A 124,446-nucleotide genomic window follows, 5' to 3' on the forward strand; every position below is an offset into this window, starting at 1 on the left:
TAAGCTTTACAATCTAAACTTTGTAACCGTTTAAATAAATGTTTCTGTGCACAAAAGTACACCTCATGACCATGAAAGATTTGATCTGGTACGTGCTGTTGACAGGTGAATTAAAAATTTTACATCTATTCCTCAAAACAACTACTTGTGATCCATGAGAGATTAAAACATTTTATTGCTTTTGTTTATATCATCAAAATAAACAATCCGTGTCAGTTTTGTTGTAAGGAAAGCGCCCCCAACTTTATGTAACATCGTATTAAACTTCTTCTTTTTTATATATTTTTTTAATCAGTGGACGAGGACAATCCATATTCAAACACATATCACCAAAGGCTGTTGAGATCAGACTGATACGATCTCCCATAATTAAGTGATGTGATGTGATGTGTGTGTGTGTGTGTGTGTGCGCGCGCGCCCGCGCGTTTGCACAGTGCGTGCATGTGTGTGTGTGTGTGTGTGTGTGTGTGTGTGTGTGTGTTTCATACATGTTTATGCGGACATGGGGGAAAGGTATCATAAACTGTGATGATTTGGATTAAACATTTTAAGTCTGCGATTACATCGTACTGCATAACTTTTATTTAATGCTTGTATTGTGAATAGATATTCAGTTTATCAGATCGCATTTCATGTCCAGAGTTTCATAGTTTCTCATATATGATAATGTATTTGAATACTTAGATAATTTTTCGCATCGCATTTTATAATATATCCAGTGTTTCACAGTTTATGAAATATGATAATGATATTGAATGTCACTGTAAACATTAAAGCTTAAAGCTGATTGTTGGCATTTCAGCATGTTGGATTCAGAGTATGGCGTTCTTCCTGAAGGCCAGGTATTCATGGTAAATAGTTGCAGACAATTTCTTCACAGGTCTTAGACACTGAACATGTCTTCTTTTCTTAACACCGGGCAAAAGGCTTTGTTTTGGTGAAGCATCCTTGAGTTTGGTTTACGTGTTTGTGTTTTTCTAATAACAGATCAGTTTTGATGCATCCAAACTGCTTCTTCACAATTAATTTATCATGATTTCATACAAGTTTGTGTGGTCTTTTGTGGTATGTTGAAAGACTGTTTGCTCTTTGTGTCAGAAGTTAGTCTTTTTGTAACATGAATTTCGTCAGTGGTGTGCTTGGTACTTACTGAGTGCTACGTGCTGTCACACAATATACCAGTGATGAGTTTTTAAGACTTTCGCGTTATTTGAAACTTACCACCGATGTGGAGTGCATACGTTTGCGCACCCCCTCCTCCTCCTCCTCTCTCTGTCTCAGTATATCAGTGTGTGTGTGTGTGTTTGTGCACATCAGTAAATCAGTGTATGTGTCTGTGTCTGTGTGTCTGTGTGTGACCCCTGTTCATGTGTGATGGTGTTTTATCGCCAGTGGGCCTCACTGAGTGTTTCTGATGTGTGATCAGTGATGAACGCAACTGGCATGTTACTGATGTGTTGTAAATGTGAACTTCACTGCCATGTAACTGATATGTGATAAATGTGAACTTCAGTGACATGTAACTGATATGTGATAAATGTGAACTTCACTGCCATGTAACTGATATGTGATAAATGTGAAAAATATACTTATGTAAGACTAAGTGACACATGAACTTGATATGTAAATCAACACAAGCACCATCACAGTCTCAAATGATTTGACATCTGTGATGCATGACTGTAAAGTCTGTATGGTTTGACCTATTTCTGTTGTGTGGCATGTTCTGTAATGCTGTGTGTCATCTGCGAAAGATTTATTGGAAACAAACTTCATTGGAATGTGACTGATATGTGATAAATGTGAACTTCACTGCCATGTAATTGATATGTGATAAATGTGAACTTCACTGAAATGTGACTGATATTTGATAAATGTGAACTTCACTGACATGTAACTGATATTTGATAAATGTGAACTTCACTGACATGTAATTGATATGTGATAAATGTGAACTTCACTGAAATGTGACTGATATGTGATAAATGTGAACTTCACTGAAATGTAACTGATATGTGATAAATGTGAACTTCACTGAAATGTGACTGATATTTGATAAATGTGAACCTAAGTGTGACTGACGCGTGACACTGGCGTTTGATCAATGATGAACCCACTGACGTGTGACCGATGTACAGGGATGTATTGAAAGTCCTAATCGTTTCTTTTTTCTTTAGGACATCCACCAGCAGCACCGGTAGACGCCAGTCTAATCTGTAGAAGTGACAGGGCGTCAGACTGGTTCCCCACCAGGTATATGTTGTGACTCCACACAGCAGCTGTACTGTAGTGCTCTCCCACCGACAGCTTGCTCAGTCGGATGGGTGAGGGTGGAGCATGGCGTGTTCTGACGCAGTACACGCACACAGTGTTTGGCGGAGTGCAGCTCCAGGCATGACTCAGAGTAGTTAGCATTTTTGCAGACACTTGCCCCAGCTGCTGCTGCATCTTGGTTTTGGCCCCAGACTCAGTCCCTCTATTTCTTTCTCTCGTAGCACGAACCAACGCGGTGTGTATGTTTGTATGTTGTACTGGAAATGGATATCATCTTGTAAGGCAGAAATCAGTGAAAAGGAATACTTAACCCCAGTCAGTATTCCCTCTGTGTACTTCACTCAGTCCCAGAGAGAAAAACTCAGCTGAATTTCAGTAACTTTACAAAGATGTACAACAGTGACCTAAGTTTTTGTTTAATACAAAGAACTCTTGGAGATTTTTGGGGTTTTTTTGTTTTGGTTTTTTGTTAATAAGGTATCAAACAAGATGTTCGTATTATTTCCTTCTTTTTTTTAATTTTTTTATAATCTTTATCTTCTTCTGTTTTGGTTTGTGTTGTTGGGGTTTTTTGGTAACCATCCACACCCAACAGGAGTAATGGGACATTAAAGAGAGTGTGTGTGTGTGTGTGTGTGTGCCACGTGTACACGCGCACGTAGGCACCATGGGACATGTTCGCATATATTTGATGTTGCTTATTTGTTGTTGCACTACCACTGATCCTAATGCTTTGAATGTTGTAGCGGTAGTTATGACATGACGTTGTGTGTGCCAGTGTAACAAAGTGCAGTTGTTGTTGTTGTTGTTGTTTTTTTTTTGGGGGGGGGTTGTAATCCCAGGTCTGTAAACAACTGGATTCTGACTGAATAAACGACACTGAATGTGATGTCTCAGTACGCGTGCGGGTGACTTTGAAAAATTGTTTTTTTTTTGTTTTTTTTAATAATGTGTTGTTCAGTTGCAGAAAGAAAGTGGAAAAGGCCGGGGGAAGAGGAGGAGGAGAGGGGGGGGGGGAAGACGGATGGGGAGGGGGTGTGGTGTGGCAGGCATACAGTTAAAAACGAGAATGACTTCGATCCTGAACGGTGTCCTTTCCTATCTCAGTTTTCTTTCAGTGGTTGTGGGATCCTTCAGTTGTGACCCATTTTCAAAAGCTGCTTGTGATCCATGGCTTGGATTCACATCAGCTAATCTTTATGACCTCTGTTGCTGTTTTAGTCACAACTTGGTTGAGATAGTTTGCGATGGCGGCTCTAAAACGGCTTCTTTAAGATGTGAATATACTGCAGTATTTTCTGAATGTTCAAATTTATAGAACCAAATCAGCCCATTCTTTACATTTTGTTTGTTTGTTTGTACAGATGCATCAATGCACACAACAAACAATATTGAGAGAATGTTTCGCATCTGTGTGATTCTTCACCACGTTGATCAAAACAAGGTAAAGGAGATGATTAAGATCTATATGATTCATTCTTTTATGAGTAATGCCAGTATACCTACTTGCCCATTTTCACAATCGATAAAATTAATAGTCTGCGGTCATTTCACAGTACATGATTAGAAAAAAATAGTTTGGTCACATCATGTCGGCTGTTGCCAGTGAGCACACCTTGCTTTGCTTGAATGTTTGACATTGAATTCGTATCTTATTTATTTCTAAAAGTTATGTTGTCATTCAAATAAAATATGTTAAACATGCTTTTGTCGCTGAAGATGCATGAAACAGAAAGGGACACTGGGAGAAAGCAATAAATTACAACAGCGGCACAAGTACTAGCGGAGTCCTGTCAGTGTTCACGCTCTGACTCTTTCTCTGGTGCCTGTCCAACGCACAACGAAGATCAACGCTGATCTGGCCGCGTTTGTTTCGTTTTTGCTTTTCTCTGATATTTCTCAAGCAAGCAAGCGTGAGTGTGTGAAGGGGATTAGCTTTATTGTTGTGTTGTTGATAGAGTGCGGAATATGACACTACTATCTTTCGGATTTTATTTTTGGATGATGTTAAAACAAGGCAGTGAGTGTGCTGTACTTTGAATACTATCGCAGTCAGATGCTATTAGCCTACTTATCCCTGGGGGTAAAACCTGTTTCTCAATAGGAATGACTGAGTGCGTGTACCAGCGAGCATGAGCTGAAGTATTGGTGAACAGCACATAACGCCGGTAAAACACCATTATTCCAAGAAATCGGCGCCTTTTTCGCGCGCGCGTGTGTGTGTGTTGGCATGTGAGTTTCCATAGCTTCTTTTCATACTGTATGAATTATGCTCGATCGTGCTCCCCTACTCCCCTCTTTCGTCTAAAAATTCCTTTGCAGATGGTGGATGTGGCGTGTATGGAATCTTCCAGGCACGGTGACAGATTGTGGAGATCAGCACCGACATGATGCCACTTTTGCTGACGGCCTTTCATCTATGCCACTATACCTCCTGTGCATGCGCTGTGTGTGTGTGTGTGTGTGTTACACCTGGAGGCAGCAGAAAGCCAGTGGACCAGAATGCATTGAACAGTGTGCAGATGTTTCGTTGTGTTGCAGCAGCGGTGAAACTGCAGCCAGTGCGGTACGATCCCCTCTGTCCCTCCTCCGTCCTCTCTCCTCCTCACAGATGATGCTTAAGTTGTGACGTCATAGTGATGCCAACTGACGTCAGTGGGCATCACTATGACGTCACAACTTAAGCATCACTACCACAGACCACTGCCCTGCTTACCGTTGCTGTTGTTGACTGATGTTGCTGTGCGTGCTGCGATCAGATGAAACTTTGTGATACAAGTAGCTGTGGTATGACACTTCACTTCAAGATTGGTTTGGGTTGCTAGCTAATCGGCTTGAATTCCTGATTTGAGATCTTACACTGCTGCATCAACCTTTTTCTTTATAAACTACAATTTTTCCTTGACTCCTGGTGTATTTGGTTTAACATCCGTTGAGGTGAATGTTGTTGTCTTTTTTGGAGGGCGGGCTTGTGATATGCATTCCACACACAAGTGGAACGATGGTCCAATCATGGTAGAGTGACCGACTAGAAAGTGAATGTCCCATTGTGTGGTAGTCTGGGTGCTAGTCTTTCGGATGAGACGATAAACTGAGGTTCCATGTGCAGCATGCACTCAGCTCACGAAAAAGAACCGACGGAAACAAGAGAATTGTCCCTGAAATCATTAAGTAGAAACCTATTACGTGCATTGAAAAATAGGTGTGTACACATGCAGGCATAAAAAATGGGTGGCTTATTGTTGTGTACATTATCCCAGCTGCAGATAGGCTGTATAGGAGCTCATTGATTAGACGAACCACAAAATAGAGAAAAGAATCAGCTTTTGAGTCCATGAAGACTCGACATATCATTTAATACACATTCGTGGAAATATAATTAACAACGAGAAAACAAAATAAAGGGTTTAGAACTGACGGAGGGAAGAGATGAAGTAATAAGGCAAAATACAGATATGAAATCATTATGGACAGAAAGTAAAATGGAAGTAGGTGTAAATGAACTTACTACGAACTCACAGTGCACATAACAAGGTCAGCTGGAGCATCTGTTTGCCTAGATACGTTTTGCAGCTTCTTTACCGTCATCATATATCAGCGCTTTAACCGCTGATTTTCCTTCCAGTCTTGTGAGATTTCCCCGTTGATTTCTGTTGCTGGTCACTTTTGCAGACGTTGTTCAGTCATTTCAAAGAGAAGCAACACTAATGCAAAGTGAGATCCATTCAGCCACGTCTTCCGTCTGCTGCTCGTTAATAGTGTTTGTGCGTGCGCGCGCGCACGTGCGTATGTGTGTTTGTGCGTGTGTGTGTGCGTGCGCGCGCACACTTCCCCACGTCCGTGAAAGTGTATGTACGCATGTGTGTGTGCAAACATAGTGCAAAAGACTCCTGATGTTTTCAGTCTCATGTGTTTGTTCTGTAACTAAAATTCTGTACTTACTAGAACTGGTGTTGTGACAAGTGGTGTTTTTATGTTGATGATGTTGTTTCACATGCTCATCCCTTTTTTTCTTTTTAATCGCTGAACTGGTTTATTTGATGTTAAAAAAAAGGTATTTTGATGCATGGCGGAATGCTGTGTGAATACGCGTATGAACCATTGCATGCTCCGACACTGTACCGCGACAACAGCGGTGTGTACAGATTATGTCATTTATGTCACAATCTTCTCCCATTCTTTTCTTCTCTCTACCACTCAATTCAGCACCGCCTCTGCTGTCCTTCACCAACCTCCCCCCTTCTACTGCGCTTTGCTTGCTTCACCTTTATCGTTTATTTCTTCTGATTATTAGATTGATTGTTGCGTATCGAGACCAGAAAGCCAGGTGTGTGTGTGTGTGACTTGACTTGACTTGACTTCATTTATTGTCATAAAATCCCGAAGGATTAATAGACACAACAAAGAACAAAGGGAACAAAGAAATAAACGGTCATCTAATACGCATGCACTGAAATACATAGTTGGCAAGTGTTTTTTGACAGTCATCGCAGGTGAATAAATCACTTGGTTTTAGTATATTGTTTTGTATTTTTCTAAAGATCACATTTGACTGATGATCATACTGCTGTATAGTAGTGATTAGATGGCTTCGCAAATTATGTGTGTGTGTGTGTGAAACATTGGCTTACTTATGCCTTTCACCTCCATAGTCCCCTTTCCTGTGCTTTTGTCTATGACTTCAGTTGAGGCCTATCTTCGTGGTGTGCGCTTGGATGTCTCTTCGCTAAGTTTTTCTCGGTCGGCCTCTCTCTTCCTTTGGGTGTTCCATGTCAGAGCCTGTTTGATACTTGACGCTGGTTTTCATTTTGTGTGCCTGCGTGTGATGAGGTGTCTGCCAGTACTGTGGTTTTATCAAGCTTATGCTACTGGTTAGAGGCAGCATGGAAAGATCATCCACTAAGTCCAGATAACCCAGCTGCTTCCATAGTGTCAATTGGAATCCTTTTTGTGTTCTTTGGGTATTTCCATGATCCAGTCAATGACAAGTAGGAAGAGGAACGAAGACAGGAGGCATCACTGCCTGACCCCAGTCACGGCCTGGAAATGTCTGGTATACTGTACCCCGTGGATCACTATGCAACTCATTCCGTCATATCTGTTCTTGAGCATATTGACCAGCTTGGTGCCACACGGTAGTATCAGACCAGTTTCCTTAGGGTCTCCCTGTGGTGAAGGAATTTCCGTCAATATTTAATGTCTCGTCACGTATATTTGTAACTGCAACTGTCGACATTTCACTGTTCTCGTTAAAAATAAATGAAAAGGTTCGAGAGAAGGGTGGAGTTGCATGATATGTTAGGAGAAACAGGGTAGATGTCTACACTGTCAAATACTGTTATGGGAGACAAAGTTATTGTACAGCGAGGAGTTCCACTCCACTTGAAGCTCGACAATGATACGAAGGGTGTCAATTTGGTCTGAATATGGTCGGGGTTTTTTTCCCCCGGAATCCTGCTTGCTGGTCACAGAGCTGGGGGTAGATCACGTCTTTCTCTAAAATGACTGTTGAAAACTTTGTCTTGTACTGACAGCAGGGTGCATTTACAGAGATCACTTTTTGGGAGGAGTTTGATGAGACAGCTGGCTGATGGTACTTCTTCCCAAACAGTGGGTATAGCAGCTATAGAGTGATGTCTACTTCTACCTCAAGGGAGTTTTGCTGGGAGGTCATTCTGTTTACCATACTTGCCCGACATCTTTCTGATAGCATCGTAGAACCGTATTTCACTGCCTGTTCTGTTCCGTCGGATGAACTGTCATGTCATTTTGTTTGTCTGTCTTGATGCTTCCCTTTGCCTCCCTACTGGCTTCGGCTTATTCTTCTTGAGCCCTTGCTTTTGATGCTCTTCTGCGGCAGTATGTTCACTACTGATTTCTTTAGTTTCCTCTCTTCGATCTTTTGCTATTCGATCTTTATGTTGGTGTTTTCTGTAGTAAAAAAAAATCCTGGCATGTTGATGTCAGCATGTCCTTGATGTTCTTCCACTGGTTTTCCATTGCTGCCTCATCCTCTAACACTTCTTGCAGTGCTCAGGACTTGTTAGAGTTTCAGTCTGTACTCTTCTCGTATAATTATATCTATTAGAAGGCCTGTATTGTATTGCTTCCTTTTCTTGTTGCTCCCATCCGGTTCTTCTTCAGCTTCAGCCTCCGTTTTGCAATCAGCAGTAGGCAGTATGATTTCATGACGGCTCCTCTTTTCACTCTTGAAGTGATCTAATTTTCTTGTTAATATAAATGTGGTCAGTTTTGTTTTCTGTGACATGGTTCGGCGATACCCTTGTTAATCCTCTTGTGTGGGAATGTATTGCCTCCAGTGTCCAGGGCACAGGTTTCTACAAGCCTCTCTCCATATTCACTTTTCTCTCCAATTCCATGCGTCCCCATCACTCCGTAACCAGTATCGTTTCTTCCAATATTGACATAAAATCACCAGTTAGGATGGCGATGTCTCTGGACACTTGTCGAGGATGTTCTAGAGTCGGTAGTAGAACTCGTGTTTGAATTCTTCGTCACTCTCGTTATTTTGATTATGTTCATCATGGTTTTCTTTTTCTTGATTCTGAAGGCTGTTATAAAGATTCTTGCTCCATGGGACTCCCAGCATATCAGCGCTCTTTTGTTTGTACTAGCCGTGATATTTACTGCTTGTCTGTGAAGGGCGTCTACTTCATGACCGGAGTATAGCAGCATCTCTCCACTTGTCAGCCTTTTCTGTCCGAGGTGTGTGCATCAAGTCTCACAGATTCTTTGCAGGATGATGTACTTCCGCTTCCCTGCTATTTGTGCAGTCTGCCCGCTTTTATTGGCTTAGGTACATGATCCCCACATTCCTTATCCCGATGATGGTGTTCGTGGTCAGAGAAAGGCTGCTATGAGGAGACAGAGGCCCTTCCTCTTCCAGGCCAGAGGTTTCCGGGTTTTCCATCGTGGGCGTTTCTGTTGCAAATGAAGTATTTACAGGACAGGAGTGCTGACCCTATGCACAACGCCCAACCTGGAGGACCAGTGAATCTCTATTTGTCTGATCTCTACCTTTCAACCTGTACGGCTTGATTGGCCTACCGGCATAGCTCCCTGAATCATTGTGACACAAGCCCACGTATTAGTTTTAATTATTATATGTTTTAATTGTGCCTAATCAGAACAATTGATGTCCTGGTGCGTGTGGTGTGTTGTGGTATAGTACGGTGGTGTGTGTGTGTGTGTGTGTGTGTATGTGTAATCAAACTGTGTTTTTTTTAATTAAAAGGGTGATTCTTCTGTTCATTTAGAATCTTGTTAACACTGAGCACACGAAGGGCAGATGATGTGATCGAAGAGAACTGTTTAAAACACGATGATCGTCATTTTTTGATTCTCATCATTGTCAAGAATGCAGTTTTGTAAACTTATGACATGCTATCAGTGCTGCATTTGATGTGTGCTGTTTGTGAGCACCCATGCACATACGCACTCACATTCACGCGCACATGTGCACATACATTGTTCACATCCAATTGGTATTTACACAGAATTGCAGTAGAGCTGTTGCCAGTACATTACCACAGTTTGATTTGATTGACTATACATGCATCAGATAAGTGTTTGAGACACATGTTGTATTGTTATGATCTGGTGTTTCAGACTTAGCTGCCAACACCACCTCCCGAAATCGTTTATCGTCCTTCTTCTCCTCGCTGCGTCGAGTGTCCACCTCCTCCTCTACCAGGGCCCCCAGCACCAGAGTGTCATGTGCCAGCCTCAGCAGCCTTATCAGTGTGTGGGGCTCCCCCAACTCCCTACTCACTGCCCTCCCCAGCCAGCGACACAAGGGCATGGCCAGTATGATCAAGGCCTCCAGGCGCCTCACCACACAGAGCTCCGTCATCTGTCAGAATGGGGATGTCATCATTGTCAAGGGCGGCAAAATTGTCAGCATCCGTCGTGAAGAACAAGGAGCGGGTGGGAGGGATGCCTTGATAGAAACCAGAGCCCTCGTTCAGTCTCGTGCTGCACACCTTGACGATGACACAAAAACAGCGACATGGAGCATGCGCTCACCTAGTCGTGCACTGAGCTGTGAGCACATGATCAACAGTTACTCCCCATCCCCAGCTACTGTGAAGTGGGGTTCCCCGTGTTCAGATGGCAGTGACGATGTGTTTGACAGCAGCCGCAGTGACGTGTTCCCAACTGGTGATACGTTGACCGGGTCCTTGCTGGACATGATTGGGGAAACAACCCGACTGCTCTCAGCGGAAAGTGAAGTAGATCACTTCAAAGTAAACAGTGACACTGATCAGTCACTTTCACACTTTCACAGATCGGCGATGGTAATGGCTCCTAGCTTTGACACAGAGGACATTAGTGATGTTCGCAGAACAACAGAGGAAGAAGATGTGGGGATGATTATCAGTATTGATGAAGACAAAAGCATTCTAAATGTGATGCCTCTGACTCCACTTATTCGGGATCGTATCACACGCAGTGCTTTGGACTTGACCAAGGACAACAGACTCAGGATGACTGGTTCTGGAGGGCAGATGTCCACAGGAATGTGGAGCTCTAACCACTGCTTGCCATCTGGAGTACGACTGGATCTACCGTTGAGCCTGAAACGATCGAGCAGTGACTTTGACATGCGTCTGCCGTTTGATTCCAGCAGACTGGACCCTGTCTCCAATACCCAAGCCGAAGCTGGTGTGGGAAGACCATCTGACGGATAATGCAATGGACAATCTGTTTGGTTGAGACTTTGTTGGGAACACAAATAGAAGGAAACATTCTGGTGCACTTGGTGGGGCACTCGTCGTGCACTGTTGATGTCAGAAGTATAATGTACAGGTTGTGTAGAGCACCATAGCTGTATTATTGTACATGTTATAGTGCATTTATCATATAGTTTCTGTTCCATTGTGAAGAGTCCAAAATGATTAACAAATAGTAAAGAGTGGTAACTCTCTCCATTCACAAGGTACACAACTTCAAGTCAATGCTGCTTACTGCTCAGCTAGCACACAGATAAATAAAAGGTACACAGGAACAAACCCAGACACTTCCTCTAGGACTCGTCCATTTGGGCTAGAGTCCAAACGTTAAGATTAGATTTGAATAAAACATGAAAATGGAATGAATAAACGAAAACAGTACACGATTTTCCCATGTTTTTGCTTTACAAGTACATGAAGCTGTAACATAACAATTGAGTGAATTTGCTTTTTTTTTCTTTCAGTTTTTCTTTCTGCATTCGGTTGAGGTGAATAACTCTCGGGCTTTTTTGTTGTTGTTTTGTGTGTGTGTTTTTTGTTTTGTTTTTCGTTTTGTTGTTGTTGGGGTTTTTTGTTGTTGTTTTTTGGGGGGGGTGGGGGGGGGGTTGCTGCATTATTATCGAAGAACTTTTTTCATTAGTAATATACCAGTGAGAAAGGGGAGAAAGAGAGGCCAGTATTACTGCGTGAGCATGAACGTATGTAAGTGTTCATACAAAGTATTGCTAAGTTTACCCTTCAGCATATATCCAGAGGAGTGGCATTTTCATGTTTCTAATAAGATGGAAATGACCGTGGTCCTATGTCAGATGGTTTTTTCAGTGTATGTTGGGTTCTGCCGCCTGCTGTACACTGGTTGTAATGAGTAAACAATGACACTGTTATCTTTAAACAATTTAAAGTTACGCACTGATCATGTTAGAATGAGTAATCAGCTCCGGCCTAAAATGGCGTTTGTTTGGCTAACAGACGGCATACAAATAACGAGACGTCTGATCACTGAGTTGCCGTGACTGTTGGCCAAACAGAGCAAATCGCTGAGGAGCCGCGACTTTTGGCCATAGCAAACCAATAGGCCTAGTTTGACATGGTACAGTATATGACACCAAGCGTGTTAAAAGAGAGTATGTTTTATGAGAGACGTTCTCATGTCCCGAAACTGTATAATTCTCTGTGTGTGAGCTCAGATTGTTTATCAATTCTGAAAAAAGAAACCAGATTCGCAAGACTGCATTTTTAGACAACTGAACGACATTGCAGACATGTCAGTTCTTACTTTTTTGGTTTCTGTTATTGTACTTATTGTCGCATATGTTATAAAAAATAAATAAATAAAAAAAGAATAAAAAATAAAACATTTAAAGGAGAGAGAGAGGGGGGGGGGGAGGGTAGTGCAAATAAAATTAATCAGTGAGTACTCTTTATTGTTGTTTCATTTGTTCATCCAAGGGATAATTATGATGCTTCTTGGAAGAGCTCATCAGGCTTGCTTCTTGCTCTTTGCTGTTGGCTGAAGAGAACTTTCCAAAACAAAGAACAGCTTCCCGTAATTCAGCAGGTAGCTCTTTTTGGTTTGGTATTCATCACTTAAAAACTATGTATTCACTTTAGAAAAACAAATTTGAAATAAATACATATAAGAAAACTTTTCAAAGTAGAAAATAACAGCCGTAGCCCATGGAGGTCAGTAAAAAAAAGGATTATAATTTACAAGGGACTAAAAATAATATAAAAAAAGTACTGTGATCACAGATTGGATCACACGCCAGAAAGGCAAACTCTGCAGAGACAGTTTATTATTGGAGCTCTGATGTCTTCTCTTGTCCTTAAAACTGTCAACTGTTTTAACTTGAACCTTTAAGAATACACACACACACACGCACACACACACACACACATATATATATATATATGTAATATATATATTTCTAGTTAACTTTATTGTTCCAGGTTTTGAAGGTGTTTTTTTTTTAAATATATATATATATATTTGTGACTAACGTGAATGAAAGTAAGGGAGACAGGCGAAAAGAGTGAGTAATGGATGAAGTATTATTGTATTGCAAATTTGTGTATGTGTAATCATTTGTGTGTGTGTAGGCGCGCGCGTGTGCGTGCTTGCGTGCGCGCGCGCGCGTGTATGTGTGTGATGCAAAAATACTTCAATGTTTTTATCACCATGAAATCGTGTTTAACTGTTTCATTTAACTTTTTTATCACTCGATGGAAGACTGGATTTGTATGATCCAGAAATTTTAACTCCCTTCATTATTAATGTGACAACTCGTGCAATAAACTTGCGAAGCAGTCAGTGAGTGAATTACAAATGTATTTTAATTATTGCTATTACCTTTTCAAATCAGTGCTTTTAATTTTGCGATGTTTATGACATGACTGTGTGTGACAGGGTGACAGCTGTTTTAGTTTTGACAGGAATGTGGCCAGGGATCCACAGCACACTGATCATACACCATCTTTATCTTACCTCACATTATTCAGTAACGCCTCTCAGGTACAGGCACTATATGTATAAGTCCATAATTTTTACTATCAGTATCAAATCTGGCCAAGTCAGCTAGTTATAATGAAAGCTGCACTGTAAAGTGGGCATTGTGTATTGTATTTTTTAATATCTACATGGTGTCACAAAAAACACATTCACAAATAACAAGAATCAAGATAATTTCATCTTCTGACTCCTTTCTGGGCATAGAGAATGTAAAATAAGAATATTAATGTTTTCCGCAGTATGAATGAAGCATAAAGAAACCCTGTGTGTGTGGGTGTGTGCATGCGTGGATATGTTGTGCGTGTGTCTCTTCAGCCCGATACTTCCAGGCCTAGATTGTGTCAGTCTTTTGTCGGAAGCGGTATATTCCCCGGTTCTGTCGCAGAAAACTATCAGTGATCGATTGACGCCATGCACCCACATCTCTGTTTGAAAGAGAACGTGAGCACGTTCATTTGTATGCACATGTGTGTGTATGCACATGTGTTTGTGTGCGTGTGTGTGTGTAAGGAGAGAGAGAGACCAGACCAGACCAGACCAGACCAGACCAGACCAGATGATTTATTCAGATTGGCCATAGCCCCTACTAAAGAGGTGCAAACAAAGTACAGTAGTAAATCGACCCTTGTCTGTAGAAAGGCAATCACTATCTGCTTAATTAAGGCATGAATACATTAACAATCTATAGTCTGTGCAACATCTCTAACCCTTCTGAGAGATTCATACAGAAACATTGCTAAATGTTTACAGGTTTCATTATTTGCTGATGAGAGGAGAACGTTAACTTGACTCTTGTGTGTGATTGCTGAATCAGTTCTTTTCTCAAGTCGTGAAGATCTGGGCACTCCAAAACGAAATGAAACATCCTGAATTGTAGAATTACACAAGTTACATAAGCGATTTTGTGCGTCTTCAGTTTTATATCTGAATTCAATACATTTGTAAGAGAGAGGCTGGCTGATGTAAAGGATTAAACCACTTTTTTTGGGGGGGGGAAGAATGGGATCAAGGTGGACAATGTTATAACCAGGTATAGACACGTCTGCATCGGAAATAACAGATGTAAATCTGGATTCAGCACAACAAATTAAATGAAGTTGTTTGCCAGAATTATACAGAATAGAAGAAAGCTCATCTAATCTGCTTAGAACATGGCTGATATTTAAAAAGCCTACTTTGAGACCATCTCCAGACGGTCATGTATTGACAGTGGTCATTAAAGCTAACATTCCGGAAATATAATGCAAGAACAAATGGCCACACACAACAGCACTCACAGCAGTTACTCCATCAACAATTATTTCAAAAGGTGAATAAACTGAAAACTGCAGCCTGTATAATAAACAAAGCTTATCGATCAGAACAATCTGCAACAACACTGAATATTCAATGACAAAAAAATCACTTCAAACGCTGTCACTGGATCCAAACGACATAAACTGTCAAATGAAATAAATATCTTCCAAAACAATAATTGTTACCACATGAGATCCACTTAAGGAGCGTCAAACCACAATCAAATATGATATAACCTTCTCGGTAAAATTTGTGATCAATATTATGAAATCATTTCATGAGTATGGCAAACCAGTAACACGCACGCACGCACACACACACTGTTTGCTTTTTTTTGGTTGTTGTTGTGGCTTTTTATAACAATTTTATAATAATATTCATCATATCAGTGTTTCAATTTTTAAACTGACATAAATGAATGCTACTCACTGTACCCTCGTTATCGCATCAGCGACCATCTTCATCCTGTCAACAATGCTCTCCGTTTTTCACGTGCCCAGCCCTCTCTTTCCATCCGATCTCTGCTCTCGCACTGCTACTGTCACCACGGTAAACGTCAATTTCATCAAAGCGTTGCTGTCAAATATATCATGGCATAAACAATTCCGATGACACGACGCAGCGCATCAGCCTGGGCATCGGCAGAGCAAAGACAAAAAGAGGAACCGGAGCGGGCAGACTTCGCCGTTTGTGGACCTCTGTCCCCAGCACTGATCGTCCTGTCTCCGATGTCAACCCTGATGTTGCTGTGACTGTCACTGACAACCTCAACATTCATGTTCAAGATGACCCCTTTACTTCCCGTGACACTGTCCTCTCGGACACTTTTCCCAAAATGTGGTTATCTCCCGTGATTGGCTCTAGTCTGCTTTCTACCCCTTCCACACCTGTCTCAACTCCCGGACCTTTCTCTGCCTTCCTATTTTCCTCCACTGCTCAGTCACCATCGTCTCCTTCCGTTGCCTGTCTGTCTGACTCGCCTGCTTCACCATTAAATTTCTGTAAGCCTGCCTCTGATCTCTTTCATGCCTGCCTGATCAATGCTCAATCTGTCTGCCCTGATCAAAAGACTGACTATATTTCTGATTATATTTTTGAAAATAACCGGCTTTGATATCGTATTTCTCACCGAAACCTGGTTGAAATTACAAGGTCACGAACCCAAAATTAAACAACTGACCCCCCCCCCCCCCCCTCCTCCCTCTGGATACAAAACAAAGTCACTTCCTCGACTGTCTCGTGGAGGTGGCATCGCCATCGTCTGTAGAAATATCTTGGAGTCTTCCCTTTCCTTCTCCCATAACCATGCCTTTCCACATGACACTTTTGAAATGCTCGAAGTCACTCTCAATGTTCCCGGTCACTCAGTCATCTTCTGTTGTCTCTATCGCCCTCCTCCAAGTCGTAAAAATAACCTAACGTCTTCTCTGTTTCACGATGAGTTCTGAACATTACTTGATTACTACAACCTTCGTTCTGGCAAACTTATCATCCTCGGAGACTTCAATTTTCATTTCGACAACCAAACTTCCTCTGATGTCAAACGCCTGTGTCTATCTCTGTCCAATCATTCTCTCTCTCAGCTCGTTACAGAACCAACACACAGATCTGGCCATACGTTGGACTGGCTCATCACTCGTGACTGATGCCATGACTGCGTCAGTGGCTGTAACTGACGAACTCTCTTCCGACCATTCTGCTGTCATATTCTTGCTTAATATTTCAAAACCTACCAGAACCAAAAAAATCCGTTACTCGTCGCAACCTGAAATCCATCAACATTAACACTTTTTCTTCTCAAGCTGCTGAATGCCTTTCCAAAATTTCTTCCCGCACCAATGTCTCTACACATTACAACACTGTCCTCTCTCAACTGCTGGATGAACATGCACCCCCCACTACCCGCATGCTCCCTGATAGACCTTCCGCCCCGTGGTACACACAAGACATTCGACTTGCAAAACGCAAACGTCGCCAGTTGGAACGGCGATGGCGATCAACAAAACTGAAAGTCCACAATCAAATCTTCCGAAAACAAATAAAGTCATATGATCTCATCAGCAAAGACAAACTTCTTTTCTTCTCAAGTTCTCGATGACGCATCCGCCAAATCTTCTCGGTACTGCAAAAAAGACTCATCTTCCTTCTGCCTACACTTTATCTGAACTCCCCAATGTCTTCTCCTCTTTCTTTTTTGACAAAGTCCAGAATATTCGTACCATCTTAGACCAAATGCCTTTCCAACCTACTCATCCTGATCCTCAATTCAACGGCACTCCTCTCCATTCCTTTAATCCATTAACTGAAACAGAAGTCTATGAAATCCTGTTGGAAAGAAATGACAATAAAATCCTGTGATCTCGATCCTATACCAGCCTCTGTCTTTTCCCAGCGTGTCTCACAACTTCTCCCCACAATCACCAACATTGTCAACTCATCCCTTCTCACTGGAACGTTTCCATCCACTTTCAAAACTGCAATCGTCCGGCCTCTTCTGAAGAAATCCAACCTTGATACAAACATTTTGAAAAACTATCGACCAGTTTCTAATCTTCCATACCTGTCCAAACTCCTTGAAAAAGCTGTCCTGAAGCAGCTCAACAATCACCTTTGTTTCAAGAATTTCATCCACCCATTTCAGTTTGCCTATCGTGCTGACCACAGCACCGAAACCACTCTCTTCCACATCCTGAATAACCTACTGCTAGCGTCCGACTCAGGACAGATCTCCCTTCTCACTCTTCTCGACTTGTCAGCCGCCTTTGACACGATAGACTATTCAATCCTTCTTTCCCGTCTTCATTTTACATTTGGTATCAACGGCACTGTTCTAAACTGGTTCAAATCTTATCTCACTGATCGATTCCAGTCTGTCATTGTTGTGGAAGGTGGCAGAATGGTTAAGACGCTCAGCTGCCAATACAGAGAGTCCGTGAGGGTGTGGGTTCGAATCCCGCTCTCGCCCTTTCTCCTAAGTTTGACTGGAAAATCAAACTGAGCGTCTAGTCTTTCGGATGAGACGATAAACCGAGGTCCCGTGTGCAGCACGCACTTGGCGCACTGAAAAAGAACCCATGGCAACGAGAGTGTTGTCCTCTGGCGAAATTACGTAAAATGAAATCCCTTTTCATAGGTACACAAATATGTAAGCATGCACTCAAGGCCTGACTAAGCGCGATGGGTTATGCTGCTGGTCAGGCATCTGCTCAACAGATGTGGTGTAGCGTGTATGGATTTGTCCGAACGCAGTGACGCCTCCTTGAGAAAGTGAAACTGAAACTGATAATTTCCAGTCTGAACCCGTTAAAATTGAACATGGAGTCCCACAGGGATCTGTTTTAGGCCCAGTGCTCTTCACACTGTACACTGCTCCTCTCGCTGAAATTATCAACCGCCATAATGTCAGTCATCATTCTTATGCTGATGACACTCAACTCCAGAAGAGTGATACACCTGAAAAACTGTCGTCACTCTTGGAAGAAACATCCAACTGCTTCCTGGATATTCAAAATTGGATGACTTTAAATAAGTTACAATTGAACGCGGACAAAACTGAAGCAATGATCAATGGAACTAAACAAAAACTCTCTTCCATTACAATTGACACAATCAAACTTGGCAGTACATCCATCCCTCTTTCCAGTTCAGACAGGAACCTCGGCGTTGTCCTTGACAACACACTGTCCATGCAAACATTTATCAGTCAGACATGTCAGTCCTGTTACTGTCAATTGCGGCGCATCAGTTCTATCCGGAAATATCTGTCCATTGACGCAACATCTAGACTTGTCGTTTTTCTCATTCTCTCTCGCCTTGACTACTGTAACTCTCTATTGTCTGGTTTGCCTACTTCATCCATTCAGTCCCTTCAGCGCATACAAAACTCTGCTGCCTGACTCGTACTCAGAAAGAAAAGATCTGAGCACATCACTCCTCTATTGCAACATCTCCACTGGCTCCCTGTCTCACACCGAAAAAAGTACAAGATCAGCACTCTATGCTACAAATGTATTCACAAATCAGCCCTTTCTTATCTCTGTGGCTGCCTTCACCTCTACACTCCATCTCGCTCACTACGATCAGCTTCGGATCCACTCCATTTACGCATACCCAGATTCAAACTCTCGACTGTTGGCCGCCGTTCTTTCTCTGTCTCTGGACCTTGCAATTGGAATGAACTTCCTCTTTCGCTTCGTCAAGTCTCCACACTCAGCTCTTTCAAGCCTGGCCTTAAAACCCACCTCTTCCCAAAATAGCCTCCCTTCCCTGCCTCTTCCTTGTCTTCAGTTTCTCCAGTTTTAGAGTTATGTGTGCGTGAGAATGACTGGTGCGAAAGCGCTTAGATTTGTCTATGCACAAGATTCAGCGCTATATAAATACCATTATTATTACACACACGTACGCACGCACGCACACACACACACACACACACAACATATTCAGAATGGGAATGGTAATGCAATCAAAATTATGTTATTTGTGCTTTAATGTTGCGGTATGCTGGCTGATGTGTCAGCCAACGCTCTGTGTCATGTGTTGCCATGCCTGGAACACAAATTTTGTGTAGGTTGTACAAGCGCAGTACAAGTTTCATTGGGTCCGCATATTTGATGATGGAGTCACCAAAAGAATGCTGTGCACTTTCATTTACAGTGATGTCACTGAGCACTTCTAATGGAGAGCGTTTCTGACTCCTTTCACGAGACACTGTAAACGTTTCTTTGTCAGGCTTTGGGGTCTCGGTTGATTCGGGAATCTCGACACCGGCAGTCTTGTCAGAGAGAGCGCTGTCTGAGATAGGGGCGAAGTAGTTGCCAACAGGAACAGAGTAGGTGGTGGACGGGTGGTCTTCCGTCGTGGTGTCACATGGAACAGCAGGGGGCACCAGGTTGGAAGACGCTAATCTGGTGTCACTTGACTTGAGGGTGGTTGCACTGGAATCGTCTGACTGGCCATCGGTGGCTGAGGACTTAAAAGTGAAAATAGAAAGACCACTGTTTTTCACGGACTTTTGATTGTAACTCTCGCTTTCCTTTGTTGCTCGGGGTGACAACAGCGCTGACAGGTTGAACTGCCACACTCTGAAGGCCAGTTGTTGAAGAAGCCGGATCACTGCATCCAGATGTAGTTACCGTCTGAGCGATTGTGTTTCTCCTTAGCTGCTTCGATGTTGTCGTACTCTGTGCTGGCATCGACTGTTGGTGATTTCAGTTTCATGTTCTTCAACTCCGAGCGGATATTTCCCATCTGAGTTCTTAGAGTCTGATTGTCGCTGGTCAGTGAGTCAATGGATGTTTATAATTCTTTCAGTTTTTGTTCAAAATCGCCAATGCTTGAGCCAGCTGAACTGCTTTTTGTTTTCATAAGGGTTTTTTTGTTTTGTTTTTTGTTTTTGTTTGTTTGTTGCTGTCTTGGAATCTTCAATCTGTGACGCAAAAAGACTCTTTCATTTCTTGCTGTGATGAAGTAAAATAGTCAACCGTTTCTTTGAGTTCTTCGAGTTGCTTTATATATGAATTGATCTGAAACAGAAAGTTTCTGTTTTGCTTCTGACTGACACAAAGGGTACGTCGACGAAGTTTCTTCACCTTGGTTCCTGAAGGAGTTGCCTTGGGCGATGACAGCTTTGTCCGTGACGGGGATGGAGGCACTCTTGCTGAAGGGGTGGGTGGATGCAGCACAACTTGTGTCGGAGTGTACACACAAGTCAGCACAGACGGGCATTCACTAGTAGGGTTCATTAAAGGTGTACCTGTACCTGGTCTTTTAGCGGGTGACTGTCCTCTGGAATCAAGTGAAGCGTCTGTTTGTGACACAGTGGTTGGCTCAGAGTGAAAGTGCATCGCATGAGTTCCCAAGGAGCTTGATGAAATTGAGAGGGAAGGCATCGGTGAAGAAGTGATGTTGTCAAAGTGTGCATAATTAATTACTCTTCTCACTCATAAACGATGAAATTAAGAATTTCAGTTTATCACGCTCTTCAGTGTCCCAGTCGTAGCAGTCTCTCCTCTGACAGAGAAGAGTAACCGAGTTTTGAGCAGACTGAACGTAAAGAGTGATGGTAACCATCTTTGTTGTTTTCCGCCAGAATGTGTGCATGGTTCTGGCAAGTTCAAGAGGAGGATCTGTAAGCCATTGTTGTTGTATGATGCATGCGTTTGTAGTGCTTTGTGTACATTCAGACGAGCTAAGGGAAAGAGCTCCGGTTGATCCGAACTTGGCGTAATAAACGTGGCTTACACAGAAGCACTCTGTCTGGACTCCATTTGTATCTTTACATAATATTACACGGTGGCAGCGGTCTCATCGACCCCCAAAACATGGCAGAAAAGCAGCAGGCAAGTGACAACAACGATCATCGACCTCTCAATCTCCCCACTCCCAAACCGTTGGAAGGCACGCCAGAGAACTGGCTGAAATGGCGCCAGCGTTTCGAAAGATACTGGACGGCGTCCGGACTGATGAACAGACCACGACGTGAACACGTAAATGAAATGAAATGAAATTATGGTGCTTAGAGCCTCGCCGACCACTAAGGCCATCTCAAGGCTATCGCCGCGTCAATAACTACTACAAGGATAAAAAAACAACAACCAATTAAAACGAGTCACCACTTCAAACTTTCACTCCAAAGTTAAAAGAAAACTTCCATAGTTTAAAACCTTCAAATCTGGTTAAAAAGGTTCACTTCTTTTAAGAAGTCCATCAGCGCCCACGGAGGGACATCACGAAACAAAGTCTTCAAAGAAACCTCCGTGTAATGTCTGCGTCTAACGTCATGCAGATCCCAACAGTCAAGGAGCACGTGTTTCACGGTGAGAGGCTCGTCACAGGGAATGCATCGAGGGGCCTCTTCCCCCTTCAACAAGTAAGAACGAGTAAAAAAAGTGTGCCCCGTACGCAGTCTGCACAGCACAGACTCCTCCTTTCTGTTCTTCACCCCCGAAGGGAGGGTCTCTTTTAGGTCCGGACGGATCTGGAAGAGCTTGTTGTCCGTCTGGGTGTTCCACTCCTCTTGCCATAGATCCTTAACGTAGGTGTTCACCTTCCGCTTCATGTCTGTATATGGCACAAAGGATCTGGACAATTCTTTCTTTACAGCGTTCCTGGCCAGCAGGTCCGCCCTTTCGTTACCACAAATGCCAACATGTCCGGGAACCCAGGCCAACACAACCTCGTATCCTTTCTTTGTTGTGAGAGTAAAAGTTTCATAAAATTCCAGCAGTTTCGGATGAGTGATATTCCTGCAGGCTATCGCCTCCAGGGCTGACAAGGAGTCGGAAAAGATCATGAATCTCTGTTGTTTCGAAGAGAGAACCATTTTTACCGCCAGAACCAGTGCGGTCAGTTCCGCGGTGTACACCGAGCTGTCAGACAGGATGTGTTCCGTTGAGGGCCGGTCAGGAAAGGCGGGACAGAACGCAGATGCGGCGACTCCGTCCTCTGACTTGGAACCGTCAGTGAAGATGCTTTGAAAAGTGGGGAATTGGTGGCACAGTTCCGAAAAGTAGGTTCTGTAGGCCAGAGAACTGGTGGTGTCCTTACGGTACGAGGCCAGATCGAATCGGACCTCAAGTGTTGTAAAGGTCCACGGAGGGCTGTCAGGGAACTTAGAGAAATCCGAGATGCCACCGACATCCAGATCGGCCTTTTCTAAGTGTGGCTGAATGCAGAGTCCGAGAGGAGGTATGCAGTTTGGGTTGTCTGTAAATTTCTTATCGAAAGGGTTGTTGAATACAGCGTCGTAAGCAGGGTTTGTAGGTTCCGAGAACAATTTCAAATAATAGTTCAGGGTCAGCTTCAGTCTGCGGTTGGAAAGAGGCGGTTCCCCCGCCTCTGCGTACAGGCTGTGCACAGGGGTGGTGCGGAAAGCACCTAAGCTGAGACGGAGCCCTTGGTGGTGTACAGGGTCCAACAGTTTCAGATAGGACGGTCTGGCCGAGCCGTATACCACACTTCCATAATCCAGTTTGGACCGGACCAGGGCTCTGTAGAGGTGCAAGAGAGTTCTCTTATCAGCACCCCAGTTCGTGTGTGCCACAACTCGGATGATGTTAAGGGCTTTTTGGCAAGATACTTTCAGCTGTTTAATGTGGCTGAGGAAGTTCAGCTTCTGATCAAAGACGACCCCTAAAAATCTGGCTTCCTTGACCGCTGGGATGGTGGATGTTCCCAGACGGATTTCAGGGTCCGGATAGAACTGGCGAAAATTATGAAAATGGATGCATTCAGTTTTGGAGGACGAAAATGTGAAGCCATTCTCCTCTGCCCAACACTGGATTTTGTTGACGCAGAGCTGAAGCCGTCGCTGGATGCTGGCGTACGTGCTGCCGGTTGCATATAAGGCAAAATCGTCCACGAACAGCGAGCTGTCCGATCCCCTCTGAACGGATTGAACGATGTCATTAATTTTGATGCTGAAAAGAGCCGGCGACAGGATGCTCCCTTACGGGACACCCAGCTCCTGCTCGTGAATGTCGGACAGGGTGGTGCCGAGTCTCACCTGGAATTGTCTGTCTTGTAAAAAATTGTGGATGAACTGAGGCAGGTGTCCTCGGAAGCCGAGCTTGTGCAAGTCGGAAAGAATACCAAATTTCCACGTGGTATCGTAAGCTTTCTCCAAGTCAAAAAATATGGCCACCACATGTTGTTTGTTCACAAAAGCATTTCTTACAGTGGTTTCCAGACGAACCAGATGGTCAACGGTAGAGCGATGCTTGCGGAAACCGCACTGTTCTTTCGCCAGAAGGCCGTCGGTCTCTAATTTCCACATCAGTCTACCGTTGACCATCTTCTCCATCAGTTTGCAGATGCAGCTGGTCAGTGCAATTGGGCGGTAGTTGGAGGGGTTCGAGGGGTCTTTTCCCGGTTTCGGCAGCGGGATTATGAGGGCTTTCCGCCAGGAGGGTGGAAAAAAGCCTGTGACCCAGATGTGGTTATAAACTTTAAGCAGGGTGTCCAGACAGGTTTGGGGAAGGTGCTTTAGGAGTTTATAATGGACCTCGTCCATTCCTGGACAGGAATCCGTACAGGTCTGAAGGGCAGATTTAAGTTCGTTCATTGTGAAAGGAAGGTTGTAATTCTCTGTGTTGTCGGAAAAGAAGTTACATGGTGTTTTTTCTGACAGGTTTTTGGTTTTAAGAAAGCGAGCAGATTTGTTAGCAGATCTCGAGTTCTGTTCTATTGTGGAGGCAAGCAAATTGGCAACTGCTTTCTTCTCTGTGACCAGAGCGTCTGAAAGTTTAAGATGGTGAAAGGTCGGGCATACGTTTTTGCCCTTAATTCTTTTTAAAACCCTCCACACTTTCTTCTTGGGTGTGTTGGAGGTTAAGGAAGAGCAAAAATCTCTCCATGACTTCCTCTGGCTCTTTTTAAAAACATACCTGGCTTTCGCCCTCAGCTGTTGATGGGTTCGAACGCTATCGGTCTCTGGTCTCCGAAAGACGCGTCGCTGCGCTCTCTTCCGAGACTTGCGGGCCTCCTGACATTCCGCGTTGAACCAGGGCGTTCTAGGGACCTGAGGCTTGGAGGTAGACGATGGGACTGCTGCTTTGGCGCAATCTAAAACGATCCGAGTCAGAGCGTCAGCAGGGTCCTTGCTTTTCAATACTGTTTCTTCCTGCAGCTCCGCTCTTATCTTGGTGGTAAAAAAACTCCAGTCTGCTTTGTCGTAATACAGGCGGTCAGGCAGAGAGTCACCTTCTCCATCTGTGGGGCGGAGGACGACAGGAAAGTGGTCACTCCCGTGCAGATCGTCGTGCACTTTCCACTCGTAGTCCAGGACCAACGATGGATCGCAGACCGACAGATCTAAACACGAGAGCTTTCCAGAGGGCAGATGCAGGTAAGTGGGAGACTTGGCGTTAAGACAGCACAAGTCCATGTCGGAAAGAAGGTTTTCCAAGAGAAGACCTCGGGCTGATGTCATCTCACTTCCCCAGAGCGGGGAGTGTCCATTGAAGTCGCCCAACAGTAAAAACGGACGTGGGAGCTGGTCGACCAGGTTCATGAGGTCCTGCCTCAGAACACGGACGGAAGGAGGAAGATAGAGAGAGCAGACAGTGATGGTTTTCTCAAGCGTGACTCTGACTGCCACCGCCTGTAAAGGGGTGCTTAAAAGAACTGTACTGTATAAAAGGGACTTGCGAATAAAAAGAGCGACACCTCCCGTCAATCCCTCTTGCTTCGGTTGAGCGGGTTTAAAAACGGAGTTAAAACCAGAGAGAGATAAAACCTTGCCATCTCTTTGCAGAGTCTCCTGCAGCACCAGCACTGAAGGTTTCAAAGCACGACAAAGCAGCTGGAGTTCCTGAAAATTGGCGTGGAACCCCTGGATGTTCCAGTAGATCACTGCCATTAAAAAAGATTATAAAAAAAATTAAAGCAGCAGCCTATTCCATCGCTACCCCCTGCTCCTCTGCTTGCGGTGGCTCAAGGTCCGCCAGGGTGGAGTATTTATTTTTCGAAATAAATTTTTCGGATTCCGACCGAGTCGGAATATCCACCACCTCGGCCCTTCCCGATCCCGCCGAGGCCGCAACCCTCCCCTCCTTGAGTTTTGGAGGTACGGGGGGTTTCCGGCCACTTCCGCCAGCCCGAGGGCCAGGCAGACGAGAGGCGGGGCGAGGGGTGCCGGGGGGTGGGGTGGGGCGGGAGGCGGACAACGTGCCTCCGCCCGAGGCTTTTCTCTCCCCCCCAGCAGCCCCTGAGGACTGCCGCACAGGATGGGAAGGGGTGGACACGGCGTCTCCACCCAAGGCTAACGGTTCTAACAAGGCGGTTAAGTCGTCCGTCTGCGTTCCTGTGGACGTCGTCTGGACCGCGACGTCCACCATCCTGGGTCTGACGACAGAGGCATACGACGCCTTAGGCGACGCGGCCTCCACCTGTTTCCTTGCCTCAAAGAAGGAAATTTTCTTTTCTGTCTTGACTTTCTGGATTTGTTTTTCTTTTTTCCAGGCGGGGCAGTCTTTCGATGAGGACGGGTGGCCACCTCCGCAGTTCGCACACCGGGCTGGATTGACGCAATCGCCCTGGTGCGCCGCCTTTGAACAGGTGCCACACGCCTCTTCCTCCTTACATCGGTCTCTCACGTGTCCGAATTTCTGGCACTTAAAGCATCTCAGAGGGGACGGCACGTACAGGCTTACATTAACTAGCAGGTATCCGACCCGAATGTCCTTGGGGACATCCGGGCAGCAGAAGGTGAGGAAGAAAGTGTTGGTCGGGACTCTGTCCGACCCCTTCCTCACCGTCACCCTGTACACGTCGGTCACTCCCTGAGAGGACAGCTCGCTCTTGATTTCAGCCTCAGACACACCTTTCAACTCCGGGCATCTGATGACTCCCTTTGAGCAGTTGAGACCTTTGTGAGGGGAAACCTTCACCGCCCTATCCACGAAAGTGGTCGCCTTGAGGAGGAGCTGTGTCTGCCTTCTGGACTCTGTCTGCACTAAAAACGCTCTGCTCCTCAGTCTCTTGATGGACTTTAGCGGTCCTGCCAGACACTGAAAGCCCTTCTGGACAGCGAAGGGGCTGAGAGCCGACAAGGGCTTGTCGTCATCAGCGCCCTCCATCACAAGCCACGATGGCCAAAAACCAGAGGTCTCAACGACCTCTGAGTCGGAGTCGGAGTCGTCCGTTCCTTCTCGTTGTCTTTTGCCAGAGTTAGGGGGGTGTAGTTTTTTGGAAGTCATGTTGAAAAAAATGTGAATTCATCCCTCCCTTACCCACCCACCATGGGGTCCAACTTAGGGGCCAGGGTCAAGGGAACACCAGCTTGACCCCTTCCAGGTTTCGGGAGGGATATACGACCAACAGTCCAGCTCCAACGTGTTCCCCCCTGATCATGCCCAGCTCCCGGGGACAGAGAACCGAGCACTACGGGGGTTACCTTCATCAGCCACTAAACTGCCAGTCTTGACCCAGCCCCACGAAGGGGTAGCCGATTGACACACACGGGCCAATGTGTGCCGCCTGTCTTAGGAGAGGTCCGAGCCAAAGGGATGTGTTGAGAGCAGCGTGCTCTCTCAATCCCCAGGATCTCATTCCCCTCCATCACAGGTCGCGCCGCACGGCAAACACGGCGGGCCTAAAGAAGGCCACAGAGAAAAAAAGAATGTGGAAAAGAAGGCTTGATGGGGAGCTGAGGACAGAAAAGAGGCAGTAAAAAGAAGGATAGAGAACAGCGAAAGGGACAGTGGGTCACGTTTAGTTTGGGCCTCACTCACGACCTGTTCGGCATGGGAAGCCCTATCAGGGGCATCAGTACAAAACCACCACTTATTCAGCCCTGGCAGCTACGATGGCTATGTAGGCTGTCAATTAAGACCTGGGATCAGAGCACCAAACCCCAAGAAGCACTGATGCCCCCGCCGACATAGCTCGCTCGATCACTGGCCACTAAGCCTCCCGACCACGACAAGGTAGTGACCCTCCCGGGAGTGGGTCAGGAGAACACCAGCCTGACCCCCTCCAGGTTTCGGGAGGTCCTGACAAGGAGACCGTTGTGACCGTGGAGGTCACCTGTGGGTTGACAGAGGCCTGATTTGTGGACAGTGGCAATATTGGTCGAGGAGCTCGACCTGACCGACAAGAAGTCGATCCCACTTGTCGGGGCTGTGTGTCACCCTGTGAGATGTGCTGGGTTGGGTCCGGTGGGGAGCGGACAAGGGGCTGGCCCTTGGTACTCCCGGCAACCCAGCGTGCACCATAGGTGCGCCCCAGTACGGGTAGAATGGGGGTAACCACCCGTGGGCACCAGCCATACTGTGACCCGAACCCCAAGGATCACTGGCGCGTTGACCTCCATGAAGGGAAAAAAAAAAAAAAAAAAAAAAAACAACAACACCTGGCCAAGTCGGAGGGAGGTCAGGTCCGACTTGGGTGTCAGTCCCGCCAAAAGACGAGCGGGCTGACTGCCCGGAACCGCCTGACACGCGCGGGCCTCCCCCAGCAGGGGAGACCAGCCGGATAGCAGGAAGACCTGCAGAGCAGGTTGCCATGCGCCCCGAATCCCCTCCCGTGGGGAGACTAGGGTGGCTTGGCCCGGGGTGGGCAAAGTAGAGATCCCCCCCCGGAACCAAATTTTTTTTTCTCCCCCCCCAAAAGGAGGTGGGGGAGGGGGGTCGACAGAGAAGGGAGGAGGGGGAACAACAATGGGACCCGTGAGGGCCGTCTCCGAGTGGGGACCCAGGTAATGGCCGGGCGCGGCCTCCCCTTGGGAGTTCGCGCCTAGCTGCGAGTCCCCACAGCCAGGAGAGGACTTGCCATTCCCCCTTCTCCCCGCCTCACGCTGGGACACCTCGGGAGGCGATGCTCGTACCTCTTTCCCCCCCGTCCCCTTCATGACCGTTTTACTGGTACAAAAGTCGCCTCCGCGATCAGCGTCTGACGACGCATCACCGCGGTCCGTATCGGGAGGAATCATGAGCTCCGGGCCTGGGAGAGTCTCTTGCTGAGTCTCAATCCCAGCACCATGATCCCTGCCTTCGTGGTATGGCACACGAGGCATGGAACGCGCACTTAGGCACCCAGCGAAAATCCGACCCCCAACAGAGAAAGGAAAGACAGGATCGACTTAGAGGCAGAAAAAAACGAACAAATCGAGGGTGCCGAGTCGAATCGAGTACACAGAATGTAAGAATACAATAAACACAAGCCGCATGCAGCAAAATAAGGCCAAATGAATACGCTTAATAGCAAAAAAAAGCGAAAGACGAGACAGAGCGTAAACCTGACAAGATGGCGTGGAGAGCCTTGGCCAAAGGAATGATTCAGCGCTTATAGCTTTTAGAGGCGTTTGATTGGCTGAGAGTGGGCGGGCCCGTCTTTTCACTGTTAGCCGCGCGAAATTTGGCCAAGCAGAGCAAACCATAGGCCTAGTTTGCATCAGTTTGACATGGTACAGTATATGACACCAAACATAATGGTGGTGTGTCCATCGAGATCGATGATGACCATCGTTGTCATCCAGCTGGGGGATGGGGGGAGGGTGGTGGTCGGGTGGGGGGGAGGATGCTCATGAATCTATCTGTGAATGCGCAGATGGCTGAATAGCCCAATCTGCGCACGAAATGTTCGCTGACAGTTGGGGCAGACAAAGACAGGCATACCATTGTCAGGGAGCTTGTTTGCCCGTGACTTTCTGGCCTGCCTCTTCTGAACAGCTGCAGCAGTCCTGTTGGCCTCGCACAACTTGGCGCCTTTGTGCACAGCAGCGCGCCATTTGTCACGGTCCACTGCAGATTCCTCCCAGGAGTCAGGGTTGATATCAAACGCTTTCAGAGAGACTTTCAGAGTATCTCTGAAGCGCTTCTTCTGACCTCCGTGTGATCTCTTCCCTTGTTGCAGCTCGCCATAGAAGAGCCTTTTGGGCAGCCGATGGTCTGGCATGTGCGCCACGTGTCCAGCCCAGCGAAGCTGGGACTTCATCAGGATGGTGAAGATGCTGGGAAGGGTGGCTTTTGCGAGCACCTCTGTGTCTGGGGTCCTGTCTTGCCACTTGATGTTCAGTAGCTTCCTGAGGCATGTTGTGTGGAAGTGGTTCAGCTTCTTGGCATGTCGTTGGTACACTGTCCAAGTTTCGCAGGCGTACAGTAGTCTGGGGAGAACTACTGCTCTGTAGACCTTTAGCTTGGTCTCAAGACTAATGCCTCTTCTGTTCCAGACATTTGCATTGAGTCTACCAAAAGTTGCGCTTGCTCTTGCAATCCTGACGTTCACTTCATCGTCGATTGTCACATTCCGTGACAGTGTGCTGCCAAGGTATGTGAACCGCTCCACCGCACTGAGTCTCTGACCGTTGACTGTGATGTTGGGCTCAACGTAGGGTTTCCCTGGGGCTGGCTGATGGAGAACTTCAGTTTTCCTCGTGCTGATGGTAAGGCCAAAGTTCCTGCTGGCAGTGGCAAACTTGTCAGCTTCAGATCCAGCATTGAGGGCACAATCATCAGCAAACAAAAAGTCTCTGATGATGTCTGTCATGACCTTCGTTTTTGCTTGAAGCCTTCTGAGGTTAAACAGCTTGCCATCTGTTCGGTAATTTAGGCCGATTCCAACATCACCATCTCTGAAGGCATCAGTAAGCATTGCAGAGAACATGAGGCTGAACAGTGTTGGAACAGGACGCAGCCTTGCTTGACACCATTTGTGACAGCAAAAGGAGCAGATGTTTCGCCTTTGTCCTGGACTCGAGCCTGCATGCCTTCATGGAATTGGCTGACCAAGGAAATAAATTTCCGAGGGCATCCGTACTTGGCCATGATCTTCCACAGTCCCTCTCTACTCACGGTGTCGAAGGCCTTAGTGAGGTCGACATAGGTGGTGAACAGATCAGCATTTTGCTCCTGACACTTCTCTTGCAGCTGCCTTGCAGCAAACACCATGTCAGTGGTTCCGCGCTCTTTCCGGAATCCACATTGGCTCTCAGGCAAATGACCTTGGTCAAGGTGTGCTGTGAGGCGGTTTAGTAGGATCCTGGCAAGTATCTTGCCTGCGATGGAGAGCAAGGAAATGCCCCGATGGTTATCACAGGCTTGCCGGTTCCCCTTTCGCTTGTACAAGTGAATGATAGATGCATCTTTGAAATCCTGGGGGATCGTCTCTTCTTTCCACATGAGTACAGCTGATGGAGCTTCTCAGTCAGCACAGTGCCTCCATCCTTGTAGACCTCTGCTGGTATGGAGTCTGAGCCAGGTGCTTTGCCACTGGATAGTAGACGGATTGCTTTCTGGGTCTCAAGAGGTGTTGGCGGATCGTCCAGTGCTTCGTTGATGGGGACTTGTGGGAGACGGTCTATGGCTTCATCATTTATGAAGGAAGGGCGATTTAAGACACTGTTGAAGTGCTCAGCCCAGCGTTCGAGAATTTTCTCCTTCTCGGTGATCAAGGTATTCCCAGCTGCACTGAGGAGGGGGGATGATCCTGAGGATGTGGGACCGTAGACTTCTTTTAAGGCATCATAGAACCTCTTCATATCGTGCCTGTCAGCATATCCCTGGATCTCATCAGCTTTGTCACTCAGCCACTTATCCTGCATCTGGCGTAACTTTTGCTGAACAGTCCTGCGGATGGCATCGTACGCATCCTTTTTTGATGTGGACTTTGGGTTGCTCAGGTACGCTTGATGCAGATGGCGTTTCTCATCCAGAAGCTGCTCGATTTCATCACAGTTTTCATCAAACCAGTCTTTGTGCTTTCTGGTCATGGGTCCCAGGGTCTCAGAAGCTGTACTATAGATCAGCTCACGCAGGGTCCTCCAGTCAGACTCCACATTCTGGTTGTCCAGAGAGGCGGATTCCAGACGATCTTCCAGCAGCTCCACAAAGGACTGTTTGATGGTGATGTTTTTCAGCTTAGCGATGTTAAGCCGTTTTGGAGCCTTCTGGCCTTGGGGGCGTCTCTTGGGCTGGATTCGAATATTCAGCTTTGAGACTACAAGGCGATGGTCTGTCCAACACTTGGCGCCGCACATGGTCTTTGTTACACGTACATCTTGCCTATCTCTTTTCCTGATGATGACATAATCGATGAGATGCCAATGCTTTGAGCGAGGGTGCATCCATGACGTCCTGTTACGGGTAGGGAGGCAGAAAACTGTGTTGGTTATCAGCAGTTCCTGCTCTGCACAGGTCTGAAGCAAAAGCAATCCATTTGGGTTGCAGTGGCCCACACCGTGCTTTCCAATCACTCCATCCCGGGAGATGTAGTCAGAGCCAACTCTAGCATTGAAGTCCCCAAGAATGATGAGCTTATCTGCTTTTGGGATAGCAGCAATGACAGAGTGAAGGTCCTCGTAGAACTTCGCCTTCACTTCATCCGGGTTGGTCATGGTTGGGGCGTAGGCACTGACAATGGTGAGGTGCTTCTGGCCAAATGCCAGTGGGAGTTTCATGGTCATAAGCCTATCGTTGACTCCCTTTGGGATTCCAGCTAGCTTGCTGACAAGTGCTGTTTTTACTGCAAAACCAACGCCAGCCTCACGTCGCTCTTTGCTTCCTCGTCCACTCCAGAAGAAGGTGTAACCAGATCCCTGTTCACAGAGCTCGCCTTCGCCTGCAAGCCGAGTCTCACTCAAGGCTGCGATGTCAATGTTGTATCTGGCGAGTTCGGATGCAACTAGTGCCGTTCTCCTTTGGGGTCTGTCCGCGTTATCTCTGTCCAGGAGAGTCCTTATGTTCCAAGCACCAATGGTGAGAGGAACGATCCTTGTTTTTTTCTTTTCTTTCTTGTTTCGACCGCTGATGTAGGGTCCCCGCCAGCTGCGGTATGCTGGCCAAGGTGATATGGAGCAGGCAATTTTTAGGGCACCTTTTCTAGCCCCTTCCTCATGCCAGGGAGGTGAGCAGTGCATTCCTAAAGAGGGCTGCTCAGACGGCTGCCGAGCTCCATCGCTGCTCCTGTTGACGAAGAACGACCCTATGGCCTGAGCCGCCTGCGTGCAGGTCTGCGGCTGCGACTGCCAGTGTACCCACACCTGTCGTTTCATCGCTCGCCTGTCGCCACAGGACTTGGGGGTGATGAAATGATGAAGGATGAAAGGTCATTTTGGATGACTGATGACTTGCGCGATGAGTTTGTTTAAAGTGAAGAGGAGTTGCGCAACGTCGACCTCACTCTCTCGTCCGGGTCCACCAATTTCCAGTGGCAAGACTAAGTCGAGACGACTGGAGGATGAGCACGGATGCAGTGGATGCCCAAGATATCCTTTCGGTGTCTCATCTTGCTCTCTGCACTCCACAGTGCGTTGCTGTAACCGCCTTCCTCTCCGTTGAACCGATAGGTTTCTTCCGCAGATTCTGCCGGATCCAGACTTCGCATGCATGGGTAGACGCACCCCGGGGGCCAACTGCGTGTGGCATGCACACAGCACGGTGGAGCTAGATGGCCGTCGGTGGCTCTCCTGAGCCAACGCCCTTTTATGGATCTCCATAAGGGTGTCTAGCCACCCGCCTCACCAGTCCTGGAAGGGAGCGGTGGGAGTGCCGGTTTAGTCGCCGGCAACCCGACCCTGAACAGGTTGTACTGGATTACAGATTACCAGTAGCAGATCTAATGACCTGACCTGACGCTACATCATATTATCTACATAATATTATCTACCTGAACAGACAATAACATGAAGCCACAGTGTTGTAACAAAAGGGATTCAAAGCTTTTGATGTATCATAACTGAAGTGGGTTCAGCTGAAAATACTACACAGATCTTCTTCTTCTTCATTCATGGGCTGCAATTCCAACGTTCACTCGTATGCACATGAGTGGGCTTTTACGTGTATGATAATTTTTTTTCCCGGCCATGTAGGCAGCCATACTCCCGTTTTTGTGGGTACTACACAGATGTTTATGTACAAAAATTATTTTAAAAGAGATTGGTGTTACTGATAATAACTGTAGTTTATGTAGAGAATACAAAGACAGTATTGGTCACATTTTTTGGAAGTGTAATTGTGTGCAAATGTTTTGGAACACTTTAATAGGTTTCATAAAAGAGAGATGTGTAAACGCAGAAAATCTGAATTTAATAGAATCAATTGTGTTATATGGATATCATGTGACAGTAATAACTGATTTTTTGTGTTTTATTATACTGTTTGCAAAGTATCACATATATTTATGTAAAATTGAAGACAGCTTTCCACAAATATCAGGTTTAAAAAAACCAACAACCAAAACACACACTCACACACACATACACGCACACAACAACAACTAAGCTAAAAGTGCAGTGAATTCTTTCACTTTTATTCTTAATCAGCTCAACTTTTAACAGACCATTTATCAAACCTTTGCAACCAGTGGACATCACTCCCAGTAATCAAACTCTGCCACACTCTCTCAACCCATGACTCAGCACTGCAGTGAACCTCAGAGTGTGGCCAATGCTCCTCAACAGACAGCTATGGGAATGAATAAAACTTCTCCAATGTACCTTTTGTGTTGGAACATCAGACTTTATTGATGGGTATTCTCAGCAGTTAAAACCAACATGATTTTTCCAGTTATATCAACACAACCAAGCTATCTTGTTCATTGCTGCTTCTTTCTCATCTGCTGTATTAATTCCTCAGACATGCAAAACCATTCTTTGTTGAAAACTAACAATAAGAGGCAGATTTCAAATGATCCTGTATGACCACCATTTTGTTTTCCTCCTTTTTTTGCCATTAATTGCACACAAAAAAACAACAAACTATCAAAATAATTTTTTTTAAAGCTGGTGAAGCCCACTGCAATAAGATAATTTCAAAGGGCATCTTAAAACCATAAATAAACTCTGGATTTAAAAAAAAAAAAAAAGAGATGTATTTGACCATCCCTCACTTGTGCTGACTACAAGAGACAAGTCCTTCACTGACCATTCTTCCCAGTAGTTGCCTGGTCACCCACCCTTTGGCTGCTTAACTGTTTTTGAAAATCAGAGGTCATTAAAAACAGTTACTGAATTAACCTCTTCAGTGCCTGCATTATCTTGGCTTGACTTGTGCTTCCAATTTGCCAGGCAGTTTTTGGTTGCAGAACGTAATAACTAAAAATCCCAGCACACAAACTACTGCAAGAAAGTATACAAAATTCATACTTTCCTGAGAGGAAAATTAACAGACTATCCATTTCTGATAGTTTGATTTCTGGTGAACAATTTCTCAGCAACTACAGTAGAAAAGTAGTCAGCTAACTGTTTCTTTAAGTCTATCATTTTCAAGAGAAATACAGAACACACACACACACACATATTAACATCCTGCCTGAGCAACGCCCATTCACTTCATGTTTACTTTCCAACAATATGAACGAGGTTAACAGTGATGATCAGGCACACGTTGCAGAGAGTGAGTTCTATATGGCACACTTTGCTGGGGAGTGAGTTCTGTTCATTATTTCGCCTGGTGGTGATAGCCATACCCATGTTTGATCAATGCCAGGGTGTTTTCCTGAAACCATGCTGAAGAACTGTTTCACATCTTGCATGGACTTGTTCCACCCCCTTCATCACTCCTCCCCTGCCCTGAATAATAGGATGGTTGGAGTTCAACTCTGGGTCAGCCACAGAGCTTGCTTGGCTTCCTGTTCCATCCTCGCCCTTTTCTAGCTCTACAACTACCCCCACCCTCCTCTCTCTCTGCAAATTGACACTGATATTCACATCAGGTAAACCATCTGACAAGATTTTGCCACATCTAGTATGAAAGTCATTGTCATCAATGACTTGTAAAGCTTCTGCAACATCTTCGGTGACAAAATCTCAAACATTTTTAGCAACACACTGCTGTTTCTGCCACAAAGGGAAAGTTCATAGTCCGTCATTTTGAAAGCGTCATCTTAATTTGTGGGTATCATAGTCCGTCATTTTGAAAGCGTCATCTTAATTTGTGGATATAATTACCATACAAATTGATTGGGTAATGCTTCTCATGAATAATTAAAGGAGACACAACAACCTTTCCTACTGGTGCCTACTGGGACACAGCAACTTCAACAGAATGAGGAAATTCACAAGGCAACACACAGACGTATTAACGGCCTTGGAAAATAGTTAAGCATTTAGCTCACACACACACACACACACACACACGCACACACGTGTGTGTTTGTCCTTGGTACTCCAGAGGCTATGATTAAAAAAAACAACTTTTTTTTTTATTCATTCATTTTCTTTTCATGTGGTCAATTCTATGTCATTCTCAGACCTCCCTATCTCAGTTTTAATGTTCAGGATTATGAAATATCTTGTACATTTTTAAAACATTACATGGATCAAGGTTAAAGGTCCAACAGCCATTTACAGCCATAGGGGCAGTTTAATCATATACAGTGTCTATGGCTCAGCATGGGAAGACGTCATAACCTTCCCCAACCAAATTCAGGTACCCATTCACAACTGAGTTGAGTGAAGAAATTGAAGGAAAGTGTCTTTCCTAAGGACACATCATACCAAAAAAAGGGCCTCAAACCCTTATCACTAGTGAACAGTGGATCAGAAGTTCTGTTTGGTTGGTTGTTCTATTACAAATGGCACAAGTTTTTGTCTGACTCAGCTTGTTTTACTTTTTAGAGTTTTGATTTTCATCTTGTTAAGTTATCAAGCAAGAACATCTAGTGAAAGAGCCTTATAAATGTCATCATTCATGAGATCAAGAATGTCAGCTTCGCAGCACTGAAAACTGGAAAAAAACAACAAAAAAACAACACCTTTACCCTGACACTACCCTCACCCTTCCCCCAACACAAAAATACTGGTCAGCAGAAGTATCATTTGACTGAAGAATCTCTATTGTTTACTTCCCTTCATCAATGTTGTGCCTGCTGTATCGCTGTTTTCATCATACACAGCTTTAATATATCGCTATCTTTAGGATTTAGTCACATGAACAATACAGGGGACAATGAATGACACTTCAGTTGAGGGATATATATTTGACAGACTTGAGTTCTTGCAGTCTCGCCATACCTATGTACTGACACTCACTTCAGTGTGTTACACAACAAACTTCCCATCCCAAACCTGAAATAGAAGAAAGAAAACCCAAAGACAACACAGCAAATCTCTGCATGCATTGAGCAGGAAAGTAGATGGAATAAAGAACCCTGAAATCAAGATAACATTTATAGTTAACAGCAGGCAACAGGTCAGAGATGAACCATGACATTCTCATCCAAATATCTTCACTACCACTAAGGTATGACTGAAAGCTGTTGAAATATTTTTCTGTTTTATGGCTCATCAAAGTTAGTCATATACCATCACACTCATACATTCTCTTTTAAATATCAGCACAAATATGTCAGCATCAAAATGGAAACTGTATCTGTGACGAGTTCAATAAAAATCAAAACTGAATGGTTGAGCTGAGCTATCTGTGTGATGCATGCATTTTTTCAACCAGAAGGTTTTCAACATGATCTACCAATTATTTTGTACTAAAAAATGTGACATCCATTCTGTTGCACTGAACTGTTTCTCAAAAGCACAAAAGGACGCAAGATACTAATCAAAATCAAACATAGCAGTTTACACAGTATATACAGCAGTTTTCACACCATCTGAGTGTCAGAATGTGGCACCACTGGCTGAACTCAGTTGACAGTCAAGGGACAGTTAAACAAGACCAGCAATGCTATAAGAAACAGGTTTTCCAATGACCTCTCAGCTTGCCAGGATTTGCAACAGCACTAGCATGTCACTGGGGGTGGAGGGGCATTCCTCTTGGGTCCTGCACAGGTGGTGCCTCTAGATTGGTCTGCAGCTGCATCAGCCATCGCTTCGTGGATACATCATCCTTCAAGCAGTTGCCGAATGTGCCATCTTTCAGCTGATCTGGAAGACACTGTCGCAGTGCTTCCCGAGCCCTGTGTACATGTTAGCATTACTGTATTATTGCTGTGAAAAGGTACATTTGGTGTGCCAGAGAAACTATCCAACCTTCTCAGATTATTCAACTGGAACTGTCTGAACATTTTAATAACTACCATTCACATGTCTTAAAACATAAATCAAATTAAACTCCCATTAAGATGTCTGTGTGATTTTCTTAGCATCAGAACTAAGAAGTTCATAGAGACTGGTTGCCAGTGTAATACTAGACTCACCTTCCCAACATATTATATATGCACACACAAGAATATATATATATACACACATACACACACACATATATATATATATATATAATGTGTAGTTCCACAATATTGGAAACATTGGGCTGATTCAAGGCTGCTCCTTTCTCTGACAATTTTTCACAATATTTATGATGTACTGGTGTGTCATCTCTGCCTCAATGTAAAAAAAAAAAAAAAAAAAAAATCCTGCCATCTTTTGTGGTTTTTTGACTCACTTGTGTAATCAAAGTGAGTCTATGTTTTAACCCGGTGTTTGGTTGTGTGTGTGTGTGTGTGTGTGTGTGTGTGTGTGTCCGTGGTAAACTTTAACACTGACATTTTCTCTGCAAATACTTTGTCAGTTGACACCAAATTAGGCATCAAAATAGGAAAAATTCAGCTCTTTCCAGTCATCTTGTTTAAAACAATATTGCACCTCTGGGATGGGCACAAAAAAACATAAAAAGTGAAGCCTAATTATATGCAAACTGCATTTACTGTTATATTTAAATTTTTTGTATTCTCTAAACATGGCACTTTGATCTGATATTCTGACACAACAAGAGCAGTCATTATTATCATTTTTGTTCAAACAGGAACTTCTTTTGCTAAGCATTGGAAGTTTTATTTATTTTGCAAACGTTTTGGTGCAGATAGTAAAAAAGAGAAATTACTCTGTAATTAATGCTAGGAGACTTAATTTGCTTTAAACTGATCTTTCTCATCTTAAACATTACATTTTGAAATTATACTCAATACATAAAAAGCTTGTGTGTTTTACTCTCAGTGTACAGGGCTTTCACTATGTTCATTCGCCCAAGTGGTCTTTTTCGGAAAATACTAAAATCAATATGACGAGTGGACTTTACAGATGTGTTGGCTGAGCCCTGAAGGTCATGGGCAAAAATCAATTGCGTACACATATATATACACATTCAAAGCGCGTGTTCATATTCTTCGCGAACGCGAATGACGCCATTTTGTTTCAAGTTGTTGACCTGCCCGTTCAATCCTATATTCAATGGACAATACACGATAACATGTGATGGAAAGTTGGAGAAGGAGACCGTTAAATATTTATTCAGAGATAGATTTGTGAACGCCTCATCACTTACTGGATTATGCCCCAAACTGCCATAAAAATATCCACAGAATCAGTTGGAATTCACATTTAAAAATTGTAAACCATGCGAGTTAATACCCTTGAACTGATCACGATGAAACGAAAAAATTTCCAGTCTTGACTTTTCTCAAAATGAAGTCCTTTTCACTTCTTACAACGTTTAGAAGTACTTGTACTTGGCTCTACATGTTATTAGTTTAACAAAATACTAAATTTTCATATCAGCTTTAAAACTATAAAACTAGAATGAACATAAAAGAGAAATTGAATCGACCGTGTCGTACTACATTCCCAGCGGGTGTAACTAAACTTGTACATCTATCTAGATCTAGTGAAAACGGCTAAATGTTGCAGTGTGATTGCGGCAATAGCCATTACAAAGAATTTTTTATTGCCCTTAAAGATTTTCTGAATGCCCAAGATACACCACAATAATATGATTTAAACAGCGTTCTCACTGCGAATACCGCAATTGATTTATCGCCCTTTAAAAAAGTATGTTCAAATGTTAAATTTTAGAACGTCAGTTAAGGAGCCACGATAGTGTAATGGATAAGGCAGTTTCTTCTCACCCGAACATGTGGGGTTCGAATCTGGTTAGGACTTTTTTTTTCTTTTTTTTTTAAAAACGCGAAGCTTTATAATAACAAATACAGAACACATTTTAACAATTAGATTTTTTTTTTAAAGTGTATCACAAGTGAGTCTTGAAGGCCTTGCCTCTCTTGTTGTGTATGAATTCATACACACATACATACATACATAATCTCTCTGTGTGTGTTTAGATGACACATAACATACACACACACAACCACATTGACAAAACACACTCTGTCTCCCCTCCCCCTCCCCACACAGGTAAGCACTCCCCAAAATGTATCTGTGTGCTTGTGTATATGTTAGTGTTGTGAATGGGTGTCATTTCAACGTACATTAGTTTTTATGCTACTATATAAAAACATGGTGTTTTTTAATAGAAAATTATTCTTAGCTTCTCTGTCTATATCCATCTCTCTCTTTCTCTGTCTCCCTCTCTCTTCTTTCTGTCTCTCCCTCCCTCTCTCTCCTGTCACACAAGTGAGTGTTGGCCTCTGGCAAACTACTGTCTCATGTATGCTGCATGTGAGTACAAGACAAAATAAAAAAAAAAAAAAAATAATATATATATATATATATATCAGATGCATTTTATTGTATTTGAATTCTCTCTCTCTCTCTCTCTCTCTAGGAAATAAACTTGACAGGATGGCAGCTATGAATAAGACCCTTATTAACGTCATGATTATATGGTAAGATGAAATGGTCAAGGTCACTACCTGGCAAAATAGAAAAATGTAAGATCAAGACAGTGATATGATTTCAATTTTAATCAACCTTGGTCTTGTGACTGGTTATGGGTGCAGCATAATCCCTTAAAAAAATTCAAAATCAGCTAGAGGTTAAGGGTCAGGTATACCTGGCATACAATATTGATAGGAAACATTTCTGTATGCAAGAGAGAGGAGGTCTTTTATAGTATTTTTCAGCAAACTTGGTACAATGACTGGTCATGGTGACACCTACGAAAAGAAACAAAGTCAAAGATCAAGATCACAACATAACCTATTGGAAAAAAGGATAATAGAACTTTGTTTCTTCCACCCAGTTTTCACTGGTATACCATGTTGTTGTTTGGTTTGGCCAGAACGTCAATGCAATGCAAATTTAGATGTCTAAGGAAGCAAAATGTAAACAATAAACATCAGTGTAAAAAAGAAAGAAAAGGAAGCAAATATACAAAAATAACTTACCTTGGATTATCAGAAAGACGCAAGTAGCAACGGACCACATGTTTAAGAAGTCGAGAAGACGGCTCCTTTGAAAGGTGTAGTACCATCTTCCCCTAGGAGAAAAAAGGCTACAGATTACATACTGTTAAAAGTTAACAGAATAACAAATCACTGCTTTTGATTCAAGCATCATTTAGATGTTTCTTTTTGTGTGTGTCTTTAACCCTCTGACATTTATCCTGCTGCAGCCTGCCAAATGGAATCCCCCACAGTTTCTTTATTCCCACTGCAGCCCGCCACCTAGAAGTCAGGAATGGTGGGGAATTTCCATCGCACACTGACCACGGCCTTGTACAAAACACACCATGACTGAAGATTCCTGTGAAAGGATAAACCAATGAATGAATGGCGCTACTTTTGGCACTATGCAGCCTCCCTGATTCACAAGAATTTGGCCCTCGTCTTGTTGTTTCATTCACATGTTTTCTCAGAGCCGAAAATGGCGGTCAGTATCAAAAATAAAATGCAGGAGGATTACACGAAGTTGAGGCTATTGTGCAACAGCAGGAGGAGTCTGACAGAGAAGAAAAAATGCATCTGATTGTGAAACAGATGTAGATAAAGACGGAGACAAAATAGGAGACAATAGCTAAGCGGAAAGTGATCCTGAAAATAATGTTCCACTGGCATCGTAGTAGACCACGTGGCTAAGCACAGCAGCAAAAACGCACATGGCCAAGGAATTTGCACTGCCAACTGGCCCCATTCATGCTCATCTGCTGAATGCAAAGCCATTGTATTTAAAAAAATATATCTGTGTCTGAATATTTTTTTCAAAGTGCAATGAACAAAACCAACAAATATGCCAAGCAGTGACATGGTGTAGAGTGACATGTGACACAGATTGACACTGGGCTGTGACACCTGCATTGTGACAGTCATCCAGCTGACTATTGGTGAATGAGACACTCAGTGTGCATGTTAATAGTAGGGTGTGTCTATATTTGTAAATAATGTACAGTGTGTGCTTCAGTCAGTTTTTTTCAGTGTGTTTGAGTATTTTTCACTTTCCAAAAATAGATTTTGGTGACACTGATGTTTGTGACAAGCATATTTGATAGGATTACTAAGATAGTGGCTTGGTCGGGAATACGTTCAGGTAGGACTGTACTTACTATTTCTTACTTGCATATGTATACTGCACATGGCAGAGGGTAGTTGTACACTAACTGCATAATGTCATTGTAATTTTACCTTTATCTGGTGACAAAGTGCAATAACTAGTGAACACTTCGGCCAAATATAAACGCTCTGCAATGACTAGTAAGTCCATGGTGCTGTGTGTATTTGAGGAACTGTATTTTCTTCTAAATGTGTGGAAAGTTTGAAATACTGGAAAGACTAACAGAAACACATGCAAATGCTAGAGGGTTAAGATTATTCTTTCCCCACAATGTAACCAGTCACAATCTGTATTACTGTTCTTTCCCCGTTATGTTGGCAGTCACAATCTGTATGACTGTTCTTTCCCCGTTATGTTGGCAGTCACAATCTGTATGACTGTTCTTTGCCCACTTTGCCACAATCTGTTTTCTATCACTGGGTATGTTCATGATTCTGTAACCCATTAAATACTGACATTGATTATGGAATATATCACATGGGTATTTGGTCTTCCTACACGAGTATATTCAACAAGGGAATTAGGCAATCCAGGCTGGTAATATATACTGATTTGGGAGATCCAGAAATCCATTCTTCACACTTAACTCACCAGACACATTAGTCAGAATCATACCAAGGAGCCTCTGATTGAAAGTCCAATTCCCCAATAACCTGGCTATCATTCCTGTCAGTCACACTGGGAAAGCAGGATCTTTCAACATGCATACGAGGCCAGAAGAACAAATGATTAGCAAATAGTAAAGAGTGGTAACTCTCTCTATTCACAAGGTTCACAGCTTCAAGTCACCACCAACACCCTGTTCAGCCTACCCATCCATAAGATGTCATGGATGCACCCTTGCTTGAGGCACTGGCATCTTATAGACTACATCATCACTAGGAAGAGGGACAGGCTGGATGTCAGAGTGACAAGAGCCATGTGCGGTGCCGGCTGCTTGAACGACCACCGCCTCATTGTGTCCAAGTTCAGGCTTCACATTCTGCCTATGAGAAGACCCCAAGGTCAGAAGACTTAGACAGCCACAACACGAAATGCTTCTATAATGCGCTTAAGGCTGAATACGGACCCCAGTCCTCCGGTTCCTCACCCCTCCTCAACACAGATGGGACACAGCTGCTGACAGAGAAGAAGCAAATTCTTGAGTGGTGGGCTGAGCACTTCAACAACATCCTCAACCATCCTGGCAACATCAATGAGACCACTACCTGCCTGCCCCAGGTAGAAATCAACAAGGACTTTGACATCCTCCCCACAGAAGATGAAGTCAGGAACACAGTGAAGCAACTCTAATGTGGCAAAGTGCCAGGACCCAATGCAATCCCTGCTGTGGTATGATACAAAGCAGGAGGACCTGCCATGATGCAACAGCTTACTGAACTCTTCCAGTCCATGCAGAACGAGGAAAAGATCCCGCAACAGCTGAAAGATGCTAGCATAGTCCATATATGTAAGAGAAAAGGCAACCACCAGTCTTGCCACAACCACCGAGGCACTTCCTGTTGTCCATTGCTGGGAAGATTCTGGCCTGTGTCCTGCTCAACTGCCTTCTCCAACATCTTGAGCAAGGTCACCTCTCAGAAAGCCAGTGCAGCTTCTGTGCTGAACATGGGACTGCAGATATGATTTTTGCTCTGTGCCAACTCCAGGAAAAATGCCATAAGCATCACAGCAAGCACTTCATGACCTTTGTCGATCTGACCAAATCTTTCAATATGGTCAGCACAGAAGGCTTGTGGAAGATCTTGGGGAAGTTTGGTTGCCCCAGACAGTTCATCACAATTGTCCGGCAGTTCCACAATGGCATGATGGTGAAAATTCTGGATGACGGAGACGAGTCAGAGGCCTTCCAAGTGACAAATGGCATCAAACAAGGCTGCGTTCTCACCCCGCTGTTCAGTATGGTATTCTCTGCCATGCTGACAGATGCCTTCAGTGACTGCGAAGAAGGAATCCACGTCAGGTGTAGGACTGGTGGGAGATTGTTCAACCTCAAACGTCTGCACACTGTTACAAAGGTGAAAGAGACTGTCATCAGTGACCTCTTGTTAGCTGATGCCTCCACACTCAACACAAGCATAGAGCAGAAGATGCAATGTAAAATGGACTGCTTCTCACATTCCTGCAACAACTTCTGTCTCACCATCAGCACCAAACAGACCAAAAATATGTACCAGCCTGTCCCAATAAAGCCATACCAGGAGCCACGCATCACAGTGAAGGGGCAGAACCTCCAGGCAGTTGATAACTTCACCTACCCTGGCAGCACGCTCTTGCACACTGAGCACAGACGTTGAGGTCAACAGCAGGACTGCCGCCTTAGGGAGACTCTGTGAGAAAGTTTGGGAGCAGAGAGGACTCGGCGCTACCACCAAACTGAAGGTCAACTGTGCAATGGTCCTTACCACCCTCCTTTATGCCAGTGAAACCTAACCTAGACAGTCTACAGCAGACACACCAAACAGCTCAACTGTTTCCACCTGAGCTGTCTCCGCAGACTCCTCCACATCAGGTGGCAGGACAAAGTCCCTGACACGGAAGTCCTGGAACGAGCTGACCTCTGCAGTGTCTACACCCTCCTCCAGAAAGCCCAAGCCAGGTCGGCTGGACATATGGTCAGAATGCCAGATAGTCAACTGTCTAAGCAGCTGCTGTACAAAGAACTGTGTCAGGGCAAGCTTTCAGTTGGAGGGCAGAAGAAACACTACAAAGACTGCCTCAAAGCATCCTCCAAATGACTGGGCATCAACATCAACACGTGGGAGACTCTTTCTCTGGACCATCCAGCTTGGCACAGGAGCCCGTGCAGCTGAAGCGAGGCGCATCACCGAGACGCAGCAAAAGCATGCTGTGTGCAAGGCCTAAGCAGCATCCACTGCCATGACAGCACCCACTCACTTGTGTCCCACATGTGGGTGAGCCTTTAGGGCCCTGATTAGCCTCAATCAGTCACCTCTGGACCCACAGCCACCGATCAGCCATCTGATTCTTTAAGCCATGGTCATCTTCCAGTCTGAAGGGTGAAAAGCATTGGGTATTTGGGTGGGAAGGTGTGCACGGGGGTGTATGTGAATATTTATGTATAGTGTTTACATTCAAAACAACATGAGTGGAGGAAAACAACATAAATGCACTTGGTTGTTGTATCTATGTATTTGCTAATGTTTTAGTACAATTTCCAACCATAAAATAAACCACCATGAAATAAACAGACTTGAATTTCCTTCTTTTAAAAAAAATACTTTTTGTATTTTTCCCTGCAAATTTTAGTTATATCCCCCAGATTGTGAGTTATTCCTATCCTGTCCACATCGAACTTATGATAATTATATTCTCAATTCCTTTTCTTTCAAGAAAACATACTTTTACATACTTTTGAGCATTATTTTCATTTTTGTAATTTAAGAACAAAATTTTTTTTTTTGACTGGTAATTATTTTGTAAAAATTACAAATAGTTATGAAGTCAATTGGAGGCAGAGGTCTGCTGGTACCAAGCTGTGGGAAAGAATGACACACTCTCCCAACACCAGTGAGTGATGCTTATAGTCAGATTATTATACCTACTGAAGAAAATAAGACAGGTTATATGCTTATGACAACAATCACAATGCTTGTAAAACATCTAAGTGTCCCAACAATGGCAAACCAGGGTTCTGTCAAGATAAAAAGTCAATCATGTTCTCATAAACTAAATAACAAGCTTTTTTTTTAACACCAAGGAGTGTCTCCACATTAACCCTTTTGCTGCCATGAAAATAAGATTTAAGTGAAATCTATTTGCCAGTGTTTTTTCCACAAAAAAACGGGTATAATTTTTCAAAAAATTCTCTGCTCTTTGTTATTCGAGAAAGACCCATAAAAGAATATATTTTCTGAAAGGTAAATGAATAAAGAATACAAAACATGTGATGTTTTCACATTTTATATATTTTCAGTGACATGCTGTTGTTTTGAAATCATTGTTTCGTTTTTTGTCACATTTTCAACTTGTTCATTACAAACATTAGGTAATTTGCACTAAAATATATTTTCTGGACAAATGGATATCTGAACACACAAAATCATACTAGAACAACCACAATAAAAAAAAAAAAACTTAAAAAAAGAAAAGAAAACATACACAATGCATTGTGACCTCTCCAAGTGATAATATGGATGTGAGGCCACGCCCCCTCGGTCTCCACCCCCCTCCTCTTTGCCAAGAAAATCGCTCACACTGTGTCCTGCTAATAATTCGGTCACTTTCTGTTGTCTGCTACATCTGCACAGCCAGCATCACTTACTGATAGCATCAGCTAAAGAAAGCAATCTTGGTTGATTTTGTTCACCACAATCGCATGTCTTGAGCACAGCATCAGTCCAACATTTTGTTGAGCAAGCGAGGAGAGGAGACAGGCAAACACTGCAGCCAGTAAACCAACCAAAACGTTCAAATATAGAACTGCCTCATGACGTAGATGTTTCTAGCTATGAATAGAATCTAGAAAGATTTCCCAACCTAAAGCAACCAGTATTTTTGTAACGAACTGAATGCAAACCAGGGAAAAGTCAGAATATTTCGATGAGTTATCTCATCATTGTGGCAGCGAAGCGTACATGCTTGCGCTGGCGAGTTATCCCATCATATAGGCAGCCTAGAGGTTAAAGGGGGAAGCTTTTTGATGGTACTTTCTCCCTCCTGGTTGCAACTGCACCAATAAAGTGTGTGTTTATGCATCTGGTTTTTCTGCTCTTCAAAGGAGTGTGTCTACATATCAGTAACAATAAGCGTGAAAAAAAAAAAAAAATCATGATTCCTGTCGACTGTCTGTCAATCCTGGGTTTCATGAAAATCATGGATGATTGACTGTGTTATCCAGTTCCTGCCAGATGCACACTGTAAAAGACAGTTCACTGAAGTCATAGCCACGCCCCTTTGCCACACCTTCTGTCTGGTCTTCAACCTATCATTTTTCAAAACTCCACTCAGATAAGATAAATGCATCTCTCATTGTTATTATCATACATAATCATATGCACAGCCTGCAAAGTTGCATAAATCCACTGACTGGGACCACTGTCTTAGCTGGACAAAGTTTCTGACTATATTTTTGCATACAACGCAAACCCACTTTTCAAGTGCGCTTGACAAAGTGCAGTTAACTAAACATTACTGAGAAGAGAGGGGTCCGCCACCTGACATATGCTCATTTAATTAGTTTTAAATAGTATGTTTATAATCCAGACATATTAAGCTAACTGTTCAGATTCTGTCTGTGTTCACTGAACCAAATCTGATGAAGGAAAAATCAGAATTGATGCAGGATGTCAGTGGATGTCTTATAGGCACTATGGCAACATTTTTTGTAGGACGTTAGCTGACTACGGGTGCTGAACTGGTTTATTTGAAGACTGAATAGAATTAGAGTAAACATTGAAAACTATTGTGATGTTTCATATGGCATTAAAAGATGATTCAATGTTGTTTTTAATAAAACCTTTGTTTCATATCAGAAACTCTTCTTTTTTTTCCAATACAATTTCCTTTCACATTACCTTTTCACTAATGCTTCATCTGTGCCTTGGTCAGGCATCTGCTCTGCACCCCAATCACCTTTTGAAATCAGATGTGTACAGTGTAGCATATATTGCTATGTCCACATGGTCTCATACCTTATTATTCTGGTTGAAAGACTGGAATTGAAAAGTGAAAGCTTGTAAGAATGACTGCTAGAGACCGCAGATTTGTTTCTTTTCATTTGTGAGCTAATAATATAAGTTTCACGGAAACAAATCTTGACACTTACCAGGATCATGGCAACATGAGAGAATCTTTCATAGGTCTGACAGATGTAAGCCAGGCCTGTTTCATCCAGTAAGATTTTTTGCAGTATGAATGTGGCAACCTGAAAATACTTAGAGGCTTTAGACTGCACAAAACTCATACAGATATATTTGACACAAATAAACTAAATGCAGAACAATTAGTAATTAAACTTTTTAAAATGTAATTTAAGAAACATGTCGGAATTTTCTGTGTGTGTGTGTGTGTGTGTGTGTGTGTGTGTGTGTGTGTGTGTGTGAGAGACTCGACTCAAATCGACTTCATTTATTGTCATAAAATCCTTAAGGATTAATAGTGTGTGTGTGTGTGTGCGCGCACACGTGCGTGCATGTGTGTGTGTGTGTGTGTGTGTGTGTGTGTGTGTGTGTGTGTGAGTGTGTGCGTGCATGCATGTGTGTGTTTGTGCATGTGTGTGTGTGTGTGTGTTTTTTCCTTTCCATTTCAGTAATATTAGATTTTGTGTGTGTCGGGGTGGAGGTGTGGAGTTGAACAGAACAGAATGAAATAAAGTTAACATGTTACCATTATAAACATAAGACTGTGATGTTATCACACATAAATGAAGCACTTAAAACAAGTAAAACTAAAAGTATTTTCCCCCAAAAAAAATTACGTTTAATCTATCATACTTACTGTGACCCACTGGTGCAGACTTCAGCACAGATCTGGATTGGATTCCTGTCCTGTCCAAACTACTAGTCCGCCCAAGCGGAGAAATTGAAGCTCTGAAGCTAATAGCTCCCTTGGTAAGTTATCTCCCTTGTGTTTACAGAAGTAACATCCTCTTTCACGGCAGTGTAAAGAAATGGCATTGGAGCATCCAACTATGAGAAAAAAAGAAGAGTTCAGGAGGAATAGAATGTGGGTCACAGTAAGTATGTTCGATTAAATGTAATTTTTGGGAAAAAAATTCCTTTTAATTACACATACTATGCCATAGCCCACTGGTGAAGAATAGCACAAGGCGGAGGGTTCACCTTCTCTATTTTCAGGATGGCCTACTAGGAAAATGCTTTCAGGACAGTGGCCCTTAGACTGGAAATATCCTTCAGGTAGAAGTTTATGGATGTGGCTGGGTTTGTTCCATAAGCCTAGACCCTGATGTTGTGGAGTGTTTTTGAGTGTAATCAGGTCAACGAGAAGGACCATGCTCTGATGTCATGAGCCCTGGCCAGAGTACTCCCACTTGCAATTTATCATAAGCGTATGAGGCTTTAATAGCATGCACTACTCATCAAGACAAAGCAGAGCTGCTTATGTCACATGCATGATCAGGATTGCAAGGAGAAAATGTGTGTCATTTGGATGGCTAGAAGATACGCAATCTCTTTAGGGAGATATATAGGGACCTGACAGGGCAGAGAAACCGGTCTGTGCTGCCTGTGACAAGGAGGGTGGAGACTGTCTAAATAAGGAATGCTGGGGAAGTTATTTCTGGGGACTGTATTCAGGTCATGAAACCAGGTGAAATCAGCACCAGCAGAGTGACCCTGTTACATCACTGACCAAAGGCAAAGGAGATGATTCATGTTTCATGGAGATGATGGCTAGGCAATCACTTTGGCCTGAGCTTACAGGACTATTAGAATATGACAAGTGTGGTTCGCACCAAGAGGGCCTCTCTGGGCAGACTGATGTTCGGTTGTCTGTGTGTGTATGAGCATGTCCATGGTAAACTTTAACATTGTCATTTTCTCTGCAAATACTTTGTCAGTTGACACCAAATTTGGCATAAAAATAAGAAAAATTCAGTTCTTTACAGTCATCCTGTTTAAAGCAATATTGCACCTCTGGGATGGGCACAAAAAAAATAAAAAAAAGAAGCCAAAATATTTGTACAACCAATTTACTGTTACATTTATATTCTTTATTAACTAAACTTAGCACTTTGATTTTGATATTCTGACAAACCATTAACAGCAGTAATTTTTATCATTTTTTGTTCAAACAGGAACTTCTTTTGCTTAGCATGGAAGTTATATTTATGGTGCACTTAGATCTGGTGCAGCTAGCAAAAAGGGAAATCAATGTGTAATTAATGCTAGGTGGTTTAATTTGTTTTAAACTGATCTTTCTCATCTTAAACATCACATTTGGAAATTATACTTAATACACAGAAAAGCTTTTGTGTTTTACTCTCTGTACAGGGCGTCCACTACGTTCATTTGCCCAAGTGGTCTTTTTTTGAAAATACTAAAAATAAAATCAATACCATTTGTGGACTTTCACAACCTATTGGCTGAGCCCTGAAGGTCAAGGGCAAAAATCAATTGCGTACACATATTTATACATATTCAAAGGGCATGCTCATATTCCTCTTGACCGCGAAGGACGACATTTTGTTTCAAGTAGTTGACCTGCCCATTCAATCAAATATTCAACTGACAATACATGATAACGTGTGATGGAAAGTTGGCTAAGGAGACTGTTAAATATTTATTCAGAGAATAATTTTTGAATGCCTCATCACTTACTGGATTATGCCCCAAACTGCCATAAAAATATCAACAAAATCAATCGGAATCACCAATTCTTTTTCAGTTAAAAATAATAAACCATAAGAGTTAATACCCTTGATGAAATGAGAAATTTTCAAGTTTTGACTTTTCTCAAAATTAAGTCCTTTTCACTTCATACGACATTTAGAAGAACTTGTATTTGGCTCTACTTCTTATTAGTTTAACAAAATACTCAATTTTCATATCAACCTAAAAACAAACAACTATAAAACTATATGGACATTTACCCGGAGGCTGATACCACCAAAGGGCAGTCAGTCATGCGACTAGCACACGATTTTTGTTACACACATGATGTTAGCAAACAACAGCAGAGACAGCAACCACTGATCAAGTCAGTCAGCCATCCACCCTCAAAACTGACCAGTCTGACAACTCCCCACTGGCTCAGCTTCTGCAACAGTGGCAGACTACGCCCTGCACTATGACGACGACACTGGGCTAGACAACACGATCAGTGTCACATTCCTTTGTAAAGTCTGTTACCCACTGAAACACAGCCATCCTGAACAACAAGTAGGGTTGAATCAATGTTATTCATATCATACAATTTAACCTCTTGACTGTGCTGTTGACGTACGGCGTACGTCATGAAATGTCGCTCACCAATGCTGTATTGATGTATGCTGTACGTCATGTTACATCGTGCTATGTTTCGAGTCCCGCATTGCAGAAAATACAGTCTGCTAACCATTAAATTAGCTCCCTTGAGAGCTCTTTATCTCCTGAGTTCCATAAGCTAAAATTATTCACCTCATTGTCATATTTATGGCGAAAGTTTTGCAAGTTTGTACGAAGCTCAAGTTGTGTTTGCAAAGCCATGGCTGAACGCAGACAAACCCCAACACTTGCACTAGTACTGGAAGAAATCCTTCACGATGCAAATAGTAGAGATGAAGATTGTGGACTGAATGAGACAGAACTACATGAAGTTGATGCCCAAGACGTTGATTTTGATATGGAGGGGTTGGGAAGTGGAGCTGCTTGACGAAACTGAAGACAGACAAGGTCAGCTGATTCAAGATGCAGGTGGGTGTTTACGAGGTTTGTCAGTTTATTATCTGCTTTCTGTTTGTTGTAACAATGAATATGACTGCATTGTGTGTGTTCTGAATGTGTTAGATGTGGTAAGTAGCTTCGTCAGTCACTGATCAGTGTGTGTGAGTGAGAGTCAGTCAGTCACGTGTGTACTGTGTGTGACCATCACAGTGCAAGGAGGCGTGGTTGCTGGCTGGCTCATTGTTGATGACAGCTTGTGTCGCTTGCCTACAGCTTTCTGTGTTTTTGTTCCCGAGTGTGTATTCATTTGTTGTTGTTGTGTGTGTGTGTGTGTGTGTGTGTGAGAGAGAGAGAGAGAGAGAGAGAGAGAGTGGGGAAGGGGTGGGGGATGGGAAGGAGATGTTTATAAAACTGAAATCAGAGAATGATATACACAATTGTATGCTTAAATTACTTTGCAAATGCAACACTTGTAGAAGTGTGTGTGTGTGTGTATGTTGTCATTTTGTTTTGTATGAGAAAGAGAGAATGAAGGGGGTGTGGCATACCATGAACCAGTTTCAGTGTGTGTGTGTGTTGGGGGTTTGGGGTGGGGTGGGTGGGGTAGGTGTGTGTGTGTTTGTATTTCAGCTTCTGAAAACAATCAGAAATAAAATGGTACCATTTCATAACCTTTATATATACATACACACACATATATGTATGTATATATATATATATATATATATATATATATATATATATACACACACACACACACACCTCCAAAAGCCCAACAAACTTAGTCTTTTATGCAATGTGTTTCAGGTATGCAGCATGGTGATGATCATGCTCATACTGGACCATCTGGAGTTGACAACTTGCCACAAACCTACAGCTGAAGACCAGCAGCAGCAAGACCAAAGGGCAGTACCGGTAAACAAGCCTCCAGTAATTCTGGACTACAACAAAAACATGGGTGCCATGGACCATCATGACCAACAGCTGCAGCCCTTCGATGCCACAAGGAAAACCCTGAAGTGGTACAAATAGCTGTGTGTGCATTTTCTACAAATTGCCATGCTGAATGCACACATCCTCTACAAAAAAGCAGGCAACAGCAGTACACTCCTGGACTTCCAGAAGGATGTAATTAGTGCCATGATTTTTGGTGACCAAGACCAGACACTGCTAAAGATGACCATGCTGTTCGTCTGTGTGGATGACACTTCACTGATGTCATCCCACATACCCCACAGAAGCCTGGCCACAAAGGAGGTGCAGAGTCTGCTGGAAGAAAGGACAAAGAAAGGATGTGAGGTTCTACTGCCCAGACTGCCCCAGCAAACCAGCACTGTGTCTGGAAGACTGTTTTCGCAAGTACCACACACAGCGTTTTTACTGGCGATAGATCCTGGGTGAGTACACCCTTTTCATTCTTTTTGTGGACTGTGTTGGAGTCTAATGCACCTGGACACTGTTGCTCAGCCTTGACAGTGTGTGTGGTTGATCACAACAGTCACAAGAAAGACTGGTTGATCACCTGGTTGATGTTGTAGCACCTACATAATGGAATGACAGTCCCTTTTTTTTTTAATTGCATTTTATGGAATTTTTGTGTCAGACTGACTCATTATTTGAACATGTGAGTATTGAAAACAAAATCTTGGTTCATTTTCCTTTCATTTGATAAACACTTTTATGCATTTATCTTCAGTACTTTTTGAAATATAAGCAAATTAAAATCATTGGAGTGTTTTTCTTGTTTTTTTGAAAATTTTCTCAGCATAGGCTACAGCAAAACGTACTAGCAGTGAAGGGGTTAATATAGATCTGAATACTGTAATATGTCTTGTGAATTTTGAACTCTGATATCGAATTTATGTTGTGAAAGTCCCTTATATGAACCATCCTGTCGTTTTCATTTTTGAACATTGTTTTTCAGTTCAGGTCAATGCAGTTGCTCAAGAAAACGTCAATGCATTCGGACAATAAATTTTTATACGCTACACCACATCTACTAAGCAGATGTCTGACAGCAGCATAACCGGACGTCAGGATTTGACTTGAGGGAAAATAAAATGAAATGAAATAAGAGATAAATGAATGAATAAATAAATAAATAAATAAGAAAACAAATAAATGAATGAATAAGCAAACAAATAGATTTTTTTTAAAAAGAACATATTAGGGAAAAGGAAAGGAGATAATGTGAATGATAATATGAATTACGATAACATGTACATTTATAAATGAACGAATGAATAATTTAAACTCTCGGACATACTCATAGACACACACAGAGACATACACAAACACACACATCCAAAAATATGCAGTCTCACATATATGACAGCACAAATAAATCTACATGGGCACAGCACTACACATAAAAGCATATGAGCCCTGACAAAAACTTGCTCACAGGCACACACACACACACACACACACAGAGTATATAGTGACATTATAGTAATACAATTTGTAATATTATGTATTTGATCCACTCCAAGAGTTTGAACCATGTCATGTATGAAATGTAGCTGACCTTCACTTATTATGTGAATTTGACTCCTCTTTCATTTGAACAAACACAAAAATGAATTTGAAACCTTACTTGAAGCTATTCAGGCCTTTCTGTGAGTATGTAATGCAGTCACACACACACATTTAAGACACTGTCATTACTGACACTGACTGTAATTACTGCATTATAACTGATAGACTTTCCCCTCATTTTAAACAATCACTTATAGTTCTACTTGTTGGCAATATTAATTGCCTTGAAAATGTTCAGTATTGTGCAAAATACTTTGGTGTAGTATGTGCTAGTGTGGGGTGGGAGAGAAGTGGGTTTGTTCCAGTATAGTGACATTACAGTAATACAATTTGTAACATTATGTAGTTTGTGTACACATGTTTTGAACACAAAACAGATTTAAATGTGGAATGTATTTACTAAATTAGATGTGTACAGGAGAGAGACAGTGAGACAGAGAGAGATTACAAGAGAAAATTATTTATTCATGAGGATAATAGATATATAACAGTGTGTGTGTGTGTGTGTGTGTGTGTGTGTGTGTGTGTGTGTGTGTGTGTGTGTGTTACTGTTAGGTTCTGTAACAATGATATAGTATGACTGATAGGAGTCTACACAACTGGTTTTAGACTGCTGGGAAATAGACCTTGGCCTGACTGATCCACTCCAGGGGGTTGAACCATTGGCAATAATATTAACTGGCTTGAAAATGTTCAGTATTGTGCAAAATACTTTGGTGTATGTGCTAGCTGTGTGGGGGTGGGAGAGAAGTGGGATTTTTTCCAGTATAGTGAAATTACTGTAATACAATTTGTAATATTATGTAGTTTGTGTACACATGTTTTGAGCACAAAATAGACTCAAATGTGGAATATATTTACAAAATTTGAGGTGTATATGAGAGAGAGACAGAGAGAGACAGAGAGAGAGAGAGAGAGAGAGAGAGAGAGACAGAGACAGAGATTGCAAGAAAAAAATCTTTATACATGAGGAAACACAGATATCTATTAAATGAAAGAGTTTGTTGTGTTTGTGTTTGTGTGTGTGTGTGTGTGTGTGTGTGTGAGGTTCTGTAACAATAATATAGTATGACTGACAGCAGTCTACATAACTGATTTCAGACTGCTGGGAAACAGTGTGTGTGTGTGTGTGTGTGTGTGTGTGTGTGTGTGTGTGTGTGTGTGTGTGTGTGTGTGAGGTTCTGTAACAATAATATAGTATGACTGACAGCAGTCTACATAACTGATTTCAGACTGCTGGGAAACAGTGTGTGTGTGTGTGTGTGTGTGTGTGTGTGTGTGTGTGTGTGTGTGTGAGGTTCTGTAACAATAATATAGTATGACTGATAGCAGTCTACATAACTGATTTCAGACTGCTGGGAAACAGACCCTGGACTGACTGATCCATTCCTGGGGGTTGAACCATCTTGTGTATGGAATGTAACTGAACTTTATTTCTTATATGAAAACTGAATCCTTTTTCACTAAAACAAAAAGCAAATTTGAGTTTAAACATTTATTTGAAACATCATTTTATTATATGAAACAGGCATGCACATTCTTAATATCTTTATTTTTTCACACTATATTACACTTTTTCTCAACAATTAAGCTTATAATTCAGTAATTAACAGTTTTTGTTTTTCATACATAGTAAAAAGCTCAATGTTCAGTTACATTTTATGTATTTATATAAATACATATATAAAATGTAACTGAACTATATTTATCATTTGGATTTGACTTTCATGTGTGAGCATGTAATGCAGCCGCAAAATACCATCAGATAAATTGAAGTGTGCCTGCTTCTTGATTACTTTCTTTTTTCACATAAGAAGGAAGTGAATGGTTAGCAATCATTATCATGGTAGATTCACTTTCAGGCAATTTTAATAATAATAATAATAATAATAATGGATACTTATATAGCACACTATCCAGAAATCTGCTCTAGGTGCTTTACAAAAACGCTTTTGATAACATAAAACATTATATCTATGTTACATACACACACCAAAATGTGACCACACACACACACACACGCGCACGCACGCACGTACGCGCACACACACACGCACGCACGCACACACACACACACACTGCATACATACATTTTAACATACATGTGTATCTAACAGCTACCCTAACAAATACGCACACATAGGCAGGCACAAACTTACATAAACACACGCACACACAATACACATTCATATACATGCATGTAGTTGTGGACCTGCCACAATTGAACTTATTGCTGAGGGAAAAGGTGAGTTTTGAGACGAGATTTAAAAGATGCGAGGGAATCAGAGTGACGGAGGTTATCAGGGAGCTTGTTCCACGTCTTTGGCGATTGAAAAGAAAACGATCTGTGTCCATAGGTCTTACTTCTGACGTGAGGTATCCTGAGAAGTCGAGTATCAGAGGAAGAACGGAGCTGGCGAGACGGGGTATAGATATGGATGAGTTCAGAAAGATACTTGGGGCCAGATCCGTTGACTGCAGAAAAGGTCAGAGTGGATAGCTTATAGTCTATTCGATCAGAAACAGGCAACCAGTGGAGAGACTGAAGGAGAGGAGAAACATGGTCAAATTTAGAAGCTCTGCAAATGAGTCTGGCAGCGTTATTCTGAATTCGTTGGAGTCTGTCTAACAGGTATTTGGGAAGGCCGGCCAAAAGAGAGTTGCAGTAATCCAATCTTGAGAGAACCAGAGAGCATACAAGTGTCTTGGTTGCATCGGTTGAGAGATAGTGGCGGATAGAGCTGATTCTACGCAGTTCCAAATAGGCAACTTTACAGATATTCGAAATGTGCTGTTGGAAGGAAAGAGACTGGTCCAGGATTACACCAAGACTGCGAACAGAGGGAGAAAGTGAAACAGGTGTGCTATTGATCAGAACAGAGTCAGGAAAGGAAGGATGTTGACGAAACTTCTTTGGACAGGTTATCATCAATTCAGTCTTATCATCATTTAATTGCAGCTTGTTGAGAGTCATCCAGTCCTTTAGGCCAGCAATGCACTCCTGTGTTTGAGTCACCAGTGCATCAAATTCAGCTATGGAAGCCGACTGATAAAGTTGTGTGTCATCAGCAAAGCTCTCATGCGACATCGCATGATGACTGATGACATCCGACACAGGAGCCGCATACAGCACGAAAAGAACAGGACCTAGGACGGACCCTTGTGGGACACCATATTTCAAGGCAGATATTCTAGAGTATGTACCATTTACACACACTTTCTGTGTACGATCTGACAGGTAAGACGTGATCCATGCTAGTGCAGTGTCACGAATACCAAAGGAAGTTTTAAGTCTGTTCAAGAGGATAGAGTGGTCGATAGTGTCAAAAGCTGCTGACAAATCTAAGAGAGCGAGAACAGATATCTTATCCTCATCAAATCCCGAAAGCAAATCATTCACTATTCTAAGAAGGGCTGTTTCGCAACTATGACCACGTCTATAAGCTGACTGGTGGGAATTAAGTAAGCCATTCTGCTCCAGATGAGCTAAGAGCTGAGACAATATGATCTTTTCTAGCAGTTTTGATAAAAATGACAGATTAGAGACAGGTCGATAATTTTTCAAGCAATTATGATCCAAAGATGGTTTCTTGATGAGTGGACGTACAATAGCAGACTTGAAGCTTTCAGGGAAACAACCAGACAGCAAGGAAGAATTGATGACATGAGTAATATGTGGCAGTAGAACATCAATACATTCAACCAACAAAGAAGACGGGACAGGGTCAAGCTCACAGGATTTCGGACAAGCGCTCAGACACACTTTCTTCACAAAATCTTCAGTTACCGGTTGGAAACAATGTAAAACAGGACCACTGTACACGCGTTCTTGAACGGGTGAAGGAGGAGACACAACAGAGTCAAGCTTCTCACGAATGCATGATATTTTGCCGGTGAAGAAGTCAGAAAACTTTTGAGGGAGTTCCTGCGCCGAAAATTTTAACAAATAAACCTACTCAGGTGGAGTATGAAACAGAGTATTGACGGACTTCTCAAATAGATGTATGTATGACTTTGACGTTTACACCAGAAAAAGAGCAACTGTTTAAAAAAAAAAAAAGGTCTAGATTATGAAGTAATTATATATATATGTTGGGTCTTACTGAATCAGGGTCATCACAAAAATATGTAATATGATGAAAATGTATTGTGAATGTCATTTTTTTCCAATAATAATTGTAATTAGTATTCTAATACTAATTGTAATCAAGATGGCACCGACCAATGGCGACATGGGGATAGCTGTCCTGTTTATTTAGTGTTTAATTCTGTTTATGTGTGTTTGGGAAACAGTTGCGATCTTACAATATGTTTGTGACACGCTCTGCATTCATTTCTGCTCTGAATTTTGGAGATGTTACAGCGATGTCGATCACACTGTCACTGTCCCCTTGCCTTGTTCCAAGGCGAGTTGGGGATGTGGTTGTTAAAGGGCTAAGAAGAATTTCCCCTATCATTCCTTCAAGTGCGAGTCCTTGTGGGATGGTGTTCCGCTGGTCCCATAACTTCGATCTTGCATTAAGGTCTCCACAAATAATGACTGAGTCTCCAAATTCTTTTTCTCTATTTCCTCTAAAAAGGCCCAATCCTCTTTTCTTGTGCAGGTTCCTGGGTGAACATAGGCATTGATGAGCACGATGCTTTTGTGAACTCTGTCAGGTTTTTTGAGACGCACCCCCACTAGTTCACATGAGTTGCTACACCATTTCTCTAGATTTATGGTGGAAACTTTGTTTAGGTTTTTGTTCAGTATGATTGCTACTCCTCTTCCTTCATTCCTTTGAAAGACTGTGAAATTCTCAAAATGTATTGGTCTGTCTGCACTTGTCCTGGTCTCTTGGAGACATAAAATGTCAAAATCATATGCCAGTTTCTCAATTGTTGAGATTCTCATTCTCGCGCTGGAACAATTCCAACTGCCGATTCTAAAGAATTTCTTTGACAGCCGCTCTGCTTTTGTCATTCTGCTACCTAAGCACAATCTTTTCCCACCTCTTTTGCCACGCCTGCTTTGGGGTTTTGGGGATCTGAATTTATGTCTCGTGCTATGCAGCTGATCCCCGAGGTGCACGCGAGACAGGGTTTTGTTAGTATCCATAGAAGGGTGTTCTATGTGGTGAGGGAAAAAATTCGGTCGCCCTGACAGAGCCTCTTATCAGGGAAGGGCAATGGATGTCCATCTGTGTGGAGTCCGTCAGCCTGGTGTTGCCCTAAGGCCAGACTGCATACAGTTAGTGACTGTTTAACCCAACAGCCATTCATCCCATTGTTACTGTATGGAAGCCGTGGGATTGGGGATTTTTGTCAGGTTGCCTCCTCTTAGCCAGTGGAAGGGTGCATCTGGGTATTGTTGCGTAGCAGATTTTATTTTGCAGAAAAATACAGGTCCTTCTGTAATATTCGCATGGTTCGCCCGGTGCTGTACTGTTTCTAGGCCCTCTCTGTCATTCACTAATAATTCAATAATTAAACAATAACGCGATGACAAATTATCAGTCAATCACACAGAAAAATCACTCTGTCCACAACAAAGATAAGCGATTTTTCTGTGCATTCGAAGGACAATCCATCTTTGAGCCCTCTCAATAATTTACTAATAATTCAAACATTAAACAATAACGCGATGACAAATTATTAATCAAATTCACAGAAAAATCACTTATCTTTGTTCTGAAGCTTGTAGACTGCCTGTAAATACTGACCAGCGTGATCTTAACACCTGGCAGTTTCAGCTACACAACACAATTTCAAATACTGCCTACCCAGCTCTCAGTCATGATGGGTCCGCTAAGCGTTGCATAACTACAACGGTCAATTTGCGCATGGTTCGCCCGGTGCTGTACTGTTTCTAGGCCCTCTCTGTCATTCACTAATAATTCAATAATTAAACAAATTATCAGTCAACCACACAGAAAAATCATTCTGTCCACAACAAAGACAAGCGATTTTTCCAAGGCAGTGGCCACCTCCCGGTAGTTTTCAGTCTACAGAAACTGTCAGATAAACGCTGTATGAAACCGCGTGATCCATTTCAGTATGAAACCAAAGAGACAACCGTCATCGAAAAATTAAGACGCAGAAGAAACAAAAGAACGGCACCAAGGCAGTGACCACCTCCTGGTAGTTTTCAGTCTACAGAAACTGTCAGATAAATGCTGTATGAAACCGCGTGATCCATTTCAGTATGAAACCAAAGAGAACCGTCATCGAAAAATTAAGACGGGGAAGAAACAAAAGAACAGCACCGAACAGGATGCAAGCTATTCAGCCCCCATGGTGGAATACCGACACAGAGAGAGCCTGGATAGAAAAACATGCGGCTGTCAAACTTTGGCAAAAAGAAAGAACAAAACCATCTCCGGACAAAAATATTGAAACAAAAATGAAAGAAAAAACTAAACAGTTTGAAACCATTGCTCAAGAGGCCAAAAATGACAAGTGGAAACAGTTTTGCGAGGCACTCAGTTATGACTCAACATTGACAGAGTTCTGGCAATTTTATCGTCGCATGGAAGGGAAAACGTGCACAACAACAACCCCAGACATGGTAGACACTGACGGAACCAAGCTTAAGACAAACGAAGAAAAAGGATCCGCACTGCTCAAACGTTTCATACAACAGAGCGATCAAAGAAACTTAGATGAGAAAAAGAAATATGTTGAGGAGTTAAACCAAACCCTTATGCAGACTGGACCTGATGACGACTTGACAATAGATGATCTAAATGAAGCAATAGCTAAATGCAAGAAAGAATCGGCTCCTGGCCCAGACACAGTTCGCTACTCGGACATCAAGGAGCTATCGGAAGAAGACAGAAGCAAACTTTTCAATCTGCATCAAAACAGTTTCCACAATGGACATGTGCCAGACGACTGGACACACAGCTTCTTAAAACCCATACCAAAACCAGGAAAGGACCATCATTAGGTAAGTGGCTACCGGATCCTAACCATGCAAAACATTGCTGGAAAGCTCATGGAACGCATGATAACCAGGAAACTTGCAAGGGATCTTGAACACAGGCACATTCTCCCTTCAAATCAAGGTGGTTACAGCACAGGCAAGTCCACATGGGAAAATGCAGCTGCTTTTGCATATGAGGTGTATGAAGGATTTCAAAGGAAAGAAGAAACACCAGCAGTAGCAATCGACCTTGAAGATGCCTACAATAAAGTCCAGTTTGCACACCTCATGGAGCTGCTACTAAGGTATGGAGTAAGTTTGACACTGACAAGATGGATAGCAGCAGCGCTTCAGGAAAGAACCGTTGTCCTACGCCTTGGAGACTGGATGTCTGCACCTTCTAAACTATCCATGGGACTGCCACAAGGGTCTCCGCTCTCTCCTGTCCTCTACAATGTCTACACGAAGGGCCTTGCAGACTTAAACAACAATGGAATAGCTCGGGTGCTTACTCTTGCGGATGATGGCCTGGTCTTCAAAACTTCGAAAGATGCGCAGGAAAGAACTAAAGCCGTCCAGAAACAACTAAACAATATTGCTCAATGGTGCAAAGACACAGGATCTTCCATCAATCCAGCTAAAGCCCAAATGTTGCTGTGCACCCTCAACAACAGAACCGCGAGCAAATCACCACCTTCTGTGTCATTCGATGGGATTCAGACTGAGAAAACTGAATGCCTACGCTACCTAGGAATACACTTCGACAGGATGCTGACCTTCAGAAAACATACGGAAAATACTGTTCTCAAATGCAAAAAGGGCCTTTCAGTCTTAAAGGCAATGGCAACCAAAGGTATTGAACAACGCCACCTCTTCCTGCAAAACCAATCACTCGTCCTCAGTGTGATCGACTACGGACTTGGGCTAACAACACCGTCTCAAAGCAACCTCTTAAAATTAGAAAGAGTTCAAAATGAAGCTATGAGGCTGATCCTTGGAACAACAAAAGACACGCCCACAGAAACCATGCGATACCTGCTTGACCTTCCTTCAGTGCAGGCCAGAAACAAGTTAGAACAGGTCAAGACCTACTTCAAAGCATTAGAAAACCCTCAAAACCCACTGCATGACGCAGTCAAAGAACCAAAAGGCAGCCGTCTAGGACGAGGAAGATCATGGATGGGGCTAGCAGAAGACACAATCCAGCTAGTATGCCAACTACAAGACCTGAAAGAAACAAAAGAATGGGAGAAAAACCCCGAAAACCTCAACCATCCATTCAACACAGCCATTTCACCCACTCTAGGAAGACACTGTCGGGAATGGCCAGAGGGCAAAACTGATGCGGAAGTGAAGCTACTCATAGAAGAAAACAGTAAAGAAGAGGACATCATCATATACACAGATGGCTCAGTCACCAAAGACCAATCCGGTTGGGGATTCACTGCGAAACAAAATGGAAAAACAGTTAGGGAAGAGAATGCTGCCTACAAAGTCACAACCTCCAGCCTAACGATGGAAGTTGAAGCTGTGACACATGCCCTCCAGTGGCTATCGTCCATCCATACGCTCGGAAACCAACATGCCATGATTCTAACCGACTCAATGAACCTCATACAGAAAATTGAAAACGGAATGGGAAGCCCAGAGTGGCATAAGGCAATGCGCAACTTTCAGATTAAAAAACTCACATGGTCATACTGCCCGGGACATGCAGGAGTTAAGGGAAATGAGCGAGCTGACAGACTTGCTGGTAAGGCAACAACAACGAGCGGCCTACATCTAGGAAAATCGGAAATCCTCAGAAAAGTCAAAGAATATCAAAAAGAACAGGTACAAGGCCATCACACCATCGATCGCCTCAAAGAAATAAAAGCAGAGAGAGGGAGCGGCCGTAAGTCTACCATGAAAGGCAGAGCACAATGCTTTGCAAATCAAACAAATATCGGCATCATTTCCAAACCAACACTGCGCAAATTTCTTCAAAACGGAACAGTCTCTGTGGGCTTTTCCAAATACAACAGACTAAGCAACAAACTAGACGCCACGTTCTTGGCATCAGAGATCTTTTCCCATCCCTCTTGCGGCCAATCAGTGGCAGCCTCTGTGCGTGTGTGTTTGTGTGTATGTGTGGGTCTGTGTTTTTGAGTGCGTTTGTGCATGCGTGAGAGTGTAAGTGTACACAAGTGTCAGGAGAGTTCTGTGCATGTGTGTGTGTGTGTGTGTGTGTGAGGGGGAGGTGGGGGTGCAGGGAGGAGGTGGGGTAGAGGAAGAGGTATGTGAGTGTATGCATGCCTACACTGTGGGAGCAACAGGATATTGGAACGTATATATTATATATTTATTTGTATATATGTGTGTGGGGTTGGGGGTGGGAGATATGGGCGTGTGTGTGTGTGCTTGTACAAGTAAGCGTTCATCTGTGTGTGTGTGTGTGTGTGTGCGTGTTTGTGTGTGTGTGTGTGTGTGTGTGTGTGTGTGCGCCGTGGAAGCTGCGATACATAGACTAGAAATGAGTGTGTGGAGGAGGGGGGTAGAGGAGGTGCAGGGTAATGTGTGTGTGTGTGTGTGTGTGTGTGTGTGTGTGTGTGTGTGTGTTGGAGCTCATGTACGTTTATATGTATTTGACTGTGCTTTCATATCTGTGAAACTGCGTGTTTGGTGCATATCTGTTATGCATGTGTGGGTGTATGTGTGAATGTGTGTCTTCATGTTTTACATTTATTTGCTTATTTATCATCATTGTTGTCTTATTTATTTATTTATTTATTATTATTATTATTATTTTATTATCATTTTCATTACTACTACCTTTTTTTATATCATAATTATTATTTATTTATTTATGTAAGCTTATCTATATATTTTTTTTTTCTCAAGGCCTGACTAAGCGCCTTGGGTTATGCTGCTGGTCAGGCATCTGCTTGGCAGATGTGGTGTAGCGTATATGGATTTGTCCAAATGCAGTGATGCCTCCTTGAGCTACTGAAACTGAAACTGTGACACGCTGCTGCGTGTAAGGGAACAGGTAGGTGAGTCCAGTGTTTTGATATCTCACTTCAACTCACTCTATCATGATTTACAACCTTACAATGAACACGGACCAGTCAGCAGACAAGGCTCAGTCCGCAAGGAAACGCGGAAAGCAAGGTGGGGCCTTTCAAAGTTACGCCAATGAAGTTTTCGCTCACCTCTACCCAGTATGTTCCTGTCCAGCGTCAGATCTCTACCCAACAAAACTGACAAACTCACATGTAACATTCAGATGAGAGACTACAAAGAGTGTTCTGTGCTTTGTTTCACTGAAACATGGCCAAACCCGGACATCCCTGACAGCGCCGTTCAACCACCAGGCTTCACTGTACACAGAGCTGACCGTACTGCTGACTCAGGCAAGCAAAGGCGTGGCGGTGTGTGTTTCTTCATGAACACACGCTGGTGCTCTGATGTCAAAGTGCTACTGCGTGCCTGCTTCCCTGACGTGTCGTTCCTAACCATCCAGTGCCGACCCTTCCATCTCCCACGCGAAATTCCCTCAGTGATGCTGATCACTGTGTACATCCATCCCACAGCAAACCTCTACACTGCACTTGGTCTACTAGTAGAAGAAATTAGCAAGTGCAAGAACAGTTGGCCTGACTCCACCATCATCGTTGCTGGTGATTTCAACAAAGCCAGCCTCAAGAAAGAAACGCTGAAGCTGTACCAGCAAGTGGACTGTTCAACACGTGGTTACAAGACCCTCAACTACTGCTACACTTCCATCAAGGTGTACCACTCGATCGCTGTGCACTTTTGGGACAGTCCGACCACAGCATGATATATTTGGTGCCGGTCTACAAACAAAAACTGAAAGCTGAAAAACCAGTCATGAAAACTGTAAAACAATGGTCGGCCCCTGCCTCAGAGACCTTGCAGGACTGTTTCCAATATACAGACTGGAATTTTTTTAAGGACTCTGCCAGGGACTTAAATGAATATACTGACACAGTGTGTGATTATATTTCATTCTGTTAAAGTGTGTGCATTCCATCAAAAAGTATCAAAATATTTTCAAACGACAAAATTTGGGGCAATGGGGCTGTTAGGCAAAAACTAAAGGAAAAAGAGAGAGCTTTTCATGAAACTGATGATAGAATAGTCCACAATAAGGCAAAAAGAAGTGCTGAAAAATGCATTAAGAAGGCAAAGTTTTTATATCGGGAAAAAATAGAAGAAAACCTGTCTACAAACAACTCTAGGAATGTATGGACCGGACTGCAGAACATCACTGATTATAAAATGAACCACCAGACAGTCGACAGCACTGACAGACCTCTTCCAGACAAACTCAACACATTCTACTCCAGATTCGACAAACCATTGTCTACTTCTGACGTGGCTGCACCCAAAATCACCCCCACTCCCCCTTTCATGGTCCAAGAGAATGAAGTCAGACACCACTTCAGTTGTCTGAAAATGAGAAAAGCCGCTGGCCCAAGCCTTTTAGGAAGTGTGCAGTCCAACTATCTAGTGTCTTCACTGACATATTTAACATGTCCCTTCAGTCTTGTGTGGTGTCACAGTGCTTTAAGAAAAGCACAGCCTAGCTGTCTTAATGATTATCATCCTGTAGTCGTAGTAAAAACATCTGAACGCTTGATTCTACAATTCCTAAAAACCTACATTCCTCCATCTTTTGATCCCTTTCAGTTCGCCTATAGAGCTAACAGATCAGTTGAAGATGCCATTAGCACAGGTCTCTACCATGTCCTCAGACATCTCGAAAATCCTAACAGCTATGCCAGGAACCTTTTTACTGAGTACAGCTCTGTGTTCAACACAATAGTGCCATCAAAACTGTATTTTAAACTGAAAGACCTCTCGCTGCCTGAATCAATTTGTGCATGGATCCTAAATTTTCTAAGATGCAGACTGCAAGTTGTTTGAGTTGGTGACCTCACCTCCTCCACATGCATTCTCAACATAGGCACCCCACAGGGATGTTTTCTATCCCCACTGTTGTACTCACTATTCACACATGACTGCAACTCAAAATGAATGTAACACCATGGTCAAGTTTGCCGATGATACTACTCTAGAAGGGCTGATTACGAACAGTGATTAGTCAAAACATAGGGAAGAAGTACTGGAACTTGTCAGCTGGTGTGATCAAAACAACTTAGAATTCAATGCATCAAAAGCAAAAGAATTCATTTTAGATTTAAGAAAGACCAGATCTGACCCCTTACCACTTGTATTTAAAGACAAGCAAGTACAGATCATCAGCAACTTTAAATTTCTCAGACTGATCATTTCCAACGATTTGAAATGGGAGAAAAATACGGAAAAATTGTTAAGAAAGCACAACAGCACCTGTACTTTCTTCAGTGCCTCAAAAAGTTTAGAATTAAAAAAAAGAAATCATGGTTGATTACTACCAAGCAGTCACTGAAAGTGTGCTAATCTTTGCTATTACTGTTTGGTACGGAAACATTTCCAAGGCAGAAGTTGCAGCCCTTAACAGAATCGTAAAAACTGCCACCAAGATTACGGGGGCTGACCTACCTTCTCTAGTAGACATACGTCATAAGCGGCTACTCAAAAAAGAGAAATCAATCAGCCAGGATGAATCACATCCAGCTTTTGGGATTTTCGAGATGCTCCCCTCTGGTCGATGGTACTGAAGTATAAGGACGAAAACCAATCGCTTCACCAATGGCTTTTTCCCCAAAGTAGTCGATGCCCTGTCTCTCGAACAAATCCAGTATGATATATAGAATTGTGTAATCAACAACCATCTACCTGAAGATCTAGTCATTAGCCCCATCCACATGCAATATGCAGCTTCTGTTCAAGTGTGTGTGTGTGTGTGTGTGTGTGTGTGCATGTTTGAGTATGCACAAGTTTTTATACTGATATGCACTTGTATGTATACTAATTTCTACTGTATCTGTGTTTGTGTATGATTTATGTTCTTATCTTGTTATGTACCATCCCCCCCCCCCCCCCACCAACCACCACCACCACCACCCAATATTCCGTGACCCCGGTACACTTGGTAATAAAGACATATTCCATTCTATTCTTCTATTCTAATCATAAAGCAGACAGGCACATTGTTAATACCCATATTGAGTTTTTCACATTATAAATTTTTTCTCTATAATTAAGCTTATAATGCATTACTTAAAAGTAAAAAAAAAAAAGTTCAGTTACATCTTATATATTTATACTTGTATAAAAAAAAATAACTTTATTTCCTATCTTGTGTTTGTCAAAATAACTTAACTTTATTTCCTATCTTGTGTGTGTCTATGTGTGTCTGTGTATGTTGGTCACAGTTAGGTGTATTTCCTTTCATTTAACAAAAGCAAGCGCAAGTTAGAAATAATTTGTTTTCCCTTTGTGACTTTAATTTTGAAAAAAATAAGTGAAAAAAATATAAATAAACAATGTGAAATCCAACACAACTTTGTGTGGTCTATATCTTTATGTTGGGAGGTGCACATGACTTTTGTTTTGCAAATGATTTTTTGTGTGTTTTGATTCAATTATTGTAGTAAGTGTGTGTCACAAGTGAGTCTTGAAGGCCTTGCCTGTCATTTTTACAAGTATAATCAGACAACAAGCATGTGATTTCCAGCTGTATTTTGTTTGTTTTCTTACTTGTTGTCATTCTGTGAAGGTGAAAATAAAGCTGTTTAATGCATAAAAATTATCTTCAATTTGAAATACCTGAATAGTTATCTAGATTCAAAATACTTGGAGGGGAGGGGGCACATGGGGGGGGGGGGGGGGGGCAGGAGCCCAAATCTACAAATCTAGAATCCACATTCATTTTCCTTTAAAAAACAACAACAACAACAAAAAACCACATTCACTTTCGTTCTGTATCTTCAATGGGTTTTATGCTTGAATTTAAAAAAATATTATTACCCATGAAACCTTAAAATTCCATGGCAAGGGGAGAGCACTTTAAAAAAACACACCAAAAAAACCAACAAAATTATGTGACACTGAAAGGGTTAATAATAAAAAAAAATCTTTGGTGGACTGGTTCTTTGCAGAGGAATGTATGTCTGCAGAGAGGTGAGGTGAGGAGCCAGAAGACTGAGTGGTGCATTGCCTGAGAAGCAGATCGTGGAAGAAGTGCTGCTGCTAGGTGAGGTTGTCAGTGGCTGATAGAGGCTATTTGCATAAAGCCTGCAGGAAGGCAGCAAGGCTCACTGAGAATGAGAAAGAACTACCGGCGGCTGTCAGCATGGGGGCTTGGAATGCCTTGCTGTGGGAGGACCAAGGGAAGTAATAGCTTCACAAACCACGTGGGTTGAAAAAGCGGAGTTGCATCCCATGGCGCCGAAATGTCAAGTGAGCACATAACCTTTTGTGTAATGCCTTCCTCCCTGTATAAAAGGAGGGAGTGTCAAGATGGTTGCCATGGTTGCATGCCACCATACCTGTCATGAGCCAGTTACAAGGCCACGAGTGCTGGCCGGCCCAAGTGAGGTAATAGTTGCATGCCTTGGTGCTGTGGTTGTTGGCAAGGGAATGTGTGCTTTGTGCTTAGCACGTCCCCTAGTGAACCACCTTCCTCCCTGAACAGAGGGAGGGCATCCCTACCCAAGCATGGCCTGCGTGAGGTCCAAGACAGAAGAGGCATGCTGCATGAGAGGTCCCTGCATAGCGTGTCACAGATGTCATGGGGGCAGGGGTCAAGTCCATTGACTTGCAGTGGGATGTGCAACCTCTGTTGCAAAACAGTGGTCAGACATAGGGTATGGTTCCTCTTGAGTGGACTAACTGTCAGACTTTCTCAGGATGGCCAGAGCACTGCAAAGTGGCAGGCTCGAGTACTCCTTTTTTCATCCAATGTTTGAATACAAGCATGCACTAGAAAAAAAAACAAACAACAACCCAACTATAGTGCCTATATCTGTTGGCGAAAAAACATGAGTAATGTGTTGACCAACCTTTGTGAGAAATATGATGTTTAAGGCTGTGTCAGGGGCGTTGCAGGAAGAAATGGAGATTTGTAAACCAACCTGTGTGGTGAGTTGGTAGAGCTGAAGCAGTGGTACTGACACAGCCCTGAACAAGGGGATTGCATGTGTGCCAATCAAGTTTGATTTGGGCTTACTTTTGGCCCAATTATCCAAATGATCAACAAAGTCTTCTGTCCTGTTTGAAAACATGGTAACATTTAAAAACAGGAAGTCAATGAGAGGGAAAAAAAGGAGAAAAAGTGATAAAACTTTATATAAAAAGCCGCAAATGTAAACAGGTTAGGAAACCAAAAATTGCTGTCAGAAAAGAGGATGCTATTAGCCGCACCTACTTTCAATTTCTCAGCATGGGCAGACAGGACAGGATTCCAGACCCCTGCCAGAGTCTGCTTCAGTGAGTCATGGCATAGTATGTCTTATTAAACACATATTAAGGAAGAAGCTGTCAAACACTGCCATCAATTATGATCAAGTAACTTGGAAACAAGTTCTCTTGAGAAATTTCCTTTACATGCTTCTACATCATGAAGTGTCTGCAAGCTTACACGACCTGTTTTTTTCCAGGTTAAGACAGCCTTACATAATGACAATGGGGAAATAAGCAAAGACAGTCGCTTGAACATAACATGAGTATCTTTTCTTTTCTTTTTTTTTTTTGGTGGGGTTTGGGGGGCTTGGGAGGGGGGGGGGTGAAACATGCAACAAACTGGAGCAAAGATAAAAACAAAAATCAAACTCACGGTTTTAGAAAGTTCACTGCCAGACTCCATTATTCTCAAGCACAGGGGGATAATCTCAGTATTCAGCAGGAACTGAATGACCTCCTGTTCATCTGTCTGTAATAGTTTTAAATTCATCAAGTGAAATGGCTTCATAAATCATGGTTCAAATATAGAACAAATGTGTATTTAAAGAACAATATTTTATGAATTCCAATTCTAAAGTCAATAATTCTAATGATTAAAATATATGTACACAAATACATCTGTAAAACTAGGTAAAACAGGGGGGAGAAGGAACCTATGATGTGTAACAAATGCTGAGAGATCAAAAATGTCAGGAATGTTTTTATTCCATGTTTCAGCTAGGTCCTGCACATACGTGCACACACACCAAGACAAATGCTACAAAGGCAGGCCAAAATTTCCTGATGCTGTGGTCCACAAACAAAACATAGAACATGCATGAACTGCACAGCCAGAAACTTGACATGTACATTCTCAATCTTTTATTAACCCTCTGCCCCCTGACAAAAAATCCCAATGGAACTTCTAACTCCTGTGTGAAAGGAAGTAACTCCTCACTGAACTCACACATACCAAACAACAAAAATTCAAATAAAATAAGGTTTTGTTTATTTTGTTGCACAGGACAGCTCACAATGTGCAGAAAACGTCATAGATTTACAAACAAGTAAATTGGGAACACTTTAATTATGAAGAATGATAAAAAAAAATTAAACAATTCTGTTTAAAAATCCAACGTGTTCTGGAAAAAGTCTTAAGCTGTGTGTGTGCATCAAAGATTATGAAAACTGACTCGCATTCAGTGAACTGTTGTGTGTGTGCTCGTTTTTTCATTCTCTAAGTACTCAGCTACAAATCAAGATACCTCATAACAGTTGCCTATGATTGAAGGCATGTCTAATCAATCATGCTCAGCCATTTTTGTCCAAAAAAAATCATCAACTTTAAAAATTGATAGCTCAGAAAGTTCTCAACCGATCCACTTGCTTCAAACTTCAAAATGGCAGCAGTGAAAGGAAGTAACAAATGTGCTTGTGCTCTCGGTGCAATATGAGAATGCTAAAAGCAAAAGTAAAGGTAAATGAACACTGTGTTTAGCGGGCCATACTGGGCAGTTCATGGACTGAATTGGGAAAACTTCTGGCAAACCATGTCAGGTGAATCAGGGAGCAAAAGGTTAACCCTTTCTGTGCCAATAAGACATCAGCTGACGTCCCAGACAAGTGCTTCCCCTGTGCAACAAAGACGTCAAATGAAGTCCTACATCTATTCCAATTTCCTTCATCTGAACACAAAAGAACTCTGGACAGTTAACTTTTTTTTCTTCTTTATTGGCTGCCCCATCGTCTGCACAGTTTCAGTGGCATTACTCACATGCCGCTCAGTCAGAGTACGCCATACTTGCATTTGTCTGTCTCAGTCCCAGTGCAAGCAGTCCACAGAGAACTGTCGATGTAAGGTTGCCAGGAGGCCACACACCAGAGGAGTCCCCGCACTGCTGCTGAGTCATTTCAGTGGTGTTTGGTAGTGCCTGTTCTGATTTAACGTACTCAGGACACCACCTACTAAGCCTCCTACTGATGACAATAATGGCTTAGTCGCAGAGCCAGACTGAGTGAGCATCTCCCCCAGAGTGGAGACCACCACCATGTCCTTCCAATGGCAGTCCTCCATGAATCTGCCAACACTGAAGACCTTGACAAGACTCACCCCAAGCATGGAAGTGAAGGGGTATTGAAACTGTGGTCACCATGAGAGCAGGGCATGAAAGGTCACATAATTTGGGGCTTTTTAACATAATTTTTCATTTTGATGATGAAGAGGGGGGGGGGGGGAGAAAGAGGAGGACAATGCTGCTGTGAAGGTCCATTCAGGTATGGAACTACGTGACAAGGCTGTACCCTACCCTTCCTGTCATATCCCAGTGTCAACCAGGCCAGAGAGATACAGATACTTGCAGTGTTGGTCAGGAAATTAGAGCAACACACCCAACATGCATTCATGATGTGGACGATTCTCAACTGTGTGGTCCCAGTCTTCATATTTAAGACCACTCAACTCTGGGTAAAAGCCAGCCGTGGGTTGCAAAACCCACCTCTGCTGGGATTTGAACCAGCGTCCTCCCAGCCATCAGTTTGTGATGCTAACCACTTTGCCACAGCGGCTGGTGCTAGACAGTTACCTTGATGTGTCTGTAGTATAAAAATACCATTTAAATAAGCATTCATCAGGAGGAAGACCCCTTTCTCAATATTGATTTGCTAATGGGAGCATGTGGACAATGTGTGAAAAAGCAGTTTGCCTCATATGCAAAAAAAGGTTTGAAAACTTTGCCCAGCAAAGACAGTGATCCCAGTCAGCAGATTTACACAACTTTGCAGGTTGTTCGAATGATTATGGACAGGTATAACAATGGAGATGGATCTCTCTTATCTGATGATTCATTAGAACACGGCAGTGATGAAACAGACAGCAACATTCGATGGTTGTTCAGACATGTTATCAAAGCATACACTATTTCTGAGCGAGTGACAGTGACTGACAGTGAATATTTCTGAGCAAGTGACAGTGACTGACAGTGAATACAGTGCACATAGTGCACAAAGGGGGTTGGAGAGGTAGAAGACTGCTGTAAGATTGAAGGCCAGAGGGCATGAAATGAGGCATGACATCAGTGAGTTGTTGCTTTCACTATCTCAGTTCTGTGTCTGCTCGATTTCTCTGCAGCCTTTGACACAAAAGATCATGATGTTCTTCTCAACTGTCTTCATGATACTTTTGGAATCTCTAGCAAAGCACTTAGTGGTTTAAATCTTATATCTCCAAACACACTCAAATGGTGTTCATTTCCAGTAATCATTTTGAATCCAGACCTCTTCCTGTTCCATATGGTGTTCCCAAGGCTCAGTTCTTGGTCAAATATTATTTAGTCTGTACATTGTCCGACATCATCAGACAACATCAATGTGATTTTCACAAGTTTACAGATGACACCCAACTCACTGAAGCTTCTTCCCCAAATTCTTTTGCCATCCTCTGTGCATTGTTGCTGTGAAGGAGTGGATGCTGACAAACAAGCTTGACACTCTGGACAAAGGGCCCCAATCGGGGCCCTACTGTCTACAAGTACAACCATTTCAGATGAAGGGCACTGATCGGGTCTTTAGTTAGTTTTGAATTTTTGGAGTTGTACCTAATTTCCATAATGACGTTATGAGCTAAGAGTATCTTAACTCACTCAGTACGGCCAGTCCTCTCTTCTCCTCTACACAGACCCCTCAGATGTCCAGTGGGTTTATGAATGACCCAACCTTTAGCTTCCGTCGTAAGAATTGTGGTATTCTTTGTCAACATTCACCTCTTCAGTATAAGAGCCTTCCTCTTGCAATATTTTCATGATGGTAATTGGGGTGAAACGCTGTTGACGTCATCTCTTTTGCCGTTCGTATGGAGAGAGTTAACTGACCTTTCCGTTCCCCACTGTGACCAATAAATGCAGTGTGTGTTGCTGATGATCGTAAGCAGGAGAGTTATTTTTGCGGTGACTGGTTCATATGAACAGTGCATGTCAACAATAGCATCTGATCCAGTTTCGTCTCAGTCACAAGGCAAACAACAGCATCAGACGAAGGGGCCCAATCTTGGCTATATAACATTATGAATTTTATCTCTTTCAAACTCTTTGTGCTTTCCTGGATTCATTTACCAGTCATCAGTGTTCATGATCAGATGACTGACTTTTTTGTACAGGAGGCTAACTGGCATGTACAGCAAACACTTTACAATAGCTGCCCTAGCTGCAATCTAGAGTGAGTTTCATGGAAGAGCTACCCTTTCTTAAGGGGGAAGTTGTTTAGTGACACAAAACTTGAATGCTTAGTTTCTGAGTACATGACTGACCTTGCTGTAAGTTGACTGAACCCACGTTTGTCATTGTCAGGACAGTATTCACTTATATATCTGCAAGAGTTGTGACTGTTGATAATGACAAATGTCAGTTCAATCAACATAAAAGATGAATCATACAATCAAAAACTGTGTAGTCAAGTTTTGTGACATCAAAGAACCCATTTCAAAACACTCAATCAGCCCACAAGTCAATTGGACCAACAAAAATTGCTGTGCATGCCCATTTGCTTCCTCTTCAAACATGTCTGTCATGTGATCAGTGACAACAATTGTGAAAAAAAAACATGTTTCCCAGCTTGCACTTCCAACACTGGATTTAATGAAAATCATAGAATTATTGCCTTTTGTCCAAATTACAGCAGTAAGTGACAGCAATAGTTCTCTGACGTCCACAGCCATGCCCCCTTCAAGGTCCTCTGGCTAGCATTCGACCTATCATCTTACACCACTTCTCTCCCTCTCCTCCCCCTTCCCAAACTATATACACACACTCGCCCCTCTCTCTGTTGGTCCACTCAGAAATGCTGTCTGCTTTGATAGATGGACTGAACAAGCATCAAATGTTGCTGTCAGTTTTATCAATGTTGTCGTCACCTTCAAGTTCAAACGAATCAGACATGAGAGATCCTTCTCCATCTTTCTACCTATCCTTAATCACTTGCACAGCCTTCAAAGTTGTTTAATCCTTTCAGCCCTTTAAGGTCTACTGCCTATGGCAGTGTGCAATCCTCTCTGCCTGGCATGTTTTGGCCTGGCTGCATCAACAGGAAGGGGTGCTTCACTTCAGGCACAAATTTATAGCAACCACTCAACAAATAGCTACCGAACTTCACATAATGACTGAAACTGATATGACTTTGATATAAGTTGCTGAAGTCTCAAGACGAGGGATGCACTAGTTTTCTTGTAACTTAAAATCAAAAACAGAAATACTAATAGTAAAATGACAGCTTCTGTTGATGTTGAAGGTTGTGGGCTATCTTCTTGATTGAAACGTCTGCCACTTTGTCTAGACCGGTTGTTAATTTCATCTCCTTCACTTTCCCAAGAAATATCAGATGAATTCTTTAACAAATCATCATTATGTGGGGGTGAATTCGCTGCAAGAGTCTATCATAATTTCACTCAGCACTTACTGCACAGTAAGTCTTTGATGTTTTACCATATCGATGCGAAAAAACGGATAAAAAACACACTAATCGTTTGATTTTCAAAGTGAAACTTTGTGTGCAAGTGAGGAAGGAAGTTAAGTTGGAGTTACTTCCCTTACATAGCAGTTTAATGCATAGTAATGAGCTGACGAACTGGTTTAAATATACGGGTTTCTTCGCCTGCCTGTCAGGGGACTCAGGAGGAGAACAGCGATCAGCGGCACACAGGGTTGAATGAGTTAAATCCACAGTCATTGTTGGATCAAGTTTCCAACACCATTTCTGCACATGAGGCAAACCCCTTTTCTACAATAGCTCTATGTGGTCAATTTGGCAAATCATCATTGAGAAGAAAAGGGTCTTCTTCCACTTGACGTATGCTAAATTAAATACAATTTTATTATTCACATGCATCAAACCATTCAGTGTATGCTAATGTTAACTGAACCAAACTCCAATGAAGGAAAAATAGATACAGGACATCAGTGGTTGTCTCATTGTCACTGGGTAAGCTCTTTGTGTAGGACATCAGGTGACATCTTACTGGCATGAAACAGGAAAGAAAGGAACACACATACAGATATCATATAAACGGAAAGAAAATGACAGAGAAAAACATGTTTGTGAAAGCACACATACTTCAAATAGTGTTTCAAAGAATTATGCTCAATGAAAAAGATAATCGATCTTAAAACTTCCCTAAGCTCAGGCAAAAAAACTGTAATAAAAAAAAATTACCATGCAGTCTCTTTCACAGCACACAGGATTAACTGTAAAGAGAACGTTAAATAATGGCACAAACATATCTTAAATCTATCTTAACAGCTAACCTTGACCAAAGCACCGATGACACCAAGGCTGGTAAGGCGAAGGTACTCAAAGGGTCGTGTCTTGCTGACTGTATGAAGAAATGGATACAGGAACAGAGGGATATGTACTGAAATCAAACAATGCCAATAAAAGTCACACAGGCAGAGGCAATGAGACAAAGAAAAACAAGTTTGTAAACAAGTGACAGACAGACTGGACACCTATCTGGGGGACAGAAACAAGGACTATGAAAGAGGCTGAGAACCCTTTCCTCCACACACAAAAAAAATCATTACTTAATAATGATATAATAATAATAATAATGGATACTTAAATAGCACTGTCCAGAAATCAGCTGTAGGTGCTTTACAAAGTCCTTTTTTTTTCCTTTTTTTTTTTTTTACATGACATATTACATCAATGTCACATACACACACCAAAACATGACTAACAAACTACACACACACACACACACACACACAAACACACACAAATACAGACATACAGTTTAACCTATATGTGTACATAGAAGCTGCCCTCCACATACACACACATCTAGGCACACACAAACACACACATACACAAACAGACATGCACACACAGCCACATAAACACATTTGCCTCATTTAAAACATGTAAGTTTCAATGAAGTTACTTAATGCATCTGAACAGACAAACAAAAAGCCAAACCTCACCTTAACATCTTTAGAACACAGTCATAAGTATTAATTCTATCACACTTGACATCGATTGAAGCTTATTTTTCAACATTGTTGGTGTCATGTTTATTGTGAGCGTTCAATATGGTTTAACTCAACCATGAACTGAAGTTGGTACAGCTGCAAGGTTATCACTATCATACACTTCTTATGATTTTTCAAGCAAATTTGATTTAAATATCAACCAAAATTCCATGTGTCACATTCATTACCAGCCGAACAGTGGGAATTTTTCGTACCAATATAATCAGCTGAGCCAACAAAACATAGAAGCATCTGAAGAATCCTTCTGTATCCCAAAAACAGATGTGAGATATTATGAAACGATATTTTTCTGGTCAGTTAATTCCCTTAAGTTTACTTTTCTGACAAGAAAAAAACTGATCGATGACAGCAAAGTCTGAGAATTCACCACAGACTGATTCTCAAAAATTTGATGACGTTTGAGGGCCATCGAATGTAGATATGTTTATTTCATCAATTTTGCATCTCTTCTTTCATATAAATTAACTGATTGATTTCAGCCTTTTTGTTAAATGTGTGATCTATTACAATTCATGGTCACGCTTATACTGTGTGACTTCACTTTAAAAAAAAGAAGAGAAAAAAAAAGTCTTTTGGGGGACCACTACATTTTTCATTGAAAAAAAAAAGCAGACATTCTGAACATGGGAAAACAGACTGAAAAGAAAAGAATAAAATTTGAACACACACAATTTGTCCTGTGTTTAATTTGTCACTCCTTTTTGTAGACTGTGTCACACCACAAGTGTTATCCCTTTAAATCTATTGCCCAATAACTCTTAAGAGTATCTGCTTGTGCGTTATGTTGATAATCCAGGGGTGTACACTGGCCTCAGACACTGGACATAGACTGACAAAGAGAGGAAAATATCCTGTGATTTCAATGCTGACTTGGACAAATATCCAATTGCTTTTTCATCACCAAGGTTATGTTTCTTTGTTAGTTGAGATGTGTGTGACAAATTTCAGTGATATGCTGACCCTTCCCAACTATCCAGAACTTTCAGTTGAAACAAGGTCAGCATCATCGCACATGTAACAGGCAGTTTCAGCAAATCTCTAAACGTTTGACTAACCAGGATATTATGTCTTTTATGTATGTGCTGGTTAGGAAAGTGCCAGCTACTTTTCTGCCTGGGCAGACTGGCTATGAATCGACTCATTTTTCTTGATCTTCTCAAAGAAAACATAAAAGGTTTCCGAGGATCAGAGATCTTTGGCTAGACTTTCTGGATCAATGGCTGGTGCATGGCCATAAATTCAAGTCCAACAGTTTCATGCTAGAAACTGCCATGCCTGCGACACTGACTATAAGTGTCAGTGTTGGGAACCCTTATATAAAGCCTTTAAGCTCATCAAGAAAAGAATGTCAACAGAAATGATGGAAATGAACAGAACCAGTAAGAAAATACTCATTTTTCTCCAAATCAGTTTCTGACAGAATGGTCAAGAGAACTTGAAAGAGAACTAGAAAGAGACAGACAGAGACGAAATGAAACAAAATTTATTCAGTTTAGCCCTTAGGCCAGTTTTTTTGTTCAAACTATGCACTATAGTATATACTCAAATTTTCTCAACAATTTGTGCTTTTCACAAGAATGACCAGTGGGCCTTTCAAAAAACAGATTTCAGTAAAAATACAGAAGATTCCCATCACTGATACCCCTCGATAATCACAGTTTCTTTGATTTCATGAGATGAATGACATAGTATTATTTCATTAAAGTTCTGTTTAAATGTTGGAAAATAAGTTGCTCGAGTTGTAACACTTGTGACATGTGTCACGTTTAATTCCCATGTATACTAAACATGTGTGCATGAAAAAATGCATTAATATTTGCTGCTACACATGTATCTGTCAAGAGGACTAGAAGTCTTTCAAGGAAATTCAGTTGCTACTAACCAATTTTTGTGTCCAATATAAAGTACCTTGAGTCACCATATCATAAGCATTATTGACATGCGTGTCCCCACATTATCCAACAACAAGGAATAAGTAACTTTTGTTGTTTTCTTCCAACTGTGTTTGAAAATATATAGGGTTTAGATTATCAAACAACCAGTTTAAGGTATATCTAACCAATATTTGCCTCAAATTCTCATTTATATGACCAGCAAAGAATGACCCACAAAAAGTTCTCTGAAAGGACCGAATCCCACTACAACTTTCATGTTTCTCTTGCTTTGTATATTTTGTGTATACATGTGTGTATGTATGCATATATAAATGTGTGTGTGTGTGTGTGTGTGTGTGTGTGTGTGTGTGTGTGTGTGTGTGTGTGTGTGTGTGTGTTTACATTTATCTGAACTGTTTACCATAAATAAACAAAGGTTTCGAAGCAAACCAAAACAGAGCAAAACCAATCAAATGAATATAATAATCATCTATATGATGAAACATTTCTACAGTGCAATATTCCAGTCTAGCTTTAAACTCTGATCACTTCACATGAAGAAATCAAAGTGATGCTTAAGAAAATGAGGAATAAATTAATGCACACAGGACACGCACAGAGACATACAAACCATTCACACACACATATATACAGCTCATAAGCAAACAATAATCAGCTATTCATATACAAGCACTCACTCATGAACACACCCTGCGAAACCCTCAACTCTCCCTTCCCATTACCCCCATTCAATAACCCCTCAAAATCCAACACACATACACAGAAAAAAAACATGAACACAGGCATGTACTCATTCTCACATAATGTGTAATAATATACCCATACAGCATATCATGGCCAATTTCTCTCTCCCTTTCCCTTTGTAAATGGATCAAATACTTATTGCCTTGTAAAAATGCAGAACGGGTCTCTGGATGTGAAGCCACACACTGCAGCAGAGCTAGCGCATTGCACACACGATTGGACTGTGATGCCTGTTAAAAAATATATTAAAAAAAAGTCAGCAAAACCATAGTCAGCAGAAATCAACAATCATCTTAATTTAAAGTAAACCAGTCAGGATCGCTGTTTTATGATCTGATAAACTGTGACAGAAGCAGAAGAGTATCAACCTACTGCCATCAGCATAATCACATTTTGTGTTTCAAGTGGTAACTTTTTCTTTTTTTCCCTTTTTTTTTTTTTGTCACTAACAAGAAATAATCTTCAGTCAAATTATGTAACTGTTGCTTCCCTTTATTCATTTCCTAACTAGGATTCATTAGCAACAAATCTTTATTCTCAATCTGGCATGTTATAATATTGAACCACTAAAACCAAACTGATATGATCTTGACAGCATCTGTCATATTATTAGAGTAAGATTAGTAACAAAAGCAGCAAGATTTCCAACACTCACAAGTAATACCCACTTGATCCAACATAGGAATTACAGAATAGAAACAAAATGGCACTACAAAACACATCATCTAGCAACAGTGCATCTTAATTGCACGCCACTGTCACCTTGACTTTTGATGTCCAACCTGCAGTCTTAAAATGGTTTGTATTCTGGAGCAAACCAAATGCAAGACTTAATCTCTTTTTAAATTGTATAGTCCAGCAATTTCTGTGCATATACCATGTTATGACTTTGACCCTGAATGTCAACAAAAATCATACTATCAGTATCACTATGGACAGTGTCAGTCGATATACCAAAGTCTGATAAAGTTTGGGTGAAAGATGTGAAATCTACTGTGCTGGCATGCTTTCCTCTATTTTGCAAAATGTTAACACTGGTTTTTGACCTCTTATCCACAACTATCACACTACCATGTTTGTTTCCTACAGGAGCTGAGAAAATGCTACTGTAAACATTTACCAGACATGCAGACAGACATACACAGACAAAGAAGACAAAGTAATTGCAGACTCATTTTGTAGACCTGTGTGAGTAAACAAAAACAGCTGCTATGCAATGTGGTTTGTATCACAGCCTATGATTTGAAGGATGTAAGTTCAGAAACTATGGTATTTTTCAACCCATGGCTGGCTTCTACTCAAAGCTGTGTGTTATGACATATGGGCTTAACGGGAGCCCTGAACAACAATATATTTTCCCTGGTCAAACATCAACCACTGAACATTTAACTACCCTTATTATCTCTTCAATCAATTTGTAAATATTTTGTACAAAAGCTGATTTTTTACATGATGGGCTGGTATGAAGTTCTGTCTTAAACTGTAGCTGCTGATGTATCTAACTACCATTGGAAAAAAAATTATCGCCTCTTTTTTAACTCCATCCAAATTGGAGAAGATGCTCAAACACACTGGCACAGTACATGCAGACTTTCCTCCAACTTCTGAAAATGAAAGGACTCTTGAGTTTAAAACCACCAACAATTTGGTCATAATTAACTCTTGGTGTCCACAAAACTTCAAGAAGATGTAAATGGTACAACCCGGACAGCCAATACCACAACCAGATCAATTACATCCTGGTCCTCAAACAGTTCTGATCATGAGCAATAACCACACATACCTGTGCTTTTTCGAGGGCAGGTACTGGCAGTGACCATGATCTGGTAATAATAACATTCAGAATGCTCCAACGGAGATCAACGAGCCAAAGTTTACAAGACTGCAGTGCAACTTGGAGAAATAACCTGCAGTTAAGGAAGAGTTTAAAGCAAAGATTGGAGGGAAGTTTTCACTTCTGACAACTGTAGGTGAGAACAACATAGACCTTGATTCTGCAGTCAACACATTCAACACAGCAGTACTTGAAACAGCCAATAAAATCTTGGGAAAAAGTCAGTGTTCCAAAACACCATGCATCCTTACAGATAAGAGACGAGAAATGAATAAAGGGAAAGGTGACCCTGGAGCTCACAAGTACAGAGAAGCTAACAACAAAGTTAGGAAGAGATGAGGAAAGTAAAAGAAATCTGGACTGAGCAGCAGTGTACCAAAATTGAAGAGGGCTTGAACAGAAATCACACGAAGAAAGCATACCAAATGGTAAAGATCTCACCACAGAGAAACAGGAGACAGCTGTAAGTACCCAAAGCTAGTCAGGGAAGTGTCTTAACAAGAGAGAAAAAACAAAGGAGGACCTTGACAGATGGACAGAATATTATTCTGAGCCATACATCTACCAGTCCAAAGTTAAGACCAGAATACGACACAAATTCCATCCTACATAAGAAGTGGAAGCAGCCGTCAAGACAATGGAACAAGGAAAGTCAGCAGGAATTGACCATATCTGCAGAACTGGTTCAGGTACGAGGAAAGGCAATGATCACTGTTCTCACTAGCATCTGCAATGAGATCTGGAGCACTGGAATATGGTCAAATCCTTTGACACAGTCACAAAGCATCACCTGACGGGTGCAATAGCCGTGTGGTGAAAGCGTTGGACATTCAATCTGAGGGTCCCGGGTTTGAATCCTGGTGGGTGAAGGGTGGAGATTTTTCCTGTTTCCCAGGTCAACCTGTGTCAAGACCTGTTAGAGCCTGAACCCCCTTTTTGTGTATACACACGCAGAAGATCAAATATGCACGTAAAAGATCCTGAAATCAATGTCAGCCTTTGGGGGGTTATGGAAACAAGCATGAACACCCCCTGAAAATGGAGTATGGCTGCCTAAGTGGTGGGGTAGATGAACAAAATGGTCATATACGTTACATGTCTGTCTGAGTGTATACGTGCGTGTAACTGAAACCTGACTGAATGACACAGGAAATGAATGACCAGTGCCCAAATGGCAGCTGTCAGTTGGCTCTACCCAGATATGCAGCCTGATGTGCAAATGACCCTGTGTTTGTTACGCGCTTAAAGCTTGGTCTCCGACCGAGGATAGGCGCTATATAAGTACTCATATCATCATCATCACCTTGCTCAAGAAAGGAAATCTTCGGTCATGCCGGAACTATTGTACCATCAGTTTGGTAAGCCACCCATGCAAAGTTATGCTGAAAATCGTACTGAACAGACTGAAACCTCAGGTAGAGACCATTACTGCCAAAGAACAAGCAGGTTTCAGGACAGGGCGGAGCACCATTAAACAGATATTCAACTTGAGAGTGATCTGTGAAAAGTGACCTCCAGCACCAACAAAACCTGTACCATGTGTTTGTTGACTTCAAGAAGGCCTTCAAAAGGGTGTGGCATGCTGCCCTAAGGTCTACCATGAGGATGTACATCATCAATGCCAACCTTGTCCAAGTGATCAAACAACTGTACAAGGCCACAAGAGCTGTACTCTTGAACGGTAACAAGGGAGACTGTTCTGCACTATAGTTGGAGTGCATCAGGGATGCCTGCTGTCACCTACCATCTTCAATGTCTTTCTTGAGAGGACTGTGGAAGATGCCTTGGATGATCATGAAGGCACAATTTCAACTGGTGGAAGAATGATCACCAATCTGCAAACTGCAGATGATATTGATGGTTTGGAGGAAGTGAAGATAAACTGGCCAGCTTGGCACAACACTTGGACAAAGCAGCCTCTGCATTTGGCATGCTAGTCAGCATTATAAAGACTAACTCATGACCAACAGCACCCTAGGAATCACATCAGACATCAAATCAGCGGGCCAAGTTAAGAAACAGTCAAGATATTCAAATACCTTGGCACCATAATATCGGATGAAGGTTCAAAACCTGAGATCATGGCATGGACTGCAAAAACAACAGCTGCAACAGCAAGACTCCAAACCATCTGGAGAGACAAGAACATCAGTCTGTATGCCAAGATCCACCAATTGCACTCCCTTGACTAGTCAGTCTCCTCTATGCCTGCGATACTTGGATTGGAATTTGGATTACTCATTTTTGTCACAACAGATTTCTCTGTGTGAAATTCGGGCTTCTCTCCCCAGGGAGTGTGTGTCGCTACGCTGACAGTGCCATCCTTTTTTTAAAAATATCTTTCCTGCCTGCACTTTTTTATGTTTTCCTGTGGATATTTCCACAGAATTTTGCCAGGGACAACCCTTTTATGTGCGCTAAGTGCATGCTGCATATGGGACCTCGGTTTATCGTCTCATCCGAATGACTAGTGTCCAGACCACCACTCAAGGTCCAGTGGAGGGGGAAAAAATTCTGGTGACTCTGCCGGGATTCGAACCAGTGCGCTCAAAATCTCTTGCTTCCTAAGCGGATGCGTTACCTCTAGGCCATCACTCCACTTGGACACTCTCAGCAAACATGTACAGAAAGATCCTGGCAACTGAAATGAAATACTACAGGTAGATCTTGGGCATCTACTACAGAGATCATGTGATAAACAAAGGGGTCTGCAACAAGATCAAACAAGCAATAGGACCTCATGAGAACCAAAAATGAAGTGGTAAGGACATGTTTCCCACTCAACAGGACTTGCACAGATCATCTTGCAAGGGACAGTCAGAAGAAGCTGCAGACAAGGAAGATAAAGAAATGAGAAGACAATATCCAAGAAAGGAGAAGTATGAATCTGGTGGAGGACAGACACAGGTGATGGAGAGTGGTGGCACAGTCTTCACTGGTGCCCCAATGATATCAGCAGAAGTCAAGGTACAGGTAAGAGGTAACAGATAATGAAAGTCGGTTTCCCATTTGATCCCACTTCTGTACCAAACATTTCACAATTGCCTTTGTCTTTGCTCTTTCATGGCTGTACACTTACTGTCTGGTGGCTTGATGGAAACAATTTTTGAAAAACTTCCCAGAATGGTCCACTGCACTGAATAGTGTACTGTGTTCTGCTGGGAACAAAGTATCACTGCCAATTCTACTATGGCGATTCAACTTCACATTCCATTTAATATCAATCAGTCTGATATGTGAAATTTTCATAAGTGGATTTTTTTTTGGTAGTCATTTTGACATTTTTGAGATGTGTTCCATGATTTCAATACAGAGATCTTGCTGTTGGTCTTATACTTTGATACTGCAGTATCGCATATGAATGAACTTGACAAGATACTTTTTTGTTGTTGTTTTTTTTTTGCTGCCCCATCATCTGCACCATTTCAGTGGCATTACTCCCATGCCGCTCATCTAGATTACCCCATATGCGGATACACCCGAGTTCATCCGTCACAGTTCCAGCGTCGGCAGTCTGCAGGGAACCATCAATGTTAGGTCACCAGGAGGCCACACACCAGAGGAGACCCTGCACTGCTGCTGAGTCACTTCGGTGGTGTTCAGTGGTGCCTGTTCTGATTCAATGTACTTAGGACACCACCTACTAAACCTCCTACTAGCGACAATAATGGCTTAGTCGTGGAGACAGACTGAGTGAGCGTCCCTCCTAGAGTGGAGACCGCCACCACGTCCCTCCAACAACAGCCCTCCATGAATCTGCTGACACTGAAGACACTGACAGGACTCACCCCAAGCACAGAAGTGGAGGGGTATTGAAACTGAAGTCACCATGTGAGCAGGGCATGAAAGGCCACAGACTTTTGAGACTGTTTTGTTTATATTGATGATGATGATGAAGGAGGAGGAGGATGACGATGACGATGTTGCTAAGGAGGTCCATTTTGGTTTGGGACTACGTGACAAGGCTGTACTCTGCGCTTCCTGTCATAATGATATCCCGGTGTTAACCAGGCCCGAGAGATACAGACACTTGCAGTGTTGGTCAGGTAACTGGAGCAACACACCCAAAGACGCATCCTTGAAGTGGATGACACTCGACTGTGTGGTCCCAGTCTCCCCAATTAAGCCCACAGCACACTCAACTCTGGGTAGGAGCTGGCCACAGGCCAAAAAACCCACCTCCAGTGGGATTCGAACCCACATCCTCCCAGCCATCAGTCTGCGATGCTAACCACTTCGCCACGGCAGCTGGTTTAACAAGATACTATTTGTTCAATGTGTGCTGAATGAGAAGTTAGTTACAAATAGCTGAGAATTTGAAATGTAAACCCCCAATGGCTGAGACACACTGGATCAAAGGTGCTTTGCTCATCTTCAGTATGTCTTGAAGTTGAAGGGCTTGAGGGCACACACACAAACAATAAATAAGATACACTGTTTCCATCTGACCACAACATTTTCTATATGAGCATAACAGCATTAAATGCACTAAATTTTAGAAAATTCAGCTGAAAATGTAGCAACTGCCAGGTATATGTCCTGTGTTATGTGGCCTTTCATGGGGATAATGCCACTGTGATAGTGTGACAGTGTGTGTAGCTTCACTAATAACTGCATGTGCAAATGTTGATACTGTGTGTGGTGTATGCTGGTAAATGAATGACCAGGAAGTGCATTGTGTGGAAGAAGAATTGTATGTGCATGATTCACTTGTGATCAGGTGTCTTGTAACCGTAAATTGTAGCTGTCTTGAATGCTGTTGAAGCAGTGACAGAATCAACATACATCCCTGCTGAGCTGGAAGAAGATATTGCCATTGCAGATCAAGTGACAGACCTGCAAAGTCAGACCCTAAGTCTGTTTGGAGAAGAAGCACTGGAAAGCCAGGACTTACAGAAGCTCCAGCAGCAGCACCCTGCTGTATCAACTCTTTCTTTTACATGAAACAGAAGAGGAAGTCCACAAAAGCAGAATGATCAGTAGAGTCCATGGACACGAAAAAGCTCACACAACACAACGTCTCAAGCCACAACTGGTTTTGCACCAAACTACCTGATGTTTGGTAGACAACTATGGCTGCATGTGGACACCATGCTGAACAAGGAAGAAGACTCACTTTGCCCTGACTGGATACTGCACCACTGTCACAGTCTGAATATGGCCTACAGACACACCAGGAGGAGACTTCAAGAAGAAGCCTTGAAGAAAAAGGAGCTGTACGACCATCATGCTCTGGATGAACTGATATCCAGAGGCCAGACAGTGCTGCTAAGAAATCATCCCCATGGAAGACACAAGTTACAAGATAAATGGAGAGAGGAGGTCTTCTTCGAAATAGCAGACATCTGCAACAACATCTACACTGTGATCAAAAGAGAGACGGGACAGGAAAAGCGGGTTCACAGGAATGAACTGAAGATCTTTCCTAGTGACCATCAAGAACCACAAACCTAAGAAGATGCTGCATACAGCATCACTGACACTGATGACTCTGACAACTCAGAAACAGAGTCAATGGAAGTCGACAGCCTACAGCCACAGGATGATCCTCCAGCAGTACAGAAGCCAGCAGCACCAACACCTCCACCAGTCCCTAGGCTAAGTTGTAGCACCAGGTCAACTGCGGAGCAGCACAGGAACTTGCATCATTTGCCTCGTTCAGCCCTAGCTCAAGAACAACTGGCAGAGACTGATGCCAGGCAGAAGCCAGAATTTATACTTCAGATGGCAGACAGAATATTGAACTTGTTCTCCAGAATCCTGGATGAAACACACAGGCACAGCTCTAATGGCCATACCACAGCAAGACAATGTTTTACTAAGAGAATTTAGAAATGTTTCCAAACAAAAGTGGAAGTGTGAGAGTGAAGAAGACAGTTTGTATAATGTGCAAGATTGGTTAAGACGTATACTTTACAGGAGGTGTAAAAAGAGTTGTTAGATTTATATTTTGTGTGAGAAAGGAAAAGCTGGCAGAAAGTGGCGAGGAAAGAAAAATAGAATTAAAAATTTGCTCAACTGATGGTGGTAGAAGCACCATGAGATGTATAACTAGGAAATATGACATAGGTCAGGAAATAACATTTTGAAAAAAAAACAACATGAAAGGCTGTGAAAATAATAATAATAATAATAATAAAAATATAGTGAAAGGCTGTGAGCTGTTTTCTATACTGCTTTATGGAATGAAAAAAGATCATATATGAGCCAGAGTGTAAAGAAAGTGAATTAAAACTTCATTGGGTCCCATCCTTCTCTTGAGGCACTTAGTTCGCCAAGTGTGGATAGGTAGGGTGGAAAGGGATTTTAACTTTTTAACTTTTTATTTGTTCGATCGCCCATGTAAATCTTCAGTTTATCTGGATGGTGGATATGGCGGATTGAATGTCAAGGAGAGAGAAGCAAACTGATTTTGCAAAATTTGATGAAGACAGTTTAAACAACATTTATTTTGATTTACATTTATAAAGAAACACAACAAAATACACATGTTTACTGTACATTTCAGTGCCAGTTTGGCTGCATCTCATGGCTGATAATTTATTTTGTGAAATTCAGTGCTAGTGCAACAAACTAAAATATAAAAAAAAGAAGAAAAAAAAGAGAATAATCCAGCAGTTGCAGATATTGTATCCTTATGCTTGAAATCTTTCCATACTGCATAGTCTTTGTGTACAGAAAGAGAGTAGTTGGTAAGAGAGATTGAGTGTGTGGTGATGATTGCTGGAAAATAACTGCAAAGGTCACTGGAGGTTTTCAATTTGCATGGTGTTGCAGCTGTTTTTTAAATGCATTATTCTAATTTGTGATACATATATATTTGTACCAATGGCATTCAGCTTTTGCTTTCACCTTCTTCCCATTTGAACAATCCTAATTTTAAATATTTCAAAAATATTTTTCACTTGCAACTGAACAGTAGGACAGCATTTTATCAAGAGGGGAGTGTATGTGACAGTGTGTGTAGTATATACCTATACCTAAACATTAATAACTGCATGTGCCAATGTTGAAACTCTGTGTGTGTATGCTGGTGGGTGAATGACCAGGAAGCTGCATTGTGCGGAAGGAGAATTGCACGTACATGATTCACTTGTGATCAATGTCTTGTGTTCTAATTATTTGGAAACTTATGTTATAAATGCAGTCCGATTGTGGGATCTGATCTGGCCATGCTTCAGAACAGTACAGAGAGAAAAAAGTGAATAATGATGCCTTCCTGCACCTTTCAATCTAAATACAAGAGAAGAAAGAACCCGAGCAACACACCACCAGCAGAACCATATTAGCATGGAAGACAGGAAAACAACACAAAGCCATGTATGTAAAATGATTCCTTAATGTTTATTAGGTAGTAAAAGTAAGAAATATTCATAACATATTACATTCATGACTTTTTCTGAGAAAATTTGATTTTCCAAACATTAAAACCATTGCTGAAAAATGTGCAGCACCTACAAAATTGTGATGGCAAAAAAACGCCAGATTCAGTTACGATCCAGCAAAGTTTGTTTCTTTACAATTGTGGCTGCTCAGAAAAAGCCATGGTTTAAACTTGCTATTAACATATACACACACTCTCTCCCTCACATAATAACGACTGAATCAGGGTGATTATATCAACTCAATTTGTTCAAGTGAGTGAGTGAAAAAACAGACTGTTTCATCACAGTTCATGAAATGATTAATAAACATGTACTATTTCTAACTGGGTGTTACAGCAAAGCGAAGTGTTCTCTAGTGCCGAATGAACTCAAAATATAACAGAATGGGAATACTGATGTCTTGACACAAGTGAAAATTCCAGTCTGCACAATAAGTGTGATGAGACTGGCTACTTACTGTGAGCACAGGAGGGTTGATAGCTGGGTATATGTTGACAATTTCCTGCATCAGTGCAGCAATGGTTCCAAAGGAATGCCACAGTAAAGGTGCCAAGTCTGGTACAACTTCTCGTTTTTTACTGAAAAGACCACATATTACAAACATTACATAATTGCACAAAGACAAACCTTATCTTTGAATGAAAGACAAGGCCCATAATCTGAAATTTTGTGTGTGCGTGTCTGTGTGTGTGTGTCTCTGTGTCTGTCTCTGTGCGTAGTTGATGGATTTTATGTCTGTTCACTAATAATAATAATAATAATGGATACTTATAGAGCACACTATCCAGAAATCTGCTCTAGGTGCTTTACAAAAACGCTTTTGTTAACATAAAACATTATATCTATGTTACATACACACACCAAAATGTGACCACACACACACACACACACACACACACACACTGCATACATACATTTTAACATACATGTGTATCTAACAGCTACCCTAACACATACGCACACATAGGCAGGCACAAACTTACATAAACACACGCACACACAATACACATTCATATACATGCATGTAGTTATGTACACATACATATGTATACACACATAGTCAAGCACACCTAACGAAAAGGAAGTGGACCTGCCACAATTGAACTTATTGCTGAGGGAAAAGGTGAGTTTTGAGACGAGATTTAAAAGATGCGAGGGAATCAGAATGACGGAGGTTATCAGGGAGCTTGTTCCACGTCTTTGGCGATTGAAAAGAAAACGATCTGTGTCCATAGGTCTTACTTCTGACGTGAGGTATCCTGAGAAGTCGAGTATCAGAGGAAGAACGGAGCTGGCGAGACGGTGTATAGACATGGATGAGTTCAGAAAGATACATGGGGCCAGATCCGTTGACTGCAGAAAAGGTCAGCGTGGATAGCTTATAGTCTATTCGATCAGAAACAGGCAACCAGTGGAGAGACCGAAGGAGAGGAAGAAACATGGTCAAATTTAGAAGCTCTGCAAATGAGTCTGGCAGCGTTATTCTGAATTCGTTGGAGTCTGTCAAACAGATATTTGGGAAGACCGGCCAAAAGAGAGTTGCAGTAATCCAATCTTGAGAGAACCAGAGAGCATACAAGTGTCTTGGTTGCATCGGTTGAGAGATAGTGGCGGATAGAGCTGATTCTACGCAGTTCCAAATAGGCAACTTCACAGATATTCGAAATGTGCTGTTGGAAGGAAAGAGACTGGTCCAGGATTGCACCAAGACTGCGAACAGAGGGAGAAAGTGAAACAGGTGTGCTATTGATCAGAACAGAGTCAGGAAAGGAAGGATGTTGACGAAACTTCTTTGGACAGGTTATCATAAATTCAGTCTTATCATCATTTAATTGCAGCTTGTTGAGAGTCATCCAGTCCTTTAGGCCAGCAATGCACTCCTGTGTTTGAGTCACCAGTGCATCAAATTCAGCTATGGAAGCCGACTGATAAAGTTGTGTGTCATCAGCAAAGCTCTCATGCGACATCGCATGATGACTGATGACATCCGACACAGGAGCCGCATACAGCACGAAAAGAACAGGACATAGGACGGACCCTTGTGGGACACTAAGAGTGATATCAGACGGGGAAAATGGGTGGGGAAGAGGGGGGAGCTGGGGGAAAGGGAGGTAGAGTTGGAAAGTGGGTGGATATAGGAAATATGGCCTGAGCGCAAATGCTGAGTGTGTACATGCACGTGCGCATGCGTATGTGCGTGCGTGCATGTGTGTATGCATGCACATGCATGATTTCCTCTTGACTGCTGGGGAAGAAAACAGTAGAAAGAGGTGTTTAAAGTCATAAACCAATATCCAGAACAATCAGCCTAAATGTTTCATAGAACAGAGCGATCAAAGAAACTTAGATGAAAAAAAGAAATATGTTGAGGAGTAAAACCAAACCCTTATGCAGACTGGACCTGATGACGACTTGACAATAGATGATCTAAATGAAGCAATAGCTAAATGCAAGAAAGAATCGGCTCCTGGCCCAGACACAGTTCGCTACTCGGACATCAAGGAGCTATCAGAAGACAGAAGCAAACTTTTCAATCTGCATCAAAACAGTTTCCACAATGGACATGTGCCAGACGACTGGACACACAGCTTCTTAAAACCCATACCAAAACCAGGAAAGGACCATCGTCAGGTAAGCGGCTACCAGATCCTAACCATGCAAAACATTGCTAGAAAGCTCATGGAACGCATGATAACCAGGAAACTTGCAAGGGATCTTGAACACAGGCACATTCTCCCTTCAAATCAAGGTGGTTACAGAACAGGCAAGTCCACATGGGAAAATGCAGCTGCTTTTGCATACAAGGTGTATGAAGGATTTCAAAGAAAAGAAGAAACACTAGCAGTAGCAATCGACCTTTGAAGATGCCTACAATAAAGTCCAGTTTGCACACCTCATGGAGCTGCTACTAAGGTATGGAGTAAGTTTGACACTGACAAGATGGATAGCAGCAGCACTTCAGGAAAGAACCGTCATCCTACGCCTCGGAGACTGGATGTCTGCACCTTCTAAACTATCCATGGGACTGCCACAAGGGTCTCCGCTCTCTCCTGTCCTCTACAATGTCTACACGAAGGGCCTTGCAGACTTAAACAACAATGGAATATCTCGGGTGCTTACTCTTGCGGATGATGGCCTGGTCTTCAAAACTTCGAAAGATGCGCAGGAAAGAACTAAAGCCATCCAGAAACAACTAAACAATATTGCTCAATGGTGCAAAGACACAGGATCTTCCATCAATCCAGCGAAAGCCCAAACGTTGCTGTGCACCCTCAACAACAGAACCGCGAGCAGATCACCACCACCTATGTCATTCGATGGGATTCAGATCGAGAAAACCGAATGCCTATGCTACCTAGGAATACAGTTCGACAGGATGCTGACCTTCAGAAAACATACGGAAAATACCATTCTCAAATGCAAAAAGGGCCTTTCAGTCTTAAAAGCAATGGCAACCAAAGGTATTGAACAACGCCACCTCTTCCTGCTATACCAATCACTTGTCCTCAGTGTGATCGACTACGGACTTGGGCTAACAACACCATCTCAAAGCAACCTCCTAAAATTAGAAAGAGTTCAAAATGAAGCTATGAGGCTGATCCTTGGAACAACAAAAGACATGCCCTCGGAAACCATGTGATACCTGCTTGACCTTCCTTCAGTGCAGGCCAGAAACAAGTTAGAACAGGTTAAGACCAATTTCAAAGCATTAGAAAACCCTCAAAACCCACTGCATGACGCAGTCAAAGAACCAAAAGGCAGCCGTCTAGGACGAGGAAGATCATGGATGGGGCAAACAGAAGACACAATCCAGCTAGTATGCCAACTACAAGACCTGAAAGAAACAAAAGAATGGGAGAAAAACCCCGAAAACCTCAACCATCTATTCAACACAGCCATTTCACCCACTCTAGGAAGACACTGTCGGGAATGGCCAGAGGGCAAAACTGATGCGGAAGTGAAGCTACTCATAGAAGAAAACAGTAAAGAAGAGGACATCATCATATACACAGATGGCTCAGTCACCAAAGACCAATCCGGTTGGGGATTCACTGCGAAACAAAATGGAAAAACAATTTGGGAAGAGAATGCTGCCTACAAAGTTACAACCTCCAGTCTAACGATGGAAGCTGAAGCTGTGACACATGCCCTCCAGTGGCTATTGTCCATCCATATGCCCGGAAACCAACATGCCATGATTCTAACCGACTCAATGAACCTCATACAGAAAATTGAAAATGGAATGGGAAGCCCAGAGTGGCATAAGGCAATGTGCAACTTTCAGATTTAAAAACTCACATGGTCATACTGCCCAGGACATGCAGGTGTTAAGGGAAATGAGCGAGCTGACAGACTTGCTGGTAAGGCAACAACAATGAGCGGCCTACATCTAGGAAAATCGGAAATCCTCAGAAAAGTCAAAGAATATCAAAAAGAACAGGTACAAGGCCATCACACCATCGATCGCCTCAAAGAAATAAAAGCAGAGAGAGGGAGCGGCCGTAAGTCTACCATGAAAGGCAGAGCACGATGCTTTGCAAATCAAACAAATATCGGCATCATTTCCAAACCAACATTGCGCAAATTTCTTCAAAACGGAACAGAGTCTCTGTGGGCTTTTCCAAATACAACAGACTGAGCAACACACTAGACGCCACGTTCTTGGCATCAGAGATCTTTTCCCATCCCTCTTGCAGCCAATCAGTGGCAGCCTCTGAGGATGAGGTATGTGTGTGTATGCATGCCTACACTGTGGGAGCAACGGAATATTGGAATGTGTGGGTGTGTATATATATATATCTTGGTATATATGTGTGTGGGGTTGGGGGTGGGGGATATGGGTGTATGTGTGTGTGCTTGTACAAGTGTTCATCTGTGTGTGTGTGTGTGTGTGTATGTATGTGTGTGTGTGTGATTGTGTGATTGTGTGTGTGTGTGTGTGTGTGTGTGTGTGTGTGTGTGTGTGCGTGCATGCGTGCGTGTGTGCTGTGGAAGCTGCGATATGTAACTTGAAATGAGTGTGTGGAGGGGGGTAGAGGAGGTGCAGGGTAATGTGTGTGGGGTGTGTGTGTGTGTGTGTCTGTGTGTTGGGGCTCATGTACGTTTATGTGTATTTGACTGTGCTTTCATATCTGTGAAACTGCATGCTTGGTGCACATCTGTTATGCATATGTGGGTGTATGTATGAATGTGTGTCTCCATGTTTTACATTTATTTGCTTATCATCATTGTTGTCTTTTTTATTTATTTATTATTATTATTATTATCATTAATATCATTATTATTATTTCTACTTTTTTATATTATAATTATTATTTATTTATTTATTTATGTACGCTTATAGTTGACTTCATCTTGCGCCTTATACATATTATTGAGCATGTAAGTAGTGGTAGTAGTTTGGTTTTTTGGTGTTTTTTTATGTATTTATCTATTCTTTATTCACCCTTTTTTCTTTCTTTTTTTCTCGAGGCCTGACTAAGCGTGTTGGGTTATGCTGCTGGTCAGGCATCTGCTTGGCAGATGTGGTGTAGCGTATATGGATTTGTCCGAACGCAGTGACGCCTCCTTGAGCTACTGAAACTGAAACTGAACTCAGCCAAAAACTGAGAAAACAGTCTGGAGATATATTTTATTATACAACTTGAGATCAAATATGTGAATTTTCAGCCTTCCAGAGATATTTCCCTTGTTTTGATGTTATCAGTGTCATCACTATGGAAATAAGTGCTATGTCCTAAGGCAGTCAAGGGGTTAAAGCTTTTAACATTTTACTATTCATTATTTTTATATTAGAAAGAAGAAGAAAAACAAACCTTTGAAGTACTTGCTTATTGGACTGTTTGATAATGAATGCCCCCCCCCCCCAACCCCCCCCCACGCCCCCATAAAAAATCATATATGAATGTTGGTGATTCAAAAATCTTAATGTTTAAAAAGTACTGGGATATAATCATTGCTTCATAATGTCACACTGCGGACATGTTCAGGGGTGATATATTTTTTTCACAAATACATGTAATATTTCTGATATATTTGGTTTTAAAAGCATTAGTTTTCAATCTACACATAACTGATGTTAATTTTTTTGTTTTCATGGACATGTTTTTTTTACATTCATTCATTCATTTTGCCCATCGCTCCTGGTGGAGCATAGGCCATTGACGATCCCTCGCCATCGCACTCTGTTCTGGGCTGTTCTGGCCATTCCAGTCCAGTTGGTCCCTTGCTGCTTCAGCTCTGCCTCGGTATCTCGGCTCCAGCTGTTTTTTTGTTTTTTTTTTACACTGCTATTGTAAAATTCATGAATTTTTATCTTATTTTGTAAGGGAACTCTGAAACTGTTTCGCTATGAAGTTTAAAGTTTTCCAGAATCAATGCTGATATTGTTGCAATTAGAGGTGTGCACACACACACACAGTTACCTCAAACCTCCGACTTCAGTCATCTGCCTGAGCTTATCCAGTTTCATGTTCATCTTTATGAATTTTTTAGCAGATTAAAAAATAGTAAGAGTGGTAACTCTCTCCATTACACAAGGTACACAACTTCAAGTCAGTGATGCTTACGCTACCGATTCAGCAAGCACACAGGTAAATAAAAGGTAATTGGAACAAACCCAGACACTTTCTCAAAAAAGGAAGTGCCGGGCCTGTCCTTATACCAATCATTTGACATGTGCACACAGCAGCAAAGACAGAAGAAATGTGCAAACACTCTTTACTATTTGTTAATCATTTCATCTCCTGGCCTCATTATTTGTTAATTAGCAGATTAAAACTTTAGTTTTGCCAAGACAAAGGCTCTCCTCTCTCTCTCTTTCTTGTTGTTGTTGTTGTTTATATTATGGCAAATTATGAGCCCTGTTGACTGATGTTTCATGCAGTCTGCTGACTTCCATATTGTCACTGATGACAGAAGTTCATAAAATTTTCGATGAGGATGCTTTTCTTCTCCCAAAAATAGAGTAACTTGAGTCATTAACATTTCATCCTTTTCATGCTGCAACACACAGATAGTTGTTCACAAAGCATCAGCTTTGATGCAAACTAAAATCTGCTGGATTACCCCAAAGCAAAACTAGTTACGTGCTCACATCTATTATGGAATTCTGTAAGGTGCACTTTCCTGTCTCACTCCTACAACTCTCTAACTCATGTCAGGAATTCGGACTTCAAATTTTTATAGGAACGGGCTTCACTGCCTATGTGATCTGTAACATAGCATCCCTTGCTGCCCTGTGAGCCACCTAAAAATGCAGAGATCTATACAAAATGTTGAAATCCGGTATCTTACATAGTATTGTGCAATATTTGAATATCAGCAGGAGCTACAGCATTTCCTGCTCATTGATGACAACAACAATAATAATAATTAATTCAATCTATGACTGTGCAACATGTGTAAACAAAGTTGAAAAACTTTCCTCAATGCAATATATACAACAGAACAGAACAGAACAAAATATAATATCTTTTATTACTAAGTGTCTGTATAGAAATATATATATATATATATATTGTATACGGTTTCTTAAACACATTACCTTAGTTCTAGTAATGCATTTTCTCTCGTCTCAGGGCTTGTCAGTTCATTGATCCATGCATAAATTCTTTCTCTGTCCACAGTAGGATTCTGTAAGGACGCGCCAGGAGGAATCTGAGTCGGATTCACCATGCGTGATTGCTGCAATGGTAACAATAATTGAAGATGCTGTTGTTAGAGAAGGGTTTGCATTCAAAAGCAAGTTTTATGAAGCTGGGATATACAACAGGAAGGACTGAAAGGGTTTTAGCACTAATTCTCTTCATAAAATTTTTTTTTAAAAACAAAAAAAAACATTTCTTTTTTTAAACAGAAACAAAAGTATAAAGAAAACATGAGACATTAAAAAATCAACAACCCAATTTAAAATATTAAATATATAAGAAATGCATGTATACTCTACATTTACATGTCAACACAACAGTTCCAGCAGAAGAAAAAACAGAAAACAACTAATATTAAATTAATAAGAGACTAGACAACACCTTTTAATTGCAAACATTCCACACAAGACAAACAGATTGTTCTTGTTCTTGTTGCTTTCAGTCCAGACAACTGCACAGGGCCATATCAGGAATGTCAAACCATACAAATGCGCAACCACGTCAACACAAAATTGTCACATCTACAAAAAAAACACTAAGACAAACTCACAAAACACAGTTCATGACACAGTATCCCAATCATTTACTTAGCTCCTCATGGCAAATAAGATTAGGCCATGGTGAGGATGCCAGCCATTCCACTTAATTTATCATCCCCAGATTACAAAAAGTCAGTAAGAAAGGAAAAAGAACGATACTTCAAAGCAAACAAAAAGACATTAAAAAGGTCATGTAGGCAAATAATACTGCAGAATGGGCAGCTTGTGCCCATCCTAGTGTTTACATCTCACTACCTAATCACCAGAGCAAAAAAGCACAGATAGTACTTCATATTCATAATCTGCGGAAAAGAGAAAAAAGTGTCAAGGCTTGCTTGAAAAAAGAAAAGGGGAATGAAATGGGAAGGCAGAAAAGGGGGACAACAGTAAAGGAAGAAAAGCGGCAGAAACAAAGAGAGTGATAGAACACAGAAAATTTCTAGCACAGAATTTCCAGAAGGCCGGAATGCTATTTATACTGAAACACCCCAGGCATCCCCACGGGGGTAGACAAGCAGATGAAACTGAACATCAACAAGAGAAAAGCTTAAATCAAGAAGTTGAAAAAAATGCCCAAAAAAGCACAGCAAATTTTCCTGTTTTATTTGAAAGTCTAAAATCCCCACGAGGGTAGACAAACAGATGAAACTGAACATCAACAACACATAAATTTGAATCAAGAAGTTGAACAAATGCCCAAAACAAGCACAGCAAATTTTCCTGTTTTATTTTAAAGTCTGAATCAAACATGTACATTGGTTCTAAGTTTGCACTAATCATATTTCATACCATACCTTGTCTGTCTGAAATGCTGATATCAACTTTCCGAATTCAGTCAGAAACCTGGATGCATTTTACGATTCAGCTCTGTCCATGCAAGACCATGGCGTTTAAGAACAGCTGGGGATTCCCCTGTGATGTGTTGAAAATATGGCCTATCCAACCACTGGAGACTAAGAGCAGTAGGTTCATGGATAACAGACACCTGATCTGGTTGCATTTCAGTGACATGGGTACTCTACCTAGCTGGTGCTGAAATGCAACATTGGCAGTGAAAGGGTTAAATCTTATTTCCCTGGCAGTGAAAAGGTAAATGATGTACGGTCTTAAATTATCCTGTTGCCCGCAAGCCAATTTTCCTTGCATTTTTTATCAGGACATTAAACTGATTTGATTGACTAATTGACTGATTATTGTCATGCTTCAACAACAGATCTACATGTCTCAGTTCTGTGGCTGCTTGATCTGCCTGCAGCCTTCAACACAACAGATCATGATATTCTTCTCAACCATCTTCAGTATATGTTTGGAATCTGTGGCACAGCTTTCGATTAGTTAATTACTTTAAATCTTACCTCTCTAATCACACTCAAAGGGTGTTCATTTCCAGTGCTCTATCTGAATCCAGATCTCTTCCTGTTCGATATGGTGTACCTGAAGATTCAGTTCTTGATCCAATTTTATTCAGTCTTTTTTATTTGATTTTTTTTTTTTTATTCAGCTCTGTCCATGCAACTTGCAAGACCATGTCAATAATTTATGTAAAACTACAAACTTCAAACTGAGGTAAATCTGTGTCATTTGACCATATCTAACTGATAGTAACTATTAACCCCTAGGCTGCCTATATGACGAGATAACTCATCATCACAAACATGTATGCTTCACTACCACAATGACGAGATAACTCGTCATTGAAATATTCTGACTTTTCCCTGGTTTGCATTCAGTTCGTTGACAAAAATACCGGTACCATCTAAGTCATGAGGCAGTCCTTTATTTGAACGTTTTGGTTGGGTTACTGTAGCAGTGTTTGCCTGGCTCCTTTCCTCGCTCACTCAACAAAATGTCGGACTGACACCATGCTCAAGACATGCGATAGTGGTGAACAAAATCAACCAAGATTGCTTTCTTGCTGATGCTCAGAAAGAACTGAAGCGTAAATTTGAAGGAGAAGACATTAATGAACATTTATAGGGCGACTTCATAGAAAATAAAGGGAGCGATTGAGGGAGTGGCCAAGATACAACTACCAGTGACTGATGTACAGCTGTAGCAAATGACAGAAAGTGACCAAATTATTAGCAGGACACAGTGTGGGCGATTTTCTTGGCACTCAGCCGATGCGGTCTGATGAGAACTGGATAAAGTGACCGTATGAGAGGGGTGAAGAGGGGGGGATGGAGACTGAGGGCGTGTGGCCTCACATCCATATTATCACTTGGAGAAGTCACAATGCACTGTGTATCTATCTCTTTTTTAAATTTATTTTATTGTGGTTGTCCTTGTATGATTTTGTGTGTGCAGATATCCATTTGTCCAGAAAAAGATATTTTAGTGCATATTACCTGACTAACGTTTGTAATGAACAAGTTGAAAATTTGACAAAAAACAAAACACTGATTTCAAAACAACAGCATGTCACTAAAAATATATAAAATGGGGAAACATCACATGTTTTGTATTATTTATTCATTCACCTTTCAGAAAATACATATTATGGGTCTTTCTCCAATGACAAAGAGCACAGATTTTATTGAAAATTTATACCTGTTTTGGGGGAAAAAACCCTCGCAAATAGATTTCATTTAAATCTTATTTTCCTGGCAGCGAAAGGGTTAAGGCTCTGTCTAATTCTCTCTGTGTGTCTCTCTGTGTTGGCAGCGAAAGGGTTAAGGCTCTGTATAATTCTCTGTGTGTGTGTCTCTCTGTGTGTCTCTCTGTGACTCTCTCTCAAGGAGATGTTAACAAACCCGACAATACAAGTTATCGTGGAGTATCACTCATAAATATTATTAGTAAAGTTTACACTCATATCTTTCGTAAAAGACCGAAAATGAAGAAAAAACAACTGAAGAACAAGCAGGTTTTACAGCTAATTAGAGTACCACAGACCACATATTTACATTATATTTATTCAGAATTACTACAGAAATATCTGTTTTGTAATACAAACCTTTATGCTGCTTTTGTGCACTTCAAGGCCTTCAAGACTGTTTGCGATGAAGTGGTGTGAAAGGCAAACAGTACATGACACCTAAAGGTGCTTGCATGTGTACATGTGGAGGGTCTTTACTCAGATTACTTTGAATGTCTAAATGGAGTGATCCAGAGGAAACTGTGCAAATGGAGTGAGAGTCTGTACATATTGTCGCAGGTGACAATATGTTCACGGCGACAATAAATGCCACAGCATCTCTCTCTTGTCAATACATGCCTGTGCTATATTTAAAACATTATGCCCATCACACACGGAGCGTCGAAGCAGCAAGTTTCACGCGACAAGCAGCAAAAACGTGCAGCGCCCCGTGTGCGAGGTATTCAGGCAGCAAGAGTCGCGCTGCCAAGCAGCAAGATCGCCGTTGCCGCGCGTCGAAATCCTGGATAGAACTTGTCCTATTTCCCCACGAGAAAAGAGACGGACGTGCATGGAACAACCAATCACGAGATCCGCTCGTTTCACGTGACACAAAATGGCTGACATCGTTTGGACTTGATTCATTCGTTTGACGTTGCTTAATAAGTCAATTAATCATGAAAACAAAGTGTTTTGGCAGTAAACGATTAGACTGTTAGGATGAAAAGATTGTCATTACATCTGAACGCATGTCTGTTTAAGAGTGATTTCTGTGAGTGCACCAAAAATGTTGACTTTCTACTTTGAACAGCAACTCATATGGTAACGTTTGTAATTTCTGCCTGAGAATATTCTGAGAACGAAAGTATCTTTGACTGAAATTGTAAGGATAACTGGATTTCCAAATATCTTTTAGAGCTGTACACACTTCTTCTTTATTTCCACACACACATCATGTGCAGGTAAACACACAGACACACACACACACACCACCACCACCACAAAAATACAACTGAACATTCACACAAACCCTACTGAACACACACACACACACACACACACACCACACCACACACAAACACTACTAAACACACACATACACACACCACATCACACACTCACACAAACAGTACTGAAAACACACACACACACACACACACACACACACACACACACACACACACACTGTACCACACCACACACAAAAACATGACTGAACTCTCAAACAGTACTGAACACACACACACACACACACACACACACACACACACAAACACACAAACACACACATACAAACACCACTGAACACTCGCACAAACACTACTGAACACACACACAAACACACTACTGAGCACTCACACAAATACTACTGAACACACACACACACACACACACACACACACACACACACACACACACACACACACACACAGAGTCATTCCTTCATTTACTCCTTCATCCACACGCACAAATAACAATAGACATAATAATACATGAATATGTAAAATCAAATATTTGAGTTCTGCAATTTTGACAGTTCACTGACCCTGAAGTAATGTGCTGGGATAACCAACAAATCAACTGAAACAAATATTGATTGCAACCATAACAATTTTTTTTTTTTTTTTTTTTTTTTTTTTTAACTGGAGTGCTATTTTACCAATATTGATTACAAATGTTGGTTGCAACTTAAATTGAATGTTTGTAAACAGTCAGAATACAAATATCATGCTGACAGCAGCTAAGTGTGACTATTTCCCCATGAAATCACAAATATTAGCATGAAATTATGATCAAATATTGGTGAACTACTGATTTTAGACAGCATGTTGACTTTCTTATCAATCATAATTATGATTTATTTTGATATTATTGTAACATAACTTTTTATTCTATATTAGTTAATGTGCATGGCTGACCAGGTATTACAATATTACAATATATCCCCTACAGCAATCAGTTCTTTGTAAGCAGGCATACAGCATATGTTAAGCTGAGTAAAACAAAGTGTGAGATATATACATGTGGTAAACTGACTGCAAGTTAGTGTGATTTTCAATTTATTTTTCCCCAAGTGAAACAAATACTGAATGCAGCATTATTTATTATTTGGAGCTATTTTCTCAATACTTTCTCAATACTATTTACAAATGTTGGCAGCAACCAAACTAAAATGTTTGTAAGCGGACAGAATACAAATATTATGGGATTTATGCTGACTGTAGCTAAGTGTGACTATTTTCTCATACAAATAACAAATATTAACAGTATGATTAGTGTTTGGTAAACAACTGATTTCAGATAGCATTTTAACTTCACTTCCTGTCATAGTTCTAATTTGATTAGTCTTTTGACATATCTTATCATCCATAATAGGTCTAAGTGCAATCAAAGACTTACTTGCCTGATTTCACCTTCAGCACCCTACCTTCACCTGAAATAAACATTAGCCAGCAGTTTGTTCTTACAGTGTTTGCCAAATGACTTGTCATTATGTATATCAGTGTTGTTGTTGTTTTTATAACACTGTTTGATAACTTACACACTGTTGATTAGTATCAGTGTGTTTTGATGTTTTCAGTTTAGTTGTAACTTGTGTTACTTCATATTGGAGAACTGTTAGTTCAACACAAATATATGCTTACATAATTGATTTCTCCTTCATGGTCTAAATGCAGTTGTAATTTCTTTTCTTCCTTTTCAAATCATAGTTTGGAACTGAAAAATGTTGGAATCTGATTGCATCTGCAGTTATATCAGGCACAGTTTATTGGTATGAAGCTGTGCCACTGATGTGGAGAAGAAAAGAACTGTCACAATTGCATGTACAGGATTCTCACACATCAACACTAATGTAAATGAAAGATGCAACAACCTGAAATTGTAAGGATGACTGGATTTCCAAATATCTTTTAGAGCAATACACACTTCTACTTTATTTTCACCCACACATTATGTGCAAGCACACACACACACACACACACACAAACCACACTACCCACTCACACAAACACTACTACACACACACACACACACACACACATCACAAATATTAACAGTATGATTGGTGTTTGGAAAGCAACTGATTTCAGACAGCATTTTAACCTCCCTACCTATCATACTTATCTGTCTTATTTCAACTTCAGCTGAAATAAACATTTCCCAGCAGTTTGTTCTTACAGAGTTTGCCAAATGACTTGTAATTATGTATATCAGTGTTTTAATAACACTGTTTGCTAACTTACACACCATTGTATAATACCAGTGTGTTTTGATGGTTTCAATTGTAACTTGTGGTACTTCCTATTGGAGAACTGTTGGTTCAACACAAATACATGCTTACATAATTGATTTATCCTTCATGGTCTGATTGCAATTGTAATTTCTTATCTTTCTTTTTAAACCATTTTGTTTGGAACTGTAAAATGTTGGAATCTGATTGTATCTGCAGTTATGACAGGCACAGTTTATTTTATGAAGCTGTGCAACTGATATGGAGAACTGAGAAGAAAAGAATTGTCACAATTTTATGTACAGGATTCTCACACATAAACACTAATGTAAATGAAAGATGCAACAACCAGGTTTGGTTCCAATGTAAAATTCTTCTTAAATAAATTATTACATTTTCTTATATATAATATATATACACTTTTTGTATCTGATTGTAAACATCAACACATAGAGGACACACACACACACACACACAAACACACACACACACATATATATATATATACTCACACATATTCTCTATCACACTCTCCAGTCAAAAGATCAGTCCACCAACTCTCTCTGTGTCTCTCTGTCTCTCTCTCTCTCTATATGTATGTATGTGTGTGTGTGTGTGTGTGTGTGTGTGTGTGTGTGTGTGTGTGTGTGTGTGTGTGTGTGTGTGTTTAAAACTAGATTTGTTTATTTGTGATTCTGCACACTATGGCTGTGTCTGGTCACCAAGACAGAAAAATACTGTAGCCAAGTGTCTTTTGCATACCATGTAATGTTTTTGTTATTTCTAGTGTGATAGGAAAAGAATCTTAAAATAAATAAACGAGTTTAAAAAAGAAAGATGAAATAAATGAACAATCAGTCAAGAGTACAAATTGTTATAGTTCATCTTGTCATGTCAAATATTTGGAATGAATGATTAAGTACAAGTAAATTAAGAAGTAAACGCATGAATCATTAAACAAATTATTAAGGACAGACAGACAGTTGGACAGATAGACCTGTATAATGAATAGTACAATATTAGATAAACAAATACAATGCAGAATATATTCACTGAAGGAAAGGGTCAGTGAAAACTGGATGGCAAAGAAGCAAAACAGTGATAAAGTTAAAGTTAAAGGTCAACAATTTAATAGTAAACGAATAAAATGAAATAATGAATAAATGCAGTTTCATGTTTATAAATAAAATGTTGATGACTTATACATGAAGTGAATAAAATGAAATCAGCGAATACATATAAATGAATATATAAGTATGAATTATGATAAATTTATCCAGTTTATCTAATTGCATGAATGAATAGACAAGCAAAATGGCATGCTAAACAACACAGATTTTATTTCATTACATCGTTTGAGACAGTTAACAGATGACAGATCATTTGATTGATGTAACAATTAATATAGTGACTGGTGAGTGACTGAATGATTGATCAAATGATTGATTTTGCAATGAATATCAATATCATGCATGGAAAAGTGACTGAATAATAACTAATAAACAGATATACTGGACAGGGTGTGCAATGAATAAATTCAAGGAAACGTGGTGATGTGTTTGAAAAAACGTCAAAAGAAAATAAAGAAACAAACAGTATAAAACAACAAAAACATGTTATATCTAAATGTTGCCCCATTTCAAAGGTAAAAACAAAAAACAAAAACAAAAAACCAACAACAACAAAAAATAACAACATCATCATCAAAAACAACAACAAAAAACGGAGTTTTTTGTTTTCTTGCTTGGAAAAAGTGGGGGGTATTTTCATGGCAACAATCAACCATAATTTCCTCTTCAGTATCAACAATAAATCAAGTTATCGTCAGGGCGACACTGACAGCACGTGACTTTCCAAATATGGAGCGTGATGCATGATGCCTGGGGAGGTTTGTTGCGCGTGTGCGAGCGACTCGCCTCGCTACAAGTTTCAGGCGTCGGCACGACAATGTAGCGAGGCATCAAAAAATGATGCGCGGCTGTCGCTGACGCCCTGTGGGCGACGGGCCTTAGATAGCCAAGACCATATCAAATGCCTGCCTCTGGAATAGAACAAACCAGGTTCCCATCAGTGAGGAGACCAGAAGGAGGGAATGGGGCTGGACAGGCCACACCCTTCGAAAGCCTCCAGACAACACCACAAGACAGGCACTTGAATTGAACCCCCCCAAGGAAAGAGGAGAGTGGGCAGACCAAAGCAGACCTGGAGAAGAAGCATGGAGGATGAGATGAAGGCAGCTGGATGGACATGGACCCAGCTGAAGGGAACAGCCCAGAACTGAGTCCGCTGGAGGAGTGCTGTTGCAGCCCTCTGCTCCACACAGTGTCAAGAGGCATAAGAGATCTCTCTTTGCTCTGTCCATGTTGCTGATTCATTTTTGGCAGGCAGCTATTTTTGGATGGCAAATTGATCAAGCTTTCGAGCAAAACATAACCCACCCGAGCACCTCCCCATGACCCCCCATCACGCCGGGGTAAGGAGGTAGTGGCGAGTATGGGGAAGTGGGGGGGTTGGGAGGGGGGTATGGTTACCTGAGGACTATAAGTGTTATAAACTATTTTTCAGCACAACAGCCGAGTGGTTAAAATGTTGGACTTTCAGAGGGTCCTGGGTTCGAATCTCAGTAAAAGCGCCTGGTGGGCACAGGATGGAGATCTTTCTGATCTCCCAAGTCAGCATATGCCTAAGCCCCCTTCATGTGTATATGACGCATGCAAAATGTCAAACAAACATGTTCAAGATCCTGTAATCCATGTCAGCGTAATCCATACCTAGCATGCATGCACCCAAAAATGGAGTATGGCTGCCTGTATAGTGGGGTAAATTTAAACATAACGGTCATACATGTAAAATGTTACACGTCTGTCTGAGTGTGTAGGCTATGTATACGTGCCTGAAATCTGATTGAATGACGCAGGAAATGGCAGCCGTCAGTCACCAAGGTAAGCAGCCTGCTGTGCAAACGACCTTGTGTTTGTAAAGCGCTTAGAGCTTGGTCTCCCACCGAGCAGAAGCACTATCATAAGTATCCAAATCATCATCATCAAATTCTTGTGTTTTCACCTTCTTTTTTTTTTCTTTTTAAAAAAATAATATTACTTTAAAGTTTTCCCTGTCAACGTGATCATGCCTTTGGACAAAAGCTCGGAGCATGCCTCTGGTGGCAAAACTGAACACATGATGATGATATAATCATGATATGACATGATATGGATAGATAGATATAGATAGAGAGAGAGAGAGAAATACAGGCAGACAGAGAAAGGGAGATACAGACGGCTAGAAGCAGACAGACAGAGACTAGACAGATAGAGACAGGTTAACGTTATACCATTTTTATTCCGCCATGCAGGCAACCACACTCCACACTTGGGGGTCGGTCAGTGTCTGCCTCAGTGTAAATCTTTTCTTTTTCCCTTTTTCTTGTTCTCTTTAACTAGATTCAGAATTTAGCACTTTTATAGAAAACTGTAGCTATCTTAATTGATATCTTAATTCCATGGGTGCAACTGGCAGAAAATCAAAAACTGAAAAGTTGGGATCCAGGCAGGGGAAATGGGCAGAGCCCTGTCAGGGGATGGGGTGGGTCAGGGGGCTATGACCGTCTGAAGCTGAACAAGAAAGATGGTTTATAAGGCAATTGGAAGGCTCCCCAGAAATCAAAGAAAAAAAATCTAAAAAAAAGATATTTAACAAAGTGTAAAGTGAATCACTGAAGTGGCTGTAGAAAAAATATAGTTTGACAAACATAAACTGAAAAACAACACAAACATGAAATGTCTAAAGATCTTGCATGGTGTGCATGCGTATGTATTGCTTTAAATTTCACTGCAATTGCAAGTGTGTGTGTGTGTGTGTGTGTGTGTGTGTGTGTGTGTGTGTGTGTGTGTCTGTGTGTGTGTTCCAATTGACTTGAGTGCTGAGAGACAGAAAGAGAGACACTCAGAAAGATGGACAGAGATAAACAGAGAAGGGGAGTGGGGAAGGTGGGAGGAAGAGTACAAGTTTGTATGTGTGCATGTATTATTGTATATGTGCACTGCTTTCATTGTTTCAATACAACACTGTATGTGTGTTAAACTCTGTATGTGTGTGTGTGTGTGTTTTCAATATAATTGTACTAGTGTGTAACTCTCTCCGTGTGTGTGTGTGTGTGTGTGTGTGTGTGTGTGTGTGTGTGTGTGTGTGTGTAATATTACTCTCTGAGTGTGCAAGAAAGAGAGGAGACAGAGAAAGACAAAGAGAGAAAAAGAGGGAGGACATGGGAGGAAAGACTTTGTAAATATTTGTATCTGTGCATGTATGTGTATTGCTTTCAAAGCAACTCTCTGTGTGTGTGCACGCACACGCACGTGTATGTGTGTGTTTTCCAATCATCTTGTGAGTTGAAAGACGGAAAGATAGAGACAGACAGACAAAAGGAGACAGTGAAATAGAGAGAGAGAGGTGGGGTTGGAGGGGGTAAGTAAGATGAAAGAGTGCAAGTTTGTATGTGTGCATATATATATATATATATATATATATATATATATATATATATATATATATATATGTGGATTGCTTTAAACACAACCCTGTGTGTGTGTGTGTGCGTGTGCGCGCGCACGTGCGTGTGTGCATGCATGTGTGTGTGTGTGCTCTACACAACTGTATTTGTGTTAAACTCTTCATGTGTGCGTGCATGCGTGCATGTGTTTAATACAACTCTTTGTGTATATATCATCACTGAGCACACAACAGTTTTCAAAAGCATCATCTAGGTTATTATTATTCGTGTTATCGTATTAATGCTCAACGTTAAAAACATTCTGGAAGTGTTCAAACCACTCTTTGTTAGAAATAGAACTAACACTTTGCTTGAAACCTTGATTTAATAGTTCCCCAAAATTTCTTAGGATCATTTCTGTTTCTTTCCAGTGTTCCCAGAATGTGTTTTTTATCTTCCAGTTTCTTCATTTTGATACATCTTTTGTATTCTCTACGTCTGTCTAGATACATATGCATCTGAGTGTTTCAGCTGCTTTTTTTGTCATTACAAGTGTTAAATTTGCTCAAGGAATGTCTTAAGTCTGACCTCTTTTCTTTCAATTCACTGTCAAACCACGGGCTAGTTTTTACTGTACCTTGTATTATTATTTTCCTCATACCTTGGCTAGAAAAAGCAAGACCTTTATTAAATGTTTCTAAAGCCATATCAATATTGCTATCCAAAAAAGCTTATAGCTTGCTCAAGGATGAGTAGGAAGTCATTAGATCCAAGTTCCTGAACGATATCGTTTGCTTTATCCAGATTCCATACGTATCATTCGATAATACATTTTTTGACCTTGTAACGGACATTTGCTGATTGTCTTTTGGCACTGAATACAAGTGCTAACGGCAAATGTAATAGCATACCTATGAAATCTTATAAAATAAAAATTCTGGGCATATATATTTCAGCACACAGAGAAATTTCAGAAATTGAAGAGAACTGGAAAGCTAGAATAGATACAGTAATTAGAACTATTAAAAGATGGGAACATAGGAACCCATCACTCTTCAGCAAGGTTATACTTGCAAAAACACTCCTCCTGTCACAATTCACTCTTCTGCTACAACTGTACAAGTAGCATCGATCCAAGAAAAGACAATAAACTATATTAGTATATAAATACTCTCTTGTATAGATTCCTGTAGAAGAAAAAATATAACAATAAAAGAGCATTTGAGAAAGTGAAACGGGGAGTTCTAAGTCTCGACAAAGCACACAGAGGCCTAAATATGACAAATGTTGAACACCAACAACAAATGTACTTGGTTAAATGGGCAGTAAAATTCCTCAAAGAAGAAAAAGCACAATGGAACATCCTTGCAAAAGAAAATATTGCACCTTTTGAGAACGCACACTGTGCTTTTAACTGTAATGTCGCTCCAAATGAAATAAAACACTTAGAAAAGGTACAATCAGTCTTCTGGAAGGATGTGCTAAAAACACTAGTGTCTTTTAACAAGAATAGACGTACAGACAACATAAAAACGGAACCCCTTTGGAACAATAAACATATAAAATACAAAGGAAATACCTTGTTCTTCATGAAGTGGAGCAAAACCGGCTTTTCCGTCGTGCAAGACCTATGGCTAAATGGAAACCTCTTAACGTACCAAGAAGTTTCAGAAAGAATTGGTCCCCGCCCAAACCTACTATTTGAGTAAAACGCAATCATAACTGCACTACCACACGCGTGGAAACTTCAGCTAGCACATGATAATCTAAAGGAAGACGTTCCGCATAATATAGCAACTGAAGAAGGAAACGTAACCACCCTGTCTAATAAACAAATCAGGAAAATATATGCCCTTCAAAAAAACCATGAGATCTGTGCGGTGCAATTCTGGAGAGGAAAATTAGAGATCAATACTCAAGATTATTTCAGCTTAGCCTATGAATGCACACAGGAAACTCGACTGAGGTTATTACATTTCAAATTCATACACAACATCTACCCAACAAACATCATGCTACAAAAAATGGGTGTCACAGATACGAACAAATGCCACTGGTGCCAAGAAACCGACTACCGACTACACTGAACATGCATTTTATGCATGTCCCAACCTCACCACTTTCTGGACAAACGTAAAACAATTTATACTTACTAAGTATAACACTTGGATCCTAATGAACGAGAAGATAACATTATTTGGTGCAACAAAAACTGATATATTATCAAATTCAAAAAGAAAACGAGTAAACATATCTTACTGGTTGCAAGGCTTGCTATCTCCAAATTTAAATACGGCAAATGTAATAATCTTGATCTTATATTCGAAACAGAGCTACACCTTAGAAATCTGGAAGGAATATAAACATTTTTTTATAAAACAAAACAAGAGAGGCAAGGCCTTCAAGACTCACTTGTGATACACTTTAAAAAAAAAAAATCCAAGCTTTTTATGTATTGAGTATAATGCATTTACTGTTATATTTATATTTTTTGTATTCTCTAAACTTGGCACTTTGATCTGATATTCGACCCAACAAAAGATCTGTCATTATTATCATTTTTTGTTCAAACAGGAACTTCTTTTGCTAAGCATGGAAGTTTTGTTTATTGCAAACGTTTTGGTGCAGACAGTAAAATAAGGGAAATTACTCTGTAATTAATGCTGGGGGACTTAGTTTGCTTTTAACTGATCTTTCTCATCTTAAACATTACATTTTGAAATTATACTCAATACATAAAAAGCTTGGATTTTTTTAAAAAGTGCATCACAAGTGAGTCTTGAAGGCCTTGCCTCTCTTGTTTCAAATTAAGTCCCCTAGCATTAATTAGAGTAATTTCCCTTTTTTACTATCTGCACCAAAACGTTTGCAAAATAAATAAAACTTCCATGCTTAGCAAAATAAGTTCCTGTTTGAACAAAAAATGATTATTATGACTGCTCTTGTTGTTGGGTCGAATATCAGATCAAAGTGCCAAGTTTAGAGAATACAAAAAATATAAATATAACAGTAAATGCAGTTTGCATATAATTAGGCTTCATTTTTTATTTTTTTGTGCCCATCCCAGAGGTGCAATATTGTTTTAAACAAGATGACTAAAAAGAACTGAATTTTTCCTATTTTTATGCCTAATTTGGTGTCAACTGACAAAGTATTTGCAGAGAAAATGTCAATGTTAAAGTTTACCACGGACACACAGACACACACACACACACACAGACAACCGAACACCGGGTTAAAACATAGACTCACTTTGTTTACACAAGTGAGTCAAAAAAGGAGTGACATGGTGGTCACATCAAACATACATACACATATTATTCTTGCATAGTTATAGTGCCTCTACAGAGAGAGAGAGAGAGAGAGAGAGAGAGAGAGAGAGAGAGAGAGAGCCAAGTTTTCTCTTTTAGACACTGTAATTGTGTGCAGAGTCATTGTGTGTGTGTTTATGTTTTCTCTTCTTTTGTGTTGCATGATACTGAAAACGATGGATAATGCCATTGGGAAGAAGATATGTTATGAGGAAATGGAAAAAAAAAGGAAATGAAAATAAAGAAGAGAGAGAGAAAAAAAAAGATAAGAGAAAGAAAGGAGAACAAGAGAGGCAAGGCCTTCAAGACTCACTTGTGATACACTTAAAAAAAAAAAAAATCTAATCCTTAAAATGTGTTATGTATTTGTTATTATAAAGCTTCACGTAAAAAAAAAAAAAAAAGAAAAAGAAAAAAAAGAAGTCCTAACCAGATTCGAACCCTGCATGTTCGGGTGAAAAGAAACTGCCTTATCCATTACACTATCGTGGCTCCTTAACTGACCTTCTAAAATTTAACATTTGAACATACTTTTTTAAAGGGCAATAAATCAATTGCGGTATTCGCAGTGTGAACGCTGTTTAAATCATATTATTCTGGTGTATCTTGGAAAAAAATCTTCAAGGGCAATAAAAAAAAAAATTCTTTTTAATGGCTATCGCCGCAATCACACTGCAACATTTAGCCGTTTTCACTAGATCTAGATAGATGTACAAGTTTAGTTACACCCGCTGGGAATGTAGTACGACACGGTCGATTCAATTTCTCTTTTATGTTCATTCTAGTTTTATAGTTTTAAAGTTGATATGAAAATTTAGTATTTTGTTAAACTAATAACATGTAGAGCCAAGTACAAGTACTTCTAAATGTCGTAAGAAGTGAAAAGGACTTCATTTTGAGAAAAGTCAAGACTGGAAATTGTTTCGTTTCATCGTGATCAGTTCAAGGGTATTAACTCGCATGATTTACAATTTTTAACTGTGAATTCTGACTGATTCTGTGGATATTCTTATGGCAGTTTGGGGCATAATCTATTAAGTGATGAGGCGTTCACAAATCTTTCTCTGAATAAATATTTAACGGTCTCCTTCTCCAACATTCCATCACATGTTATCGTGTATTGTCCATTGAATATAGGATTGAACGGGCAGGTCAACAACTTGAAACAAAATGGTGTCGTTCGCGTTCGCGAAGAATATGAGCATGTGCTTTGAATGTGTATAAATATGTGTTCGCAATTGATTTTTGCCCATGACCTTCAGGGCTCGGCCAACAGATCTGTAAAGTCCACTCGTCATATTGATTTTAGTATTTTCCGAAAAAGACCACTTGGGCAAATGAACATTGTGAAAGCCCTGTACACTGAGAGTAAAACACACAAGCTTTTTATGTATTGAGTATAATTTCAAAATGTAATGTTTAAGTTGAGAAAGATCAGTTTAAAGCAAATTAAGTCCCCTAGCATTAATTACAGAGTAATTTCCCTTCTTTACTATCTGCACCAAAATGTTTGCAAAATAAATAAAACTTCCATGCTTAGCAAAAGAAGTTCCTGTTTGAACAAAAAATGATAATAATGACTGCTCTTGTTGTTGTGTCAGAATATCATATCAAAGTGCCAAGTTTAGAGAATACCAAAAATATAAATATAACAGTAAATACAGTTTGCATATAATTAGGCTTCATTTTTGACTCACTTGTGTAAACAAAATGAGTCTGTTTTAACCCGGTGTTCGGTTGTCTGTGTGTGTGTGTGTGTGGTAAACTTTAACATTGACATTTTCTCTGCAAATACTTTGTCAGTTAACACCAAATTAGACATAAAAATAGGAAAAATTCAGTTCTTTCCAGTCATCTTGTTTAAAACAATATTGCACCTCTGGGATGGGCACCAAAAAAAACGAAAAAAAACCCGAAGCCTAATTATATGCAAACTGATCTTTCTCATCTTAAACATTACATTTTGAAATTATACTCAATACAAAAAAGCTTCTTTTTTTTTTAAAGTGTATCACAAGTGAGTCTTGAAGGCCTTGCCTCTCTTGTTTATTTTTTTGAGCCCATCCCAGAGGTGCAATATTGTTTTAAACAAGATGACTGGAAATAACTGAATTTTACCTATTTTTATGCCTAATTTGGTGTCAACTGACAAAGTATTTGCAGAGAAAATGTCAATGTTAAAGTTTACCACACACACACACACACACACACACACAAGTGAGTCAAAAATGACGACGGAAGAAAAAGAAGGGGGGAAAAAAAAGAAAGAAAGAAAGAAAAAAAAAAGAAACGAAAATCTTCCATGGATGCTGAGACAGCCCTGCACATTTGCAGAAACTGAATGCACCCTCTGATTTCTCCTAAAAAAAAAATAATAATAATAAAAATTTTAATAATAAAAAAACGGCAAATGTTTTGATTCAACTTAAGTCTTTAGGTATGTTTCGTAAGTTTAAGGCATATTCAAAAATATATCTGTATATAAAAAAAGTAATCAATTACACTCGCACCATTATGTACAATATATATGTATATTCACCATGTTTGTCACCTGCATTAAGACCATTTATTATTAATAATGAAAACTGTTCACATAGTTTCAACAAATAACGGCCAAAGACGTTTATGGTACATTCTTTAGATTTTCATTGGTATTTTCTTCCAGAATCTTTTATCATATTCATCATCATCATCATCATCATCATACAGAAGTGATTCAGGTAAAGAAAAGTCTTTTGGGTTTCCATTTCCAGTCCTTGCATTAAAATCGCCCATAAGTATGAGGGGCAATTTACCACAATGTTCATAAATATTGAGAATACAATGTTCAAGTAAATATATTCCGTTTTCAATTTCTGTTTCAAGATAATAAGTGCTTTGTGTTGGAGGTATGTACATTCCTATCAGTGCACTCTCAACCTGCAAACCCATGAGTTCTCTAGATAGTTTAAGAGCAACACATTTATCACACTCCACTGTAATACGTTTAACTAGTCTGGAAAACACTTTTTTAACCATCAAGACAACACTGCCAGACAAATGTGACATAGGGCTATCAGACACACTCACTCCTGGTGAAATATGAACATCACAGTAAGGGCAAAGATGAGAGGGAAAATCAACTGAAAATGTTTCTGTTAGAAAAATTATGTCACAGATAACAATCGACAAACGAGACAACAACAACAGATAAGAATGCCCTAACATCGGGCTGATAGATAGTACCTATGCCTTCAATGTTTTAACTAAAAGTCAGGAAAGAGATATGTTGGTTATTCATATCTCTAACACTACCCGGAACACATGTGAAACATGGGACCCATGACACAGGCAGGGCCGAGTCCCTAGGTATTGAGTGTGACTTCTTTTGGATCAGTGCGTGATGAACTGACACCAATATGTGGGAAGCACTCAGTCACGTGTTGCTGTCTGGACTTTGTTCTAATGCGTGTCAGTCTGCCCTGGGGTCTAGGGGTCTCTGAACAGTTCTGTTGATGGGGTTTCACTTCATGCTGGGCTCTAGGGGGGCTCTGCTTGTCTCCGGACTGACCTCCTCGGCCTGCTGGAGACTGACTTTCAGTCTGGTCAGCATCTGTCCAAGAATCATCCAGCTGCTTCACAAAAGTCTGGCTGTTATTCTCTTGGGCTTCGGTGCTGGGCAAAGTGATAGGGGAAGAGTGTGCAGGGAAATCTGTCTGGTTTGGGGAACCTGCTCCAGTTTTCTCAGCTGTGTGTTACTCAGTGAAGCTGGGTGTGTCATGGGGACTGGGGGTACTGTCACATGCAGCGCTAGACACTGTGTGTTCTGCAGCACCTGTGGGGAGTTGTGTTGAAGAGAATGAAGCATCACAGAATGTCTGACCAGTTGTGCGTGGACCGTGTAACGTTCTTGGTGAGGGTCCATGTGTCATGGGCTAGTTGTCCACTTCGCTGTCATTGCTGAGGCAGGCGTCATGCATGGTGGTGTGGTTATCTGGGGTGGACAGCAGTCTGACACCCCATCTGTCAATGACTGTCCTCTCTGTGGTCTGCTGAGCGCATTGGGGTTATGGGGGGTCGGGTCTGCTGGCTGTGGTGCAGGGGGTGCTCCAGCACCTGCCGCAGTGACTCCACCTTCCTCTAGTAATTCAGAACTGTAGCAGGACATGGGGTGGGGCCAGGGGTGGAACCATGGTGCACTGTCACACAGTGCTATTGACCAATCGTCCGCTCTGACTTCTGTACAGTGCTCATGCATTCACGTGTTACTCATCTCTTAAGTGGCAGAAAGCAATTCATGTCTGCGGTCCATGGGAGGTCAGCATCAGAACTGCCTGGGTTGGGTACCTGCTGTGGAGGACCTGCTTCCACACGAACCTGGCTTTGACTTGCCTCATACTGGTTGGCAGTTTCATGGTTTTGGCTGTACTGGTTTGGGTGGTGGTGTCTGCTAACGTTATCTGGACTGTCATCAGCACTGACCGTGGTGGTCAAGCCTCTTTTCCTGCTGTTTCTGTGAATGTTTCATTTTTTGTTGTTGCTGGAAAACAGGCGACCTTTCCAGACATACGCATGATTATCAGCGTCTCTTGCTTCCTTTACTAACTGGTTCTGGCGATTCATCAGGTCTGAGGAAACATGGATTCTGAGGGTGTCTGCCATCTCCTGTTTGCAATCACGTGCTCGCAGAATGGACAGTTTATCCTGCCACCGAAACAGACGGGCAATGATGGGGCGGGGGTAGTTGCAGTTGTTCGTTCTCCTGATGCAATAAGCTCACTCCATGTCATCAACTGTCCATTGCTTAACCAGTTCAGTGCCAGAGAATTTTGTAAAAAAAAAAAAAGTGCTCTCCCCTTGCCAGGGAATTTTGAGGATTTGGGGGTAATAAATCACAAAAAATTCTAGCACAAAAGCTATGGGTGATACTGAAAGAAAGTAAACGTTTTTGTGAAGAAAAATGAGTGTAGATTCTGCTTCTGGGCTCTTTTACCATCCAATGCAGGTTCCACCCTGCGTTTCATGAAAATCGTGGAGCATTGGCAGTTGTAGATCCTACAGTCTGCATTGAAATATGAGCACAATCATTCCCAAAAAGCCATGCCCCTTTCATGAACTCTGGCTGACATTCAACCTTTCGTCTTACATCACTCCTCTCCCTCCCCTCCCCTTCTTCCAACACTGGCTGCTCGAATTCTGTCAGTTATAGCCACTAGATAAAAAATTTAAAAAAGCTGTCTGATTGGATAGATGGACTGAATTACCATCAAATGGGGCTGTCAGTTTCGTCACTGTCATTGTCAAATGCCTTCATTTTCAAACCAATCATCAGACAAGAGAGATCCTTCTCCATCGCAAAATCTGTCAATAACCACATGCAGAGCTTTCAGAATTGTGTAAATCTGCTGACTGTGACTATCTGCTTTACTGGACAGTTTTCAACGCTTTTTTTTTTCTGCACATGATGCAAACCCCTTTTCCACACGCATATCAAGTGGTCAGTTAGCAAATTATTATCCAGTAGAAAGGGATCTTCTACCTGATGAATGTTCATTTAAATAGCATTTTTTTATAATCCAGACACATCAAACTAACTGTTCAGAGTCTGTTTATGTGAATTGAACCAAACTCCAATGAAGGAAAAATCAGAACATATGCAGGACGTCAGTGGATGTCTTATAGGCACTATGGCAATACTTTTTGCAGGACGTCAGCTGACGTCTTATAGGCACTCTACTGGTTAACAGGAAAAAATCTATTTAGCAGCTGCACAACCTTTTGAATACACTGGAAGTCATTTTTGCTAGGAGAACCTTCGAGAACATCAAAGAATCTCAAGTTGTTTCAGCATGAAAAAGATTCAATCCTATCTACCTGACTGTCCATTCCATGGGATAGATAGATAGATCTACAAAAGGGTCTTTCCACTGAAATAGCTTTTTGCAATGCTGTTCAAGAATGTAACACATACTGTTTAGATGATCAATTTCATGTTTCAGCTGATCGTTGTCTTTCTGTATTTCTTCGCACCAAGACTCTAGTCTCACAGCATGCGTGTCTTTAGATTGATATCCAGCCATGGCGAACATTTTTTCATGCAAGTGACTTGAGACATGGGCATTCCTGGAGTGTGCTGTTCCATCATAAAGGGAGTTGTGGTGGGGGTTGTAGGTGTAATCTTGATACTTGTCTTGCTGTTTCCGTTGTGTGGCTTGGTGTACTGGTCCAGGGTTTGACTCAATGTCACCACAAGACAGGAGACGCCAAATGATGAAAAGTGTAGACATCTTCAGAAAGAACGTGAGCACCATCCAATGGCCTAGATAAATAATGATGACAAAACGAGTCTTGCGTATAAGTGCTGCTCTGGAGATGTAGAACCAGACTGCTACTGCCCACATGAGGAAAAGATGGTTGAGGCTAACTAAGGAGGAATTCAGAGTGAACAAAGTTTTCAGTTGTGGTGGTGGGCTGGGTGAAGTTCACAGCCGCTTGCCAAAGTTGCTTTTTTATTCTTCATGAACACAAGCATCAACACCAAAACAAGAAGTAATGTTCTTATGCATGTGTAAGGCCATGCGAGTCCTATTTCAGGTGCCTTTGGTAAACTTCCCTTTTTCCTCTGGTCATGAAACAACAAACGTCTCACACGTGCTGCAGTCATAATTTGACTAATAATACATTTTGGGCAAGAGGAGTGTTCACAATTTCTAATCCTTCAATAATCATACTTAAATTCTGAAATCAATATTTCTCGCTAATTATGCATCAATCTGTTCAAACGGTGCTGACGACTAGTTCTACATACCCTTATCTAGTTTATCCCTAAGATCTGTTGCTGTACGTGTGGTGGGAATACTGGAATTTTACCACTTAAAACTGAGATCACAACACACGTCTGCACTTCGTGACAGCAAAATCAGAAGATGGGAGGAAAGAAATTGTATGTGTGCATCTATATGCACTGCTTTCAAGACAACCCTCTGTGTGTGAGTGTGCCCCATATGAACAGGAGGCAACAACAAAATTGTTTTATATGTGTCACTGTAATTGTTGATGCAAACAGTGCAGCATATTCCATAACCAGCTTCAATAAAACTAGATATAAGTGTCTCTCTTAATTGAAATGCTTCATAAGAAATAAAGCACAACTATGTATGGTGTTTTCATCCACCGATGACATCAATAAACATTGCCGAAATATACACGGATATATATATATATATATATATATATAGATATAGATATAGATATAGATATATATGCATATTTTTTAGGAATGAGCTGGGTTCACAGGTCAATAAGGACAGACAATTTCAAAACAAAATGGACTTCATCCTCCCTTGATTCCCTACACAAATGACACATTAAGTCAGAATGACAAATGGAATTATAACGATATCTATGTATGTTTAAATCAGAAATATCAAATCTGAATCTTGTGAGAATAAGTCGTAGGTGTCTGTTCGAATCAACCAAAAGGTATCGCTTCACTATATGATCAGAAATATAAACTCAATACATGTCAAACCTTTCGCTCGACTGGATATGGCTTTCCCACTCCTGCTACCTACAGTCTATCGATCCTTGTCGAACAAATTGCACAAATCTAGTTTCATTACCAACTCCTTGAAATTTCCAAGCATACCCAAGCCTAATTTCACATAAACACATTTGCATATTCAACACCCAGTTTCTTTTCCCTCTTGAATCTAAATCATTTGGCATTGTAAGATTTCCTTGGCAGTCGATTATTAGTATATTACTCATTTTTAATAATTTCAACCAATAACGAATGCATCTAATAGCAGAGTTAATATAAATTGGGTACATATTAGTTTCTCCATACACTAACTCATTCGGAGAGAGAGAGAGAGAGAGAGAGAGAGAGAGAGAGAGAGAGAGAGAGAGTGTTTTCAATTTAACTCTGTAGGGTAGCTATGGGTAACTGCAAATGATCCAGTCGAATCGACCAGCTCAACGTGTGTACTGTAAAGATAAATATAGTCAAACGTAGTTCTTTTTTTTTGTTCTTTTTTTTTTAAGGCTTTCTCCAACTGGTTGCACCAGGAAAAGTTCGTCTGCTCTTTCTTTTCAACATTTTGCCAACGTTTGAATTAGCAAAAGTGCCTGAGGGTTAATGTGAACGGGCAAGCATAAATTTTGCAAACGATGGCTTTGGGTACATGTAGACAATTATAACAGAAGCAGGTCTTTAACTCATTAGACATAACATATTTTTGGAACATCCCACCAGACTGTTGTATTGTTGGTTTGATCACACAGGCACACAAACACACAGATTTTTAAACACATACACCCCACACCGCACACACACTCTTTTGAGAGTGCTCAGTAACTGTACAGCATCATTCACAAATAGACTCATGCCAAAATATCCTATGGTCTAATTGCAAACGACAATACTTTCCATATTCCTGTTAAAACTGACCTCCTTCTTCTTCTGCATTTGTGGGCTGCAACTCCCACATCCACTCGTATATACGCGAGTGGGCTTTTACATATATGACCGTTTTTAACCCGCCATGTAGGCAGCCATACTCTGCTTTCGGGGGTGTGCATGCTGGGTATGTTCTTGTTTCCATAACCCACCGAATGCTGACATGGATTACAGGATCTTTAATGTGTGTATTTGATCTTCTGCTTGCATATACACACGAAGGGGGTTCAGGCACCAGCAGGTCTGCACATATGTTGACCTGGGAGATACTAAAAATTTCCACCCTTTACCCACCAGGTGCCGTCACCGTGATTCGAACCCAGGACCTTCAGATTGAAAGTCCAACGCTTTAACCATTCGGCTATTGCGCCCATCAAACTGACGTTCTGATCTGTCACCAATATACTTTTTAAAATTCTCCCAGCACTGGTAATCCAATCCAAAAAAAACTATTTTAAACTTTGTCAAAGTTCAAGTCCTACAACTTGCTTCCCTTGATTTTAGGATTTTGTGAGTACGTTTGCAACCTCGGTCGACAGGAGGGGGCCAGATGGGGGGTTGCGGGGGGGGGGGGGAGGCAGGGGGGACCGGGAGGCAGGGAGGGGGGGGAACACTACAGAGAGGCAGGCAGAGAGAGAGAGAGAGGTGAGTGGGGGGGGAAGGAAAGAGTGCAGCTTTATATGTGTGCATGCATACATATATGCATTGCTTTCAATACACCTGTGTGTGTGTGTGTGTGTATGTGTGTGTGTGTGTGTGTGTTTTCAATATGACTGTATGTGTATGTGAGAAAGAGAGACAGACAGACAAAAAGATAGAAAGAGAGAGGGGGAAGTTGGAAGAGCTAAAATTTGTGTGTGCATGGATGTGCACTGCTGAAGAAAAAAAAAATCATGTTTGATTTCTACCAAGCAGTCATTGAAAGTGTGTTAACCTTTGCTATCACAGTTTTGTACGGAAACATTGCCCAAGGCATAAGTCGCAGCCCTGAACAGAATCGTAAAAACTGCCTGCAAGATTACCGGGGCTGATCTACCTTTTCTTGATGACATATTATCATAAGCGACTACTCAAAAAAGCAAAATCAATCAGCCAGGACAAATCACATCCAGTTTTTAGGATTTTCAAGATGCACCCCTCTGGTCGACGGTACAGATGTATAAGGGCGAAAACCAATCACTTCGCCAATAGATTTTCCCCCAAAGCAGTCAGTGCCCTGTCTCTTGAACAAATCCAGTGTGATTAAATAGAATAGTACAATCAACAACTATTTACCTGAAGATCTAGTCAACAGCCCCATCCACATGTAATATGCGGCTTCTGTTCAAACGTGTGAGTGAGTGAGTGAGTGAGTGAGTGAGTGAGTGAGTGTGTGTGTGTGTGTGTGTGTGTGTGTGTGTGTGTGTGTGTGTGTGTGTGTGTGCGTGTGTGAGGAGCAGAAGTTCTTGTATTGTTATGCACATCTATGTATGTATCCTAAATTCTACTGTATTTCACTATTTGTGTATGATTCTCGATTTATGTCTGTACCTTTTTATGTACTATTACTATCCCCCCCCCCCCCTCCCCCCCCCCTTATTCCTTGTGACCCCAGTACACTTGGTAATAAAGATTTATTCTATTCTATCAGTGCAATTCTCTGTGTGTGTGAGCGCATGTGTGTGTATTTTCAATTAAACTCTGTGGGTTGTGTGTCCCAGAATGAGAGAGAGAGAGAGAGAGAGAGAGAGAGACGGATACGGATGATTTTTTCATGTATAGGCCATTGCCCCTCATGAAGGGGTATATACACATGATCCTGTAAGGAAAACAACAAGAAGCAAGCAGTCATATCATCAACAAGAACAAACTTCAGTATCTACGACATCAGAGTTGATCGCAGTCTAAATGCTTTAAACAAATAAACTGACAAACTGTGAATGGTCTGTTCATGTTGAGAAGCCATGAATAATGCTAATCTATACTGACAGGGAAATTTACAGAATTTGGATGATATATACCTTGTTCTTAAGTTATGCAAGACAGGACAAGTTAGGACGAAATGTATTTCATTTTCTTCCTCCTTATTGCAAAGATTGCACCCCTGATCAGTTGCACTATGTATTCTATATCGGTAATAATGTACTGCAGTTTCAGAAATACCAAGCCTGAATCCTGCCATTTAATACTAGTTTAAGTGTCAATCTATGTTTAAAAGTAAATACGTTTTGACATCTGGTACAATGCAGAATGTTCTGTAAACATTAAATCTCTCGCTATTACTAACATGAAATTGAAAATCCCATTCCTGCCTTTTGCATGCAACTACCCTTTCTTTAAACACTCTAAAAAAAAAATTGTCAATACTCTCTACACAATGGTTTAACCAAACGTAACCAAATCCAAACATACAATTTACAGCGGATGTTCGAAACCAGTTTCTTTGTTATCTAGAAATGGTAATACCTTTTTATACATGCACAAAAATTGCCGGTAAAATAGGTTCCTGAATTTAGGATGATAAAATAGGACTTTACCGAGTTCATTTTTGGATTGGGCCTACTATATGTTCTTGCTGCATTGCTCACAACCACAGCTGTGCACAACTGAGTCAGTGACTGAGTGAGTGTAATTTTTAAAGTTCTGTAACAGTGTAAGCACCACCAACCCGAGTTTCGCGATACTGTGGAACAAAACAAAGCGTACATTACAAATCTATCAACTGTACTAATGAAAAAAATTACCTGTTGCCCAACCCCAAGTTGACTCAGCATTTGATCCATTTCCGAACAGCTCAACCCGTAACAACTGACAATGAGTTTCGAAAACCCAACTCTCAGAAAACGGAAGGTAAAGGTTAACCTGGACCATAAAAAAAGAAAAAAGAAAAAATATCTTTTCACAGACATACTACCAAATAACAAAAAAGTTCAGTTCAGCGTGCCAAAGTACCATGGTGGTGTAGGAAGGAAGGGAGAAAGGTGGCCAATACCTCGGACGCTTATAACACGTACATATGTATATGGGCTAATACAAAGTCCTTGAGGGTCTGGGTTCGAATCCCGCTCTCGCCCTTTCTCCCGACTTTGACTGGAAAATCGAACTGAGGGTCCCGCGGTGTGCAGCACGCACTTGGCGCACTGAAAAGAACCCATGGCAACGAGAGTGTTGTTCTCTGGCAAAATTCTGTAGAAGAAATCCACTTGGATAGGTACACCAATATATATGCATGCACTCAAGGCCTAACTGAACCGGCAAGGCGCGTTGGATTGTGAGTTGCTGAGCCTCAGTAGCATCGACACGGGGGAGTATTGACGTGGGGGAGTATCGACACGGAGGAGTATTTCAGTTTCAGTTTCAGTTTCAGTTGCTCAAGGAGGCGTCACTGCGCTCGGACAAACCATATACGCTACACCACATCTGCCAAGCAGATGCCTGACCAGCAGCGTAACCCAACGCGCTTAGTCAGGCCTTGGAAAAAGAAAAAAAAAAAAAAGAAAAAAGATAAGCTTACATAAATAAATAAATAAATAATAATTATAATATAGAAAAAGGTAGTAGTAATAATAATAGTAATACTAATAAAATGATAATAATAAAAAAATAAATAAATAAATAAATAAGACAACAATGGTGATAATTAAGCGAATGAATGTAAAATATGACGACACACATTCACACATACACCCACACATGCATAACAGAAATGCACCAAACATGCAGTTTCACAGATATGAAAGTACAGTCAAATACATATAAACGTACATGAGCTCCAACACACACACACACACACACACACACATTACCTTGCACCTCCTCCAACCCCCTCCTCCACACACTCATTTCTAGCCTACGTATCGCAGCTTCCACGCACACACACACACACACACACGCACGCAAACACACACTCACAGAGATGAACACTTGCTTGTACAAGCACACACATATACGCCCATATCTCCCACCCCCAACCCCCACACATATATACAAAGATATATATATATATATATATATATATATATATATACACACACCCGTACACAGATCTCTCCTGACACTTGTGTACACTTACACTCTCGCGCATTCACAAACGCACTCAAAAGCACAGACCCACACATCCACACACATACACACACGCACAGAGGCTGCCAAGAGGGATGGGAAAAGATCTCTGATGCCAAGAACGTGGCGTCTAGTGTGTTGCTCAGTCTATTGTATTTGGAAAGGCCCACAGAGACTCTGTTCCGTTTTGAAGAAATTTGCGCAATGTTGGTTTGGAAATGATGCCGATATTTGTTTGATTTGCAAAGCATCGTGCTCTACCTTTCATGTTAGACTTTCGGCCGCTCCCTCTCTCTGCTTTTATTTCTTTGAGGCGATCGATGGTGTGATGGCCTTGTACCTGTTCTTTTTGGTATTCTTTGACTTTTCTGAGGATTTCCGATTTTCCTAGATGTAGGCCGCTCGTTGGTGTTGCGTTACCAGCAAGTCTGTCAGCTCGCTCATTTCCCTTAACACCTGCATGTCCCGGGCAGTATGACCATGTGAGTTTTTTAATCTGAAAGTTGCGCATTGCCTTATGCCACTCTGGGCTTCCCATTCCGTTTTCAATTTTCTGTATGAGGTTCATTGAGTCGGTTAGAATCATGGCATGTTGGTTTCCGGGCGTATGGATGGACGATAGCCACTGGAGGGCATGTGTCGCAGCTTCAACTTCCATCGTTAGGCTGGAGGTTGTGACTTTGTAGGCAGCATTCTCTTCCCAAATTGTTTTTCCATTTTGTTTCGCAGTGAATCCCCAACCGGACTGGTCTTTGGTGACTGAGCCATCTGAGCCATCTGTGTATATGATGAGGAGTATTGACGTGGGGGAGTATCGACACGGAGGAGTATTGACGTGGGGGAGTATCGACACGGGGGAGTATCGGACTGACCCCCCTCAGTAGCACTGCGGAAATGTGGTGTAACGTATATGGATATGTTCAAACGCAGAGACGCCTCCTAGAGAAACTGAAATTGAAACATGGTGGTGTCGTGAACCTCCATTGGTACAGATGCCTTTGTGGGTGAAAAAGAAGAACAAATGAGCTGGCCGGATGTGCCGGACTGAACAAGCTGAACAATTTTATATTCCGGCATAGGCCTCCGGTCCCTAGAAACAAAAAGAACATTGTAAAATGCCTAAACTAAAGCATGAACAAGCCATGCATGTAAGAAAATGAGATTTCCAAAACCTACATAGTTTCAGTTAATTTTTACAGCTGACAGCTAGTACAGAGGGCATCACTGAGTCATAGTGTCCTTCAAGTTTGCCATTGCTATGAAATTGTTTCGAAAGATATAAATTCCTAGATTCCTATAGTAAGCATGTTGTCACATTTTAGCAATACGGTGGTAGACACTATGCAACAATAATCCAGGTATTTGTCTCACTAGTAATTTCAGAATACCGGGCAAAGCATAACTTGACAGAGCACAAATTATGTGTTTTTCATCTTCCGTGACTCCAAACAAGCTGGAAAGTTTATCCTGATTAATGTTGAAAAATAATCTGAAAGCAGCTCATTTATGTGGTAATAATCCCCAGCTTAAGTTTGACAATACAGTCTCTGAAACCATTTATGTCCACAAAGTCGAAATATCTTTCATTTTCAAAGGTAAATTTTAATGTTCTATGTGGTAATTATACATGTGGTGATTTGATGGGCTGTCCCATGCCCCATGTGGTATTTTAATGGGCTGTCCCATGTCCCAAGTGGTATTTTGATGGGCTGTCCCATGTCCCCAGTGGTATTTTTGTGGGCTTTCCCATGTCCCTGTGGTATTTTGTCATACAAAACTCACAAAAAATCAATAGGTAGCAAGCATTGATTGCAACTCTGTCATGGGGGAAATGCTTGAGACAAAAAACAAAACAAAAGCATGCATAGAGATATGGGTGACTACAAGAAAAGCAAACTTTCACTTTCTGAATAAAAAAACAACACACAATCAAATCACCTAAAACATAACAGATGTCATAAATAAAAGTCACAATCAATCTTCTCAAAGATGCAACTGAACAGAAGGCTGAAAAGGAAAGCATCTATCATACGTGCAGCCTGTGAAGCAAGCAGCTACATATATTTTTTGTTCATTTCTTTTCTTTTCTTTTTAATTTCATCTCTGTCAGCTGATAGTTGGGATGTGCCAATATGAAATAGTGTTATTTTGGTGACATGGTATAAATAAAATTTACATTTACCAGTGCAGTTCTGTTCTAATGAGTTAATTTGGTGAAATATCAGTTGAAACAACAATTAAAAGGGTGCTCATTTTCACAGATCTCAAGCGGAAAATCAGTTGTGCTGTATCTTGACTTGATTGTCTATTGGTCTTGTGAATTTTGTCACAGTGCAACTGTCCTGGATTTCTCACTCAGTACATTACATCTTAACATTA

General features: G+C 41.5%; 3 protein-coding genes across 7 annotated transcripts in view; 2 read left to right on the plus strand and 1 right to left on the minus strand.

The window, feature by feature from the left end:
• Window positions 1-13,338, plus strand: part of LOC143293834 (uncharacterized) — a 48,212-nt gene extending 34,874 nt beyond the window's left edge. For all 5 annotated transcript variants that reach the window (XM_076605117.1, XM_076605118.1, XM_076605115.1 and 2 more), the window contains exon 5: window positions 9,904-13,338. In XM_076605117.1, coding sequence (XP_076461232.1) covers window positions 9,904-10,985 — 1,082 coding nt within the window. In that variant the 3' untranslated portion in view covers window positions 10,986-13,338. The remainder of the gene's footprint in view (window positions 1-9,903) is intronic.
• A 20,217-nt stretch (window positions 13,339-33,555) lies between these two features.
• LOC143293835 (CCR4-NOT transcription complex subunit 9-like) lies at window positions 33,556-120,861 on the minus strand. The gene is made up of 9 exons (XM_076605121.1): window positions 120,750-120,861; window positions 95,059-95,198; window positions 87,970-88,090; window positions 78,436-78,523; window positions 74,911-75,017; window positions 69,015-69,110; window positions 47,292-47,390; window positions 40,342-40,433; window positions 33,556-37,179 (listed from the first exon to the last, which is right to left on the minus strand). The coding sequence occupies exons 1-9, from the start codon at window positions 120,786-120,788 to the stop codon at window positions 37,011-37,013; spliced, it is 951 nt and encodes a 316-aa protein (XP_076461236.1). The 5' UTR covers window positions 120,789-120,861; the 3' UTR covers window positions 33,556-37,010.
• On the plus strand, window positions 51,840-54,838 carry LOC143293568 (uncharacterized). The gene is made up of 2 exons (XM_076604548.1): window positions 51,840-52,244; window positions 54,737-54,838. Exons 1-2 carry the CDS (start codon window positions 51,907-51,909, stop codon window positions 54,765-54,767), a joined length of 369 nt encoding a protein of 122 aa, XP_076460663.1. The 5' UTR covers window positions 51,840-51,906; the 3' UTR covers window positions 54,768-54,838.
• Window positions 120,862-124,446: the final 3,585 nt, after the last annotated feature.

Source organism: Babylonia areolata, chromosome 19 (assembly GCF_041734735.1).
Source record: "Babylonia areolata isolate BAREFJ2019XMU chromosome 19, ASM4173473v1, whole genome shotgun sequence".
Classification (NCBI taxonomy): Eukaryota; Metazoa; Mollusca; class Gastropoda; order Neogastropoda; family Buccinidae; genus Babylonia; species Babylonia areolata.

Bases quoted from the DNA above. Each gene is read 5' to 3' on its own strand.
- LOC143293835 (XM_076605121.1), bottom strand. From the start codon at position 120,788: ATGGATCAAATGCTGAGTCAACTTGGGGTTGGGCAACAG. The intron at 88,091-95,058 runs GTAATGTGTTTA...TGGTCTTTTCAG, and splicing joins AATGCATTACTAGAACTAAG to TAAAAAACGAGAAGTTGTAC. The intron at 40,434-47,291 runs GTAAGTGTCAAG...TTTTTCTCCTAG, and splicing joins CTCATGTTGCCATGATCCTG to GGGAAGATGGTACTACACCT.
- LOC143293568 (XM_076604548.1), top strand. From the start codon at position 51,907: ATGCTGAATGCACACATCCTCTACAAAAAAGCAGGCAACAGCAGTACA. The intron at 52,245-54,736 runs GTGAGTACACCC...AACTGATTTCAG, and splicing joins TTACTGGCGATAGATCCTGG to ACTGCTGGGAAACAGACCCT.